The sequence below is a fragment of the Pholcus phalangioides genome, unplaced genomic scaffold (assembly GCF_987345545.1).
Source record: "Pholcus phalangioides strain wild (caught in Gottingen) unplaced genomic scaffold, Ppha-v1.0 ptg000040l_1, whole genome shotgun sequence".
Taxonomy (NCBI): Eukaryota; Metazoa; Arthropoda; class Arachnida; order Araneae; family Pholcidae; genus Pholcus; species Pholcus phalangioides.
Window position 1 is genome coordinate 1,035,729 of NW_028301626.1, and position 142,066 is coordinate 1,177,794.

General features: G+C 37.5%; 3 protein-coding genes across 3 annotated transcripts; 2 read left to right on the top strand and 1 right to left on the bottom strand.

The window, feature by feature from the left end:
• Nucleotides 1-5,635: 5,635 nt before the first annotated feature.
• Nucleotides 5,636-24,760, bottom strand: alphaCOP (coatomer subunit alpha). The gene is made up of 13 exons (XM_089254121.1): nucleotides 24,475-24,760; nucleotides 19,031-19,415; nucleotides 18,701-18,872; nucleotides 18,266-18,586; nucleotides 17,924-18,125; nucleotides 16,452-16,591; nucleotides 14,434-14,658; nucleotides 12,702-12,864; nucleotides 10,535-10,681; nucleotides 10,177-10,263; nucleotides 8,523-8,708; nucleotides 7,541-7,814; nucleotides 5,636-6,993 (listed from the first exon to the last, which is right to left on the bottom strand). Exons 1-13 carry the CDS (start codon nucleotides 24,700-24,702, stop codon nucleotides 5,876-5,878), a joined length of 3,648 nt encoding a protein of 1,215 aa, XP_089110247.1. The 5' UTR covers nucleotides 24,703-24,760; the 3' UTR covers nucleotides 5,636-5,875.
• A 246-nt stretch (nucleotides 24,761-25,006) lies between these two features.
• Nucleotides 25,007-48,198, top strand: LOC149065248 (E3 ubiquitin-protein ligase Topors-like). The gene is made up of 3 exons (XM_089254244.1): nucleotides 25,007-25,146; nucleotides 34,829-34,939; nucleotides 45,046-48,198. The coding sequence occupies exon 3, from the start codon at nucleotides 45,048-45,050 to the stop codon at nucleotides 47,340-47,342; it is 2,295 nt and encodes a 764-aa protein (XP_089110370.1). The 5' UTR covers nucleotides 25,007-25,146; nucleotides 34,829-34,939; nucleotides 45,046-45,047; the 3' UTR covers nucleotides 47,343-48,198.
• A 28,777-nt stretch (nucleotides 48,199-76,975) lies between these two features.
• On the top strand, nucleotides 76,976-117,320 carry Prp6 (pre-mRNA processing factor 6). The gene is made up of 22 exons (XM_089254243.1): nucleotides 76,976-77,021; nucleotides 80,990-81,140; nucleotides 82,811-82,870; nucleotides 83,000-83,099; nucleotides 85,704-85,822; nucleotides 86,428-86,506; nucleotides 93,143-93,237; nucleotides 93,973-94,054; nucleotides 97,282-97,413; nucleotides 98,360-98,454; nucleotides 98,772-98,836; nucleotides 98,962-99,089; nucleotides 104,154-104,279; nucleotides 104,401-104,862; nucleotides 105,179-105,300; nucleotides 106,198-106,291; nucleotides 107,018-107,182; nucleotides 107,703-107,879; nucleotides 109,233-109,434; nucleotides 110,409-110,547; nucleotides 110,679-110,805; nucleotides 117,072-117,320. Exons 2-22 carry the CDS (start codon nucleotides 81,043-81,045, stop codon nucleotides 117,222-117,224), a joined length of 2,820 nt encoding a protein of 939 aa, XP_089110369.1. The 5' UTR covers nucleotides 76,976-77,021; nucleotides 80,990-81,042; the 3' UTR covers nucleotides 117,225-117,320.
• Nucleotides 117,321-142,066: the final 24,746 nt, after the last annotated feature.

A 142,066-nucleotide genomic window follows, 5' to 3' on the forward strand; every position in this document is an offset into this window, starting at 1 on the left:
GAGAGACCGGAGAAATCACTTCGTTATAACGAAATTTCGTTATGAAGGAATTTCAGGTTGTTTGCATTGTTCTTATGTAAACTTATAGAAAGGATTAGAAAAATGTTCGTTAAAACGAGGTTTTCGCTATAACGGTATTCATTAAAGCGGGATTCGACTGTATACAGCAATATGAAATTTTCATTTGAACATCTCTTGTCCCCTTAAATGAAATCATATTTTTATTTTGTACATGGCGACCAGGGTTAATTAGACCAGTTTAAGCAGAGTGTCCCGTAAGGGGCCGTTCAAGTATTACGTAAGCAAATTTTTAGCCATTTTTGACCCCCCCCCCCGTCAGCAAAATTTCGTCATCAGCTCTGCCCCTCTGAATTCTAACTCATATTTTCATAAAGGGTGGTTGATGACGTAAGCATTATCCAACCCCTCCTCCCACTTGTCATCAAAAGTCAGCGAATCGGAAACTCTTTCTCTTCCCCCCCCCCCCCCATCGATGATAGCGTAATACTTGAACGGCCCCTAAGTCCTGATTCGGCCTTTATCTCACCAACAGCTCGTCATGGATGCATGGATTCCAGTTTAAAAAATTCTCTAAATGTGTTCGAAAATCAACTTGTAGCAGGCAAATAGTGTCACAAAATAAAATGCAGTGGAATCCCGTTTTAACGAATACCGTTATAGCGAAAATCTCGTTTTAACGAACACTTTTCTAATCCCCCAAATAAGTTTACATAGGAATGATGCTAGGTAACCTGGAATTCCATTATAACGAAATTTCGTTTTAACGAAGTGATTTCTCTGTTCTCTTGCGTTCGTTATAACGGGATTCGACTGTATCTAAACTTTTTTATATGGACACCTTGTTCTAAAAAACGCAATAGAAAAGTTGTTTCCTTGTCTCTTTTGAAGCTGGCAAAAAAAAGTCCACGTTTTGAAATGCAATATTCACCGATATATATATATATGTGAATTCAAAAACCGTGGAAAAGTTGGGAAAGAACAGCATAAATGAAAGGGAAAGAAACGTCCGCTAGGTTATGCTGTTCTTTTCCAACTTTTTTTGAATTCAAATATCTCAGTGAATATTGCATTTAGAAACGTGGATTTTTTTTTTCTTTAGTTATCCTCAGAGGTAGACAGAGCAACAACTTTCTGATTGGGTTTTTGAAGACGGGTTGTCCGTAGAAAAATTTAGATTTCTTATTTTGTGACACACTGTATTTTCACTTTCAAAAAAGTTATTTTTGAACACATACATTATGAGCCTATTTTTTTAATTGAAACCGTACCTCTACGACGAATGGTTGATGGGATACATGATTATGAGATGATGACTTACAGTGTACCCTGGGGTATGCAGGGCCGTCTAAACCCATGGAGGAAAGAATAACAGGAGGTGACGCCACCAGCGCAACCATGGGGAATCTGGGTTGCCAGATGAAGCCAGTGATCGCTCTATTAAAGGTACCAAGTAAGCCCAAACAAACCGTGGCTTCCCATGCTTTCCTATGAGAAACATCCCCGTTTTTAAAAATCATTTAAAAATTTACTATTCACTTTAAGAACTCGATTTTCCCCCCTCAAATTCTTTGGATATATTTATACAATTGAACGAGAGCTTTTATAATTTTAGTTGTTATTTGTTTTCGAATATTAACTTCAACAACATGGAACCTTTTGCAAAAATAACCAAAATTTACCCATATCTTGTGCCACAAAATTTCTTCTCGGCATTTTAATTTTAAAAAAATTATGCCAAAACATGTAATACCTCAGTTCTGAGAGAAATACAACGTTTAAAGACACTTGAACAAGCGGTGTTTGAAAAAATCTGACTTGTTTTGCGAAAAACATTATATATGCAAAACATTAGCATATATAATGCCTTTCAGCTGTTTATATTAAAATATTGTAGAAATATTTCTCCATTCCAGGCAAAAACTCGACGAACACAGACACAATTTTAGATTTCAAATTCAATTCGAAACTTTTTTGTGTTAAATTTTCGTACACATACCACTTTAAAAGCAAAGTAATTGGTACAAAATGAAGAGGGAAAAAAACAGCCCAGATTATTTTTACAAACACTATAGGCCAGAGAAAGGTGACTTATCGCGGCTCGTAAAAAAAAGTTTTTTATTTTTTAATATTTTTTTCTCAATACATCTACATAGCGGAAAGTTCGGATGGGCGGCATATATTTCCAGTAATACGTATTCAAGAATATGAGAGTGCAACGGAAGAAGAGTGGCGAAATTTGTACAGCCTATAGGCAGCAAAACCATAAATACACAGTGGCAGACGACGCTCGAGCACTTCCAGTACTTTGAGGCCATAGGCGGCGATTGACTTGGAAGTCTGGGGGGGCGCGATGATGATGATGTCAGCTCATATATACATTAGATCAGTCGACTCCACCTTTGCCCCCCCCCCCCCGGATCTCCACCCATGTTTGAGGCACGGGGGCGGCAAAATGCTGTTTGCCCCGGGTGCCAAAAATCCTAGCTACGGCCCTGTCAGAAGGTGCTCGAGCACCTCAGGATTGATTCAGAAATCAAAATTTCTCATGTAAAGCTTAAGACGAGCGCCCACGGGCCTCAAACACTTTCGAAATGTCCCGGATCTATGATAATGATGAACGAAACAAAAAGGCAAGATAAACAGTTAAAAGAAAAAAATTATGAAATTGCATTTTATTGCAGCTTCATATTATTTTAATTAATCATATTCCCGTAGACATTAATGTGATGCATCAAATTTTTAAAATGAATTGAAGGCACTGAACTAAAAACTTATGACGAGTTGAGAGTGAAAAATGATCTTCCCCTTTCAAAAATAAATTAAAAATATAAAAACCCCTTATATAAGGATAAGATTTTATTTTTCCCCTTTATTAGATCATGTAGATTACCTGAAGACGCATTAAATGGTCATGGTGCTTAAATTTATTTAGTTATTAATATTTTAAAAGAATTCGATCCGGCAAAACACATGTTAAGTATAGGGAAAAGAGCGGTTTGTTTGGGCTTACTCGTCAGCCCATAGGGTTGCCACAACGGCTTCAATTTTCGTTCCTGATGTCACCTCCTGTTATTCTTTCCTCCATGGTCTAAACCAGTGTTTCTCACCTCCGGGCTCCTGACATCAGTCAAACAGGGCCATGAGTGGTTCGCGTCGTTTTGTGTTTTTTTTTTTCCGTTTATATCCCCATTAGTCATGTGTATGACCGGGCTTTCTACTGACAAAACCAAATCAACCGGGCAGCGGGCTTCCAAAGGTTGATAACCATTGGTCTAAACAGCATCACGGGACCCCGGGCAAAAGTTTTCCGGTTCATTGAAAGGATGTGTAATCGGCCTCGGCAACGGGATCCAATAATTTTAAATGTGTACATTTGCGTATAGTTTTGAATGAAATGATTTCGGTCGGCTCAGCTCTTGGATCAGTAAACCCACCACCTCAAAACCCGGCACCAAGTGGCACAGTGACTAGAAGACACTAGCCCGTGTTACCATTGCCACGACGATGTTAAGTGTAAGTGGCTGAGCAACTGACCTCCAATGATGCGAGAGATATTCGAGAACACAAAGGGTTCTCGACTCAACCAGCCAGGATGTCAAGATACTCGGTACCTCGCTGATCCGCAGAGCTGAGTCCCATCTAACAGGGAGGACAACGAGCCACGAAAGCGTCACAACGGAAAACATTGGGGAAGCCCTCCCAAAGCTAGATAACCATGTCAATCCCAAGCCCAAGAAACTGTTATACTTACTTCAGTCCAGGTTAGACCTCAAAGAGAGGCCTTTCCGTGGAGGCCAGACGCGAACGCGTCTTACCGGAGTGAAATCTACAATTCGAATGATCTCTACAACAGACGTTTTCAATACTACAGAAGTGCATTGTAAGATTTTACTAAAGATTGAGATATCCATTTGTTGAATAGCATTGTTGCTGTCACCCGGTAGATGAGTGATTAGTATTCGAACTCCCAGGCTTTACTTTTTTTTTATTGGCTGGGATGAGCTAATTCAGGGATTCTTAACCTTTTCAGTCACGTCTCGAAATCAACAAGATCAGCTTTGCGCAGGGCCGCAACTAGAAGCTTTGTCAGCCGAACAGGAGCGCATTTTGGCGCCCCCCGTGATGTTGAAGGAAAGGTAGAAGGGTGAAATTTACGCCCCCTCTAGTTCGACGCTCGGGGCATCAGACCCATCTGCCCTGGCTTTGCGAATCATGGGGCTATTTGTTCTTCGAAATAAGTGAAACCAGTGTATTTATAATGGACTGTAAATGGATTGTACAACTCAACTAGGAAGCACCTGCAAATCAAATTAGTGTTGTGGCCCATAACTTAAGGATCCCTGGCTGTAAGTGGATTCGCACGACTCATCTCAGAAGCCCCTGTAAATGGGGCATCAGTCAGAGCCAGGGCCGTCTTACCAGCACCTCGGGTCAAATAATTTTTCTGAGGCCCTACGTGGTGAATTCTCGGAAATTCCAACCACATTTCATTTTTGTGAGGCCCCACATGGTGAATTCTCGGAAATTCCAACCACATTTCATTTTTGCGAGGCCCCGTTTCTCTTGAGGAGCCCGGGTGCGTTAAGACGGTACTGATCAGAGCATCATGTGCCACCGGCCAAGTGATTTTTGTGAGGCTCCACTCGGATTTACATGCTAACTCGGGAAAATTTCAACCAGATCTCATTTTTGTAAGGTCAGTTGCAGTCAGAATGTTAGGTTAGTCAAAAAATGAATTTCAAACTTTCGTTGATTTTGAATTTTTTATTACAATATTCTATGATATTATTACATTCCTTCATTTCAAATTTTCGTAGGTGCTGAAATTATTTCCTTCCATTATTTTTTGTTTCATTCATATCTCTCTCACACACAAAAATCCTAAAATTTCATTAGTTCTTGTTGGTCCTTATTTTTATTAGTTTTGGAACTGTTTCTGTCATTAATTTTTCTTTAGCTCTGAATTTTCATCAATGCGAAATTTTCATTGAAGTTTGCGTTAATTTACATTTAATTTTGTGTTATATTTTTTTGTATGGATATCTTTAGCATTAGTGTATGTATTCTGTAAATATTTATGAATATTTGTACACCAGTTACCTTCCCCCACAAAGTGAATAATATCAGGTTTGAAGGAGCCCCAAACATTTTCGGGATGCCGTGTTAGCATTAGTAGTGAATACAGGCATGAACTTGCACTGGGTCCATGAACACGAATATATATTTGACATCATCTCCATAATAGTTGAACTCCCGATTTTAAGCCACCATTTATTTAACAGAGTTTTGCCACTGTATTGAATCACGGTTTAACACGTGTAATCTCTATAAAACGGAAGATTTGTTCACTGAAAATTTCTGGCATTAAATGGGGTTGGAGGGACATTAGGGGGGGGGCGCTCTAAGAGGACTAAACTATGCCTATAAAAATACTTAGTATAAGCTCCCTCAAATAACTTCAAGCCTATGATTGAACTGTAACTAAAGGTTTCATGAGAAGTATTAATGAAAACATGCATTATATGTTTCGTGTAACTTTTTATTGAACATGCAACTTGTGGTCCTATAAGTTGAATTAACCAATTTCCCTTGTGGACAATAATGCGTAAATCAATTCATAAATAATATTCAACTTTATTTCCATAATAATAAGCAATCATTATACATACATGAATGGATTGTATCGATTCAGATGTAATAGAGAAACAAATATAATATTCCCCATCAATATATTATCATGTTATCAAACATGAATATTATACACATCTTTAAACAATAAAGGGAAAAAAACACAATAACAAGTAAAACTACTGAAGATGAAACTAATGCATACAATTCTTACAAGAATGAAAATTTACCGAAACTGCAATGGACTGATTCTTAGCCCAATCGTATCCTTTCCGATTTCTGCAACCTTACAAATGTTACAAACCTCTCCCTTGAACTCTGGCATGTAACTGGCTTGACACAGGGGGCATTTTTCTTCTGGCTTACCCCTGTAAATTGGCTTGTATGACTTCCCACAGACAGCGAAGGGGTTATGCTCATCGTACAACAGCTGGTGTTGATCCACTGGATTTTTATCGCAAGCCTGAAGTATCTTTCTTGTTTGTTGAGACACGTCTTGCCTCGGGCCGAGTTCCAGAAGCCTTCGAGCAAAAGACCCGGCTGTTTTATAGTTTTTCAGCTTGAAGAAAAGGTTAACGGCTGTTCGGAGAGTCAAGATTTGATGCACAGGTTCTAGTTTGCAATGAGTGAAATAGGCGGCCATCTCGCAAGTACGCTTCTGTTGATCCAGAGACTCTTTTGGCAAGCCTTTACGTTCAAGTTCCAGAGAGAGACCGAGGACATACTCTCTGCAAATCTCCAGCAGCTGCTGTGCTTCCGCTATTTCTTGCTTGTTATCGACGACCAGTAGCGGGATATTCAAAAGCAGTAATCGAAATCTATCGATTGCTTCTTGGAATTTACCAGAAGTTGTCAGTTGATAACAAGATTGTAAACGATCAATCAGGTTGGTCAATTTGCAACCAACAGCTGGTTTTGAATTCTTCATCCCACCTTCCGTGTTACGCTGAGGATAGCCATACATGGCTGGGAGTGTCGCCATGGCTTGGAAGGCTGTTCTACCTCTAGTGTATGTGGAGAGGAAGAGCTGCTTGAAAGGTTCAAAGTTGACTGCCCCGACTTGGTCGTGTAAGAGTCTGCAGGCTGTTTCGAATGATCCAGCAAGAATATGATCTACAGCAAGTTTGGAATTGTTAGCCCAAATCTGGGAATGAGAAACTCCACGCGTAGGCGGGACAAAATAGCCATCCTCTCCTGTTGCAGCCGCTGCACTGGATGCTTCCAATTCAGGTAACTCAAGATCTTCATCTTCTACATCCCATCCTGCTCCCTCCTTTCCTTCTACGTCGCCACCTTCTGTAGGCCCCTCTTCGTCTAACACAAGCTCTGCATCATCACCCCAACCTGGAATATAAATACAATGAAAACATTTTTTAGAGCAGAAAATGTGTCATGGAAATAATTTTGTTTCTTTCTCTTTCCATTCAATCACAAACTTTAAGAAAAATTAAATGGTGGCTTAAGCATATAACAGAAGCCATAAGAGACATTTGCAAACTTTTTTATTCCGCACTATATTATTTCTTATTATATACAGTACTCTAGCTATAATACCCGACACTGCCCACATTTTCTTCTATTACTGGAGGGAATGAAAAAGTGACAAACCATTGTAAAGGCATATGCACGTCAGAAATGCATTGCTAGGGAACCACTGTGACCAAAGTAAACATTCTGAAAGTAATTGTTGAAGCCCATTAACTACTGTTGCCTGACAGTTTTTCACCCATTTCGGGCATTTGCCCAGCTCTGATGAACTTTTAAAGTAGCCTATGTGGTTCAATCCAGGTCCTGCTTGGTATACATGCGAAATTTGCCAACGATCGGTCGAAAATTGTAGATTTATATAAAGAACAGACATACTTTCACATTTATATATAAGATTACTCACCTTCTACTAGATAATCATCCACAGGTTCGGCAGCTAAAGCAGCCGTCTTCCTGTGTGAAGCAACACCATCAAAGAAGCCCTTGGAAACACTCAGAAGAGGCCAATTCTCTTCGGATCGGTATATTGGACAAGGTGGCTGGAGTAAAACTGCATTAGGATTTGGCTGCAACTGCTCAAGATCAGACTGCTCAAAATTTGATGACAACGATTCAGCTTCTTCCTTGAGTCCGTGTGTGACAGCACAAAGATATGCAACAGAATTCTGACCACAGTTCTGTAAGGATAAGGGAAAAATATAGGGTCAATAATGAAATGAAATTAACAAGAAAAACTACTAAAATACTCATAGTTCCCACGATTTTAATCATGAAAGCATTAAGAATAAAGGGAAAAATAGGGCTACCAGAACCCTCCAACATACGCAGGGTGAACTCACTCGCCTCCGTTCACAAAACATTTTTTTTTTGTAAAGATTTATAGCAGTTCCGTGTCGGGAAAACTACTTAATTCAATTGTATCAGATCTCGCCCATAAACTGGATGCATCTTAGTTACAAAATTTGATGTCATGGCTCCATGTCCTTCAGCCCCTAGTCAAGGATTTTCCACTTTTCATAAGCTCTCCCCCCCCCCCCCCCACACACACCTCAACTCAGTTGTTGCAACAGGTTTCTAATATTGATTTTATAGTATTTTTCTAATTCAATTTTTTTTTAAGTGCTAGATCCAATCCTTGTGTGTCGATCCTTCAACCCATTGTATTTTCCATACTAGATAATGTAATAAGTGCTAACATGACTAATACTGTCTGTCTCGTCAAGAGGCAATGTTAGTTCTCATTTTATTTGAATTTCCATAGAGATTGATCAAAGCGTGTTAATTTTTTTTTAAATTTACACTCACATAAGAACGAGAATTACTCTTTTTTTTCAATAAAAAAGAAAATCATAATAAACAAATTGTATAAACATTTAATTAATTACCTTCATGATTTTGATCCTCTCAGCAACGTCGCCAAGAAACAAGGCATTCTGAAACTGTCCACTGATATCCTTCCGAATCTCTGCAATTTTCATCATTTTCCTCAATTTCTCAAGATTGCCAGTTATCAAGTACAGGAAAGAGAGCTTATCAAAATTCTTTGTCCTTTGGTAGGCCATTTCCACAACCTTTTAATTAAAAGTAGAATGTGTTAATGTGTCTGTTATGGTTGATGTCTAGTGTATATATTCAAAAAGTGGCCAGCAATCGGCCGACCACTTTGCAAGACTTCGGACTTGGACTGTAACATATGCCATTAAATAAAAGATATCTGGCAAATATAATTTCTTACCACTGCTTCTGGAACATGTTAATTAAAATATTTTTCTTCAGAAAAGAAATATTTTACCTTCTTAAATCTAGGACTATCCAGAAAATTCAATAATCTGACTTTTTTTTAGCTCATCGAAAGTTTACGAATGTTTTTAACAACTGCCTCTTGCGAAGATGAACTTTGGAAAGAGAGAAAATTCAACTGCCTTTGTGGGGAATCGAACCCACATCCTTTCACTTTCAGGGTGAACTCTTAATCTTTCAAAGATTGAGAGATTCGTTGCCTTTGTAGTCTAGTGCATTCACCCAAAAAGTGAAAGAATGTGGGTCCGATTCCCCACAAAGGCAGTTGAATTTTCTCTCTCAAAAATTCATATCTTTGCATAATAGCCAGTTGTTAAAAACCTTTGTATGTATAGTGACATCATCCTTTCATTGAAAGTTTATTTAGATTTTATCGATCCAAAAAAAAGTAAAATATTAAACAAAGATGATTGTTTACTTCATCTACCAATTTTACTGAACCCAATGTGCATTGCAACGACACTTCAAGCTTGGGGCAAATGGGGCAGCGATTATTATGGTTTGGGAGAATATTTTTCTAGCATTATCTAGGTCAATGGTTTTTGAAAGATGGCTTACGAGTGTGATCCTAATTTTTCCATTATCTTTGAGCTATGCATTCTTTGTGTTTGAGAGGTGCTGGCATCTGTCTTCCATACAAGAAGCGAAAGTGCCTATTTTCTTTTTCTCAAGTATCGTGTAGAAGGCTCTCTGTAAAGAGACTTTTTTAAATTTTCACAATCACTGGATGTTAATCCTACTGTGCATTTGTGAGACAAACTTGAAATAGGAATCAAGCAGTAGATCCCAGAACAATCCTTAGATATTGAGAGTGTAATTCATAAGATATGGTGCCAGATCTTTCAAACCACTCACCAGCATGTTATAAAGTCGACACGAAACAATTTTTTGAGCAAAACTTGGTGCTACAAAATATTAAGTAAGTGGTATGAATTGGCCACTGACTGTTGATAGATTTTAAATAGAAATAATCAATCTGTTTGGTAGGCAACTTGACAAAATTTCATCTAGTTGCCTAGGAGTTGGACCCACTGTTGTCCAGTGTTAGACTGATAGTCCAACTTTACTATGACTCCGATTTTTGTTGAAAAACTGCAACCAACAAAATACTCTAAAATGCAATTTTTTAAAATATGAATTAGTTCGCTGTGTTTGACAGAATTGAAAAAAAATTTACTGCGCAAAGTCATACTGATAAGTATATTTAAAGTGAATATAACAGTTTCCTTCTTTAATTACCTGATGATTGCCTTGCAAAAGAGCAGCTTCTCCAAGTTTCTCCCAGCACGCTTTATCATCAAGTATCCTCGCAGCATCCAGTGCCACCTTTAATGGAATTTTAAAAAAAAATCTTATATATTTATATATAATTTTATTCAATCAAATAAGTTAATTATTTCATGTAGATTCTGATATATAATTTTTATCCATACAAAAATCAACAGTTATAAGACTAATTGAAAAACTGCTCATATCCGTATCATTACCACGATTCAAAAACAAATCAATTGACCTAAGGTTGGCATACCAACTACACAACAGCCAAGCAGTTAGATATCAATTCATTGGTTTCTTTGTTCACACACCAAACACTTACATCAATGTTTCCGCATTCTAAGGCAAGAGCAAAACGAGTCTTCTCATCCTTAACGAAATGCAATGCAACTTCTGGGTATCCTTTCTTCTGCAAATAAGCAATGATTGATTGACCTACCAATTTTGCATTTCTAACCATATGTAGGACCTGAAAAGAAAAATGTAATGAAAAACCAGTAAAAATCAATAAAATGCAAAGAATACATATCACAAAAATTAATAATAAAATATATAGCCTATATTTGAAAGTCATATTATTTTATAACTGTGTGTTTTTTATATAAATTTAAGAGAATTATGTCTAAGTAAACAGGAAAAAATGAAGAAATCTTGTAAAATATTATCCATAAGTCAAACTTTAAAAAAAGCTAAAAAGTTTAAATTGCTCATAATTGTTATCAATTTCTAGAGACATTTTGAAATTGGACTTTAGTTATTGGGGTTTGTATAATAGGTGGGAAACAAAGATCTTGCCAGAAATGATATGCAGTGCCAGATGAGCTGTAGTAGTCGTGTTTACAGTCTAATTTACATAATCGTGATCGTTTTGGAAACGTTATAGTGTGTTTCAGTGGTATGCAAAATTTTTTGTTCATTGTTTGCAACTTTTAGATGTAATATGGGATGCGTAAAATGTCTGTTGAAAAATCTAAAATTTGTCAAATCACGTGGTTCCACTGAAAATCTGAACTTAGTGCTTTCAGGGCAGCAACCACGATAAATTATGGCTTAGGAGAGTCCACTGTAAGTGTCAGAACAATAGAATATTATTGTGACTATGGACATTCCCCTCAACAATCCAGCTGGAAACTGCCCTGTGCGAAGGAAAAAAAGGGTAGCCAGATGCACGCTGACACACAAGAAGGTCATATTGTCTGTCTGGTGGGATCACGGTGGAATAATATTTTAAGGCTTTTTTCTCCTGTACCATTTTTTTCCGAACAATAAATTTCTGGCAAGAACTTTGTTCCCCACCTAATATGTGCGATTGCAATCACATGCACAGAATATGTGTTCCATGCATAGAAAATAGATAAAATAAATGAGCATATAACTTAAAAGTAACATAATTTTTGGCCTACAACCTGCAGCTGACTCTGTGAAAAAAATCATCCTATAAATTATAGTGGCATATTAACCTGCGTGCACAAATTTTGGGTTGGTGCTGTATTTCCCTGTGGATTAGGCCTATACATTAAAAAGAAATCTGAATTATACACCACCAAGTAATACCTGCAAAATTTTTTTTTTGAGAGAGATTTGTGAAAAATAATTTTTGTAATTATTTATGGATAGCTTATATTTACAAGATGTGATTAAGAAATTGGCATTTTTCTACTGCAACCAACAACCTCTTCCATTACTTAGGATTTTATTATTCATGCATCAAATTTACATACACACATTTATTATGTGATACAACGGTTTATTCTGCAATTCATTTTTTTGAAATCATAAAATCTGCATCTGTAGATTATACGCAGGATATTACAGTACCTTTATCACCAGAGCCCGGATGTTGATGACATTTGCATTTCTTGGTACTTTTTTTGGGATATTTTTCACATTTCTAAACTTAAGGAATGCAAGGGGTTGGTTGGAAAAATTTTTAAAAGAAAAATATGGATTTTTTGGTCAAGCTATTTAGAAACAATTATTTTTTCAAATATTTTGATCTCAGAAAAAAACATGCAAATAATACGAAACAGTTTAAGGAATACCTCTATTTAAGTGACAGGTATCTTGATCTGTGTCCCTTTGAATATAAGAGAACTAAGAGACACCTATATTTAACCATTTGAGCAGTTTTTAAAATTTTTCTTATCCAAATTATAACTGCCACATTGGAAATAAAAGTGTGTTAAGAAGGAGCAACCGAAATAAAGCAGATCAAGTTTGACGAGATATCTCGGGATTGCCGCTGCAAGGGTTAAAGGACAAAAAGCCTGGTCTAATGGGTGTCTCTTATTGAGAGGATCTACTGTAATTCTCACTAAGAAATTCAGGTTTTTTTTTAATGTATGAACCCGGGGTTATAGGCAGGAATATACAGTTTACACAATATTGGCAAAAAACAAAGGTGTGAGGGAAAAAACTATTCATCGCAAGCAGGAACTTTGAATGGAATGGAAGGAAAATCAAAAGCTAATTATTGTTATTTTTCATACCTCATCGTACTTCCTGTTGATAAGAGCTAGCTTGAATCTGTATTCTGTAGGATCGATGCTCAACACTCTTGGTCTGCACTCTCTATCCAGGCAATAAACACTAGCATTCTTCACACGTGTTATGTATATAGGTACATCTAAGGTGCGGATTATTCCATGATCACTAAAAAAAAAATACATTTAAGTTATTCAAAAGAGATTTTGAACAAAACACAAAAATAGATGTGGATAACTACTCCTAATAAATGGATAGCTACCTAATTTCTAATTACCATAAATATGGATTGAACGTAATTCTATATTCCAGATTTAAAGATACTTTACTTAAACTGAGGGAAATCTAAGAAAGTTCAAGAAGTTTCTTATTCAGTCAGTGTAAATGAAATGTCCATAAAATAGCCATCTCACAATTGTATGTAGCAACAATGAAAAATGAACGTGATCTTAGAACAAAATAAATATTATGATTGAGTCATCAGTAGCAAATACATCCTCAGTACAGCCTGAATCATCGGGTACAAATAATCTGAGCCCAATGAAACAGATAAACATCTGTAGAAGTAAAATAGAATAGGAAAATAAGAGAGCATTTCTTGGCTAAATCCAGTTAGTGGATAAGTAAGTATTGCTTAGTTGTGCAACGTCAAGACAAATGTAATCTAGTGAAGGCAAAAACATGGTGTCTGATGACCAGCAATGGTTGTCCCCACTCCATTTTCTGGTGCATCTGTGGCAATCCAGAACAATACTGCCCTGCAAGTGATGGCTTGTCTTCCAATACACAAGCTACTTTCAACTTCAATTTGAAACACAAAACATGCACAGCTCAAACACTCATACATGTGTTAGGAACAAACATATATATACACACAACAACCTCCGGCATGAACAAATTTATTAGAAGTTCCATATAGAAGAGTTTACGAATAGCATATGTGATCTAGTGGCAGCAGTAGCAATAGTTTGGCTACCTGGCAAGAAGCTTAAGTGAATTAACCTAACTATAGATCACCATGCAAAAAATTTTCATTTCTAAAAGCATTTTCTAAGGATGTAAGGGGTGCTTTGGGATGCTGTAGCAGGATATGTCTTGCTTCAAGATTTAGCACACTTTTAATGATTATCACATAGAACAAATTTTTCATTTTATTTTACGCAATAAATATTCTGCTTAAGCCTACGAGGATTGACCTGGAAATTTCAAATTCTCAGTCTTCTTAGCAGCTGCCAACTGTCCATCTTTGTTTTTGTTTTTTTTATCTTGCTCAGCATAGCCAAACAACTGTTATACATATATAATGGATACTTTTCAATAAGTTAGTCCTAACCACATTTGGTAGAATATTTTCAGAAACTGCAACCATTCAACCCTCTTATAGGTTTGCTGAATGGGTTCATTCTGGAACTTTTTTTTCATCCATGCTGTAGCTATTCATATTGAATTCAAGGCATACTGCATCAAAACGATAAGGGAATTCTTCCACTGCGAGTGGAATCATTTAAAAACTGAGACGTTTCATTACACTGACCAGTATACAAAAGATATAGTCATATAATAGAGTAACTTTCACACTTAAAAATCATCCAAAACTAACAATTTTAAAATTCAAAATTTTGTACTTGTTTCACAAATTTTCAGGTAATTAAGAGTAACAAAATTCATGTTTAATATTAGAAATGAAATGGCGAAAATACACACCATGCTTTTTTTTAAGAAAATTTATCAACTCACCCATTTGTGAGAGCATATTTGATATGGTTGGAAGTTGTGTAAATGAAAACGCTGTCATCATCCCACGATCCACTCTTCACCCTTGTGTTCTCCTGGATCGAGCAAAGAACATCCAAGCGCCTGTTGCAAATAGTTATTGTATGCTTGCTCAAGAATGCAACATGAGTCATGTCACTGCTCCATATCACATACTTGACTTTTGAAGCTTTCACTGCAGCAAGCAATCTAGAAAATGCAGGTTTTGTTAATGAAATAAGTTGATAAACTAAAAAACAAAATGTAGCCTATACAAAATTATTTTAAAAAATGGTGAAATCTACAAAATTCATCATTTAGCATATCACTTGATCAAGCATTTTTAAGTCAAAAACTAAAAAATACCATTTATTTTGTTATATTTTCAAATTAAGGAATTTTACAGTAGAACTTTGGTTAGCGAGCTTAATTGCATTGTCATTGGACAGATTCCTTGTTCACTTTGTTACAGCTTTATCTGATTGGTTTTTTTCTACAAAATTTTGCATGACTTCCCATATTTTATACATAGATCTAATCTCAATTGAAAAGTGAGAGACTTCTCACTTTTCTCTTCCTCAGACGAGATACTGTCCATAAACTCATGCTGTTGCATGCAAAGGAGATACATCAGTTCATCTACAGTCAACTCCTGACCATGTTCTACCATTAGTTCTTGAATGTCAACCTTGTGCACTTCCAGTCCGATGGTCTTACCCAAGGAACACAATCCCTTTGACAAATGTTGGCTCCCATTCATGAGCTAGCCACCTCAAAGTCATGTTCAATAATGCAATTGGCACACAGTTTTCTCCAAGAAGAATTTTAAAAAACTTCAAGTGCACATACGCATGGTTACTATGCTGCATCTAGTTCCACGTAGTGAACGCCCATGCTCGTACGTGTGTTCCTTTTTCGAGTGAGATACGTTGACCGGAGACTGTAAGGGAGAATATTACCCATAATTCCACAATACGTGTTTGGACGAAAGTGAAAAACCATCAGCTCAATTGTGATAACGTGGAAAATTAATAAACAAAAAGTGTGACATTTTTACTTGTAATCATAGCTTGTCAACCGAATCAAAATTTGTTTAAAATTTCTATGAATTTTTCATTAACCAAAATTCCACTGTATAGTTATAAACAAAATGTCAATAATAAAAGCCTGTTCTGAGCTGTCAAGAGCCTAAAATACTCATTGGAAAATTATGAAATTTAAACAAAATTAATAAAGGGATGGGGAGAATTTTCAAGGCCCTTCTAGTCTCAAGTCTAGTATTTCTCGTCTTTCTAGTCACTAGAAATTTTGGTGCAGAATAACTCTATTCGTACAACAGTTTCACCAGTAAAGCATGTTACTTTTTTTATGAAAAAATTAGAAAGGAAATGATTCTGCTGGAGATACTCAGATATCCTGCTCTAAAGCTTGAGCAGTTTAGTCATGTTCGCCCAAAAATAGCACATAAATTACAATCTACATAAAAAATGCCCTCTAGTAGCAAATGTCTCAGAAATTATTATTTTTTGCTCTAAATTCTTTCATTACAACATTCTCAAAGTTTCAAAGCTTTCTGATGGGTAGACAGCTGAGAACATGCCAACTTTAATTATAAATGCCTGTAAATACAATATGGCAAAAACATGCAATCAAAATATCAAGTGCCAAACAAATTTCAACATTAAGAAAAAAAAATCCAATGTATTGCACATTATTTATATTATGCGGGACATGATAAATCAAAAACAGAATTCACGGGCCAACCAAATTTTTTTAGAAGCTGAACTTTGATTTTTTTTTTTACGAGAATAATCCTATTTTTGAACTTTTATGAAACGTGTTGAACCTTTTGTTCATTTGTAGAAAATTTTTGTTGTTTCAGGTTCCAGCACGTGAAAGTTCGAATTCAATTTTTTAGTCACTATGGGGAACTGATGCCTTGGGATTTGTCAAGTGCTGGTTTTATGCACACACAAACTTCCAAAAATGAAAGATCAAGTTACCTGCTTTGTTGAACGTCAAAAAGAAACATTCCGTCAACATCACGACACAGCAGTACCCTAGTACCAGCAAAGAATATCTCTTCACAGCTAGGACCCTGGACCTTTTTCACCACTTCATTTTTCATGTTCTTGACCAAGATCTGTAACATAAATATAATTGCAATTATAAATTTTGGAGTCCCTCTCAAATATACAGGATGAATGTTTTTCTAATTGAATATTTTGACGGCTGTAACAGTACTCAGCACCCCTGTCAGATGGGCCCAGCTAACCTCTATCTAAAATGGCCATGCACACAATCTACAATAAAATATGAATATTAAGTATTTTTTCACAAAAAATTCAGTTTTACCAAATATTACTGACTAGATAGAGTTGACTGGGTCCATCCCACTGGGGTGCCGAATATTGTTACACTACCTTAGCCATATATTGCTTATATTTTGCTGACTGAATCATTGAATAAGAGGATCTAGCAAACATTAACATACCAATACGACCTTAACCCTTTTGCTATTATGCTCAAACAGGGGAAGCCAATATCTTGGCACTTCAAGTGTCGAAGGGTTACGAAACTTAAACTGCATTTCTCATAGACATCAATGACATACAGTTTCAAAAATTATATAATACAGCTAACTCACTATTACTACTAAACCACACATGCACCTCATCCATATTCCTTTGCAGAACTTCTAACAAATTGGTACATGCTGGAATGTGCGTGTATGTGTTGTGAATCTAACAAGTTTGTTTCTGTGTAATGCTTGTTATGTGTAGTTCTGCCATAAATCTCTCTAAACATGAATGAAGTGTAATGATTGAATAATTGTATCGTTGTAGGCCTGTTATATTTTCTGTGGCGAAACTTTTTAACAAGGAAATCGGCTCGTACTCGCGCCTCAAAGTTGGGAACCACAGAAAACTCATTTCAGCCGACCACCACTGTGGCAACAGTGGAGTTCAAACACAGGTATTTGCGATGCGAGTCCGTCACTATGACCACCACACTGGCTAACTCACCTTACTGTTATTGCTGATAATATATAAGGAATTTTATTTTAATATTTTATGAAGTTTCCAGCATATATAGTCTGCAGATTATACGTTTAAAAAAAAACGTGGATATATTTTAGCGCAAATTAAATAACATTGTTTGATCTGCAGCTTTTTTTTCTGAAAGGTTAGATAGAAATAAATATGAAAAAGAAAAAAATTTAAATTTTTTTACAATATGTACATGGCGTATAGATGCTACTAGAAAAGTCAACTTTTTTCATATGAAAAAAATATGACCAACATTGTCTTCGATTCCTTAAGATTTCATTACTGGTAAGAGAAAGTTGAACACGTGGACTTTTCTCCTTAAATAGTGAAAAAAGCAGGTGTAGACTATACACCACTGTAGATTATATGAAGGAAATTACGATAAATTAGTTGCAAAAATAATATAAACCAGAATTATTACTCACAGAGTGAGATCTATCTAAGACTGCGAAACGATTTCTCGCTATCCATACAGCAGTCAATCCAGATGACCTCTTGCAGTCAGAAACTTCCGGACTTTGCGAATCGACATCTTTGGGCACCATGTAGAGATCATAGGTGCTGTTATCTGCAACACTGGCACGAGTGCTCAAGAGCACAGCATTTTCCACTGGGTTATATGACAAACTGTAGGGGAAAATATCACAAGAAACATTAGGAGAAGAAAAATTCAGCATTCAGAATCTTAATGGAGAAAACACTCATTAAAAAAAAGTTTAAATAACAAATCAGACATCTCTTCTTTTTTTTTTTAACTGATACATTACCCGTGAACGGGAGACCTGCTTCCACCACGTAATTGCAGGAGGGCAACATCCTTGGATGCATTGAAGTCTAGGCAACGCAGATGCCTGTCCTTTACATAGTACAGCATGTTATTATGGACCGCAAATGCCGGACGCTCTCTTTCTAACTTGAATATGATCATACCACCATCGTGTCCAGCAGCGAAAAGATTGAGGGTAGGATGTGAAGTCATGATCCAAAACCTATCATTCTCTCGTCTGTAGGTATGAAGGGTAGTACGCTTCGTCATATCCCATACACGGATGCTCTTGTCTTCGGCATTGCTCAAAATTAATTCTTGCCTTGAAAATGAAAAGTTAGGATTTCAATTGACAGAAAATAATATTAATTTTGGCAATTTAGTCTCTTTCCCCCCCCCCTAATCAAAACAGACAATTAACAGTATCAGACAGTACCTGGGATGAAATAGCACACAAGATACATTATTATAATGTCCTCTGCAAGTGTCAACTTCCCAAGCTTTGGAATCGTTGATCCTCCATAACTTCACTTGTCTATCATCAGCGCCAGAGCAAATAAGCGGCATAGTTGGGTGGAATGCGGCCCAATTGACTCCGCGATCATGACCTTAAATGCACAATTATGATTATTCATTTAATAATGAAATTACTTCATGATCACATAGAACTCTATTTCCTGATTGTAAAATAAAGAATAGCACGAGTTAAATGCATCTTCGAGCAATATCAAAGTTAGGAAAATTAATTTAAGAAACAAAAGTCTACCTTCTAAAACATGCTTAACAACAGCATCAGAAGTTCCAAAAAGATCTGTGTGCGAGGGATTCTTCAAGTGTTCTTCCAGACCGCCCGGTCCAGGAGCAACATTCTTCTTACGCAGCCCTGATATGTCCCATACACGAATGGTTTGATCAAGAGATGCAGACACCACCATATCCTCAGTGGGATGGAAATGCGCACACATCACATAGTGATTATGGCCAGTCAGAACGCATATGCAATTTCTCGACTGCCAATTCCAAACTCTTATGGTCTGGTCATCCGATGCGCTGAGAATCCAAGGATATTCATGGTGGAAGAATGTTGTCCTGATGTAGTCGAGATGTCCCATAAGCGTAAAAATACATCGTCTTTGCTTGTAGTTCCAAACCTGAATGGACATTAAAAGAGAGAAAAAACTTCTTATAACCGAATAAGAAAAAATTATAGTTCCATTCATTCATTAATATTGGAAAATTAAGGGGATCACCGAAATGAATTTTGTTTGAGTTTACATGATCTGAATGAAACTAATTTTGCTATCTCACATACAATACCAGAGAGAAAGATGGCAGTTACCAACAAGGTTACATATGCTGATCACTATTACATCAAATTGCGGTGAAATATTTTGTGAATGAATAAAAGATTGAATTTTGACCAATAAGTAGGGTACGATCATCATCTCCACATCAGCCAGCTGTGGAGGTCATGATTATTATTTTGTTTTGCATCTAATGCTGAAAAATGGCCAGAATATTATTGTATCCTATGTCCGAGCACATTATTTTCATTGTGTTGATATATCGAGTTTCCATCTTTTATTATATAGTTGTTAAGGAGAATGCTTGCAGTTAGCATTAATAAGAATGATGTTTGTGAGAGCAATAAACCCTCATGTCACATGCGTGTTGAGAGATGAAGAAAGCATATGATACAGTGAAACACCTGCACAACGATGCTAAAAGGATGGGAGGAATGTATCGTAATAAAGGAGTAATCATGGAATATATTAACCAGTGTAGATCTCCTAACTAGTTCATGGCCTGCCACTCTGTCTCAATGAAGAGATATAAGCTGGTGGTCGAAGAAGATCCGAGCCATGCTGGAAAATGTGTGTGTGTATTGTGAATAGGGTTACCAACCATGTCATTTCAAGCATCCTCCCACGTTTTTTGAAAATTTGCCTTTTTGTTTCTGGCATTATTTCTCTTTTTTTCTCCATTTAGAAGCATATATTTCTACACTGATATTAGTGTTTTTGTGGTCCCCCCCCCCCCACATGCATTCACCAATAGCCATCAAAATTCCCAGAAAGTTTTTGTTTCTGCTTTTTTCGCAGTTCTGTTCCAGAGTTGGGAAAATGATTGTTGTGGCTGTTTTTACTGGTCGGAATTAGTGGTGTCATCTATAACAAAAATTGAGATAAGTAAAATCACTAAGGGCATGCGCAGGCATCATTAGTTTTTGAATCTGGAAATCCTAGTCGTGAAATTTAAGTGAAGTTCATTTCTGTGTAATGCTCATATAGCGCTGCCATCAATTTTTCCAACAGGAATCGTTAGTTACAGCACTGGTGATTGTTGACCATTTTCTTCCATTGCCGTTTTTTTTCCCTTCTGCTGGCTGTTATTATTATTTCTTCAGCTTCTGGGTTACTATTTCCTTTTTGCTATTGGTTATTGTCTGAAGGTAATCCACCTTTAGAAGTTTGTTAGTAGTTACAATTAGAGATGTGAGGTGAGAATATTCTCCTGGATGTAAAAATTGGAGAATAATCGAGAATATTCATTTTTCTTTTAAATAATTTAAAATTTTTTACTAATTTTGTTTATATTGTGAAATATAAATCAGTTTTCATTGCCTGAAACATTTACAACAAAACAATTTTTGGTATAATCACCCCCAATATGACAACTTTAGTTCCAGAATATTCTCCCGGGTCATGATGAGAGGTTTTAAAAGTTTGGTTATAAAGATTTTTAGAAACCTTTAGATTAAAACCTTAAAAAATTATTTTAAAATTAGATAAATTTTCAGAAATAAGTTCATAACGAAAGAAATTAAACCAAAGTTGTTTGATAAAGGAAGAATTTCTTATATAATCACTAGTTTAATCACCTTCATTCTAAGAAGATACAGAACTTTATTTTCTTCAATGCACATACACTTGAATTCTGTATCACTCACATTTCTTTAAGAGTTGTGCAATTCAGTCATGTTGGTTTAATTTTCTTGCTTTCACACTTTAATATTGTGGTCTACAAACTTCAAATGCCCATCTTCTTGACGGGAAGAGAGACGGGGACAGAAATAAGTTCAAATGAATAGAAGAAATAAGATCCAATGAATAGAAAAATAATTATTCCCAGAAATAAGTTCTTTGAGAATAGTCTCTCAAAGGACTACTATTAGAAGTTACTATAGAATATTCTTATCAAAAATAACAATTATTCTCAAGTTATTTATCGAGATTATTTATTATAATACATGCTATTACATATATTCTTGATAATACTCTCTGGAAAGATTTCGGTAACTGAAAAATATTCTTATCGAGGAGAATATTTGAGAATATTCTCTGCAAGCACTATTATTAATAACTTCAGAATAATTCTCATTTTCTATAAGAATATTCCACAGTAATTTATGAAAGTAGTCCTTCCAGAGAATATTCTCATCAAGAACTTATAAGAATATTCTCAAGTTATTTACAATAATAGTCCTACCAGAGAATATTCTCCGAAAGATTATTCTCGAGAATTTTACATCTCTAGTTACAATAGACTTCACTGCAGTATTTGAATTTATCGAGTCTGTTAGCACTCTCACACACACATTTTCAGAGCTTATTTTATTTTTTTCATTATATGTTTTATCGTACCTACCATTTTCCCCAGTACATCATTTGGAATCTGTTCATGGGATTACGTATGGATTCTTTCAGATTGTACGGATTTTAAATTGGTATTTTAATTCATTTTTTGCATACTAGCCATTACAATTTTAACCCCGCAATCGAGTTTTTATTGAACCTAGAGCATTATTTTTTCTAACCATTGTATTTTATTTAAAACAGAGTCCTGGTTTTTATTATTTTCAATTCCATATCAGGTCTAGGACATTTTATTTTTTATCTCGATCTCATATTAGTCTAAGAAAGTTTTGTTAGTTTTTATAGTCATATTTTAGTTTTCAACAGCCCGTGTTCTTAGCGAACGAAGGTTTCAGGATGTTGAAACCTTCGTATGATAGCGGAGAGTGACGTCATCCTTGTCTATGTCGCCATCTGGTGGCAGCGTCATCAGTTGTGAGCTTGGCCTGAGTCTGGTCCGGCCGTCCATGTACGGTCCCTTTCAGTGTACACGAGCTCCAAGGAAAGATTGAGAGATTCGGTCCCTCTGTAGTCTAGTGGTCTAGGGCGTTCACCCGGAAAGTGAAAGGACGTGGGTTCGATTCCCCGCAGGGGCAGTTGAATTTTCTCTCTTTCCAAAATATATCTTCGCAACATCCAGTTGTTAAAACCTTTGTATGATAGCGAAGAGTGACGTCATCCTTGTCTAGGCAACTCTACACTAATTGTTATGCTGAAACATTATATCAAATGGTTCATGTGGCAAGAGATAGCATAGTTTTGAAATTTTGCTGATCTGGACATGTGAATTCAGCTTCAACTATCGACAAAATTGGTCAAATTAGCCCCAGAGTTCATAAATTAAAATACAGTTAGAACTTTATTCATGCAAGGATTAACAGTGCTACAAAAACTTCAATTTCATGTTCAGCTCTTCGCTATTCGCGTTACCGTTGGTTTTCTTTTCATTGGTTATGTAAGATTTCATGAACGTTTAAGATTAAAACAAACTTTTTATTTTGTAGAAGTGTTTTTCTTCATTCTCTTACAGAACCACCTTTTCCCCCTATTCTTACAGCTGAACTCCCATATCAACGGGTTAAAAAAGCAGCCCTTCCCCCTTCCATATGTACACATAAGAATTGGACATTGTCCTGGGGCGATCGGCACTTGGACGATTTACGGCCAACTATAGGAAATGATGACAAGTTTGGCATATTGCTTTTTTTTGCAACTGAAAGATAAGACCCAAGAATGGTGTGAAGCCAGTGTATAGTTCAGTAATGAGCCAACAGATTCCGTAATGTTAACATTTGGTTTTCCTATGTGGCAGGTTTACTGTGTCACATGTACTGTGAATTACCCAGCTCGGTCACCCTCAACAATAGGAAAAATGGCATGGTTGTTTTCCTACACAGCGCAACATGCTAGCACTTTATGTCAAGCGTGGTTGGCCAACTGCTTCTGGAGGAGTGAAATGCATCATGTGCCGCGCATTTCACAGATCTTATCTTCACACACACACATTTGTGTTTTCTTTCCCCTTACTTTCTGTCTCCCTCTGTTATCGTGCAAAAATACATGGATGTGCAGATGAACAGCTGATGTGCCCCGCTGACAAAACACAAACACCTAGTGTGATGAAGTAATACATTTCTGCAGACACGAAATGGTCCCGTTTGGTTCATGCACATTAAAAAACCCACATCTATATAAACCCGCTTTAACTTCAGATGCAGTTACGTGACCATGTAACCATCCACTGGACTAGCACAATACCTTGTGTTATTCTCGTAGTACATTTTATAACTGTGCCAAATGGCTGACAAGGAAAGAATAACTGTTAATAACTGTTTTTCGGTTATCTGTGATCAACTTCCCCAACATAATATAGCCCAGATAATCGAGGTATTTTGGCCAGCACTGAAACCCATTATACTGGTAGTGTGGGTATAGCGTCCGAGTGGTGTGGCGGTAAGATGCTCGTCTACCACAGTGAAGGTTGCTGTCACTGTCCCGGGTTTGAACCCGAGGGAGGATATAGATAAGATGTTTTCCCTACCGAACTTGAGGGGACCACCTTAATTTCCAATCCCTCTCATTAACGGCTATAAATTGCAATATAGCCAGAGTTGGTGAAGTAGTAGTGTGGGTATCATTCATCAAGTGTAATTTTTTAGTAGATGTTTACACATGGATAATACACACATACAGTCGAGCCCGCTTATAACGTTTTCCCACTTAGTAAACTTACTTTCGTGGTCTCAACTCTAACAAATTCTCGTTAAGATTTTCCGTTTAACACGTTTTCCCACTGTTTTTTCATGACGGTTTTTTGAAAAACATTGTTAGAGGAATTTTGACTGCATATAGTCATTTTAAACAGATACAATACATAAGTACTCCTTTTTCGATTATCCGTGTTCACCGTCCCCACCATTAGCCCGGATAATCGATGGTCTACTGTACGTATGTTGTGGTAATGGCTAATGAGAGTAAGTATCTATATAACTAGTCACCTTTATATTCTACAGATAAGTAGCTAGTATACTAGTTTTGACATTATCAACAAATTGTTTGTTTTTCTTTTGCATACCTTAATTTTGTAATCGTCTCCCCCAGATACAAACAGAGGCTGTTGACCGTGGAAGCATATACCGCGGACCGGCCCATCGTGTTCATCGAATTTGTCCAGAAGCGTGCACATGCGATAGTCCCACAGTTGAATGATTCCATTGTGAAGGCTCGTTAGGATCCACGGCCTCTTCGGGTGAAAACTCAACCCCTTAACGCGAGCCGATTTCGTCTCGAATTTCGTCAACATCGTCGCCGATATCTATAGCAAGTGACACGACAGCCTCATCCACCACGACAAAAACACCGTCTCGGAAATCTCTGATGAGGAATCAAAACCACACCCCCCCCCCTCTTAAACGTCGCCAGCGTCATTGATCCGTTTATCTATCAAACTTTGGAGAAAAATTCATAAATAAAACAAATTGTACATTTAAAACATAAAAAAACTCTTATTTTTGATAAATACGATTTTTTTAAATTGTTTTAAGTGTATTCATCACACATTTTTGTTTTATATCTGGATTTATTTGTACTTTGGATTAGTAGTTGTTGTTTAAAAGAACCAAAATTTTCACAACTTGGCCTTTTGATTTTGGTTTGGATGTTTGTGAATAAACAAAAAGTTGTAGTTGAAATCTATCTTATTTTACTCGATCCGTTGATTGTCGCCGATCATCCGCGACTTCCATGAGTAATTATCCAATCCCTTGACGATCTTTTCTTAGGCTTATTTACAATGTTATTATAATGCTTAGCATCTGTGATGCACGAATTTCATTTCGTATCACATTACGTGTATGCACCGTATTTTTAAACTAAAATTCCGCTGCTAGGTTTAAATAAATTAAAATCAAATCCTATACATGAATCAAAGCTAAGTGTTTCTTCGAATGATATAATAGTATCCACGGTATGTATCCAGTATTGGACTGGTTTTTTCCCTTCCTTTCATTTTCATAGGTTCGGTATTTTAAGTATACTAATAGTGTATGAGATGGAAACATTGAGAGTAGGGCGTTATGAACTTGAGTGATAACTTGAAGTGGGAAGCAGGGGTGGCTTAGGCGAGGGTGCCAGGTTGTAAGGGGTGGCAGCCCAAGCTTTTATTTAGGTACATGAAGTTTTTAAAAAAAATTTGTGGAACAATATATATTCGCACGACAACACGCACTGCAGTTATTTTGAGCCATATCTTGACAACAGAAAACTTGAAAGGAACGGTTGGGGCGTGGGGGCCGTAATACCAGAAACAGGAATGGACCCTATCACATGGGCAAAAAAAAGTGTGCATTTTAGTTCAGCCAATTTATTGTGGGAAAAAAACAAAGTGATAAGATTCGTCCCGGGTTGTCAGCCCCTTGACAGAGGGTTGGGGGTGCCGGGGGGGGGGGCCTTCTGGACACTCTCCGGGGGGGGGCGCCTCGGCCCAGCACGACCCAACCTGCATGGGTGAAAGGCTTATATCCCGGAAGGAACAGAGCCTGGGTCGTGTCTGGTCAGTCGGGTTGTCAGCCCCACCTAGTAATTTTTCAAAAGCAGTCAAATAAAGGCCAAGAAAGAATTTGAATTTCCAGTTGTCTAGGGTCTGAAGCACCAGAAACCCTTTTCCCCACATCCTGAAACAGGGCCACCTAGGCTGGGATCTTCAGCTGGCCCTAAGTCAAACTTTTTATGGAGCCTTTCTATAGCGAATTTATAGCATGACAAAAGAAATAATAATGATAATTGTCCTGGGCCTCCAAGGCTAGAACCCTGTCAGCCCCACCCTTGTGTGGGGCCATGCAGGAAACCCCCCACACTTCCCCTAATTTGTGCCTTGGGAACCTTGGAGTAGGTATTTTGGCGTTAACAAGGTTCAACTGTATTTAAAAAAAATTCAAATAATTGAAAAATTCAATCCTGAAAAGGAAGGAAAATATGATGGCTCATTAATAAGAGCTGTAATGTGGAGAAGGTTATCTGACAAAATTAAGAACAGTAAAGTAATTCTGAACCAAAACAATGTTGACATTTTCTGGGATGTATGGTCAAGTACATTTTGTTGGTTAACATTGGTGTACGGCTTCGGATGGGGGAAAAATCAGGTTTATCTAAGCATCCCCTTGGCAAAAGCCCTTTCAGCCTCCCACCAAAGACGTCTTTAGGGGCAGCAAGTGAGCTAGAGTCACATCTAGTGGGAAGAAAATCATGTATTGGAAGGGCACCCTCCCCCCATTTGTTTCTGGGGCCGATTCTCATTATTTTTTTTGTTTTTGTTTTTTCAGGCCATAAATTCATTATAGAGAGGGTCCCCACTAAAGATCCTAGCCTATGGACTCCATATCAGGATGTGGAGGCCCTGTCTTGAACATAGTAAGTGTCAATGACCCATGAGTTATATCCCAGGAGAGCTAATTAAATATGGAAAAATATTAACTTCAGAAATGCTATAGGCCAGGTCAATAAGACTCTCGCCCAAAGTACCAAATGATGGTTAGAGGTGCCGTGAGTTTGATACCCTCGTCAGAAACTTTCTGTATGCAGTGGCACAACAGAAACGATGACAACATGACCACAGAAAAAGATTGATACCGCAGGGAGTCCCACACTGACGGGTTAGCACATTAACCTCTCTGTGAGTATTAAAAAAAAAAGACAATATGTCTAATGCTGCCGTTCAGGATTGACAATAAATTGTAGGTCCCGTTCTAGTTAGCCCTCATGTGCAGAAAAATGATTAAAGGAAATTTAAAAAGTTAAGAATTTATTCCGGTTACATTTGTGAGTTTATATATCAAAAATAAAAAATTAAATGAAAGCAAACACTATGTAATTGCAAAAAAGTCAAATTTTTTTTCGTTTAAAAATTTGTTCCTATATTGTGGGTGTCAGCTTATATGGCTTACGGGCCAGGTTATTGAGGAGATAAACCGATTCAGGGCCACCGGTTTGCTGGCCCAATCACCAAATGGTTTAAGATTCCTCCTTCCCACTTTAAAATTTTGAAGGAAGTTGCATAAATAATCAAGGTAGTCTGTTATTATTTGGTCATAAAAGAGGGGTGACTGTTGAGGGGGGGGGGGTTCATGTGTTCACTGTATTCATAAACTCTCTTCCTATTTTTTTTTAATAGGCCACTTCTGGTAATATGTATGGGTCATTCCCAAAAAAGTATACAAAACCTTTCTCCGAGACTTTATAATTTTTTTACAAAACTTCAGAGCACTTTTGTAGTAAATTTAATGTTTTTCTAGTACTTCATTTAATTCGGTCATATGGCATTTCTTAATTTGTTTCAGATGGTATCTAATTTTTTTTTTTTTTAAATCAATGTTTGTAGCGAAACCTCAAAATATGGCTGTCCCGCTTCAAAAAAGTGCTAAACAAAGAGACTGTGCAAATCCCCGGAATTTTTTTTCAAAGGAAACTTGGAATCACATTTGATATATGTGCCATAGATGAATAAAACTGTCAATAATTTTTTTTTCCTATGAAAAACTATTTTTTTGTTCGTGTCCCGAAATTTTTCCCATTTTAAAATGTCCATTCTGTTACGGTTGTTTGGGTGTCTGTTATGGTCTCATATTTTTATACCTGATTAAATCTGATAATAACTTTTGACCTCATTGAAAGGTTCACTTTTGATACTTGATCAACTTTTTTGGATTTGGCTCGCGGAAAATGACTTAATATTCATATTATGTCTTTAGCACCAGATTTTTTTTTGTCGGGTGTCCACTCGATTACGTCATTATCATAAATAATTCAGATTGTTTTCTTTCATCATTTATCAACATCTAGTGTTAGTACATAGAGATATGCTTCAAAATATAATAAAAGTTGCAATCAATCATTCAAATTTATAATGAAAAAATAATTTTAAGCTAATTTGTCCACTATATTACGTTTTCCAAAAACTTGAGCAACACAGCAGAATGGGAACCATGATTTAAAGTTTTCTTAGTTAAAAAGTTTTGAAAGTTGTAGATCGTTAAAATCATTGCCAGGGGATACAGATCCAGGGCGATATCTCATAAGGGGAATTTTAGTATGAGTGAAGCACGTTATATATATGACAATACATTCTGTATTTTATGGGACAGAATCATCTTCTTATATTATTTTTGTTTCCGGGCTCTTCTCCCCCCCCCCCCAGTCTATTCTGGCATAAACGCAAAACTTATACCAACAGACATCAAATTACTATTCAATTTCAATTTAAAAAAACTTTGAAATAAAAGAAAAATCATCCTGATGATATAATATACAGCTGAGCGAGTCCAGCGTCCACTTTGACCGGATTTTAATAATTTTACCAGACTAAAATTCAAACTACGGGGGATGGGGTGCGTGTGGTTTTTAAAATTTGCTCATGGGGTAGACATTTTTCAAAGGTTACAGAAGAGTCTCTGGGTCACCTATCACATTTTGTATAGGCCTACAATTTCTGAGAAAATAAAAGTATTTACATACCCTCCCTATTTAGAATAGCCTATTTCAGATATCTTTCAGTTTAACATTTCTATGCACTCTGTTGCAATGATGCCCACTTGGTTACGGGAAGCATTTTTGCAGTTCGCAGGCAAAACAATTTGAGAACACTTCAAACTAAGATGTTAAATTATAAATTACCAACCCATTATCTGTCAGAAATAAAAAGTTTTGATTTTGAGTTGCTAAATTTTCTATTTGCTATTTCGAAAAAATCATGAAAAACCATCAAAAAACGACAGAAAAAAGAAGGTAAAAAAAATTTAAACTGCCTTTTTTTAGCATATGTGTAAGAAATAAAAACATAGTAAGACGAAATCCATCATTTTCAGTCATGAAATCCAAAAAATAATATGAAATAAAAGTGAAAAATATAAGTCATTGGCTATAATTTGAGATCGATTTGATTTTGAAAATTCAACTTTGAATTTTTCATTTTATAAATGTGGAATGCGCACTTTTTTTTGGGGGGAACGACCCATATCCCTGGAGCAAGGCTTGACAAATCAGAAAAAAAATTAGGCGCGAAGTAAATTTCCTGATAGCTAGGCATATTTTTTAAGCAAAACAGCTTTTTTTAGCCTTGGTGACCTTTTCCCATGTTAATGGGAAGTATATGAAGTCTGAAAATTTTTCATTGTCCTCAGACTCTAAATTTAGTTATCACACAGTAAAAAAAAAAATGTAGGCGCCAAGGCAGATTTTTTTAGTCACAATGGCACCCTGGCTTCTAGAATTTGTCAAGCCCTGCCCTTCAGTGAGTCTACACACATCAACTCTCATAAATTATGGAAGTACTCACAGATTTGTGGTCCGAGCCGCTATTTATCTCCACCATCTAACTAATGAGCCAGATAATAGCTGTTAGCTGTATTTGTGTATGTACAGGGTGGTTACTTAATTCCCCTGACCGCATTTTACTAGTGAATTGTTGATCTACTTAGAGCATAGTTTCCCAAACTGTTTGTTCCATCGCCACCTTCTTCAGAACTATTTTTCTATCATCGCCCTCAACTCAAACATACCCATAGAATCCTATGTTATACCCATAGCTTCTGTCGCCCCCCTGGACAATTCTATCTCCCACCAGGGGGGCGATATTGTCCACTTTGGGGAACACTGACTTAGAGGCTCACTTCTAATTGGAAAGGTATCCATATAACTTGGAGAACTCAGATATGCCATTCATATTGAAAGGGATTGTCAAATATCTCTGTGAATGTTGCACAATAGAAGCATGGAATTTTTTTTTTCAGCCTCGGGAGAGACAGGGAAACAACTTTCTAATTGGGTTTTTCAGTCAATTTGTACGTGCAAAAAGTTAATTTTTGTATTTTATTAACTTCACAACCCTTTGCAATATGAATGGCATGTTGGAGTTGTACATATTATGTGGATACTTTTCTAATAGAAAGTATGCTTCTAAGAGTCAATGGTTCATCAGTAAAATGCAGCAAGGGGAATTAAGTAATAACGTGTATATATCAAGGTGTTTGTGTGTATATTCAAGGAAAAACCTGCCCAAAATGATCCATCTTTCCTTTTTTGAACTAGGTGACCTCTTTCCATGTCGGTAGATATGAAATTGGAAATCCATATCTACCACCTTCATGAACTAGGTGACCTCTTTCCATGTCGGTAGATATGAAATTGGAAATCCATATCTACCACCTTCATAAAGAGGCCATATAATGCAGTGTTTCTCATCCTGGGGTCGCATGGCTTCCTTGTGGTCGTGGGACATTCTGAGGCGAGGGCAATGGGTAAAAATCAAATGATAGAGGATTGTCATGGTAAGTGGCTAAGAGTCACACAGTAAAAAAAAAAATCAAAATGAACATTTTAAGAGAAATGAGACGGGGAAAATTGTGTCTACTTTTACATTCTGGCAGTGATGCCCATAAAACCAGGGCCATCTCAATGCATGAGTTCATCCAGCCATGACTATGAAGGGCCTCGTGTCCATAAGGTCTTGCCCAACAAGATTTGGTGCTATCTTTTTGAGAGTTAGTTGGCCTATGTTTGTGTAGAAGCTGTTACTTCCAGGTTGTTATGGAGCCCGAGAACATCAATTTTGTCCAGGGGCCCCTGTGATGTTGAGACCACCTTGCATAGACCCCATCCCCAAGAGGAATGTTCGCTGAGCCTTAATGCAGGGGCCCCAGAGATCGACCTCACTTGAAAATTTTTTGTTCACTATAAATTTACTCGCAAAACCAATTCAATAAATAGAAAGGGTCTCGCTCTTGGATGAGGAGCATGTGCCTTTAATAGGACAGGAAGCCACAAAGAGAAAGATAGAATATGATACAAAGGGGGGAGGGCACAAAACAAAAAAAGGTTAAGAAATACTGATAAAGAGGATTGTATATTTGTATCTTGGTACATATAATGTCCCTAGTAAAATAAGTACCAACTCTAAAATTATCACATTATTTGGTTGCTTTTGAAAAGTATGTTTCTACAACCAACTGGTCAAAGATAAATGGTATATAAGGACTTCTATGTTAAATATACAGGGTGTGTCCATTCTCTCATATTTTTTCAATTGCTAATTCTTCAACCATTATCTTCAGTAGAAAATTTTAGAAACATAAAATGATTCATATGTTGTTGGACATAGTTCTAAATAAAAATGTAAAATTCTCAAGAATAATCTTTTGGAGAATATTCTCTGGTATTCTCTACTATTATAAATAACTTGAGAATATTCTCCTGTGTTAATTGCATTTTTAATTGGGTTGCTGTATTTTTGAAACATATGACATCCATATTTTTATGGGCATCTTTTTATCAGCCACCTCGTTGGGCATTTTGCCTGTTGTGGCGTTGTATTTGTATTTGTATTTGTATAATATAGTTACATATAATATCCTTGAGAATATTTGCTGGAAGGACTACTTTCATAAATTACTGGGAATATTCTTATAGAAAATAATAAGAATTATTCTGAAGTTATTAATAATAGTCCTTCCAGAGAATATTCTCGAATATTCTTCAGTTACTGAAATCTTTCCAAAGAGCATTATCAAGAATATATTTAATATGTATTATAATAAATAATCTCGATAAATAACTTGAGAATAATTATTTTTGATAAGAATATTCTCTAGTAATTTATAATAGTCCTTTGAGAGAATATTCTCTGTTCCCGTCAAGAAAATGGGAATATTGAAGTTTGTAGACTACAATATTAAAGTTTGAAAGAGCAACAAAATTAAACCAGCAGGGCTGAATTGCACAACTTTTAAAGAAATGTGAGTGATACAGAATTTGAGTGTATGTGCATCGAAGAAAACAACAGTTCTGTATCTTAGAATGAAGGTGATTATATAAGAATAGCTTCCTTTATCAATCAACTTTGGTTTAATTTCTTTCGTTGTGAACTTATTTCGGAAAATTTATTTAATTTTAAAATATTTTTTTAAGGTTTACTCTAAAGGTTTCTAAAATCTGTATAACCAAACTTTTAAAACCTCTCATCATGACCCGGGAGAATATTCTCGAACTAAAGTGGTCATATTGGGGGTGATTATACCAAAAATTGTTTTGTCGTAAATGTTTCAGGCAATGAAAACTGATTTATATTTCACAATATAAACAAAATTAGTAAAAAAATTTAAATTGCTTAAAAGAAAAATGAATATTCTCGATTATTCTCCAATTTTTACATCCAGGAGAATATTCCCACTTCACATCTCTAGTTCTAGAGGTCATTTAAGTATTAAAAAAACCTTATTTTTCTTAAAAAGTTGTAGAATTGGATTTTTTGTTCTGTGAAACTTCACTACAATGATACTCCATATAATGACAAATCCATCTATCCATCTAAAATATGTTTTCAAGTCTTGTTTGAAAATACCTATAGTCTAATGTTAAACTACAGCCTCTCTATATAACAATAATCCAGCTACAATAATATTTTATCTTGGTCAGCAGAGTATTGTTATATCGAAATTTCATTGTACTTGTCCCTGGGATTTTGTAACACTGTTCCGGATAATGTCTCACAAGTCCTTGAAATGATCAGAGGATGAAACAATTTTCATGACGTCACAGATTTATTCACAGAAAACAGCTATTTACAGTTATTCACAAATAAGAATCTCACGTTGAGGGTAACATCCTACAACACTGACCACTCTCTCTATTCCTCGCATCGTTTTTAAAGATACAGGGGATTTTCCAGAAATGTCTTCCATGGTTCACAACTGGCGGCACCACCATCTTGAAGTCATACGAGGGTTTCTAGATCAATCTAGAAGATTCGAGTATATCCTCACATTTCCTGTTTGGCATCGCTCCAACTTGATGGTATTTTGAGAGGTTTATAACAAATTTCACACTTCCAATATTTACAGGTGGACAATGACAATGATGAAACGTAATTTTCGTAACAATGCATTTCTAGCAAAAAATACTTTATGCACTGACATGTTGAACAAAAAAAATTCATTCTCTTACAACCAAAATTAAGCAGTTATGAAACATTGAATTTTATAAATTTGGAGCATTATCAGATATTGCTCACTCAAATATGTATAACATGATGAGAATGTTTTACTTACAAGATTTGAGGATCATGTCACAGACTTTCCATATCAAAAAGAAAAAACGTTAAATTTCTAAGGACCCAAGCATATTTTTTCATGAAAAAAAGTCTGAAATGATCTTATATGATCTACTTATAAAGATTTTACAAGTTCCTTCAAAATGTTTATATGTTGGTAGGTACACTGACATAAATTAAAAAATAATTGGGTTCTTTAACTTCAATTTTACAATAACTTGTGGAAAATTTTAGGTGCTGATTCCAAATTTCTTAGCTGTCGTGGGGACCTGGAATTTGTCATACCCTGCTGTAGACTATAACAAATTAAATCTTGTAACCCTCTGATTTTTTTTTAAATGAAAAATTTCTAAAGTAATGTCCTCATCATTCCAAACAGTTTTTGTAGTCTTAATTTTCCTATAAGACTAATGGTTAAGGAATTAGCTGTTGGACAAGTAAAAAAAGTCTGCACCCTTTATTTAACCCCTCAAGCCTGGTAGAGATTTAACCCTTTCAGCAGCAAATCCCGAGATGTCTTGTGAAACTTGATCTGCTTTATTTCAGCCACCCTAAAATATTTTGTTTTCTAAAAACTCATTGCCCCCCCCCCCCATTCCAACCAGTCAACTGCCAGTGGGTATAGTCAGCTCTTGTTGGAAAATAAGTTAATGAAAATAATTTTTGGGAAGTAAAAGCAATGGGCGGAGTAAATTTTCTTGCTGGGGAAAAGCAGTTGTCAGCTTGCAATTGGAAAAAATAAATAATTCTTCTTGCAAATAGGTGACGATTTGCGAAGCTTTCACAATTTAAAATATGGCAGTTATAATGCGAATCAGGGAAATTTTAAAAACTGCTTAAAGGGTTCAATGGATCCTATCTCATAGGACGGAGGAGATTTAAATGGAATTTCTAATTTCCACAGTTGTTTAGTAAAAAAATTTGAACTTTTAAACTAATCTTTGAATTCATTTGAAATTTTTTACTTTTATAAAATAAGGTCTTGTCTATAATATATTGTATTACTTGAATATTTATATGATATTTTTTTGGTAATTTTTTTTTTTTTTCGTTTCTATGGCTGCCAAAAATCGAATTTATAACACATAAATAAGATATCCAGTTGGCCATATACATATGGAGTACGTATGATGGCAGCACACAGTGATTTAATTGTTCGTACTGGGTATGTAGGATGGTGCTGAGGGGTTAATGTTGGGGATTCTGAAATCGTATCTAAACTTATGTAATTTTGGCTCTTATTGTTTTTTTATATTGATCTTTTGATGATGAAAAATTTAGTTTTGTTACATTGCATTATTTTATTTCGGTGTCTTCTCATTTATTGCATTAGAAAATAAAGGAGTCATGTAATCATTCCTCTTGCATATTTATTGGCACAATCTGAGACATCATACCTTAGTCACATCTGATGGGCACTGCTGGGCATCATCATCAAACTTAGGTCTGTAATGAAATATAACTATTTTTCACAAAAATATGTTTTTGGCTTTTAATTACAAATTTGATATAATTATTTTTGATTTTTCGTATTTCTTGACTTCAGCTTGCATCAAGGTGGCACAATATAGAGCTGCAATCAATTGAAAGTCATATTAATGTGCAGCTTTTGTTAATAAGCAAATGTCTAATACCTTTTATGCTTTGAGTTTTTTCTATTCTTCAAGCATTGAATTAAGAAAGAAATCAAATGTTTTGAGCTCATAATTCAGGATAAAATCTTGAAGTGGGCTGAAGAAAATATGCATTGCACATCTCACAAAAGCTGAATATGTTTTTCTTTTGTTAATGATATTACTTGTGCTTAACATGAGCATGACATTACTTGTTCTGAAAGAGGTCCTTGATAAGCAGTGCGAGTAGGCTGGAGGACCAAGGAACTCAAGCAGCGACTGTTCTTAGACATCTTCAATTAACCAAGGAGTTCTGTTGATTGAGTTCCTTGAACTCAAAGCCACAGTTAATAGTTGGGTGTAAAAAATAAGGCATTGCAACCTCTGCATCATACTACAAAGAACAAACATTCTAGAATGTTAACCCTTTTCATTGTCTAAAACAAAGCCAATACCATCGTTAATTTCTTTTCTATCTCTTCTGAGAAAATGTTTTACTTTCTTGCTTTTTTTCATGCCTCTGTAAGGGCAGGGTGGGTGAAAAGTCTGTATAAACTTTACTAAACGTCCGAATTAAGAAACGGTTTGCAAGGTTATCATTGCTAGGTCACGGGAATTTTTTTAAGACAGGAAAAAAATAAGAAACAGCTGATAGGTGGCGCTGACGTACACAAGGGAAAGAAAAGATATGAGAATAACGAACAGAATGCCTCCAAATCGTTTATTACAGCGGTATGTGTTCCATGTGAACTCCACCATAGAGGATAATACATTGCAGACTAGTCACAAATCCAGCAACAGCAGAGTGCAGCAGTTCCACATACATGGTTTACAATGGTGAACTGATTGTGGATTAGGATCATGCAAGTTCTTATAACCATCTTATTTTCATATTTCCACTGAAGTCGCTCATACCAGCACTACCTATTGGCTGTTTTTAGGGGGTTTTTTTTTCCTGACATAAAAAAATTCCAGTGACCTAGTGATGCTAACCCTACAAACCACTTTTTATTTCGGTTATTTTTCTGGTTTTTATTCATTTTTAAAGTTTCTACTGACTTTTTGTCACCCTGTATAACAGTGTTTCGATGGAAAGTGGGCAATGGAATGGTCCAGGGGGCAATAGAAGCTAGGGCGATGGAATGGTCCAGGGGGGCAATAGAAGCTACAAGTATAACACAGGATCCTTTGGGTTCACATGAGTCGGGAGGGGCAAAAAAGGGGAAAAAAATCAAGAAGGGGGCAATGGCAAGCACGCAAACAAAGTTTTCCAAACTTTTTGATTGTGTGCTGTGTAGTATCAGCATGGGGGGGGGGGGGGCTTTCTACCTATGAGTACATGCTGTACACAGATCCTCAAACATGGTTTAAAGGCAGCTGGATGGGATTTAAAACTCGTTAGTGGCATATATTTTTTGTTTATATTCTCATTTTTGCTACACAGTTCAGACATTAGACACTGAAAATGAGTGAAATTGAAAAAGAATTGTTTTCCTCAGAATTTCTGTAGTAGTTGGCAGTAAACATCAGTCTCATCATTAAGTGCGAGATGAGTTTTTTTAAGACTGGCCTCAAGTGCTGATCATTTCTAAAAAGTTTTCAGAGCTCCAAGCTTCTTGCTCCTTTTTTGTTTGAATCTTTGTTCAGGATACCCATGCGAAAACTTATTGCAAGATTGGGTGTGCCTGATAAGTTAGAGGCTGTAGCTTCCACATAACTTCTCAAAATTGATCTGGATCAAGTAGAAAACTTGCTTCTTAACAAAAATATTTATATAGGCTTTACAACCAAAAAATTTCTTGCCCAAAGCAAAAACTAATGACAGGGATATTATTGAAAAGTTAAAGGGGAGAGGAGTTTTCTTAACTCTGTAAGGAGCATTGATGATATGTCTCGTTATATATATAAAAGCCTCCTATTTTATCAGACATGCTCAGATATTTTGTAAAGTTGATTTCTCAATGAAACACTTTTCCCTATACCCCCTAAATTTGCATAGCGTGACTAGCAATTTTCAGCCCCCCCCCCCCCAATGTTTTCTTCATGTCTGCGCCTTTGGAAGGGGGTGATAGTTTAGTAATTTCTGCTTTGCTGCTTAAAGGGTTAAATATGCAATTGCGGAGAGACTGTCAGCGCGAGGGTAACGAGGGGGGCCTGGTGCCCCCCCCCTTCTGGAACAAAATTTCTGGCTACGGACCGGTGTCAGCACTAGACCTGTGAATCATCAAACACAGTTCTGCAAATTGCCATTCAATGAAAGGAAATGGTACTGCAAAGTTTGTATCTTTCAAAGTAGGTAAGTGATATATTGATCTAACAAGTGCTGCCAATTTTGATTTCAAAGATGAATTTGAAAATTTCTGCAAATTTAAGGACCAATGAAATTGACCAAGACAAATTATTCTCAGATATTTTTGCTTGTCACAAGAATTTCATGGAGTTGCGGAAAATTTTCACAATGTTCTTAATTTTCTCACGTGGCACTGCATCTGTTAGAGGTGCAGACGTAAAGAAAACATTAAGGAGACTGAAAGTTGCCAGCCTATTTCAAACTTATGAGAGAATTCTTGTTGATGTCAATGGCACAAAATCCAACTTCTTCTGAAATTGCATCATACATGTCTTTGATGTATTGAAGTGTTTCCTGTAAGTCTCAATCAACAAATATTTGTTTATGGAAATGCTGCTTTCAACAGATGCCATAGACACCCTGAACCTGGGACTGAGGCTGTTTGAGCCCTCCTCCAATATATTTTGTGAGGGAGCTCAGCCCCCTCAAACATGCAACCCCCTCCCTGCATACAGGCTTATACATAGGAAGACTCAGACCAGACAAGGTGCAGGCTCTGTCCCTTCCGAGATATTAGCCTTTCTCAGAAGGGACAGAGCCTGGGCTGACAGTCTTCCTGCTTATATGTCTGTTTGCAGGGAGGGGTGCATGTTTGAGGGAGCTCAGCGCCATTTCAAAATTTATTTGGGGGGGGGGAGGCTCAAACAGTCTCAGCCCCTCCCCCCAGATTCAGGGTGCCTATGGCATCTGTTAAAATCAGCTTTTGCATAAACAAATCTTTGTTGAGATTGAGACTCATCCATCAAAGACATGTGTGATGCAATTTCAGAAGGTGGTGTAATTCGGGCCATTGACATCAACAAGAACTCTCTCATATGTTTTAGATAGTCATCGAAGATACAAACAAGGCATATAGAGCAGCAGTTCTCAACCAGTGTTCTGCGGAGCCCTTGGGGCTCCTTGTGCACCCTCCAGGGGCTCAGTGGCCGCTCGAGGAAAATAAAAAAAAACAGTAAAATTTAAAAAAATAATTATAAATATTTTTAAATAGTAAAAATAAATCGGTAACTTTGATGAATAATTAAAAAATTGGGCTCCGCTGTAGAATTTTTTTACTTAAAAGGGCTTCGCGAATCAAGTAAGGTTGAACCACTGATGTAGAGGACAAGTAAAAGCTGCGGGAGCAAGAAGAAAATGAAAAAGGAGAAAGATAAAAAATATCAGGGACTTGAAAGGAAAAAAAAAAAAAAAATTAAGAGTAAAGCTAAATTAGAAGCAGAATGAATTGGAAATGCATTGAAAGTTTTGCAAAAAAAATTTTGTAAATGATATTGTTTGAAAATTGTCAAATTTATATATTATTACCACTGACTTTGTTTATGTGATTGTTTCAGGTTATAGTAGCAGTTTATCATCATAATTTTTTTTTTTTCATGTCTTGTTACTAGGGCTAGTCTGATTAATCGGGTCGGTTAACTGATCAAGTGTTAATTGCAGTTAAAAATTTTAGTTGTTAATTGATTTGATCAATTCGATTAAAATTTTTAAAAAAAGTTTGTGAATTAACTCAATTTTTTTGAAAAAACCGATTAGATGTCATAAAAATCATGTTCCTTGCAGAACATTTTGGATAAGTGACCATATTTAAAAATATTTGAATCAATATTTTCATCAAATTAGATTCAATGAAAACTGATGATTTCAGTTTCAAATTGAGTTTGATGGGAGTGTAGGTGTCACTGCGAAAGTTCTGTATGAAAAGAGTTTTAAAAGACGACCGAAATTTATTTTCTCTACTATGAACAGTAGTTTTCTGTATTCTTGGAAGCATCAGCTCGCTCATATCAAATACAATGCCATAACAGGCAAAATGCCCAACGAGGTGGCTGAGAAGGAGTTCGAGAGGAGTTTCTAGGAAAACAAGCAACATGCACACATAGCAATATTGAAAATAGTTTCGAAATCCGTGAATAATAACCGTTTTTTGGCTTTTTTTTTTTAAATGACACGATCCAAATGAAGAAATTACAGGTTTAGGCAATTATGTTCAGTATATCAAATCAAATCTACCAAATAGGTGTGTGAAATCAATAAAATATATTTTTATATCATCTATTAATATAATTTGTTCACGAAACTATTCAATTAAAATTTGATTAATCAGTTAAAAAATTTAATCGATTTCCAGCCCTACTTGTTACTGGTTAATTGTATGGTATGTTGAAGCAATGTTTTGAATTCAGTGGTTGCTGTGTGAGATTTCATAGCAAAATGGTATTGTGAGCAATAGCATACATACATTCCAGTTTGTGAGGGTCTATTACAAAGAAACTGTATAATTTAGAGTGATCTTTGGCATTTTTGGATTACATATGCCCATGACTTTGTATGCATTTTTGGTCAGGGAAATTTTGGAATCATGGTGAACCAGGGAAATGACTAATCAGATTTTGCTGGGAACCCTGTAAGAAGGACTGATTGCTCTCGTCAGCCTCTAACGTATTTCAGTATAGTGAACTACACAGGCTTGTGAAACAATTATACCCTATCTCTTCCTTCAGGCTCAAAGTTACTTTTAACTTCTGAAACTTCTCAAAAATTGGCCACTAATGCAACTGTGAAAATGTAAATGTTATTGGGAACTTATACTGTTGCTAAGATGTTCTGTATATCTGAAGATAGGAATTGGTTTTGATTGGATGCAAAATCATAATAAAAACGATTTCATTTTGCATTGAAGAGATCTTTAAGTGGTGATTAGGAACATCCATATGTTTTCAGCTAGTTTTCGCTCATCACTATCCTTGATAACTTTATCATTCAAAACTGAAAAATTTTTGTTTATGACTTGTTGTGATGTGTAGATAGTTAGCAGATGTGAAGTTTAATTGGTCTTGGCATGAAAACAGGACTATGGCAGTATTTTTTGATTAGCACTTACCCGCTGGCGCCTTGGTTGAACATCAGGGAACAAAGGACCCTTTCCTCCTGAAAAATGCCATAAGCAGCTCACTATATTTTCTAAAATGCATTTCCCTCTGACTCCTTAACAACCTCTTGTAGATCCCCTTTCGAAAACCACTGATCTAAGTAAAATAGCCCTTACTTGTATTCTCTGCAGAGTTCAGTGTAAGAAGAATCCTTAGAGAACTATTTTTTTTTCATTATATGCATTATTATTATTTTTTTTTTTTCTGTTGTCCCGTGTCTATTTCAGTTGCTCAGAAATCTTGTGGTTGGGGCTGACCTCAGTTTTTATTCTATAAGAGATGTGTGAAAAGACATTGAGCTTAGTGGGCTGCTAGATCTCATTATTTGCCATCTAAGAAGAATAAACAAATTTTTCTCTTGTGAATTTTAAGAATCAATCACCATAGCAAGAAAAATAATTATTAAGAACTGTATTTCTAAGTCCATCCACTGTAGCGTTTGAAAACATAATCCTGGAAGTTTGTGGGACTTGCACTGATGTAGGACGTGTATTCATTTTTACTTCAAAGAAACAACCAAGAAATTTCCTATAAAAATTTCAGCTATCGTAATTTCCTGTAAATAAGCTACATCCATAAAAATAAGCAGATTTAAAAAAAAAAATTATACAAACACCATTGCTTTTCATTCTCTACAACTTCATATAAGATATACATATAGTATTCATATAAAAAAATTTAATTTTCCAAAATAAGAAAAATTATGTATATTTGATAAAGGGTTTTCCCCTGACTCTGCGTTTATATAGCCATGTAAAAAATATTAAATAAAGTTTCAAAATGAGTGAATAGAATTGCATCTTGTAACAAGACTTACTCCGATGATTTGAGGGACATCAAATATATCCCTGTATATACACACACATATCTTCATGAGGATAACTCGAGAGAAGACATTGGAATTCTTCATACTGTAATTAGGGCCATCGGATATCTAACCATCTAGCTCTCACGATCGATAGCTTTGACTTTCTTTCTGACGAGATTCTTCAAAGTTAAGTGATATGAAATTCGTATTATCCCTAAAATTTATGTGAGTCATTCCCCAAAATACTGTACATTCCACATTTATGAAATGAAAAATTCAGAGGTGAATTTTCAAAATGAAATTGATCTCAAATTATAGCCAAATGACTTGAAGTTTAATATTTCATAAAGGTTTTTCACTTTTATTTTGTAGTAATATTTTATTTTTTGGGTTTTATAACTGAAAGTCATGGATTTTGTCCACTCTGTTACGAAACCAAATATCGCTGTGAAAAAATAAATATTATTTTTGTGGTTTTTACCTCCACTTCTTATACTTCTAAATCTTTCTAAAATACACCTTTATTTAAAACATTCTTCTTAGCAAAACTCTGGAACTTTTCTATTACTTTCAACCTCATCTCGTCTGTTATCACCACAAAATCTGTCAATTGCGACAGTACCCAATTGTCTGGGGGGGGGGAGAATATATTGTAAAAATTTTATGTTTATTAAATTTTTTTCACCATCTTTTTGATTCAAAATAAAGTGTTCTTCCATGAAGGTGGGCTGGAAGAGATCTCTGTAACAGGATAAGTCCAGTGGCAAAGTTCTGGCATACATGCATTCATTTATTCATGTTTGGATCGTTTTTCATTGTTATGGAGAATGGGAAAAATGGAAGGTGTAGTGTTATTATTATTTATTATACTCATTCTTCATACTCACACACACGCACACACACACACACACACACACACACGTAAATACTCCCTGTTCATATGTGGCCCACACGTAAAAACAAACACTACACAGTCACTAATTACTCTTATTAATAATTATATGTTTCAGCGAGGCTGAAAATTGTATTATTTTTTATATATTTTAAAATTGTTAAATCCCTCATTTGTGGACTTTTTCTCTGTTCCCCATGCTCATGAGCGGCAAATAAAATCAAGAAATCAAATTCCAGATTTCTATCATGATCGTGTTTCGACATGAAACTTTGCTTGCTCTCCCTTCCCTAGTCCCTCCTCCTCTTCTCCCCCCCCCCCAGGGGTGAGTCACCATTTCCGCGCGCTTTCATCGAGAGGACATTACGTGGCTGTCTGGTGACCCCTCCGCCTCCAATCGGAAGGCCGGAAAGTTGAAGGTCCAGAGAAAAGTTGACAAAGACGAGGCTTCCTTTTTTTTTTTTGGGGACTGAGAGATGTTGAGGTAGGACGTGCTCTCCTGAAGCTGCGTGGCCCCCTCGCCACCTACTCCCCCGTAAGTCCGAACAATCCTCCTGCCCACGACTGAAGAAAAGCTCCCCTCCCTCAACCATCCGGGAGGAAGTTGCGAAAGCCGGTATCGCCATGGGTCAGCAGCAGGGCCGTGGCCTTACTACCTGCCAAGATGCCGAGCTCCAGTTCCAGACATTACCAATAAACAACTGAAAAGAGCGACACATCCCGACGAACGGTATTAGCCAGCCACCGGAACATCAGCATGGATCAACAACCAGTGCCGAGCTCTAGTTGCTAGATGTCTCCAGTGAAGACGGAAAATTCGACACTTCATCTATGAGCGACCTGTCAGCCACCACCATGGATCCGCCCGTATCGCTCCAGTGAGTGACACCTGCCTTCTGTCTTCCTGAGACCATTCGCGTTCCACCCGAGAATGAGCTGAGGTCTTCATCCTCCGGGGAACTGTTCGGTAAAGTACTCTAAATTTACCTATCTTTCGGATACTCCCCCCCCCCTTTTTGTTGGCTCCGTCATCTGACGATAATGTCCAAAATCCTGGATCTTCGCTCAGGGATGCCGCCGTTCGCGGTGTGTCCATGTACAGCAATTAATATCTCTGTAATATTCATATTATTCGTTCCATAAGTGGCCCCTAGAACAAATGTTCCATTTTTTGAAAATTAAATTCTTAATTATTGAAATATCTTGCTTGATTCACTGTATCCTGTCATTTGTTGAGATAGCTTTTCTTTTTTATTTTTGGTAATAATATAATAAGAACCTGGGTGGTTATTCACCCCTTTCCCCCTCTTATCACGGCATTCCTCTATTTAAATTTGGTAATGGTAAAATTAATGCACTAAGAGTTAATCTAAATAAACCATATGACATTCATGATATTTTTTGAAATAGCATATAGAAAAGTACTTTTTACATACATTAACTACATTACATACTTTTTACATATATACAACTACTGAAAATCAAAACGTTTTATTTCTGACAGACAATGGATTAATAATTTATAATTTAATATGTTTAACTGAGAGAAAGATATCTCAAGTATTCTAAATAGGGAGGCTATGCAAATACATTTTAATTTTCTCTCCATATTATACCCTATCAGAAATTATATACAAAATGTGATAGGGCTCCGACAGATTCCTCCATAACATTTGAAAAACGTCCATGCCATGAGGAAATTCAAAAAACATTTTCATTAAATCGGCATGCATTCCCAAATGCCGAAAAATTTGATTAATACATTGATTCAAATATTTTTAATTATGGTCACTCATCTAAAATGTTATGTCTGCCTGACTGAGTCTTTGTATGAGGTAAGATGTGTCTCATAAATGTGCCCTTGTTTGCTCCATAAATGGTACGGCTCTGTACAAGCTGTGGTCTCCAGTTGGAATTTTGGCTAAGGGAAATTTGAGTTTGATGTGAGGCAAAAGGTGTATGAGTGTAAGTGTTGTGTGTTAGGGAAATGTTATGGATAGGAACATAATTTAAGACATCAAAAATTGGTTTCGTCAAATAAATCAAGCTAAATTACAAACTTTTTCCTGCAAACTTTAAGCATATTTTAATCGGATTGATGAGTCGATTAACTCAAGTAAAATTTTTAACTGCAAAATTAGCAATTGATCAAATAACTGACCCGATTAATCAGACCAGTCCTAGTTTTTTTTTTAATTCTAGATTTATGCCAAGTCTTTTTGTTTAGCAATTTTTTCAAGCTGGTACAGCAAGATTTTGATATTTTGCTACAAATAATGATTTAAAAAGAAAATTAGATACAATCTGCAACAAATGATGAGATACCATATGACAGAGAATTAAATGAAAAACTAGAAAAGTAACCGAAATGACTACCAGAATGCTATGAAATTTTGTAAAAAAAAATTGTAAAGTCTCGGACTTGGTTTGTACACTTCCTTTTGGGAATGACCCATATAATGGCAAGTGTTGCATTGCTGTTGCTGTTAACATTTATGAAATGATTGGTATTTTTAAAAATGTGTGCCATTTAATGTATACCATTGGGGGTCACACTAAGGTACTTGTCACGGCTGATAATTGGGACTTTAAGACCAACCTTTTTGAAAGTGTATAAACTACTTGTGTGTCTAATAAATTTTTATACATTACCTTACTGTCTTGTGTTATTACTGTGTTTTCGGGTCTCATTTAGCTATTGCCTTCAGTAGGAATTTTTCAGGTATGGTTTCCTGTATAAAGATGGTTCATTTTTATGTTTGCTACCTTTCTTGGAAGTTTGAGCATTTAGTTTCGAAGACCCTGTATGCTACATTCAAGTAAAATTTTTCTCGGAACCTCGTTGTAGCAAGTCTAGGAAAAGTTACATTTGCATAATAAAAACATTTTAAATATCAACGATGTTTGTGTTACATTTTTTTTTTTTAGACTGAAGTTTATTTCTTTTGTTTCTTCAGTAATGGAGCAAGAGATGGAAAATGCAGACGCAGACCAAGATTGTCCCCTGGATCTGAAAGTCGTTCCGGAGGAATCTGAATTTCCGTGCAGTAATGAACCAGCGCCACTTCCTTCTGAGAGCAAAGATGTTACAAAACCAGAACCTCCGGAAGAACCAAGAGAAGAGCCGGCAGGTGGTGGCGGCGGCAGTAACAACTCGCCTCTACGAGCTTCCCCAGAGCCGAGTTGCGCTATCTGCCTTGGTCAGTTGGAGAACAAGTCGTTTACGGACAGTTGCTTCCACCCATTCTGTTTCAACTGCTTGATGGAGTGGTCTAAAGTGAAAGCAGAATGCCCATTATGCAAACAGCGTTTCAAAAGCATAGTTTATAATGTGAGATCTAATGAAGATTATGACCTGTATAATGTGACAAGAAGCAGTGCAGAAAGTTCGTGGCAAAGTGATGATGGTAGCAGGAGATTTCGTTATAGTTCAACATTAACATCCGAACGCATTCAAGAACGCAGACAAATTTTATTGAGGGAAGCTAGGCTTGATGTGGAGCGTCATTCAGAATTCTTGATGCATCGTTTCATGTATGCTCCACATACAGTCAATTATATGTCTGCTTTGTCAGCGAGCAATCAGCATCCATTAAATACAGGATTCCGCCACACTATATATGACGAGGGATTATGGGCACAGGGAAATGCCGAGGTACTGAGGAAAGTGCGGGACACTTCACCATTTTTCTATCGCCAAAATCAGGCTTGCACTCACCGTCTGATTCCATGGTTGAACAGGGAACTTGTGACTCTTATAAATAACGAAAATAGGGTCATGTTTGTTTTAGACTTGATAATGGCTCTGATAATGCGTTATGAAATCAGAAGTCCAGAGTTTCATTCTCGAATCGAGCCATATTTTGGTGAAAGAACCAATCATTTTGTTCATGAGTTTTATACCTTTGCTTCTTCTATATATGACATGGAAGAATATGATAGACACGTGACCTATCAGCGAATTGAGCCACGCAATAGACCAGTTGTACTGTCTTCACCAGGAAGTGATATAATATATTTGTCATCTAATGATGAGGATTCTACGGCTGTTGCAGGACCATCAACTGCTCCTTCTACATCAGGATCCAGGTCTCGTCACTATGCCTCTTCAAGCAATTCAGCTGGAGTCAAGTTGTTCCTAAGACGAAATCAAAAAAATGATTCTTGGAACTTGTACTCTCCCGCTTACTCTACGGTTTCGCTGAGTCCAGAATCTAGAGTTCGCAGCATACCCAGTAGCCCTGAACGTCCTTTTCATCATGATTTCAACTATAGTAGTCCAGAACATTCTGTTAACATAGGCTTTATTTCCAGTCCAGAGGAACCAACTATCGGAAGTCCCCCAGGATCCCCATATCCTGTCAGTGGTTCCCGTATTATCCCTTCATTTAGAAACAGAAACACAATAGAGATTGAAGACATTGCGAGTGATGATGATGATGATGATAATGAGTGTGTTATTGTAAATGAACTCAAACCCAAGTGGCTTCGTACTCCTGAAATAATAGATCTCGCTAAAAGCTCAGATGAAGAACCTAATAATGTTGTAACACCCAACTGCGTCGAAACGCCAGTACCTTCATCGCCAGAAGCTCCCAATCCGGAATTTTCGAGTGGATTGGACTTGGTAATCAAAGCGATCCAGATGAACGAGGCTAATAATCAAAATCCCGCTACAAGCAGTAGTTCTTTTGATCCAGTATCTGAAAAGACCATGAGCAGCAGCAGCACCACCTCCTCCTCCAAAGACAGAGATCACCATTCTAGGGATCCAGATTTTTCAAAACGCCATCATTCAGAAGAAGCAGGGAAACAAAAGAAGTACCGCAAGCACCCCAGCAGTGCAGAAAGACAGAAAAAACGTCACCATTTCAGCAGCACATTTGATAACCCTCGCGAATGTTCTTCCTCTTCTCGTTCGTGTTCGAGGGACCAGCAAGGAACATCGAACTCGTCTAAGAACGATCTCTCCCACGGAGAATCTTCTTACAAACACAATTATTACAGTGACTCCACTGATGTATCTGATCACGAAAGTTCCAAGCAAAAGAGGAGGAAAAGGCATCCATCCAAGTTAAAAAGTGTTGTCGCGCATGTGTCTGGAGAGTCATCGCATAGAAATGATTCGAGCCACCATTGTTCGCACAGCAAAAAACATAGAGACAAGCACAAGAAAAAACGGAAACACGAAAAGCATAAATGCCACAAACATTCGCATTCGAAAGATACGAAAAAGGAAAAGGATGAACACTGAAATTCGGAAGCAAAAAATTATATATTGTGTACCTTCCTCCCAATTATATTTATGTAAATACATGTATAGCCAAGCTATATTGAGCCTGAATGAAGCTCTCGTGTGTATATCTATGACTATACATCAAAATTTTCTGGAAGCTGAAGTTTTCGCACATAAAACGTTGTTAGTTTTTTCGAAATTTTCTAAAAATTTCTTACCTGTCTTTTTTGTTGAAATCAAAATTATTAATGCAGTCTAGTAATTGCAAAAAATAGTTTCTTTTGTCTCGTTTGCCCATTCAAATTATCTCTGAAACTTTTTCCATGATATTTGCACACAGTTTGTATGATAGATTTGCTCGATACTCTTCATTGTAGAATATAATAATGATTTTTCATTGCAATCAACCCAAGTTGTTACGAGGAACTGATCAGCTCAGTTTTGATCTCAGTATTAATTGAAATGTACTATAAATACATTGTAATATGAATCGGGTCTCCGCGAGAACTGTAAATGTTTTTGTTGGAATTGCAAAATGTGTTAAACTGATGAATATGGCATTAAGTTTGGCATGGAACCCAATTAAAATTGCTACACATCGGTTCGAGCAGAAGGTAAAAATTAAAACTTGAAATGCTAGTCCTTTATCGGTTATCTGTCTGGTCATCCATACTTTTCCCAAGCCTTCCTCTCTCCCACTTCCAGTTTGTTGATAACTGAAGCTTTCACGTTATACTTATTAAAGATATGAGCTTTTTATATGTCACTTATGAGCAAGTAACAAAGAATTCAGAACAGGAAATTAAGATAAAATCCTTATACATTGTAGTCTCCGAAGAAAAAGTCATGTCGTTAAATATTAAAAGAGTTGTGCAAAAAATGTTGGTCCTGTGGTGTTTCAGTCTGTTGAATAACTGAGATGCAGCAATCTATTTGTGTCTGGGCCATTAAAATTTCATTAGTGGCCAGTGGCGTCGGAGCCGGGGGTGCTGTGGGTGCTCGAGCACCCACAGAAGTTTGTAGAACGGGTCCGAGCACCCACAGAATTGATTCAAAAATCGAAATTTCCTACATGAATCTCAAGACGTGCACCCACAGGTTCGAAACACTTCCGACGCCCCTGTTAGTGGCGCTATACTACTTAAAACTTGGCATGAGCGATGATCAATTCGTATTTTCACTCAATCATCATACTATTATGCAGCAAGATTTGTCATTCTGAAAGCATTGTCTACGGTGGAGGTTTTCAAACTTTTTGCTGAAGTGGTGCTGCTTATCTGTTGAAATCTGCATGCTCTAACCACTCGTGCTCTAATTTCTGTTGAGGTAGGGTTGAAAAAGAAAGCTCATTTGTGTGAGTATCATTTGTACTTACGTATAGGCCATTTTTTTTTTTTTTAATTCGTTCCAAAATTGAAGGCGGGGTCAGCTTATATATGCAGGTCAGTTTTGGGAGAAAACATTTTCCCATCATTATATTTTCCCACATTCCTTTTGGTGGTCCTTAAGGGGAGGCTGGCTTATACACAAGTACATACTGTAGTTTCTCATGGAAGTAGTTTTCACGAGTCTTCCAAAAAGCTTCATGATTTCATAGAAACATCCTGAGCGAAGAGGATAGTGTCAGGGTAATTTTTGTTAGCAATGATTACTTTTCTTTGTTTGAATGATTGATTTGTATATAGCTGCAACTCAATGAAAACCACAAGCTCCAATTAATTAACGAGATAATGTTGCATTTATTTGGAAAATCATTGCAGATTTTTGTAGCTTATCTATTCCCCCTCCTCATCTTTCAGTATATTAAGTTACTCTATCCATCAAACTCGGGCTTATATGTAGAGTCTCTTATATTGTGGTGGTATCAAATGTTCTATGGGCCCATCCCCTCCCATTGCTGCTGATTCCAACTTTGAGAAGATTCGAAAAGTCGCCTGAAAATTTTTTTTCCTACCCTATGCAAGCTGCGCATTGAACACAGTGCTGGTCAAATTTAATGGTTAACCATGTTAAGATTGTAAAGTAATCACCCTTACTCTTTTTACGCATCATTATTTATAACGGAAAAATGGGCAAATAACAAAAATTCCATCAAAAGATTTTTTTGTTCCGGCAAAAAATGTCTTTTCTCTTTACAGTGTGTGAATGCCTTCTTTTTCCTCCATGTGTCAGCTTTATAGCGATGGATGCAAACTTGGCTGGTAAATTCCTCTACCCATCCTAGCTTCCATTTTGATATTGAACAGAGCAGATCACATCCCAGAGAAGTAAATGTCTGGGGGAATCTGGAAAACATTGTGTATGCATGTCTGTTGCATATGTGCTTTTATAAGGTCAAAACCTTGTTGTGTAACCGAAAAAATGTTTTGCTCTACCTGACGTGATAAGGGAAACATCCTATATGGGATGAGATGAAAACTCTCGTTTCGTTCTTATAAGCTGGATTTGCTGAAGCAAATTTCGGCTGTAATGTATCAAATGTAGTTTGAGGGACTAAAATTCTGATGGGGGGGGGGGAAGAAAAATTATCTAATAAGAATGTTAAGGGTATTGGAATTTCACAATAATGTCTTTTTCTGGGGTCAGTTCGTTAAATAGAATTGTCTTCTCTTTGTTTGTTTTTTTTTTGTTTTTTTTTTACCCTCCCTTAATCTATCTTTCTTTATATTTATTGTTGAAGGATAGAGAGGGAGGTTGAAAACGGGTAGTTACTTTGATAACAGAAATTATTTTCTTTCAATATCAATGTAAAAATTGGGTAGTATATCAGTTTTTGTAATTTTTATCTGTATAAAATGTTCAAATGCTTTGTCTGTATATAATATATGAAACTAATCTCTCGTTTTTTATGTATATATTTTTAATCAAGAAAACATATAGCATTATAATCGTAATTCAAAAAGAAAAATGCCACAGATAGAATGAATAATTTTCTTTAACTTAATCTAGAACAGTGTTTTTCAATGTCGTTTATCAGAGGTACCCTGCTCCTTGGTTGAACGCCTATTGAACCGAGGACTGTGCACTATTGCATAATCACTCTCTATATTTTCACTTCAGATCTGCTTTGTTTTGTTAAAACGCATTCTTTATACCCATTCATATCTTTTGAAAACAACTGCTCTATAGAGGCATTGATGGAAAAAATAAAAGTGCAAGATTTTGGACAGAATTATTTATGTTCACTTAGAAACAGAGGCGGCTCAAGCCTACCTGCCATCCAGGTGCAAAGCATCATGATGCTTTGCACCATCATCAAGCTGACAGGGCTTTAGCCCGGGTGATACTGATATAAATGATATTATTTAGTACAAAGCTGCACCTCATTTTTAACCGTGCTAAATCTCTGTGTCCATACCTCCATGCTTTTTAAGGTACTGCATTTTGGTCCATGATCATTATACTATTCTAAACTAAACCAGATAACTTGATCCGCATCACAACTCTTACTGATTAATACTTATCCTGTAAAAAAAATGTATAACTAAGTTTTTTCTAAGAAATTTATTTTTCAAATTAGTTTCTGGTGCTCCAGAGCCAGACAAGTAAGAAGCCAAATTTTCCTTCGCTTTTATTTGATCGTTCCAGAAAAATTACTGGGTGGAGGGCTCCAAGTTGCAGTAAAAGGGTACATTCTCATTTCTGGTATTACGGTTGCATGCCTATTCGTTCCCTCAAGTTTTTTCAAGGTATTCAATGCCGAAAAATGACTTCAGAAGCATGATGTCACTTAAATTTTTACTATTGGAATTTTTTTTTAAAATTTAAATGTCTAACTAAAGCCTATCTAAGCTGCTTCCTCTAACAACCTGCCGCTGGGGTGCACAGCACCTCTTTCACCCTCGCTTAAGCCGACCCTGCTTACAAAGAAAATTTAGTTCAGATGAACGGGGAAGAAAGATGTTTGATCATTACCTTAGTGGGAGTGATCAAGCATCTTTCTTCCCTTTCTTGGCAACAGCATCTAACTATGGAGTGATCTGAAAGTCGGAGAATTTGAAAAATAATAATAATTTGCAATCTACAGGGTGTCCCATAAATATTAATGCTGCCTTTATCTCATTAATCTTCCCTCGTAGAGGTGTGATTCCAATTTAGAAAATACTCAAAAGGCATTCAGAAATTACCCTGTACTAGTTTTGAGAGTAAAAATGCAGTGTCTCACAAAAATTTAAATTTTTATACGCCCCCCCTCGTCCTCTGACTTTCAATTAGAAAGTTATTGCCCCGTCTCTCCTGAGGCAAACAGAAAAAAAATTAAATGTTTGTAAGTGCAATATTCAAGATATTTGAATTTGAAAATTGGAGAAAGGTTATGAAAGAACAGCAAAAACTAACGGGCAACGCTCCTTTCCCACCTCTTCTCCAATTTTTAAATTCAAATATCTCAAGGAATAATGTAGTTAGAAACTTGGAATTTTTTGTGTTGGCCTAAGGAGAAACGGGGCAACAACTTTTTCTAATTGGAAGTTAGATGGCATATGGCACCATATAAAAATTTAATTTCTTATTTTGCTACACACTGTATTTTCACTCTCCAAACTGGTACAGGGTAATTTTTGAACGCCTTTTGAGCATTTTTTTAAACCGAAATTATACCACTATGATGGCCGGTTGATGAGATAAAGGCTGCATTAGTGTTACAGGTGACCCTATATTTACTGGGCGATGACATGATTTTTTTTACACAAATGCACGGTAGAAAACTGGCACTTTTTTTATGATGAAAAAGTATTGCTGGAGTAATTACATTTTTGCTTACCAGATGGTAATAGTATGTAAAATACAAATGAATCTGTTCAAATAAAACTGAGCAGCTGCTGTCTGAAATCTGTACAGTGCCACCTGTTGGCTAGAAATGTTATTTATCCAAGCAGTTTCCTTTTTTGTGCATTTTTATGATCATTGTTTTGCAGTAAATATTTTAAGAATTATTTCTCTTTCAAATTTTCTGATTTCTGGAACAACTGGTGTACATGTGTGTATAACACTTTATATATATAAAGAGAGAAATATATAAATATGTAATTTAAAAATCGTCTATACAATCAACTCTCGCTAATTCGGCACATATCACAGGGTGTGCCCTGATTACAGAAATTGCTGGTTTACTGAAAGTTAGTTTAAAAAGTTTAAAAAAAAAACTCATTCAAATAACATAAAACTTCTGCACATAGACAGACACGCAATGGCATGTTCTCCTCTTTGAAGAAAACAGTCTGAAAACACTGGATTATCGAGAGTTTACTGTATTAAAATATATGTAATATTCATTTGAACAAATGTTTTTTGAACTTAATTGATTTGTATATGATATTGTTATTTATTGTTCCCGTCTTGGATTTTCTTCTCGGACTATTACTTGCAGCTAAGTGATTCGTGTGATATGACATTGTATAGCCAAAAAAAAACAATTTTGCTAATGATTGCGTGGCAGCTATGTGATGCAACCAATTTTTCAGGGACATAAACATCGCCATTTACCTAATAGGTGATTGAGAGGAAGTGCTCTCTATATATACATAAACACATATAATCTCTATGCTCTCATGTACCTGCAGTTCCTGTTATACGCATGTATTATAATGTAATCAATTTGTTAAAATGATGAAATAAATGGAAATAACCAGGTATATATAATTCCAGGGCTGGCGGTGGTATGTCATTGCAAAGCCAAACACCTACTATTCAATGAAGTTCGGGTGCGCTTGCTTTGGAGTCCTCGTGTAAATACCTAAAAAAATGGTGATAAAGTATTCTGACTTGGGTTGGCTGGTATTTCAGATCTGGTGGGGGAGGGGGGGGGGGAATGCTGGCTATCACTCTAAGTCAAGGGTGCTCAACCTTTAGGATACAGGCCACTTAATATGTTTGAAACGTATCCATGACGACTGATCAAGTGATCTTAAATGTGCCGTCGACCTTTTGAATGATCTGGAACTGTATGGTGACATGGGAAGAGATGCAAGAGGGGGATAATCCCCCCCCCCCATCAAAATCTGAGAATCTGAGCCGACTGATCCAATGTATATGAACTGACTTCTTCATCATGATGTCTCCCCCACAGACTTTTAAGTACTCCGCCTATGTACTGCGGGTAATTTGAATGATGTGGAACTGCACTGCGGGCAGCTTAGTCAGTCATCTTGAACTGCCGCAGGTCGCTCAGGTGATATGGAATTGTGTGGCAGGTTAGTTCAAGTGATCTTGGAATGTGTTGCGGACCACTTAAGTGATGCGAAATTGTACCGTGAGTCATTTATGTCATGGGTTCTTAAATTTTTTCCACGTGTAGCACCCCTAACGAACGCTTATCCGCTTCTCCCCAGAGCAGTTTGACAAAGAGCCTCTTTGAAAACTTTTTGGCAGGACCACCGCTTCCCTTGACAAAGGTTGGCAGCTCACCAGGATGCTACGGCACACAGTTTGAGAACCCCTGGCTTAAGTGATCTGTGAATACATATAGAAATGTCCTCTCCACTTGTTAATACAAGATTCATTGAAAGACTGGTTATTTGTAGAGATACGTGTGCATGTGTGAAGATTACAAGAAAGAAAATTTATTACTGCCCCCACGGGGACTCGAACCCCGGTCTCTCGCTTGCCGGACGTCCCTGTGGGGGCTGTGATGAATTTCCTTCCTTGTAATCTTCATCTCCACAAATAACCAGTCTTTCAATGAATCTTGTATTAACAAGTGGAGAGGACATTTCTATATGCATGTGGCCATCTGGTGGCCTATGTCACTCACGAGCTATTAGTTGATTGTTGCCGCCGTCCATGTACGGAGTCTTTCAACATTATCTATACGCTCCAAGGTTGAAATATTCTGCTTCTATAGCTTAGATGGTAGAGTACTCTTCTGGCAAGCGAGGGACCGGGGTCCTCGGTCAAACAATTCCATATCACTTGAGCTACCTGCGGCAGTTAAAGAGGACTGACTAAGTTTCCCACAGTGCAGTTCTACATCATTCAAATTACCCGCAGTCATAGGCGTACGCAGAATTTTCTCGGGGGGGGGGGGTTCAATTTTTTTCAATCAGAAGACACCTTCAATTCCTGTAATACTCCCCACAACACAGGAAAACTCTTTTGTTCCCGTTAGTAGAAAAATTTGGTGACAGAGAGAGATTCCTCCATTATTTTTATTTTTTTCAGCACAACAAAAAAGAAAGAAATTTCGTCTTCCCCCAAAATCTCCTGCAGAAGTAAACGGAAAAAGCTCAAGAGAGAATGTGTATTTCTATCTGACCAAAATCGCTATGTACTGTACGTATATAGGTGCACTGCCCATCGATTATTTTCTTTTCGAAAAATAACCGTAATATTATATACACTCAAACCTTTTTTTCTTTTTTTCTTTGAAAAAAAATTTCTCCTCTCTGTCATTTTTCATGTATATATATTTTATAGTCATTTTTTTTATAAATACGTATCTTAAAGATATTTTTCTAGTAATGTATATTTAACGCGTTTCGGCGCCCCTTCTCCTTTGGCGACCGGTGCAATAGACCGCCCCTGGCCTGTTGGTTGCATTTTTCAAACTTTTATAATGTAATCCCGGCCTAAGGCGATAACGAGAAATTTTACAAAGAGAGACATTGATTTGACTTTCAACTGGTCTGACGATATGATGGGAAGAATTCACTGCTCTTTATTCTTCCAACAAAGACTGTTAATGAATTTGGTGGACTTGAAAGTCCGTCTACTGCGTTCTAAACCTTCGTTCTTACTAATCGCACCAACTAGCAATTATGACGTCGTCATTGAACATGCCAGCCTCTTCGTAAGGAAAGCTATGGTTAATCCAGCCATCGCCATCGGACATGCAAAAGCTTTAGAGAAGACCACAGCCAAATACCCCATCGATAGGGTTCTCACAAAAATCTATTCAGTGACGCAGGGTAACATGTCTTTCGTGCAAGATAATGTGTACCTCGGTGAAATGCCACGTCGAGTTATAATTAGTTTAGTGGATAACGATGCATTCAATGGTACCTTTACAAGTAGCCTGTTCGATTTCAAACATTACAATCTCACCTTTGTCGCCGTATGCGTAGACGAACGTCCGGTGCAGCGTAAACCTCTAGAACCCAACTTTGAAACCGGGAACATAGAGTATACAACAATTTATTCAGAATCAAGGAAGATCGTAGCATCGATATAACCCAACAGGAATTCCTAAACGGCTACACCCTCTTTTGTTTCTTGCTGCTCCCCAATTAAAGTGACTGCGGACACCTACATTTGGTCCGACAGGATAACTTACGTGTGGAACTGAAGTTTGCAGAAACATTACCCGAAAGCATCTCAGTAATCATCTACGGTCATAGACGTACGCAGAATTTTCTCGATGGAGGGGGGGGGGGGTTGCGTTTTTTTCCCTGCAAAATAACACTAATCTCGGCTTGAGGGGGAGGTTAGAACCTCAACCCCCCCCCCCTTGCGTACGCCAATATCTACGGTGAGTTTCAGAGTCTAATAGAGATAAATTCTAGAAGTGTCTTTTGTGATTTCTAAAGCTAATGGATTCCGACCAAATCCGGCGTGCTCTTCGAGCAAACCAGATAACTAAGAAAACATTTACAGATGTTTACACTAGTAGTACGTTAACCCCCTTGAAAATACGGAAGTATCTAGCAGCTTTGATTGTTAACACTGAACCCGGAACACGCTGGTTGGCGAATTATCTCCACGATAACATGACTGCTAAAATTATAAATAAATCGGTTATCGAAGAAGTCAAAGCTGATTATTCTCTAGAAGCAAAAGTCACTAAACAGAAACTATCTTATTTTGGTCATATAATGCATACAGAAGCAGCACCTATTAGAGATAGAAGGCCTCTGCACTGTTTGGCATAAACTTCATTCAAACTATACCTAGCAAGTTTACCACATTTTGAAACACAGAATCCTATTCCGTTTCTTCTTATCTTGGCGTAGAATCTTCCTGATTGGCTCACAAATACCGCATAGTGATTGGATGTGGGGCATAGAAATCGCCAATTCTGAGCCTGTTCATTTCTTTTCCTCACAACGATGATACTGGCTCGAGCAGGGAATTTTTTTTCCTCTTAATATTCTGAGGGAAAATGAACTAATTACTGACGTCACAAGCAAAATGTGGAGGCCTTCTATCTCTAGGAGGTGCTGACAGAAGGCTCACTAGAAAAAATGATAATGCTTGAAAGGAAAGAGAGGAAGAGGCAGACCGAACACCAGATGGATAGAGGTGTTGCAAAGCACCGGAATGAAGCTAGCACAACTGAGGCATGCCGTGAATAACAGATCAGCTTGGAGAGCCATGATCTATAGAGTCACCAGGAGTCGAAGTCGACTCGATGGTTCCTAACACTCACACACACAACATGAGACTGCAGAATTCTTCGATTCATTCGGAAGACCGCCTTCTAACTTCCAGAAAAGTAGCATCATAAAATTCCTGAGAAGATATCAACGGCTCAACTACAACGATGTGGTGCTACAGTCGGCTGTTACACAAGTTTGCGGACGTTACGTCATTTATTACGTGCTCTGTGAATGCCTGAGAGCATGGATTCGATTGTATCCCGCTTCAATCTAAATAACGATTGGCTCGTGTTTAATTTTGTTGAGAAAATTAAATAATATTGTTATTATTCAAAATGGAACCATTAACGTTTCACCACCCGTTCACGGCAGTCTGTGCTGGCGGCAGCGGAAAAACGTATTTTCTGAAAAGGTTGCTTGTGTGAACATCGTGATATACTCATGAAACCATTACCAGAACGAATGACATGGTTCTACGGTGAATCTCATCCACTGCACGTGGCAATCAAAGATGTCGAATTCCGAGAAGACTATGATTATGAGGATCCATTCATTTTTGACGATCTTATGTCTGAGCTTTCGTCCGAGCAGAAGATGGCTAAACTATTCACTAAATTCAGACATCATAGAAATATTTATCTGTTATTTTTATAACTCTCGGAACGGTTTTCATGGGTTGCGGGAAGCAACGCTAAATTCACATTATATATTTTTGTTTTTGTTCAAAAACAGGAGGGACTTGATCTGTATCCCACAAAAATTAATGTCTTCCACGAAAGTTACGCAGATGCTACGAACAGGGCCGTCTTAAGAGTATCGTGGGTGCCCGGGGCTAATTGATTTTTCTGAAGCCCTACCAAACAACTTTTCGAAAATTTCAACCAGATCTCATTTTTGTGAGGCCCCCGGGTGCGCCCATGCCTTAAGACGGCACTGGCTACGAAATCCGCGCATTCATACCTCTTGATTGATCTCAGGCAAGAAACCGATGAAAAAATGCGTTTACGCACTAACGTGTTACCTACGCAGGTGCGATACGTATATCAACTGAGACGTTAAAAGACTGTGGCAACAAGCGGAGCTACTTATATTTGACGTCATGTCTACGAGGAAGCAGCAAGTGTTGAGGTTGCTACGCGCATGTCTTCGTAAACAACTTACGCGACATTATTAAAAAGACTTCCTAAATCAGACGTTAAAACAGTCTGTGAATGCGTATTGAACTTGTTGCACTGTGATATTCCGGTATCGGCCAAGGAGAAGGAGTAACTTCGAAGATATAAGAATACACTCCTAGTGTTAGCAGAGAAGAAGATACCTTTACACATATAAAAAGAGAAAAGTTGTACAAAAGGGCGGGTTTTTACAAGTTTTATTACCGGTATATCGGGTTGATATCCAACCTAATAGGATATGGAATTCACGAAAAAAAAAAATGGTGGCTGTCGTCTCAGAAGAAAGACTAAATCGTCACGTTGTCAAAGAGTCACAGCGTTCGGAACTCGACCGCGAGATGGACGAGATAATAAACAGCAAACTACCCGACGATGTTAAGGTAAAGTTTTATCAACAACTTCTGAATAAGAGGAACACTGCGCTGGAGAATTACTCACCATTAAATCTTTCCGCTTATTGCAGAAGAAAAACCGAAAGTGCGGAAATCTCTCGACAAACCACCGGTCCCGTTGCTGACCATACTGAAATCTCACCGCCCGTTTTCTAGAAAAATTTTGAATTATTTAAAAGCTATTCCCGACGTCATCCGATGGGCGCCGAATGTTCGACGCAAGAAAGGGGTGAAAATAAAAAAACTCAAACATTTTTTTCGTATTTGATATCGAAAGTTGTTAATGTACAAAAAAAGAGCCTTGCAGAGCACACACACACACAGAAAAAGAATTTCTTGTACGGTTCACAAAAGATACGCCTGCCGCAACCATAGGCTGGGATCTTTTACGGGCCCCCCCTTTATGATGAATTTATAGCGTGAAAAAACAAAAAAAACTATTAAAATCCTCCCGGGCCCCAGGGCTGGAGCCTTGTCAGCCCACCCCTTGTGGGGGCCATGGTCGCAACACCTGATAAGGGGCCGTTCAAGTATTACTTAAGCAAATTTTTAGCCATTTTTGCCTTTTGACCCCCCTCCCCCCTTCCTGTCAGCAAAAGTTAGTAAAACTCTGACCACACCCCTCGTCAGCAAAATTTTGTCATCAGCTCTGCCCCTCTGAATCCTAACGCATATTGGTGGGATCAGAGACGTGCATGGGGGGCGGGGGCTCGTGCGCCCCCCACGCGATCCGTGACACATTTAGACTAAGACGCCTTCATATACTGATTTTCATGCTACAGTTGCCGTTCGAACGCTATTTAGGGGTTTTCACAATGGAGATCACATTCCAATACAAAAAACTTGGTGTTGCCATTTGATATTTTCGAAATTTTCTCACTGTAACCGTAACTGTTAGAGTGACACTGTTGTTTTCCATATCATTCTTGAGCGCATACATTAAAATATCTTATGCCAAAATTTCATTCAGTTTCTGTGAATGATATGATAGTTAGGGACCCATATGTCGGGATAGTTTTTTTATAATCACCCTGTATATACTCTATTATTCAATTTCTTTTTTCTTCCATCTCTGTCATTTTTCGTGTATATTTCGTAAAGTAACTTTTTGAAATACCTGAGAGATATTTTTTTTTCTAGAGATGATTTCTTTCCAACTTGCTTCGGCGCCCCTTATTATGTGGCACCCTGTGCGCAGGTCGCACCGCCCTAAGGCCGTTCTTGCCTGCACCAATTTCGATTCTTTCAGTTCTTGAATATTAATTTAATGTCCAAACATTGGTTCTTTTAAGCCGGGTTTTCCTAGGAGTACGTTTTTTGCGCCGCGTATGAGAGAACCGAATCGGACTATTTCGTGTCGGCAGAAACGTGTTGCACAATTATGCTACGCGTTTGTGTTTCCCTAGCGTGGCACATCAGCTCAGGGCGGCTATATAGCACATATGACCATCAAGCTACTCTGTCGTCTGCATGTTCTGGTTTGAAGGAAGGGAAAGGAAAACCCAACAAAATTGAAGAGATCGGTGAAACGCGAGGCGCACGACGCATTTGACTCCTCCAGAAGCAGTCGGCGAATCACACCTGACGTAAAACGCTGTAATGAGGCGTATTGCGCTCCGTAGGAAAACAATCATACTAATTTTCTTATTGGTCAGTGGACGACGTGTAGCGCTGGGCGATTCACATTGCACGCGGCACAGAAAACCTGCTCCTATTGCCATTGGACTTTTAGCTGAAAAATGAAACTAATTAGGAAACACTGCTGCCACACATATAAAATTTACATTTACAAAAAAAATCGCATCTATTACTATTATTATTGAAAACTACAGTAGATGGCAGTGAACTCTCTATCAAGGAAATATTCTGCCGGGGTGGGGGGGTTTGGATGATTCTTACGTCACCTCACCAACCACCCTTTATGAAGATATGAAATATTCTTAATGGCATCTTATTCGTTGGGCCAAAAACCTTTCGATAGTTATTGGGCACCTGAACTAACATTCTCCATATTGGTAAGTCCCCTACAGAGTCAATTTAGTGATCACTAAATGTTTCACGGATCCTTCAAGTGCTCAGGAAATGTGTGTCCGGGCCGCTTAAGTGCTCTGGAACTGTGCCACGCATCACTCAAGTGATCCGTAACTATGCCATGGATCACTTAGGGCCCTTTCACACGGAGCGGACGGGGGTCCGGATCCGCATGCCCTTTCACACGAGCACGACAACAAAATCAGTCTAAAGATGCGAGCGACTCGGTCGCATCTTTAGACTGATTTTGTTCCCACCAAGTGAACGCCGTACGTGGATAACGTTGTTTAATAAAAGTATTTAGTTTTAAAAGTTTAAAAAAAATTAAAAGAATAAACATTAAAAAAAATAACAAATAATTTTAAATATTTAAAAAGAAAAAAATTAATTTTTAATTAAATTTAAAAGTTATTGGAGTATTTAGTCAATTAAAAATATTCGTAATGAATTACAGAACGGCTTATAATTTGATCCCGTCAGTGGCCGTTGTTGACAAGTTTTATTGTTTAAAATTGTAAAGTATGGACAAAAGGCATTTAAAGTTGCTATATCTGCATCTCAGAAGAAAACGGAGGGATAGACTTATGTGTGGGTACATCCTATTGATGAACAGGGACCTTCATATGGTGTTTTTAAGGGTATTTAGGGCAAATAATTGGAAACATTCCGTGCAAAATCATCGTTAAAAAGCAGCTAAAGATGCGGACGAATTCGCTCCGCATCCGTGTGTCGTGTAAATAGCTCCGAATAACCCGATTGTCAAAACTTGTATATGAGGGTGCGTAGCCCGCACTTGGGTTTTGACACATGCGGACGACGTCCGGACCCGCATGAACACTTCGAAGTTGCGGGCGAATTTCGCCTCGTCTGAAAGTTTCAGTATATACCAATTGTTAGAACCTCTTCCGGACCCGCATCCGCTGTGGGTGAAAGGGGCCTTACATGGAGCTATTCACACGATGCGGGTCCGGATGGAATTCGTCCGCATCTTTGGCTACTTTTAAAAATGATTTTGCATGGAATTTTTTTAATTATTTGCTGTAAACACCCTTAAAAACACCATATGAAGGTCCCTGTTGATCAAAGTGATGTACCCACATACGTGTATCCCTTCGTTTCCTTCTGAGATGGAGATAGCAACTTTAACTGCCTTTTGTCCATACTTTACCCTTTTATACAATAAAACCTGCCAGCAACTGCCACTGACGGGACCAAAATTATAAGCCGTTCTGTTCATTATGAATATTTAATTGACTAAATACTTTAATACCTTTTAAATTTAATTAAAAAATTTAATTTTTTTTCTTTTCAAATTTTTAAAATTATTTATTTATTTCTTTTAATATTTTTAAACTTTTAAAACTAAATACGGGGTGATTATAAAAAAACTATCCCGACATATGGGCCCCTAACTATCATACCATTCACAGAAACTGAATGAAATTTTGGCATAGGGTATTTTGAGGTATGCGCTCAAGAATGATATGGAAAACAACAGTGTCACTCTAACAGTTACGGTTACAGTGAGAAAATATCAAATGGCAACACCAAGTTTTTTGTATTGGAATGCGATCTCCATACTGAAAAACACTAAATAGCGTTGGAATGGCACCTGTAGCACGGAAATCCTCGGAGCTAGGCAAGGAAAAAGGACTTTGCCGTGCACCAGAGCATTAATGTTCGTTTCATTCGTCACACCGTTTCTTCGGCTGAGATCCCAGCCTGATTAGTCCTCCAAAAGGTCATGTGGAAAACACGATAAAATGCTTTATTTTATGCTGCTTCTCTGTCCTTATTGGTTGTCCTCACTTTCAGCCTATCTACCGCCGGTGATTTTCATGCTACAGTTGCCGTTCGAACGCTATTTAGGGTTTTTCACAATGGAGATCACATTCCAATACAAAAAACTTGGTGTTGCCATTTGATATTTTCGAAATTGTCTCACTGTAACCGTAACTGTTACAGTGACACTGTTGTTTTCCATATCATTCTTGAGCGCATACATCAAAATACCTTATACTAAAATTTCATTCAGTTTCTGTGAATGGTATGATAGTTAGGGGCCCATATGTCGGGATAGTTTTTTTATAATCACCCTGTACTTATCAACGTTATCACCAAATTTTATCCACGTATGGAGTTTACTCAGGGTCGGATTAAGTCGTTTGTAGGCCCTAAGCACTTGAATAGTTTTGGTGTCCCACCCCCCTCCCCAGGGCCGGATTAACCATTAAGCAAAATAAGCACGTGCTTAGGGCATCAGTACCAAAGGGGCACCACGAAAAGATATCAAATGGTTTTTGTTTTTAATGTACAATTTTTTTTCAACATCGATCATCCGATCCTAAAATTTTAAGAACACTTCGATTGTTTAGTTGAAGATCATTATCACAAGGACGGCACAAAAGATGAAAAACTAATAATATTGCAAACTAGACTCCATTATTTTTGCTGAGTTTTTCGATTAGGTTTTCACAATTTTCATAAAGTACGCCTAGGGCTGTCTTAACATTATCGTACCCCCACATACAAAGCAATTTTTCTGAGAGAGGCACTACTACCTAGCTAAAAATTCCTACCTACCTATTTGCATATTTACTTTTGAAAATTGGAACCAGATCTAATTCTGCGGTGCTTGGTCAGAACATAAGTCCAAAATCATATTTTTGAGATATAATCATTTTCATTGTCATTTAAAAACCAAAAGTAAAGTATACACATAAACACAAATAAGAAAATATCATACATCAGAACCTTGTTTAGCCATACGCACGTATTCGTGCATTTATCTCACTTCTAATTAGTTATAATTAGCAAGACTTACTTTTAGATCAAAAAGCCATTTTTTGGTGATATCATGTTCTGACCAAACACCACAGAATTGTCACTTGACACCCCGGAGAAGTGCTCAGAAGGGCCCATGCAGTAAACCGAGTTCTACAGAATAAGGACATGATTTTTGTTGGTCATTATGTTTTTAACTGCATTATTCCCTGAGATATTTAAATTCAAAATTCGGAGACAGGTCCGGACTTGGGAGAATTTCGCGGCTCAATGCAAAAACAAATTTTGCGGCCTCCTCTAAAATTTTTTTATGTAGTCGCTCCCCGACTTACAAACTTTTCGAGTTACGAACGTAAATCTTGAAGGAGAAATTTTTTTCACAAAGAATGCATTCTCTATTATATTCATTTGTTGCATTATTTCAGGAACGCGTTGATAGCCTGGATCGTAATCAAACACGATCCATTGAGAGGGAACGGCATTTAAATTAATTTTACAAAATTCATAAATTATTAATAAAAATTAGCGGGGCTGACAATTCATCGTGGCTCGAATCATATTGAACAGACGTAAATTTTTGTCATACTTTTAAAGCGCTTCATCATCTCTTTTATCAAATATACGTTGCAATTCGATAACTTTGATCATTTTTCGAATTTTTTATTGCTGTTTTTGTTTAATTAATGTAAATTAACAGAAATAAAGGAATCGAGTACTGGAGTTCCATGACCCCCACAAGGGTGGGGTCGACAGGCAGGATCGTCGTAAGAGCATCATGGGCACCCGAGCCAAGGGATTTTTTTGGAGGCCCTACCTGAAAAATTCTCGAAAAATTCAACTACGTCTCGTTTTTCTGAGGCACCTCTTCTCTTGAGGCCCTTCGGGCACGGCCTGGGGTGAGGAAGCCATGCGTTAAGACGGCACTGCCTAAGGTTCGCACCAGGCATCCTCCTTTTTCAGTTTTGAATGTGGCAACATTATCTGAAGACCACGTAATCCGTATTTTCACTCATTTGTTCGATCATCCGTACTGTCCGAATTTGTTTGTGGAAAGAAATAATTATTTTTTATACATAAAAAAATCGATTATTGCAAATTTACGAATTTTGTTACCGAAATTTTCGTCGTCAATTTTATGCTAAAAAATAACAAACAACTGTCTCTCTCTCTCTCTCTCTTTTCATCATCGCACAAGTTGCCTGAAATTTCGAGATTAGATGGCAGCACCAACAGTATATAAATCTATAGCCACTACATAGTTATATCCAGTCGCCTTATATAAATCAAGCCTCCATCGAGTATGACGTCAACGGTATCCGGCTTGGCAGTGCTGAGAACGGTGTCCCCAACATCTTTCGTCGGAACATCACATGACTCGGTGAAAACAAACACGATCCCCCGTTATTTTCTTATGGCATCCACAGGAATTTAAAACAATAAATGAAAGAAATAATTTCAGCATTGATAAACGTGATAATTTCAGCATTAAGGAAAGAGATAATAATAAAATTAATGAAAGATAAATCCAGAATGAAGGATAGAGAATTCCAAAATTAATGAAAGTGACAATTCCAGAATTAATAAGATATAACAGAATCAATGAAAGAAATAATAATTAATAAAAGAAATAATTCCAGAATTAATGAAAGAAATTATATATTATTCCACATTAATGAAAGAAATTATATATTATTCCACATTAATGAAAGAAATGATTCCAGTATTAATGAAATAAATATGTTAATCTTTTTCCATCTTTAAAGGAGTTCTCCATCCTTTTTTAAAATCTTTATAACCCAATGTTTAGAGACCGAACTATACATTTCTACGGGCAAATTGCCAGGCGGGAACTTTGTTTTCACTGAGTGACGTGATTTCCTTGATGTCGCTGCCGTCGCGGCGGCTGGATGCTCCCTCCAGTAATATAAGCTCGATGCAAGCCAAATCTCTGTCGTCTGCTTCTCTCCAGGTTACTTGTTTTGGACGTCTCCCTAGGAAGGTAATTTCCTGAAATATTTTGTCGTGAAATATGGCGGGCAACATTTTGAAATGTTGTTATCTACATACTTCGCTAATTCCGAGCCACCGTAAAGATTGGCTTGTATTGTCTCGAAGGTATGAGATATACTCCGATCAAGATACTGAGTCAAAGGAAGCTGGCGACATAAAAGTTGAAATTTTGGATCATGTTACGGGTCTTGCTAGTAAGTTGAAGGCCGACGCTACTTTCATCATGGACTTCCCGCAAACTAGACGGATCTGCAGGGACGACCAACTTTTCAGACGGACCTTTGAGGTTGTTGAGCGTATGAGGAAGATCAAGTCTTCAGAGGAGAGGAACAAGCTTTCAGATCAGGTTTTTGAGAGCTTCCAGATTCTGTCGACCATCAGCCTGTCATCGACGTGCAACATCTTCAGAAAGAAGTCACAGAAGAAGACGGTTCAACCTACAAATTCGCCAAAGAAACTCATGTTCTCTCCTGTTCCTTTCTCCCCGCAGAGGAGCATTGAAGTCAGTGAAGGAGATCTCACCATCCCACTCAAGCCCTTGGAGGTGCCTTCGGCAATTCCAAATCAAGCTGAGGAGGAGCGTGAGCAAATTTGTACAAATGAAATACCTCCTATTATTGTTAACAGAGGTCAACCAAGAAAAATTCCTCCAGTCCATATCTCCAGTATGGGTAACTGGAGAAAAATTTCCAAGGACTTGGACATGATCTGCCCTACTGGTTTTCAAGCAAAGTCTGTCAACAACAGAGTGACAGTAAACCCAGCAAGCGCAAATGATCATCGTCTCATTACTAAGTATTGCGAGACGAATAACATCGAATTCCATACTTATTTACTCGAGTGTGACAAACCGGACAGTTATGTGGTTAAGGGTCTAGAAATAGACTCTTCAAATGACGATGTTTTACTATCTTTACAGGATTTGAACTTTCAGGTTATCAAGGTTCAGCAGCTGAGAAGACGCCGAGATGGAAGAAAACTGCCTATATGGAAGGTGGACCTCCCACAAGTGCCGGAGTCTTCAAGGATCCTGGACCTCAAATCGATTGATCATCTCAAGGTAAAGGTTGAGAAATTCAGGAAACTAGCCGCACAGAAGAACATCATCTGTTACCGCTGTCAGCGTTGGGGTCATCATAGCTACGGATGCAGACAAGAGGAGAGATGCGTCAGGTGCATTCTCCCTCACCCGTCCCGCCTATGTCCAAACGTTAGAGGAGTGGACAGACCACAGTGCGTCAACTGCAAGCTGTTTCACACGGCAAGCTACAGGAAATGCTGTTATTCACCTTACAGCAAGGAATTCAAGCAAGCAAGGAAGATGGAATCTTCGAAAGAACCGTCTACCAAGCGCATGATGCGTATTATGGACAAACCATCACAAATCCCATCTCATGTGGGTAACACGACTAGGACGGAGCGTAACTGCCCTCAAGAAATTGCATCTCCGGACTATTCACCTGGGACAAGCGTTGGCAGCAATGCTGACCCAATAGATGCGTTTGCAGTGGAAAGCGAGCCGCTGATCATGAAATTCATCGCTCTCAACGGCGATCTAGGCTTAGCGGATGTCATCCGATGTCTTCAAACAAGCATCAAGAGAACGGCCACCATGGTCAAAAGATCGGTTCCTTTCGTCGTAAAGGACTAACATCATATCAAGACAAGGGGTTTTTGCGTTACAGCCCGTAAGGGCTGGTGTTTTTCCCCTTTTTCCGCCCTGAACGAGAAAAAATTCAGCCTGAATCATGCCCTCAAGCGAAATCTTGCCTCAGCCAATGGGGAATCAGTAAGCAGTTTTGGACCAATGAGGTTAACTTTGCCATGACGTCACATATCAAGCAGTGCGATTGGTGGCATTTTACCTTGCAAGCTAAACTTTGACCATTTTTCCCGATTTTCACTGACATGCACACACATACTAACTGACATATTTTTTCTCTTCTTCATAGGCTCATCTTGAGCCCGTCTGTAACCCCACAATCAGCCCTATGGAGCTGGGCATGGGGGTAAAAATTTTATTCTGGTCTGGTCTGGTTGGACGTCTCCTTGTGTCCTGAAAAAATTACTGAACTGGCAGTTGGAACATCCAGTTCTGTTTGTGAGCTTAGCTTGTAGGGAACCGACTTCTTGTCTGTCGTCTGCTCATTAAGAGGTTCTTTGCTTTGAACATCTCCTTATGCTCAAATAAAATAACTGAACTTTCAGTTTAAATTTCCAGTTCAGTTTATGAGCTTTGATTATAAGGAACTGAGCGGAATAAAGAATATAGTTTTTTACCCTGAACTTCTTCATCACCACATGAGTCACTTTTAAATTTGAGACTAGATGGCAGCACATTACTATAAAGTGGAGTGTGGAAAAATTTACTTTTTACGATCTTACTTGTCGTCTGCATGTGTGGAGGTCCTTTGTTTTGGATGTAGAAAAAATTGCTGAACTGGAAGCTTGATCTTTCAGGTCAGTTTATAAGCTTTTATAAGGAGCAAAGCTGAATGAAGAATTTAGATTTTTAAACCTGAGCCTCGTCATCACATCACCACATAAAGCACTCCTGATTTTGAAAGTAGATAGCCGCACCAACAATATTTTTAAAAATGAATGTCTTAAAGTAGAGTATTAAATTAATTTTAATTCCCTTAAAAAATTTTTACTTCCTAGATACAATATCTATAGGACGTACTGGCCTAGTCGGGAAGACTGGATGCATTTATCGCACCCACGTCCTGCAGCAGGGGTCGCTAGGCTGGGATCTTTGTTGGGCCCTTAGAGGCCAGATTTTTCACTAGACCCTCGATAAAGAATTTATAGTAGGAAAAAAACAAAAATTATAGGAAACTAGGCTGAAGCCTTTCAGACCCCACAGAGGCCGTGCGACCTGTGCAGCCACATAGGGCACCTCTATAGGAAAGGGTGCCAAATCCGAGTTGGAAGGTAAAATAAAATTGTTGAGCTGAGAAACGTCATCGGGGGCTCCAAAAATGTATCCCGCATGGTCAGAGATTCCTTTCTTTTTTCTGCCCCTACCCATTTGTACATCAAGGCCTCCTTAAAACCATCGTAGAACCGGGGCCACAACTAGAGGTTTGGTCAGCTGTGTCAAGCAAGCATTTTTGGCACCCTCTTATAATGTTCAAGCAGAGTTCGAAGCAATTAAGAAAAGAACCCATAACTGTGTTATGGGTTACCATAACTGTGTAATTATTACAACATCCATAATTAGGGACGGTTCTTTGGTCGTGCGACCTGCGCGGCTGTATGGGCACCGCCAGGTGCGGATCCAGATCGATGTGTCGGGAGAAGCGAATTGTGTAAGTTCGTTGGATCGTCCCGTATTTTACGTGACAGGAAAGTTTTCTAATATTATTCGGTTCTTACCTATCGCCTTTACCCCTGGATCCGTTCCTGAGCAAAGGCAGACATCTTCAGGTGCTGCGAATAAAGCAGAGGCAGAGATCTTCAGCTCCGAATGGAACTAAGGCAGGTATCTTTAGCTGCTAATGAAGCCGTGGCCTACATCTTCAGCTTCGAATGGAGTGAAGGCAGGCGGATTTACACCGATGTGTCGGAGAAGCGACTTCCTGTGTAGGTGCATTGGATAATCCGTATTTCACGGGACCGACAAATTTCTCTCATATTATTCGGCTCATAGGAGGGGCGATGGCTCCCCGCCTGGATCCGCACTTGGGCACTGCTTAAGAGGAGTGCAAAATTCGAGTTGAAAAACTGATAAGCTTTGTCGACAAAAAAAGAAACGTGGGCAGGGAACACCAAAAATAGGTTCCGCACAAGTAACATATCTTCTCGATTCACCCCTGTTCTTAACGCATATTGGTGCATCAGGCACCCCTCCAACCTCCAGAAGCAGGGCCGCTGTGTCAGATTTTTTACCGGATATTTATTACTCTGTAATGAAATATTCATTACTCTGTAATGAATTTATAAAAACCGTGGATCCCATATCCTACAGTATGGCTCCTAGGCCGGGATTTCTGGTACGCCTCCAGGCCAAACTTTTCATGCCCCCCCCCCAGTAAGTTTATAATGTGGCAAAATACACAAAAAAATTATAATTATCGTCCCGTGTCTGCTCCCCTCTAGTTGCGGCCCTCGGGAGCAGTGTGTCTTGTGACCCGGGCGTCGGATCAGAGGTGGGTGGGCACCAAAATGCGTCCTTGCTCCGGCTGACTAAGCATCTAGTTGCAGTCCTGCCTACTCTTGTGGGACGGACCGCAACTAGTGGGGGTGGGCAAAACTGGCACTGTACTAGAGAGGGCATCAAACAATACAAAGGGCGCCAAAATGTGATCTTGCCCGGCTGACCAAGCATCGACCCTGTTGTGACCCTGCTTGTGGGAAGGGACCTATGGAGGGCCATCCGTAGCGTGCCTTCTCGGGGCCCCGGGGCAGACTTACTTTGGGTCTCTTGAAAAGATTTATTATCATGCAAAATAAGTGTATATTTTTTTTGTAAGCCCTTATTTGCTCGAGGCAGGAGTCTGGTTGCCCCAGCCCTTTTACGGGCTTGGGTCCACCAGGGGGAGGGGCTCAGAATAATAGGATTTGGTGAACTTTTTTTCGGAGCATTTTTCATACAAATTATTAGGTCAGCATTTCCAGCCAGAAGGGAGGGGGTGGGGCTCAGATATATCACTTTGTTCGGGTGCCAGCGCCGTCTAAAGAGCACCATGGGCCTCCGGGCCATGTGATTTTTCTGAGGCCCTACCAGGCAAATTTACATGTATGATCCTCGAAAATTTCAAATATATCTCATTTTTTGAGGCCCCTTTTCTCTTGAGGCCCCCACTGGCCGTACCCGGGTGGGTTCATGCGTTAAGACGGCACTGCTGACAGTGCTGCAGCCCTGGGATTCGGGACAACAACCATCATTTTTTTTTCACGCAATAAGTTCATTACGGAAGGGCACGTGAAAGTCTGGCTTGGGGCCAGCTACAGATCTCAGCCTAGGGGCCCTGCTCCAGGATGTGGGGAGGGGGATGTGGAATTCACAAAAATAAAGAAAAACATTCTGAAACACGTTATAACTACATTAGAAAATGTAGATTAATTTAAAATTACTGCAGCATATTCCGCTTAACACACGTTCCCACTTCAAAAAATTTTCTCGCTTAGTACGACTTATTTTCGTGATCTCCTAACTTTTACTAACACTCATTGAAATTTCCCGATTAAAACGTTTTCCCACCAACAACGTTTTTCAAGAGTTTTTGGAAAACGCTATAAGTGGGTATATGAACTCTTCAATGTTGTTACTTGTTTAAAACCAAGAGTTTCTTGCCACAAACAAAATCCAAGATTGCAATTTCAATATTTGAATATTCAAATTCGAAATTCAAAAATAGGCTCTGGAATAGGTTGTGGCGAATATTAACAACACTAGCTGCAATCAGCCTAAACCTCAGATATAATTTATTTAATAGTAGCCAATGAACTACCGGGACTGTAAGCAACGTAGCCTACATACTAAATGTTCGGAAATTTGTGCTCTCAAATGTTTTCATGCATGAACTCTCTATTCATGAACAGGGTTGGTTCTGGACATTTTGCAAGTGTAAGCGAATGATGTTTTGGTGATAAAAAAAAAATCACCCCTTTCAGTTGGCGCCTTTTGCGGCCGCGTAGTTTGCAGGATTCAAGATCCGGCTCTTGTTCATGAAACAAAATGTCTCTAATGTTGGTACTTTACTAGGTGAATAATTAGATTTTTCAGAAAAAAAATCAAAGAAATGTCTTATTTTTTTTTTCGAAAGCTCAGTAGTAAAAATTGTCAAAATTTAGAATTTATGCATTGTATATCCGTCTTCCGGAATATATGAGAGAATAATTCAGAGATGGTAATTTTTACGACTGAAAAATTCTCAAGCCTCCCTAGGGAAACATGACAGTTCAGAGGTTTCCAGGAAGGCATGCAATTAACACTCCAGAGGACAGGAAGTACCATACTCGTCCAGGCTCTATCACTTGGGTGACTTAAGCACATTGCCCCGAGGGGCGTGGACACTCCAGAGGACAGTCGAAGTTGCCTCGCTCCGGGGCAGTCATCATCTAGAGATACCCATGCTACAGTCTACTATGGAACATCAATAGTGGAAGCATCGCCGAATGAAAGAACAAACATTCATCTTGTGTGCACTATTGGTACCTCCAGACCAAATGGTAACTCCAACGAGAGGGGAGGTTTTAAAGGGGAAAAAATTGCTAGATCTAGCCTCCCTTTTCCTTTGATGCTCTAAGCATGTTTTTTTGGTTAATACAGCCGTGTTATTCTTTAACGGCAGAAAGAAAGGCCAGACTTTTTTAAGGGATAAAGAATGCGACCACCTGCATAACATACACTTTTTCTTTTAGAAATAAGCTACTGCCATACCTAATAACGCTAAAAATAATATTGTTGGGACTCTAAACTAAAAACCTCCTTTCACAATCAATAACAGTTTAATGGGAAAGAAATTAAATTTTAATCAAGAATTTCCAAAGCATCTGCCGAGAAAGGAAAAGGTTTCTTTTGAAAAAATTGCGGCTCCTGAAATTTTGCGACCTGCTGCGACAGCACCCTTAGCATCCCACCCCCCCCCCCCAAGTCCGGTCCTGATCGGAGACAAGTTGAGAAAAAACAGCATAAGTGAGGGAAATAGAGGTTTGTCCATTAGTTTACGATGTTCTTTCCCGACTTTTCGCAGATTTTTGTATTTGTAACAACTTTCTAATTGGGTTTTTTAAGACAGGGTGTCCATTATTTTGTGACACACTGTATTTTCATTCTCAAAACGGAAACAGTAGTTTCTGGACACATTTTTTTTTAGCATTTTTCAAATTGGAACCCCATATCACTACGACAAATAGTTGATGAGATGAAGGGCGAATTAACAGAGGCCACCCTATATAGTAAATCTATGATCTATCTAAAAAAAACAGAAAAAAAATTCGAAAACGTGCATTTTGGCAATTCAAAAAAAAATGGTAAAATTGACATGCATGTCTCTTATCTTGCATAATTTTAAAAATTATTCTTTTTAAAAAAATTTTCATAAGAATTTTTAATCAAGAAAAGTATAGAGATCAACCGAATTCGAGGATGTAAAATGCAATAAAATTTAACATTGTAATTTCAAAGCCAGAATCAAAACACTGAAACAAAAATTTAAGATGAGTTAAGAAGCAAATAATGTGGAAAAAAACCTTTTTGATTGAGGGTCCATTTCCTCGATTAAAGTATGTAAAAATATATGATGGCTCATATCTCTACTAAGTACAGACACAAATGTGGTAAGTATCATTCGTTTTAAAGATGGTATCAAAGACTTTGAGCTAGAAAGAAGTAAGAGAAAGCTTTTAGATGAATATAAAGTGAGTGCTCAGAAATATACAGATTTAATATATATTAATATATTTATATATATAATAAAATATATATTATAATATTTAATATATATTTAATAGTATATTAATTAGAAATATACAGGCTAATTATGTAAGATTGTAGGATTGTCCTGTATTTTTTTATACGGGACAGGCCAAGTTTTACCATATTATCCGGATTTTTGGAGGAGCGATTATTCTCCACCCTACTTCTGGATCCACTGCTGGTCTTAGAATAGTTACTTCTGAAATGCAAAGTTTCATTCAATGTTTTTTTTTGTATTGATAGATTCAACATTGTGTAAAATATATTTATAGGGGGAGGGGGGGGGGGGTGAACACCAAAATCATTTAAGTGCTTAGGGCCTTCAAACATCTTAATCTGGCCCTGTGTCCTCCCCCCCCCCCGATACTTGCATATATATATTTTACACGATATTGAGTCTATAAACTTAAAAAAAAGTTAAATTTTATATTGCAGAAGTAACTAATCTAAGGATGGGATTTCACTCTAAAAGGTTTATGAAAGTTATTTTATAAAACTTGAAAAAAGCAACTAATAAATTTATCGGTTACATTCGAGCAAATGCAACCGATCAGCTTATTGGTTGCATTTGTAAAAGAATTATTATAGAATTTTTATAGTGTAATCCAGATTTAAGACGGAATTGTGATGTGAATATTTCTAAGCACAGACATTTTGAAAGTCTCCACCCCTCCCCCTTTTCTACTTGCAAAGTCTTTGATATCTTTTGAATTTTTTTTTTTGGAACATCATAACATCATTGGATGTTTTTGGAATTTTTCTTTCATATTTTCCAAAAAGACAGATCTTAGATTTTTTTTTTCAAAATCTTTTGAAAATATTTTAAGATATTTTCTCCGGTCGACTTCTTGTGACGATCGAACTGAAGGCATATTTACCCATATTCTATGGGCTATAGATTAAACTACCAAAGAATGGCTCTAGGCTGCCTATGAGCACTCTGAATCAGGGGTGAAGGAGAAAAACAATTACAAAAATTACGAAAAAAAGTTTTATGCACAAACTTCAAACTAAGAGTGCACTGGATTGAGTGACTCGCAGACAAAACCGTGAATAAAACTTAAAAAAAATTAAATACTTTTATTAAACAACGCTCTATCCACGTATGGCGTTCACTTGGTGAAAACAAACTCAGTCTAGTGCTCCGGTGAAAGGGCATGCGAACCCGCGTTCGCATCCGCTCCGTATAAAAGGGGCCTTAAGTAATCTGGTGATGTTCTGCGGGTAACTTGAGGGATGTAGAACCGCACTGTGGGGGCCGCTTAAGGCCCCTTTCACACGAGCACTGAAAATTTTAGTTTCGTGTTTAGATTTTAAATTAAAGTTCACGTTTCGCCCGCATCTTTAGTTTGAAATTTGTGCATAAAAACTAATTTTTTTGCAATTTCTGTAATTATTTTTCTCCTTCATCCCTGATTCAGAGTGACCATAGGCATTGAACATTGAAGGACCGGACACACCCCGTTTCCCATCTCAAGGAGATATCGAAGCGTTCCCGAAAGATGGGTGCATCCGGAATTTTAGTAAATATGTATATATATATATATATATATATATATATAAATTTGTATAACAGAATAACAAGTCCAATTACAGGAGTATAAATCAACAGAATAATTATGATAAATCATGATCTAAGAATCGAAATCTAAGTTGATGTTATAGCGTCCTTGGCACGTTTGGACTCGATAATCAAAGTTCCGTTGGTGGCGGTCCGTCCGCTTTCGTTGGATGTCACACGTAGTGCCCATAGGCAGCCTAGAGCCATTCTTTGGTGGTTTAATCTATAGTCCCGTAGAATATGGGTGTAAAGATGCCTTCAGTTCGATCCTCACAAGTAGTCGAGGGGAGAAAATATCTTAAAAGATTTTGAAAAAAAAATCTTAGATCTGTCTTTTTTTGGAAAATATGAAAGAAAAATTCCAAAAACATCCAATAATGTTCCAAAACAAAATCAGAGGATATCAAAGACGTTGCAAGTAGAATAAAGGAGAGGGGCAGAGACTTTCAAAATGTCTGTGCTTAGAAATATTCACATCACAATTCTGTCTTAAGCCCAGATTACAGTATAAAAATTGATTCATAAAAATTTATTGGTTGCTTTTTCAAGTTTTATAAAATAACTTTCATAAACCTTTTACAGTGAAACCCATCCTTAGATTAGTTACTTCTGAAATATAAAATTCACTTTTTTTTAAGTTTATATGCTCAATATCCTGTGAAACACATATGTAGGTATTCACCAAAACTATTCAAGTGCTTAGGGTCTTCAAACGTGAGTGAAAGGGCGGTGTGAGTGAACGTCGTACGTGGATAACATTGTTTAATAAAAGTATTTAGTTTTAAAAGTTTAAAAAAAATTAAAAGAATAAACATTTAAAAAATAAAAATATTCAAAATAATTTTAAATATTTATATATTTTTAATATTTTTTTAAAAATTCAAGAAGAAAAAAATTAAATTTAAAAGTTATTAAAGTATTTAGTCAATTAAATATTCGTAATGAATTACAGAACGGCTTATAATTTTGATCCCGTTGTCCGCAGGTTTTATTATATAAATTTGTAAAGTATGGACAAAGGGCAGCATGGGCGGAGATACAGGGGGGGGGGGCATCTCCGCCTACGAAAGGCAGTTAAAGTTGCTATATCTCCTTCATCGCAGAAGGAAACGGAGGGATAGACGTATGTGGGTACATCACACTGATGAACAGGAACCTTCATGTGGTGTTTTTAAGGGTGTTTACACCAAATAATTAAAAAAATTCTGTGCAAAATCATCTTTAAAATCAAAATCATGTTTAAAATTTTCAATGGGATGGATAGGATGGATCATGAACTTTTAGTACACCCGCCAATCGACTGCTTTTACAAGGGAACACCAGTATCGATTGGTGAGGGACAATGCAAGGTTATGGTGTCGCAGGGAATTTTTCTCTAATAGGGTTGTCAATAAATGTAATAGCTTACCCCCGGAGGTAGTAAATTGTAACACAATTGACACGTTTAAAAAGAAATACGATAAACATGTTGGGGTAAATCGAGAAGCTCTGTCCATACTTAGAATTTAGAATAAGACAACCATAAGTATCCTTTATGGGCGTTGTATAATATTTTATCAGGTGTATATATTGTTTATAATTTTTGTTAATTGCATTTTTAATTGTTTTGCTGTATTTTTGAAACATATGACAACCATATTTTTATGGGCATTTTTTTATCAACCACCTCGTTGGGCATTTTGCCTGTTGTGGCGTTGTATTTGTATTTGTATTTCTATTTGTACCTTTAAAAAGTAGTGAAAGATGCGGACGAATTCGACCCGCATCCGTCGTGTGAATAGCTCCGAATAACCCAATGTACAAAACTTGTATGTGCGGATGGGGAGCCCGCACTTAGGTTTTGACACGTACGGACGAAGTCCGGACCCGCACGAACACTTCGAAGTTGCGGGATAATTCCGCATCGTCTGAAAGGCTCCGTATATACCAATTGTTAAAACTTCTTCCGGACCCGCAACCGCTCCGTTTGAAAGGGCCCTAAGTGCTCTAACACTGTGCCGCATGTCACTCAAGGGATCTATAAATGTGCCCCGGATCGTTTAAGTGTTTTGGAACTGTGTCGCTGGTTACTTAGATGATCTTTGAATGTGAAAGTGATCTTTTAGGCCTACTTCAGTGATCTGAAAATGTGCCAACGACCACTTAAATGCTCTGGAATTGTGCCACGTGTCATTTAAGCGATTTGTAAATGTGCCGCTTAGTTTATTTTTACGAAATTATGTTTGAAGGGGCAAGCCACAGCAGATAACCTTCAGGGCCACATTTGGTTTGCCGTCACGGGTTTACCGTATATGGCTTAAAGGTTGGGTCGCAATGAATTTCTTAAAGAGAAATTTTGCGTTCTTACCCTTCAAATTGCATTGAAGGGGTGAAGAAAATTGATTATAATAACATATGCAAGTATTTTGTTTCGAAATTTTAATTTTTAAAAAATCATTTTTGCATTAAAGATATATAAAAAAATTTTCGTCGGGGGGGGGGGGCACACGAGACACACCCCCCTTCCGTTTCGTTTCCCCCTCTCGTTTCTTATCCCACCTTAGAGGATAAATAAGGAAGAAATAATAAATCCCACCTTATATTTCTTCTCAATGTATCCCCACCAATATGCGTTAGGAGGTGGGAGGGGGGGGGCAGTGCTGACAAGGGGGGGGGTCAGAGTTTTGCTGACTTTTAATGACGGGGGGGGGGGGTCAAAAAGGGTTAAAAATTTGATGACGTGATACTTGAACGATTCCTATGAACTTCGCGATTCTTCCTTTTAGAGGAGAAATACTTATTTTTCTCAATGGATTCTTCAAGTTCGGCTCTTAAATTCGTAGATAGATGGCAGTAAAAGTATTTAGACATGGACCATTATTACTGCTCTGACCATATTCCCGTTGTCATGGTAAAAACTTCTTAATACATTGGTAACGTATGAAAGGCGAGAGGACCGGAAATTCGAAGCAGTCCAAAATCATTATGTAGAAATGATTATGTAAACAAGAAGCGAGACTTACCCACGGTAATAATATAACCATTTGTTTCAAACTTACAATATATTTACATTTCATTGAATGAAAATTTATTAATTTTAACATAATTCTTTAACCGTTCAATGTCTCCGTTATCTCGTTAAATTAATCGATTCGTAGTGTTGCCTCGGAAAGACATTTACGCCACATTGGGTCACTTTTAATTCTCAAGATTTCTCTCAAAATATGGACAATTGCCTAAGCCGGGTTTTCCTAGAAATAGGTTTGTTGCGCAGCGTGAACCGAATTAGACTATTTCGTGCCGACAGGAACGTATTACATAATCACGCTACGCGTTTGTGTTTTCCTAGCGAGGCGCATCAGATTTGGCCTGCTGGTGCCAGGCGGCGATGCTGGTCTATTGTGTTGGGGATGGGGTGGAGGCATGGTGGCGAGAGAGAGTTGGCGAGGGGCGCCCTGGGGAGAATTGTGTGAGTCCTTCGAATCAAGCAGTATTTTACGGGACCGACAAACTTTCTAATATTATTCTGTTCTTGGGAGAGGCGATCGTTTCTATCCCCCCCCCCCTGGATCCACGTTTGAGTGAAGGCAGGTAGGCGCAGTGTGAACCGAATTAGACTATTTCGCGCTGACAGAAACTTGTTACATAATCACGCTACGCGTTTGTGTTTTCCTAGCGAGACGTATAAGATCAGGGCGGCTATATAAAGTATATGGCATCAGCTACTCTGTCGTCTGCATGCTCCGATTTGAAGGGAAGGAAAAGAAAACACACAAGAGTGAAGAGTACATTAGCAAAATGCACGATGCATTTGACTCCTCCAGAAGCAGTCGGCCAATCACAAGCGCTGTCGTGAGCCGTATTGCGCTCTGTAGGAAAACAGTCATGCTGCTTTCCTTACTGGTGAGTGGACGGCGTGTCGCGCTAAGCGAATCACGTTGCGCGCGGCACAGGAAACCTGCTCCTAGGAAAACCTGGCTTTAGAAACACGTCATTGATTTCCATTCAAAACGTTGAAGGTGTGATTAGAGGGATTTATTAATTAGTGAGCTGCTCCCCTTTGAGAAACACTGCTCTACTGTACTGTCATTTTAGCTGTTCCCTAAAAACAAAGCTAAAATGACAGTGCATAAGAGCTTCAGTATAAGGGGCAACTTGGCGATTTTCGGCGCCAAACATGTCCGACGACCCGATGAAAAGTCGCCAAGGCCGTTAGACACATTACGGGCTCTGAAAAAAAAAATCGCCAGCATAAAAAACAACATAAGGCATCCAGACGCTTTTAAATAAACAACAGCCCTTCCTGTTGTTTAAAAAATTAAACTGTGGATAAAGTAAACCAATCAGAAAGCAAATAAAACCCAGACCCTTTTTTAAATAATAAATCGATCAGGGTATAAATAAAATCGGGGCACTGTTCAAATAAAGGAAAATATTAAAGGTACAACCTAAGAGACGATAGAAAAATCTGGTATCCGATCCATGCACTACATTGTGAAAATTAAGCTGTATATAGGGAAGGAAGAGGAAAAAAGATCTCGTCTACCAACGGTGTTCGAAATGCCGCAGCTGTGGGGTGACATTATTTGGAAGAAAAGAGAGGGAGAGAGAGAATCAGTTACAACAAAATGGCAGTTGGCAGTTTCAAAAGACGCACTAGGAACAACGGAAAACAACCAGCACCATCTGGCTGTATTTTTTTATCGGAAAGAACATTCTAGAACAACGACAACCCATCAGGTAACGGCAATGCAGAACAACACAGCGCGCTGGCGACTTATCATTGGAAAAAAGTCGCCAAGTTGGCGTGCCCCTTATACAGAAGCTGTTCCGAATTTACTAATTATTGAGTATCATTTCTAAAAACAACAGTACAGTAGAGCAGTTTTTCTCAAAGTGAGCGTCGCAGTCATGGGCGGAGATACAGGGGCATTGCCCCCCAGCATCAAAGGTGGAGATGACTGATCTAATGTATATATGAATTGACATCATCATTGTGCCCCCAGCAATAACGACAGTGCCCCAGACTTCCAAGTCTATCTCCACCTATGGTCGCAGTGAGCTGGAGATATTGATTTGTATGCCTATTTATGCCTTGAGGTGGTTCTTTTGTATGGCAAAATTATCCACCAAACTATTCTTGGGAGCCGCAGGTTAACTATGAATTGTGCAAGGGAGCCGTGGGTGACAAAAGTGCAAGGATCACTGCAGTGAAGAGATTCTATAATCTGGCACATATCAGACCAGGGAGTGCCAGATTTGTGGAAGTTAATTGAAAGAGCCTTTTTAAATAATATAAACTTTCGCACACAGATATGTTTGCTTCTTATGTTCGAGGAAAACCCACCTTAAAGCCTCCAGATTACTAGACGGAGATCCAGAGGGGATGATAACCCCCCCCCCATGAGCCGTATAATATAGGGGGAAATTTGTCTCATAAATTACGGGATGATGCACCATAAAATCTCACTTCTTCGATAGATTGTCTACAGCTGAAGATGCTTGCCTTCACTCAATATGCAGCTGAAGAATGAAGATGTCTGCCTCCACTCCATTCATAGCTGAGGATGTCTGCCTTCCCTCAGGCAGGGATCTCAAAAGCCGGGATCTCGGGAAAATTTGACCCGTAAAATGTGAAACGATCAAACTAACTTGTACAATCTGCCCCCTCCTGCCACATCATCCTGGATCCACGCCTGGACGGGCCAGTTTATCGAGAGTGTATTATATTACAAGTGGTGTGAACAATTACACAGGGCCTGAACTAGAGGGGAGGGGGTCAACTACACCGGGCAGCGAACTTTACGCGACAACATATTTCTTTTTTTCAACTTAAAACATGAGCAGCTAGAGTATAATCCCTTTTTGGCGATGTGTTAGCATATTTTATTTATTTAGTGAGGAAAACATCCAAAAGCATGATAGGCCTAAGTCACCAATTATTTTTTTCAATGGCAAGAAAAGTGGACGTTTTTCTTGCCAAAGAAAAAATAATCGTCAAAAAGGGATAATCCTGTGGCTGTTAAGGCAAAAATAGTGAATGTTGATAACAAACAAAGCATTATTCTTAGACTAAATAAGGAATCAAGATTAAAAATATAACATCCTTTGACCAAAAACAGGATTGAAAATAATAAAAACCTGTACTCTTTGTTTTATATAATACAACTGTCGGGGGCAGAAATAGCTGTCTCGGTTCGGTCCTGAGATAAAACAAATCCAAAATAAGATTTTCCCACTAGAAAAACAATGTAGCATACTTTGAAAACGGTATATATACAATAAACAAACAAAAAACTCCAAAATTATAACAGACGCAATTGATTCAAACACTGCACTCTATAAAAAAAGTGAATGAATACCACTGAGACCTCTAGGGGATGACTTCAACTTCAGATGATAGCCAACAGTAAAGAAGGAAATGAGACAACCTAGAAGAGGAAATAGTTATGACAGACAGGAAAGAAAACACCAACGGAAGAAAACGGCTGACCAAGTGCTAAAAAAAGCGCCAACAGGCTAGAAAGGATATTGCCAAACAAAAAACCACAAAAAAATGTTCCTAAAGTACTTATTGCATTATCAAATTTTACAAAGCGGGGGGGGGGGGGGGCGCTGGCAAAATCATGCGATCTCCCCCCAACACACAAATTCTAGTTACAGCCCTGGAATCACAGGGTCCAAATTAGGAATTGCTGAATTATCTGCATTGGCTGGTTATCTGAACAACCATTGGCACACTTTTCTAAATTAGTGCTATTTAGTGCGCTTTTGACTTCACCCTGGCAACTGCCATTTGTGCTTGTGATTCAAGTGGGGATTTTTTTTCTGATTGCCAAAACACTCAAACACAAGGTTTGGCTGTTTTTTTGGAAATCTATGGTTGTCCTGATAACCGATATCATTACTGTTCGATAACCCAAATTATCACCAGAGATATTATTGAAATTACGATGTCTTCATATGCAGTAAATTTTTCTTTTCTCCTTACCACAGGGTGCACTTTAGGTATTCTATATTGCATGGTTTGATATTAATAATAAGAAATCATGACCACTGCACCTGTCAGTGCTCTTGTGAGCCAAAAGAAGAAGCACTTCATCGGTGTTCCTGCGCCATTGGGTTATGTTGCTGGTGTTGGCAGAGGGTAAGTTTGATTATAAGTAATGTAAGTATAGTCATAATGTATGTATAATCATAAAAGTGGTCTACCAATGCTACGAGACATTTGTAGTGATGTCTCGCCTTTCATTTCTTTTTCTTGCCTTGTATAACGACTCAACTTTTATGTAATAAAGGTTTCTCCAACCCAGTTCTAACCCCTCGAAAAGGCAATAGCTCAAATTGCCCATCTTGTTTCTGAGCCATATCTGTTCAAACGAAGGGGAAAAGGAAAAACTTTATATTGTAAATTACATAGGTGCTAATGCTTCCGCTTTTGCATCTTTCAGATAGATTCTTCAGATTTTTCGTATCTTCATGGAAAGATCCCCTAAAAGTCCTCAAATTGTGCTGCGTTTGAATGGAAAATCCCCTAAAGATAGAATATCCCTTCAGTCCTTGCAATTCTAGGCTGGCCACATTTTCTCAAGAAAAATATGGGAAATCAGGATTTCAAATACGAAAATGGGAAAAATGCAAAATGGGAAATTATATATGGTCACCCATCGCAATCAAAAAAAAATCCCTGTATTTTCCCTTTAATTTGTGTAACATGTTTTTCTTGATGCAAAGTATGTCATCACGTGATAAAGTACAGATCAAGTCAGTGAATCGGCACCTATGTAATTAAAACTAATGCAATACTCTCGGCTCGTCCTTGTCAGAAACTTTCCTGACACGGGTACAACAGAAACGGCGACATGACCACAGAAAAAACTGCACTGCCATGTCGAGGGGCTAGCGCATTAACATCTTGGTGAATATAAAAAAGGCAAGGTGTCAAGTGATCTGGAAGTGTCTCGCTTAGTTCATTTTTTTAAAATAAAAATAGGTTTGATGTGGTTGGCCACATTTGGTGTGCAGACCATGATTTTAGAATGTATGCCCTTAGCCATATAAAACATGCCAAGCTCTTTCTCATACTCTGATGACACATATCACTTGAAATTTATCCGAAACGGTAGACTTCAGTAGCAAATTGTTTAGGTCAGTTCAAGATTTGTTCGCTGTTCATCCTTTGCCTCAAGTGTCGTTCGAGCTAGGTTTGTGACTACTTAACCATTTCTCTGAGGGAATCTCTAATGAATTGGTATATGCAGGAATGTGTTGTGTGTAAGTCTATGTATATTCTTGGAGTCAATACTTGTCAGAGTCGATGCTTGTTTCGTGTGTTGAGCTGAGTTTTTTCACACGGGCAAGCATTGGTTTTGTTTTTTAATCCCTGGGTTTACTACTTTAATTTGTGTGACATGTTCTCTTTGATGCAGAGTATGTCATCATGTGATAAACTACAGATTTTTTTCAAGTCTGAATTAGCACCTATGTAGTTATAAAGAATGTAATACCTGGTTCGTCCTTGTCTCCAACTTTCCTGACATAGGAGTACAGCAGAAACGGCGACATAACCACAGAAAAATATTTCTATCTCACGGAGTCCCACATCAAGGGGATAGCTCACCAACCTCTCTCAGTATAAAGAAGCTGCCGTTCGGAATCGGCAATAAATTGTAGGTCCCGGTCTTATTAGCCCCTCATGTGCATAAAATTACCGTGGTGTTACAAAAATGATCAAATCGTAAGGAATGCAAATTTTTCTGTAATCTGATTTGTGAATTTCGTGAAAAGGTAGATAAATTGATTTTTTTCTTTCTCCAGTGCTACAGGATTTACGACTAGATCTGATATTGGTCCAGCACGAGATGCAAGTGATGTGCCGTAAGTTGGATTTTTATTTTTAAGATGAATAAAATTTTGTTTATCTTCAGTCGCCAAAATTTCTTTTGGTTTTCTCTTTTAATCTTTTTATCCCAAATTGAGCATTTATATAGCCTATGTTTTGTTCAGGGATGATCGCCATGCACCGCCAAACAAGCGCAAGAAAATGCAGCAGAAAGAAGAAGAAGATGACGATGATGAGGATTTGAATGATTCCAATTATGATGAGGTGATTATCTCAAAAAGAATGTATACAACTTAACTAAGACAGTTTTGATTGTTTAAATATGTGAGCCTATAACATTGCATAAATCCTATACTGTATTATCTTATATACATATATACTTATACTGTAAGAAAGATCTAACCTATCGTAAAGAAAGATCTTTATTCACAAACTACGGTTGAACTGTAAACTTTCCCCAAACTTCTTGTTGACCGTAGGTCCTCGACTACATTTCTACCATGATTTCAGGGCAAAATAACTGGGTTCTAAACTCCCAAAATCAAAAAAACACTTTATTTCATTTATTATCCAAAATCCTCAACGAAACCGTCATGTCTATTCAGTACAAACTTTCACATCACACACTACTTCTCTTTTATAAATAGTCATAATTCTCTTTTATAAATTAAAGTCACTGTTCCGTGTGACCAGTAACTTTAATTTTTTAATTCTAACGTTGCTTATACTTTTTGCTGGAAAACAAAAGGAAAATTTTTGAGGGAAATTTTGCTTGTTGAGATTGCCATCACTGACCTCCATTGATTGGCAAGAAAATGTTTGTATGTTAAAAGAGGTTTTGTGTTTGTGTGTTGAAAATACAAATGTTTTTGTCAAATCAGAAATCTTTTTTTTTTTCTAAATTAACCACAATTTAGTCGAAACTAAGATAAAAAATATAATAGTTTTTTTGTTTTGTCGCAGGCCATCCCTGGTATAGGTGATTCGCAGGCAGACTTGATATTAGTAATAACAGTATGAGTTCAAATAAAAAACTGCACCTTTATACTTACGTTCACCATACATCATCTAGGAAAATTGGATCCTAAATGTGGGATATCACTGTTTTGCCAAAAATACTACTTATTGCTTTTGGTAATTACTATTGCTGAAGGTAGAAAATGAAAGACTGCTACAAATCTCAGTTAAAGAAATGTATTTCACAAAAAATACATTCAAATGGATCAAAGATGACCATATTTCATTGCAAAAAATATGGTAAACTGCAATCTTAAATAGGATAAAATATGGGACATTGCTGATTGTGATCAACTACGTTGCCAGAAGTAGGAACAATCACCAGTTGTTATTAGAATTGCTGAAAAATTGTGAAAAAAAACCATTGAACCTGGCGAATATCTGAGATGAATATTTATATATTTTGCTATAATTATCATAATATATAAATGATATTATGAAAACACTTTTGGATTTTTAACATTTACTGAAGTTGTAAATACAATCAACTTGAAAAACAAAAAAAGTGTATATAAAAATTGAATTATTACAGAATGTCCGGTAATACTCAAGTGGTTCATCAATTTGTTTTAGACATTTTACTGATCCTTTCTCATCTTTTCCTCAGAAAAGTTGAGACACTCTGTTCTAGATAACAAAAAAGAATGAAGTAAAATTTTAAAAATAAAACAAAGCAACTCAAATCAATCAGGCATTTAACTGTTTTTGCATAAATTTTACTTTCTTAACATATTTGCTGCAAATATAATGTGTAATTTTATATTTCTACGAGTATTGTGGAAATCGAGGAAACTGCAAATTCCTAGGCCTGCTCAAACAAATAGTGTGGAAGGTTCTCTTGACATGTTAAATAAGCTGTGAGTTTTCAAACTAACTGAGGCTTCAGATACTGTGGTTATTGATTATGACATTTTGCAATGTTAATTAAATTGACATTATTTTCTCCTTTTGGACTATTGTTTCCATTCTGCAAGCAAATTTCTCCTGTGTTTAACGAGTACAGCGGCATCCATTTTTAAATTTTTATGCTTTTTCTTCTTTGCCAAACAAAGTTCCATTACTTCAGATAAATTTTCAAGTCACTCTGACCAATGGTTCTTATTTTACATCGTTCTGAAATTGCAAATTTAATTATAATCACCCTGCATTTTGTTGATTTTCAGAAACTTATTTTCACATTCATTACAACAAAATTTTCTTTTCATAATATCAAGATTTTTGCTATAATGGTGTTTGTTAAAACTGGAATTGACTCTATCTCTTTGAAAATGAGGAAATTAATAAGTTGCATCATGCATATTAAAACCACATAATGAACACTTCATCTACTGAAGTAGTAGTAGTATTTGTAAATTAATACAGTATCAATAATGTTCATAACATATGATTCTTGACTCTCCCTGGAGTGCTCATGCAATGGAAGTTGTGTTGAAGCATGTGCACACCATTTGCAAGTCATTACATGTCCTCTTTTGAATTTTTAAAAAATGCATGTCTGTGTAAACCAATATATTCATCAGTTTTTTATATTGAAAACCTTCCGATGTACACTTAATAATATCATTTACTTTGAATGTTTACCAGGAATGTGAATCAATGACTAAATATTGGTACAGAAATGTAATGAATGCCTGCCATGGTATCTCTGAGTGAGCAGGGGCTAATTATCTTACATCATTGGGCTTTATCATGTCAAAAACTATATTTTGTTATTGTAACATAAATATGGTTGTGGCCCGGTAAAGCTATAATGCAATCAAGATTCAGCATATCATACTGTTTGACATAAGAGTATAAGGTTAGGGTGAAATATTAATCTCAGTTTTTAATTTTTTTTTTTCAATTTAAAAGTTCGCTGGCTATGGTGGCAGCTTGTTCAGTAAAGATCCTTATGATAAAGACGATGAAGAAGCAGATGCCATTTATGAAGCTATTGATAAAAGGATGGATGAGAAACGGAAAGAGTACAGGTAAGCTTTTTTTTAATCAACAAATCAAAATAATTTTTCAAGGAAAAAGAAAATATTACTTTTTTTTCTCAGTTCACCTCGGCATAAAATCCAGAAAATATCTGTTTCCTTGATGTATTGAGCTGAGAAAAAGCCATCTAAAATAATCTTTACCTATTGAAAGTTTGAAAATATATCGAAATTACTGTTCTCAAACGAGAATAAAGCATATATTTTTTCATTTTATTTATAGTTAAGATTGTTTAATGTAATTACTTTATGTATGACATTTATTCCAGTATTATTTGTTTTGTGGGGAGTTGCCTATTAAGATAATTTAATGCTAGAATTCAAAAACTTTTTACATTCAAGGTACCCTTAATGAGATTAAAATTTTAAATCTCTTCTGACAGCCCCTGCTTGATCTCATGTTAGCATTATCCCTTCAAAACTTATGTTGTGATCTCATAGTTTCAATTAAGGTTTTATGATGTGAACAAACAATCGCTTCACCCTATTGATAATTTTCCATATTTTTGGAGTTATTGTTATAATAGGTCATATTACGGGTTGTGAATTTTTATCAATGTGTATAAAATAATATTTTATCTTGATGTTCATTCTAGAGAAACAAAGCTCAAGATTGAATTGGAAAAATATCGTCAAGAAAGACCAAAAATACAGATGCAGTTTTCTGATTTGAAGGTTCGTTATGGTTTTTTTTATTTCGTATGTAGTAGTTCAAGCGATCAGAGCTGTCTTGATGACTTTCCCGACTGGCTCAATGGTTGGAAATTTTTCAAATGTGACCATGCCCCATGGAGCAATGACACCATGGCAGTTAGAGTCTAGTCATTTTCAGTTTTTGTTTCGATAGAAGATGAAAGTTTACAAGGCTCTGTACAGCCAAAATTTTTGGGTTTGGTTTTCAGACTTGTCACAAAATACAACTTGATGAAACCATAAATTTGAAAAAAAATTTTGTACAAAGTTAACTAAATTGTTTTGCTTCCTTCAAATTAATCACTTTTCATAAAATTATGTATCATTTTCTCAAAATAAGTGATAATAATTTAATAATAATTAGTTTTGCAAATTAAGAACATTTACACAAAAGCGGGACCCTATAAAAAAGTCTGCACACATCCCTGGTTTAACCATTTTACGATCAAGGACGTAATAAGCTCTCTCTTGTTTTCTTTCCTCTCTCCTCATCATTGCGAAGCTTTGCTGCAACCCTATTTTTTTTTTTCTCTTAGTTTTTTGTAGACCTCTGAGAGTAATTTTTTTTTCCACATATGATGTATCTGTCTTAGTGAAAAAGAACAGGTGGGGAAGCAGGAGTGGGGTACATTGTGCCAATTGCACCACACCGTGCCACTCTTAGGCCATTCTGCTTCAATTATTTTCTGTGCCAAAAATAGCCAAAATATCGAATTTTGCTTCAGTTTTCCTGGAATTTCAAAAAGGACGGCGAAAAAGTTTTGTTCCTGCTTTCCGCGAAACGATTCTTTCCGAGAAGAGCGTGTTTTATTCCTCTGTACAGCACTACCTCCCATCTTCTGTAGTGCTATCTCGTGACCTTGAAAAAAAATAGAGGTTACAGTTGGAAAGAGTAGTTTGACTACACTGTAAAGTACAGTGTTTGGAAAAAAAGTTCACGGGCTAACCATATGTGCTTTTCACGCTTTGTAAGCACTACAGAGATATTTACATTTGAACAAAATTTTTAAATCAAAAACAAAATTTAATTTTTATTTACCCTTTGGGGCAGTTCAAGTATTACGTAAGCAAATTTTTAGTCATTTTTGACCCCCACCCCCCTCTACCCTTGTCATCAATAGTCAGCAAATCGGAAACCCCCCTCCCCCCTCCATCGATGATGACGTAATACTTGAACGGCCCCTTTGCAACTTTACCCCAAGACAGTTTTTTTATTTTTTAAAGATGCTACAAGCATGTCGAACTGATAATCTATCTGGTCTCTCATCGAAAGAGTTGCCGGAAGGTCAGAAAGACCTTAGAGAGAAGGTAGCAGTTTTTTTTTTTCGAATCAATTGTAGAATTTTCCCTGCAAGTTCCTGTGCACAACTTTGTCCCCGAAAATTGGATTGGGATAACTGCGGCTACTATTTAAACTATCATCCCCTCATTGGGCTTTCCATCGCAAAATCTCTATAATATCCGTGATTATGCAACTGAAGATGGTTCGTAATGGTCTTTCAGCTTTAAAGTGCAAATGAGAGTCAGTTTCCGTTTTAAAAATAAAAGAAAAAAAGTTGCTACTGCAAGCAGCAGAAATTATTGTAGTCAATGGTCGTTGCGTCAAATCCTGATGTTTTCGGGGGTAAAAAAAGCAAGTCCGCCAAATTACGAATGCTAATTTAGAAACTTTGCCAAATAACAAGTGTTAAATCGTCAATATTGCTAAATAACGAGTGTTGAATCGCCAAACATTGTGTTGATTCTACAAAAATTCTCTCCTATTTTGCAACAATTTCTTTCCAAGTATAAAAAAATTGAAAACTTATAGAAAATGTTTAGCCCATTTAACTGCTGCTGTTCCAGACTGCAGATAGTGCCCGCAATATGCAGAAAGTGTGTCATCTTAAATAGACTGATGTAAAAAATTTTATGACAGCTGCTCTTTCAATTAAGGTGTCAAAAGCCAGAAACACCAAAAACAAAAAACAAACTGATGAAGAGATGCTTGATACCAAATGACAGTTATTTATTTTGAAAAGAGGTGGGGGTAACAAAAATATTCTTGTAAATTGATTTCACTGCTCCAATTTATAAATATCTGCTCCAAAAAAATCCTAGATTTTGCTGCTCTAAATCCTGAATTTTGTTGCTCCAATACTGCTCTGAAATGGACTTTGTCACTTCCCACCCCTGGGGAAGGTGAAAACAGAGATCTACTTTATATCTACATTCTTATAAACTTATCTGTTATACTGTTTTACTCTTTCATTTGTTTTTTCTTTACTTTCGTTTCTCTTCTACTTTTTTCCCCTTTTTCTAACGTGTGGTTAGGTTTGGACAAGGCTACCATATTTATCGCTGATTCATCAAATATAGAGCATCCAAATTTCTTGCCAATACCTTGTAAGCGAAGGGGGTAAGAACTTCAGTCAGCACTTGATTTTATACACTTGCAATTTATGACAGACTCATTTTTAATGCATGACACTGAACAATATGCCATTTCTTTAAATGTCTTTTCCTTTATGAAAATTTTTTTGATTTTATTACTTAATTAATTGTTCAAGTCTGTACGAGTTTGTAGAAACAAGCATTGACTGTAGTTAATATATGTATTTCTACTGGTATGTATGTTAGCGAAACAGTTGACCAATACAGTGAAAGTTGTGAATGACCATAACAGTGTGCAAGCATGTGAATGACCTCCAGACCAACCATATCCCCTACTATGTCCCCCTAGCTGGTTTGTCTCGGGACACGTGGGCCATGGTGAACAAACGTGAATGATCAGAGAACAGTGTGGTTTTTATATATTAAGGGGATGGATAAACTGGACCATGCATTATTAATACAGTAAAACCCCTCTAAACTGACACCCATCCCAAGATTTGGCCACTCCTCTTTTACGGCCAAATTATAATTTTCCCCGTATAATAAAAGTGTGCATTTCACACCCCTCTTTTACGGACAAATTTTTTCATCCCACTGGTGTCCTTAAAAGAGAGGCTTTACTGTAAATTTTCAATCAATTGCTTTGACAACGAGGCACTGCTGCTGTGTTGAGTGGTCATAGTGACTGACTCGCATTGCAACGTCATGGGTTCTAACCCTACTGTTGCTACAGCGGTGGTCGGCTGAAGTTGGTTTTCTGTGGTTCCCAACTTCAAGGCGCCAATGCAAGCCAATCTCCTCGTAGAAAAATCTCGCCACAGAGAGCAACAGGTCTACTAACGGTACAAATATTCAATCTTAACACTTCACTCACTTCACGTTTGATATATAGATGGTAGCACTGAAAAATCTGACACAACACTAGATACACAGTCAGACTGTTAGGTACACACACACTTCTGGCACAACTCACTAGGTAGTAAATTGCCCATGGCAATAGACCTAAGTTGTGCTCAGTTTGAAAAAAAAAAGACAATTGGAACCAAGTATAGATTGGTTGCCCGAGTGCCGTGGTTTTAAGATGCTCGTCTACCACCATGAAGGTTGCTGTCATGGTCCTGGGTTCGAATCTGAGGGAGGACATAGATAAGATATTTTCCCTAACAAACTTGAGACGACCACTGATAGACAGTGCCTACATTTCCAACACATATCATTAATGGCAGTAAATTGCAATATAGCGATATGGCCAGAGTTGGTGTTTGGTGAAGAAGTATAGATTGGCATGGGATAGTTCTAGGTTGTGGTGTTGCAGGGAGTTTTTCTGTAATAGAGTTGTGATAAATGGAATAGCTTACCTCCGGAGATAGTAAATTCTAACCCAATTTAGTTTAAAAAGAAATATGATGAACCCATATTGGGATAAATGGAGGAGCTATCCATACTTGGATGAGACAACCATAATTTTTTATTGGCAGTATGTTTATATTTTATCATAATTAGGGATTTTTTTATTGCACTTAATGGGTTGCTGAATTTTTGATGTAGTTTAGATATACAGTAAAACCTTGATAAGTTGTCTCCTCAAGTTTTCGAAAAAATTATGATGGCTCAAGTGGAGTTCCGTCAGTTTTAATGTGCAATGTTATGAAAATCGTATAAAAATTTAAAGTAATATAACATTTATTAAAGTATGAATCAAAATAACAGTATTAATAAAATTTATAGATTGCGAAAGGAAAAATAATAGCAATTTTTTATCTTTTTTTTTATAACATAAATATTTTTTCTTTTTTTATCTCTTATTGTTTAATTGATTTATACTAGTAATTTTTAATTTAGACTAACAGAGCAACTGTTTGAATAAGTAGTTTTTCTTCATAACAGAACTCTCTATTGCACATTAATTTTACGTATACATCAAATTTGATTTTAGTGTTTGAATTCTTCACCAGTAGTTCATGATGCAATTTCAAAGTAATCTCGAACACTTTTGACTTGGTGGAGGGGCCCTGCGCAGGGAAAAGTAAAAAGAAGACCTCAACTTCGAAAAGAATGTCTAATTTTTTTCAACAAAGATATTTTGTTTAAATTTCAAGCCCTAAATTAGTAGAGTCCATGCTTTCTATGATTATTTATTATCCGTGCCCGTTGCACTTTTTTATTATTTTTTTTTTTATTTGCAAAAAACAAACACAAAATACAGACAGAACAAAAGCACATAGAAAGAACAATACATGAACACAATAAATAGTGATATTGGACCCCAAGGGACATAACGTCCTTCCAGGCAGCCCTATGGATTAAATTATTATATTTTGCCGCCATTTTTTTTTCTAAGTACCGTACGTTATGTTAATAAATGTTATGTAATAGTATATGAATATTTCAAAAATTTATGCACACTAAAAATTTGAATTGTGAGATCTGAAATTGTTGAATCACGATATTTCTTGTATAAATAATTAGTCTATGAAATAAATGTTCCTTTTCGTTTCACAAAACCTTCATATATACACATACATACTCACATGACTACGTACTGCTCATAGAGATACACATATACATATATATACACACACATATCCTTTTTATTTATTTTTATTTTTCTTATTATTTATCTTATTTTGTTTTTGTATCATGACATCATAATAAATGTTTGTTTATTTCAGCTATGATTAAATTATTCCAATATTTCCCATTGATGCCACTATTTATATTGTATTTTATGAAAACAATCTTAAAATATATTTTCGTAATTTTTTACACTTTTTGCGTACATGAAAGCATCATATTTATTGTTACAATTATTAGCTGTCGACTGAAATGAATTCATTATTTTTTGGAGCAGTAAACAAGAAACATTTTTGAAAAAGGTGTTTATTTGTTTTTGGGACTTCAAATTCATGTTTGATTCTTGCCGAAGTTCTGTTTGTTTTCTTCTTTAACCAGTTATTGTTTTTGAACACAAAATTTATATTTTATCTTTTTTGATTTCCTTCCCTCAACTTGATTAATTTGATTCTTCGATTTACATAATTTTTGATTTCCTTGCACTATATGTAATCTTTGACACATCAATAAATTTTGGTTTTGCCAGAGATGCCCTGCCTCGCCCCCCCCCCCCTTCCCCGAAGTGCTTACGTTGCTTCTTGCGACAGAGCTTGGGTGTCTCGCGGTTTGTCCCGTTTCTCCAATGGAGCCGAGGCAGAAATGAGATCTAGCTTGAACAGTCCCCAACGTTCCAAAAACCTTAGTCGGCAAATGAACTTCCCCAGCGTAACTTTCATTACTTAAACTGTTCCGTTTGGGTGTATAGGATTTTATAGAGACTTTTAATCATATGGCAATGCTGTTAACAAGCTGTTTTTTTAATGGGAGTCATAAAAATAGTCTGTTCTTCTTTCCCAAACTTTTTCATAGTGATGACTTAACCGAAATTAGCGACGAGTAAACGAGGGTTTAATAACATTGTAGTCTATGAAAGCTGGAAGGGTCTGAAGAAATATGACGACTTAACCGGAGTGACGACTTATCAGGGTGACGACTTAACAAAGTTTTACTGTATATTTGACATCCATATTTTTTATGGCCAACTTTTATGTGGCCTTTGTATTTGTGTTTGAATTCTTACATGTTATGACATCAAATTTGGCTAATGCTAATAAATTAATGCAAGAAAAGTGTTTTAAAATTTTGGTGAGTGAGAATTTTTTTACAAACATTTTGTTTACAAACGAAAATTTTGAAGCACCAGAGGCTTTTCATTACCAGTGAATATAAGGTGAATTTGCATCTTACATTGTGAATAGTTTTATGTTCGAGTTTTTCTTCTGCCTTGTACTATTGTTGAAAAGTGTTTCCTCTAAGCATGGGGATAGAGATACGTTAGAGGGGGAAGGTGGTGTCAAAGGCGAAGCCAATTGATCTAATGTATGTGCATATATATGAACAGACATTGTCATGCCCTTCCCCTCAGCAATCATCATCATGTCTCCCCAGACTTTCAAGTCTGTCTCCGCCTATGCCGCCCAAGTTTTGTGTGCACAGTGAAAAGCTACTTGGCATGTAAAATCAGTAAATATGCATCATTGACTTGATGTGTAGGGAATTTCATTCGGGTGCACTGGGGGAAAAACAGATTTGTCAAAAAATAATCAGAGGGAATGTTGTTGAATATGGTCGGTATTCGTGTCAGAAATTATATTATCTTATGGTTTTTTTGTTTTTCTTTCTGCTTTCCAGAGAGAACTTGCTTCAGTGTCAGAATCAGAATGGATGAACATACCAGATGTTGGTGATGCAAGAAACAAAAAACAAAGAAATCCAAGACCAGAACGGTAATTTTAATGCTTTTTTTTTATGCTGGTAAAAATGCTTTATACTGTGTGGGAAAAGGGTGAACTATAGTGAGAAAAAAATGCAGGCTCAACAGTATTTTATATGTCAGATATTACTACTACCGCAAAACTGTACATGCACTACATAAAAATTCTTCTGACATGCTTCTAACAAATTGGTGCATGCTGGAAAATTTTGTCTGTAGTATAACAGTATAAGTTTATGATGTCAGAGTGAAAAGTTTTTTTGTATTCGAGTATTGCTCCATCTGTTTTCCATTTTGGAAGTGAAAGTGTCAGATATTATACAAATACAAAGCCATAAAAGACAAAATGCACAACGAAGTGGCTGAGAGATTACCGAAACTTGATAAATTTTTTCTGCCGTTTTGACTTTTCTATTATTATTAGTGTGGGTTTTGCATTTTATTGTTATAGTCAATAAACTAATATGGTGTTATAAGCATTTAGGTTGAAAAAACCATGTAAAAAAGATCATCAAAGGGGTGTGGCATGTTATGAAGCAATTTCTTTGAATTGTTACTTGAAAGAACTTGAATTCTTTATCATCTTTAAAAAAAAGACATGATTTCATGTTTTATGGGATTTTTTTTATACTTAAATATTAATGTATTTGGTGATATTTTTATAGCAAAAATAACTTTTCTGTCTACTTGTGCGAATGTCTTGCAAGAAAGCACTGCATCAATTTCTTTCCTTTTCATTAATCTATAGGTTCACTCCCATGCCGGATTCACTTCTTGCAAAAGCAGGACTCACTGGAGGTTCTGTCTCAGAAATTGATCCCATGAAAGGAGTATGTCACATTTTTATTGCAAAACTTATCAGCTAATCAAAAATCAACCGATTGGTTGTTGTGAATGTGTTTCTAGCTTTTCTTAAAAATTCCCATCACACTCACTTTGGAGCTGAAAACCTCATCAGTTTTCAGTGAATCGACTTGTATTTCCCAACGCCAAAAAATTTTGATAAAATTATTTATTCTAGAATATGGTCACTATCTAATACATATCCCATATGATCACTTATCTAAAATATTATGTATTGGGACATAATCAAGTTAATTGACAAACTTTCAATGAACATGTTAGTACTTTTGATGCGATTGTTAAGCCATATGAATACAATAGTAGACTCATGAAAATGTGAACAGTAAAATTCATACTTCATATCTGCATGATTAGCAAAAAACTTATATTATTAAATAATCATTATTCAATGTCATGTTATATATAATCAATGCATCAATAAACACTGCCGATTGAATGTGGTTTGTTCTACAAAGGTGAACAAAAAGTTCTTAGCAATTATTAAAAATAGTATTCTGAAAAGTTCATAAAATCCTGATCATATGATATAATTTTCTTCTTTACTGATAGAAATGCACATTTCTATTAATTAAGGCTGGGAATCAATTGAATTTTTTTACTGGTTAAAAAAATTCAATTGATTCCCAGCCTTAATTAATAGACTGACTGATAGATTGACTGATTAATAAAATTTTAATTAACTATTTTTTAATGCTAATCATCCATAACAACCATAGTATTAGTAACCGTATAATATTAATTGGTGCTACAAAAATATTATTTCGCGCACCTATTTCCTAGATGTTCACTAATATAGGAATTGATTGAGAAATTCTACTCACCCACATTAAGCAATTCAATATGCTTAATATGCTTGTCATATCCTGGAACTTCTTAACTCAGATCATGTAGTTCTTTTTAGAAAATTGATTTTAGGTTTGTGACTGATTTTGAAATTATTCTCAATCTTCATACTGTCACCCTTAGAAATTGTAGGAAGTAGATCTAATACTCCCAAACAATACTGATGGGATGAGAGGCTCATGCTTCCTAAATGCCAAACCAAAACTGCTGTTCACAATTGAGAATATATTTTGGGATTTTTTTTATTAAAATTCCCATCAAACTTAATTTGGAACTGAAATCCTCGCCAGTTTTCGATAAAACAACTTTTATTTTCCAATGCAGAGAAGTTTGATAAAATTATTGATTCAAGAATATAGTCACTATCTAATATATGGATCAATATCTATATGCAGTGTTTCTCAAATTTTGAGTCACCATTATGGTTCCTGGGGGGGGGGGCGTCACCAACCTTTGTTGCGGTATCAGGACAAGCTGGAAATATTGATTTGTATGTCTATACTTATATTTTAAAGTGGTTCTTTTTATGGGAAAATATCTACCAAACTATATTCTAGGAGCTGCAGATAAACCATGAATTGATCAAGGAAGCCACGGGTGACAAAAGTTTGAGAGCCACTGCCATATGGTCACTTATCTAAAATATTATGTATAGAAACATAATTTAAGAATCTAATTGATTTTGCCAAATAAATCAAGTTAATTTGCAGACTTTCAACGAGCATTTTAATCAAATTTCAATAAGATTGATCAAGTCACTTAGTGGAACTAAAATTTTTACTGTGATTAATGATTGATTGATTCACAGAAAATTTTGAATTGAACACATTTTTAATACAAATGAATTTTTTCTTTTTACTGATTTTTGCATTTCAACTGTACAATTGAGAGCCGTCATCAGAACCTCGTGGTCAGAAATCACACTAAAGTAATACTGTTAAGTGGGGGATTGTTGTTTACTTTTTGTCGTCTGGAGAGTTCACCTTTGTATATGTAATGTTATGTAACTACACATAACAAGCATTAGAGAGAAACAAAAAAAAAACTTCACGTCAGGTTTCACTACACGTACATTCCCGCATGTACCGTTTCGTTGGGGGTTCCGCGGGGGCGGGGGGGGGTGCATGTGTGGTATAGCAGTAGTAGGTAGGGCTCGGGGATCCATGATGTTCTTAAGTCAGCCACCTCGTTGGGCAATTTGCCTGTTGTGGCGTTGTATTTGTATTTGTATTGTATTTGCTAAGCCTGAGTGGTCTTTGAATGCAAATTAGGGCCATCTATTGCAAAGTGTTGAAAACCCTTTCTCGGCCGAGGTCTATAAAGTCTGCCCCAGCTGATGATATAGATGGCGTGTTCTTTCCATCATTAACAAGAAAATGTGTTAAAAATTTTACATGAATTATACAAATACAATACAAATACAACGCCACAACAGGCAAATGCCCAACGAGGTGGCTGATAAGAAGATGCCCATAAAAATATTTTTGTCATATATTTCAAAAATACAGCAACCCAACTAAAAATGCAATTAACACAAATTGTAAACAATATATACACATGATAAAATATTATACAATGCCCATAAAGAATACTTATGGTTGTCTTATTCTAAGAATGGATAGCTTCTCGATTTACCCCAACATGTTTATCATATTTCTTTTTAAACGTGTCAATTGTGTTACAATTTACTACCTCCGGGGGTAAGCTATTCCATTTATTAACAACCCTATTCGAGAAAAATTCCCTGCGACACCATAACCTTGCATTGTCCCTCACCAATCGATACTGGTGTCCCCTTGTAAAAGCAGTCGATTGGCGGTGTACTAAAACTTCATGGTCCATCCTATCCATCCCATTGAAAATTTTAAACACTTCGATCATATCTCCTCGACACCTGCGTTCATCCAATGTAAACATATTCAAAAAATGAATTAAAACCAGATGAAGTTTCTATTTTTTAATAATTTATCTATTAGTTGGGTCAGCCCTACTATTAATTAACTGCAGAATGTTCTATGTCTGAGATAATAGCTGAGGAAGGAAATTCCAAAATGAACATTCGTAAAAATCTGTTGAAACAACTCCAATTCTTCAAATGCTGTATAATGTAGTGGTCGAGTTCCATATTTACTCAATTCTTTTTGCTTTGTAGACACCACGATTGTGAATTTTGATCAGAACATTGATTTTTATCTTTAGTTCATGAAAATGTGAATCATTAAAAATAATTCATTTTTTGTTGATTGGCATAGTTTTCTTAAAACAACTTTCTGTGATTGCTTCATTGCTTTCCTCTTACCATTTTTATGTTAAGTTTCAAAACTTCATTTATGGTATTCGTTAATTTCAGGGCTATGCTGGTGGGTTGATGACACCATATCCTGGAACCAACACACCAGGATGGTCTACACCCAATGTTGACTTGGATTTGAGGAAAATTGGTCAAGCAAGAAATACTTTAATGGATATAAAACTGAATCAGGTTGTTCCAGGTTTATTTTACTCGTTAATATTTATTGTTTAAGGACTTTTGTTTAATGACTTCATATTATTGAATAAATAACCTGTATTTGTGCTGGTAATCATGATGCCTTATTGTACAATCCTCAGTTCCAAATCATGAAAACAATCTAAATTTAAAGGAAAGAAAGATTTTACTTTCTTTTTGAAAATTGGGGAATTTGCTAGAAAAATTTCTTGATAAATTCAATTCATATCAATGTAAAATATAATACGACCCTGATTATCTGATCCTGAATTAACTGAGTTCTGTGTTATCCACAGTAATTTTGTTAAAATTCATTTTAAAAATTAGGTGCATTAAAATTTATTTATGCAATATTAGTGGCCTAGAGGCCTATACAAGAGGATACATTTGATTTGATTACATTTATCCGGAGTTGAAAAACATATTAGAATGGTTTGTTAGTTTGTTATTTACAACAACATTGTGTTTAATATTATTATTTTTCTTATGTTGGCAACGAGTGTATTTTTCTGGTCAAAGAAGTCTGTGTGTATGTTTACCTTTTCTGTCCTCTGTACACGCTTGTCAGATGATCCTCCTTTTGTATCCTAAAAAATGTATAAATTTTAAATAAAAAATTTTAATATCAAATAGTACTATAATCTTTGCTTGTTGTGAGCAACCTTCTCAACATTGTTGCACTCCCGCATTTACCTCAGCAATATTTTTAAACTAGCGGTAGTAGTATTGTTAACTAACAGTATTATTAAACTAGTAATAGTATTTTTAAATGGTTTTTATTACTTGCAACCCTTTTGAATTGTTTGTGTAGTTGCTGCTCTGAAACTTGATTTTGGATTTATACACATGTGTGCTATCTTAATCTATTTGTATAATCGTTTGTTTCATGAGCAATATTAATTTTTTTTTTTTTTTTCGTATGTTTTTCTTTATTTTATAGGTATCAGATTCTGTTTGTGGACAAACTGTGGTTGATCCAAAGGGCTATCTGACCGATTTGCAATCCATGATTCCATCTTATGGGGCTGATATCAGGTAAAACATTTAACTTTAAAAAATCTGTATTGAAAGTTCTGCTGTTGCGTTTTGATTTCCGCCCCCCCCCCCATCTCTGCAGATTTGAAACGTTAGATAGTGCTGGCTATTAATAATTAAGTGCAACGTTTATGATCATTAAATATTGTATGACATGATACACAAAATTCATGAGAGTTTTGAACTCTTGATGATGTATCAGTTTAAATACGTGTGAAATAATATTTACCACATATTTGACTGTTTTCCCCCTTCATGATAATGTATTTGTAATCATAAGGTGTATCGCTTCATGTGTTAAATTTTTTTGTTTCTAGTGACATAAAGAAAGCTAGATTGTTGTTGAAGAGTGTGCGAGAAACCAATCCAAACCATCCTCCAGGTGAGTTTGCATGCATTTTTATCACTTTCTTTATTGGCATTTTTAAGTGTTTATTATTTATATGTATAGTTTTCAGATTTTCAGTAAGTCACTGCAGCATTTTTTTTTTCTTCCCCATTATACAGCATGGATTGCCTCAGCTAGATTAGAAGAAGTCACAGGCAAAATTCAGTCTGCTCGAAATGTCATAATGAAAGGTTGTGAGATGTGTCCGAAGTCTGAGGATGTATGGCTTGAAGCTGCTCGTTTACAAGTATGTATCGATTATACAAATCATTCCCATGGATCACCGTTTGGTTTTTGATGATCAGCACGGTTTTTGGTACTATGATATTTAATCAGCTTGTCAGACAAAGGGAGGAAAAAGTAGGAAGGGGGAAATCTCTAAAATTGGGGCTGTGTAACCATAGACACTCCCTTTACTCCTTCCATCCTGGAGCCAGGCCATGAGGCTGCAGTCTTTGGGAAGTGTTGTGAGAGCATTTTCCCATAAGTATTTTAATTCCTTTAATAAATCATAGACTCAATCTTTTTTTTTCTTTGCTCTTTCTTACCAATTCAGGTCTATCTCAACTTATTATTTTTTCTTTTTTTTGACAAAAGCCCTTTGATATCCTCTATATGAAACTGTTTTGTCTACAGTCACAACAAATTGTTTCTCTTGACGTCTAGATGAATTCCAAAAAAACCCCATCATTTGATCACTTTTATCCAATAGGCATCCCCGAATAGAAAACGTCTTTACGTGTGGCTCTTCATAACATCACTCTGTGGTATGTCTTTTAAGTATAAGGATCAGTCAGGCAATTGTTCATTAATCTTTCATTTTCTTTCTTTAAAAATTAAATAAAAATGTAAAATATAAACGTGTATTTCCCCACAGAGGCCCGGGACAGAAGGTAGGTAAGTGGTAATGTTTAAGTGGCAAATAATAGCTTTTTGTTTTTTATGAAAATTATTCTCTCATTACTTTGATTGAAATTGTCTGTTCAAATAATTAGAGTTAGGCTAATTGTAGTGAATGCTTGAGTAATTGATTAAAAGTTTATTTTGTGGCACACAACAGTGTACACGTTTTCAATGACTATTGTTTGTTGGATTTTAATATGTTTATGACATAGCCCACGCAATATTAGTGGCGCCGTGGCCAGGATTCAAACCTTGGTTATTTGCGTAATAATTTTCATATAAAACAAAAAGCTATTATTTGCCACTCAAACATTACCTCTTACCCATCTTCTGTCCAGGGTAAGTGTGGTGAAATACACGTTTGTATTTTACATTTTTAGTTAATTTTTAAAACAAAGGAAATTAAAAATTAATGAAAAACTGGCCAACCAATCCTTGTACTAGAAACAAGACACCATAGAGTGATGCTATCAAGAACCACACTTAAGGTGTTTTCTATTTGGGGATGCCTATTGGCTAAAAGTGATCACATGGTGATTTTCCTTTGTAATTCATCTAAGCGTAAGTGAAACAATCTGATGTGGCTGTAGACCAGTGGTTCCCAACTATTTTTAGGCTATGCCCCATGCCCCACCAAAGTATCTCTATCCCCCCTCTCCCAAATGACAGGCCTGGTTCCATAGAAAAGTTATTTTTGTTTTGTTTTTCTTCAAATCGTGAGAACCATTATTTTTCACTATGTCTCCTTGAATTTGTCCCACTTTGTCCCCCCCCCCACCCCATTTCTGTCTACTTTTACTTATTCAAAAGCAGTGGTTCTTAATCAGGAGTCTTTGGAGAGGCTTCAGGGGTTCAATGAGCTTGAATGAGAAAACAATAAACTGAACTCATTGTTTTTGCATTGCTATGCCAGAATATTATGTTTTAAAAGAGTGTAGTCTTCATTTTATTGGTACACTGAATCGGTGGACTTTATATTACTGGCACAAATTTTCAGTAAAACACAAAACATTAAGAACCCGTAGTCGAACCTTCCTTCCTCTGAGAGAGAAGAATGATAGAAAGAAGTCATCAGGAAAAATCGTTCAAAAATTTAAAATTTGAACTGATATAAAAAATGAAGGAAGTTTGGAAGATCCCAAGCTTTCATAGCAAAACTCAAATCGCCCCTCCCAGTTCATGAAACCTAACAGTGTGTGTGTGTATTGAGCATTAGGAGCTGTTTTACCTAGTAGCAATAATTAAAGAGGGGTGCCTGCTGATCCAATAGGTTGAAATGTATTTAGACATGCAGAGCAGAATTCGCTACGTATGCTTTTTAGGCTGCAGGAAATTGCATTTCTATGAGAAAACCAACAGTTCTGAAATTTGTAGCTGGTGAATATCTTTTCTGTATGAGATGCACAGCACTGACTGTTGTCTCCTGTCCGATTTCTAGTTCTCTCTAATCTTTTCTTCTATCCCATCTACTACTACTAACCTACACATGGGCCTCGTCTATATTCCTCTACGAAAATTTTAACAAATGAATTCATGTTAGAATGTGTTGTGAACCTAACATGAACTTTGTTATTCTGCAGTGCTTGTCATAGTGCTGACATTTATTTTTTGAATAGATAACAGGTGACTGAATATATTGGTTATTTGTTGGGATATAGAGGTAAGTAACCTTGAAATTTTTGACATGAATACATTTGTTTTTTCTGATCCTTCTTCATGAGCTTTACTGGGCTTCGGCTTACAAGTTTTGTCCCAGTGACTGGCTGGTAGCAATCTGTGTTCCAATGATGCCCAGTAATAGGTAGACCTAGAAAAGGGTGTCTTAAGAAGAGCTAGAAAAATTATGCATTAACTAATTTCACAAAGAATTCAATTATTAGTGCCATTATCAATTCATTTGATAATTCGTTTTTACATGGCAATTCTTTGATTTGGAGTTATGACGAAATATTTGATTTAAAAAAATCATTTTAGAAAATAATTGGTGCTTGATTTCTCGCTCCAGGGGATTTGGCTTGCGCCCCACCCCCCGTAAATGAATGTATGGGGTAATATTACATCCTCAAACATGACCAGAGAGGATCTAACTCAGACCACAGCACATAAAAGAAAAACTTGGGCTCCTTAACATCTTGAAAAAAAAAAAGATTTTTTTCCACGATGATCAGTAGCATTTCATAAAATTCCCTTCTTCAACCTCTGCGAAGTCAAACAGTGATCCCGCAAAAAAAAGGACTCAGGGAGTCCCCGCTCTTCACCAAGGCCACCATACGAATCACACACTTCATCGACCTCAGAAAGTTCAGGTACAAAATGCTAAACCTTCAGGAATCAGTCGGTAACACCAGCCGACGCCATACACACATAAAGGGTCTCTGGTATTACTCCTTTTTATATTTTTGTAACAATGGAAATTCACATTGTTTCATGACTGGATTGTTGAGCATCTGTTGTAACAATGACAGTCCTGGTGCCATTGTTCATAAATTCTGAAAATATTCAATGTAAACAATGATTTCCATAGGGTCTTTGTGTAGATAAAACAGTTTCGCATAGAGAAGATTAAATGGCTTTCGCTAAAAAAAAAAGAAGTTGAGACAGGCTGGTTTCGGCAAGAGAAAAAAGAAATTATTGAGTTTCTGATTCATTAAAGGCATTAAGGTTAGGATTTCTCATAGGTCCTTTGCGTAACAAATTTATGGTGCAAAAAACACAAAATATGATTTGTTATAAGCTTCCAGACCGGAGCCCTGTAAGTCTCCCATTCCTTGAAGGAAGTGGTGGCGTGACTTTATTCCAGATGGCTAAAGAGTTATGAACTAAAATTTAAGGTCTATTACATGTGTTTTTTTAACTAAAAAATTCACACATAAATCAACAGATTTGGGTGTATATTGAGAGCATATCATACAATATCCTTCAAATTTTACTTCATAACCTGCATCATCACTAGCTGAATGTGCTGTAAAAATAACAAAACATTTCGTTCATAGAATGTAACTGTCTCAAACATTATATGATTTTTGCTTAAAAATTGACAAAAAAATAACTTTTTTTATAGAAAATAACATTGTTGAAGTATAATTGATTAAGGTATCTGATTACCCTTCTTTAGATAGAAAGTGTCTCAAAATGGTAAAAACAATAACAAATTTTGGACTATCTATGTCATTTATAGACAGCCAATTAGAAAGTGGCCTAGTTGGTCATTCATCATATGTATTATCATTCTGTTCGCTGAGCAACCTGTAGAGAAGTTTAGGCTAGTCCCTAAGTCAGAATCACAATTTGAGCTGAAAATTGTTCTTTTGCTCCAATTGAATGTACAGTCGGCTCCCCTGTATTCGCGTTTTCTGTATTCGTGGGGTTTTTTTTTCCTTAATGGAAATTTTTTTTTGCAACACTCAGAAATCATCATTGATGTGTTTTGTTTACAAAACTTGAGTTTTTCATGTTTAGAATGGCTCGCTAATGGCATTACTTTCATCACTAGAGCCATGGCAACTCCCAAGTGAGAAACGGTCACCTCGGGTTGGATTAACTCCTTTGGCCACAATGTGCGCTAAAAGACAACCAATTCTACAGAGCCAACTGAAGAGTCATTGTCACGTTAGCGAAACAAGTGGGTGGAGAATGGTTCAATGATATAGATATAGAAGTCGAACAGCTAATTAATAGCAGTTCAGAGGTATTGATCGAAGAGCAATTGATGCAGTTGACGGCTCCTGAAACTGAAGCGGTACCAGATCAAGAAGATCAAGTTAAAAAAGTGGAAGACAAGTTCACCATGAGTAACATAGCGGAAGGGCTTCGCACGCTCAAATCAGCAATATATTGTTTTCATGGCATAGATCCCTCTATGGTACGCTCTTCACATGTAGAAAAATTGGTAGAGGAAGCCTTGTCATTATATCCCAACATACTTGATGATATGGAGAAGAAACAGCAAATAGAAATCACAATGTTCTTTCATAAAACATCGCCAACAATTTCTGCACCCTCTTTTACATTCCCTTATACCTCTGCGTTACCCTGCTCTTCTCATGCTGCTCAATAAACAAGATATACAAGAAAAAACTATGGTTACGGTTATTCACGGATTTCCCGTATTCGCGGTCACCCCTGGAACGTAACCCTCGCGAATACGGGGAGCCGACTGTACTGTTATGAGGGTTTAAAAAAAAAAACATACATGTTTGGAGCTTCTACCCATTACTAAATATTTCCTTATATTTAAAAAAAAATGAATATGCTGCATTCTATCATGTATCATATTTTGTATAACTCATAAAGTTCTTACGCAGTAATTATGTCATACAAAAAGCTTGATGCAATCTTTCTTCATTTTATTAATATTTCTTTGATTTTCTTTTTTTTCAATTTTCAAAAAAGAATTTTTTTTTCTCAGCCTGCAGAATTGGCAAAAGCTGTCATCTCACAAGCTATTCGACACACACCAAACTCTGTAAGAATTTGGATAAAAGCAGCTGATCTCGAAACTGAAATGAAAGCCAAAAAAAGAGTTTTCAGAAAAGTAAGCCAATTTTTGCTTTTACAAATTACATACTGGATAGAGTAGTTTTAGAATCGTGCAAAAAGAAATCATCTTTGTCTCTGACTTAATAGAGTTTGATCAATTTTATGTGCATTTTCAGGCTCTTGAACACATTCCTAATTCTGTTCGTCTATGGAAAGCTGCAGTAGAGCTGGAAGAACCAGAAGATGCTAGAATCCTTCTCAGCAGAGCTGTAGAGTGCTGTCCAACAAGTGTAGAGCTCTGGCTAGCATTGGCACGTCTGGAAACCTACGAGAATGCCCGTAAAGTTTTGAACAAAGCGCGAGAGAACATACCAACTGACAGGCAAATTTGGATAACTGCAGCCAAACTTGAAGAAGCTCATGGCAACACACACATGGTAGAGAAAATTGTAGACAGAGCTGTAACTTCATTGAGATCCAATGGCGTCGAGATAAATCGAGAGCAGTGGTTGAAGGATGCCATCGAATGCGAGAAGGCTTCTTCTGTCTTGACATGCCAGTCTATTGTGAGGACTATAATAGGAATAGGCGTTGAAGATGAAGACAAGAAGCATACATGGATGGAAGATGCCGAAACAGTGAGTTTTTATATTTCCACTTTTTTGTATGTTTTAAAGTTTCTTAGTCTTAATTTTCTATGCACCATTATATTGTGGATATTTAGTTGCAACTAACCAACTAAATTTGAATATATATAGAAGAGGTTTATGTTTGGAGCAGAAATTAGCTTATGCATGTTCTGTTTATAATCAGTTTTCAAGATTCAATAGGTTTTTTTTATATTCACTTAGAAAATTTGATATTTTGATTGACAAGTTTGCTTCATTTGACTTCTCACAAACTTTTTTTATGTCTAAACATGTGTTCTTAGCCTTTATCTCTTTCGTTCCTCAGTGTGCATTTCAAGGAGCAATTGAATGTGCGAGGGCTATATATGCACATGCATTGTCAGTATTTCCCAGCAAGAAAAGTATCTGGCTTAGAGCGGCTCATTTTGAAAAATCTCATGGATCAAGGTAATTATTATTTTTTTTATCATGTACAAGTACAAAATTTTCCCCATCAGAGAAATTCTAGACACGAGTTCATAAATCACCTTATACATAGTGCATAAGTAACAGAGCACATAGTATTTTTCTGGTGAATGGTTAATCATAGAGGCATACTTCCAATTAGGAAAAATTATCCTACTAACGTGTAGTACTCAGATATGTCATTCATATTGCAAGGGTTTTGTATAGTCATCAAAATAAAAATGTTAATTTTTTATTCGGATACCATATGCTCAAGAACCCAATTACTAAGTTGTTGCCCTTTCTTTCCTAAAGCAAACAAAAGAAATTCCCTGTTTTTAAGTGCAACACTCAGTGAGGTATTTGAATTCAAAAGTTGGGGAAAGTTAGAAAAAAACAGTGTTAAATAAGGGTAAATCATTTTATCTGCATTAAATGCTGTGTTTTCCCTACTTTCCTCCATCATCATCATCATCATTATTATTATTTTTTTATTTTTTTTTTTTTTGGCATCAGGAGAGAAAAAACAACTTTGTGCCTGGGTTCTTGAGCATAGGGTGGTCATATAAAAAGTAAAATTTTTTATTTTAATGACTATACATCCCCCCGGCAATATGGATGGCATATCTGAGTACTACACATTAGTTGGATAGTTTTTCTAATTGGAGGTATGTCTATAGGATCAGCGGTTTGCCAGTGAAATACCACATGCCCTGTTAGCTATGCATGATATTAAATAACATGATAATGATAATACCACTTGCTTTTGATATTTGAAGCTTGAGCATTGTCCACATAAAGAGCTCTACAAACTGATTTGTGTAATGTACGTAAAGATTTTTTTTTAAAAACTTCAAATAAATCATAGTGTGATTAACTAAACATGTTTATGACTTTCAGGGAATCACTTGAAGCATTACTCAAAAGGGCAGTGGCACATTGTCCTAAAGCTGAGGTTCTATGGCTGATGGGTGCCAAATCAAAATGGCTTGCTGTGAGTATCCAAATTATATCATGTCATTTATTACACTGAAATTTTGACTTCATTATGAGAATAAGAATTGCAGTAGAACATCAGATTATGAGTGTTTTTGCAAGACAAAACACAAAAAAAAAAAAAAATTGTTTCAATTGATGAGTAATATCTTGCAAGTCTAGTAAATATTTTAAAATTTTTTAGCAGACTTTAATTTGATAAATACGATATTTCTTACAAGTAGTACATATACCAAAGTCTCCTAGATGGGCACTAGTTTAAATGAGGCTTTGCATATTGGTCTTCTCTGTCGAGCATCATGTGATCACAACTAAAAAAACTGACAGTTTGCTTTCACTGTGAGTAAAGACTATCTCAGGGGCCAGGCTCAAGCACTTTTTAGGGGCTCTTTTTATCGTTTTAATGAAATACTAAATTGGAAAATATCATGCATATGTGTGTCAAGTAGCAGCGTTCTGCCTGTCTCGCCCTACCAGTCTGTACTGGTAGTAATAATAGTCTCTACCAGCAAGATTTGCAATGTCCTGTTTACTACTTTTGAAAATCTGAATAATATCAACAGTCATAAAAAACTGATTTCTTTCGCCCTCTGCTAAACCTCCAGATCTCTTTACAATTTAAACAATCATGTTATTTTCTGTCTTCACCTTTGATGTTATGCATCATTTACAGCATCTTGTGATTTTTCATACTATTAATACATTTTATTTTCCTCAATTTCAGGGTGATGTTCCAGCAGCTAGGATCATCTTGTCTCATGCTTTCCAAGCTAATCCAAACAGCGAAGAGATTTGGCTTGCTGCCGTCAAGTTGGAGAGTGAAAACTCTGAATATGAGAGGGCGAGGTTACTTCTGGCGAAAGCCAGAGCTAGTGCTCCGACTGCGAGGGTACACTCATTTATTTGTAAACTATGAAGAAAAAAATACATTTCTCATGATACATAGATGATGCACCGTAATTTCTTGTGTATAGCCCGGCTTTCCCAGAAGAAATAAAATGTTTTCCAATGCTCTTGTGAGCGATGCAAAATATTTTTTAATTACAAAACTTTTTGATTTTCCCAATTCCACTAGTGGCATTGGGGGGGGGGGGAAGGAGCAACGACCCTCAAATACAAACCATCAATCAAAAATTTATAGTACACTTAGTACACTTTTTCTCTTACAAGCTATATAATGGTATGAGCTATGAACAAGAAATTACGGTAAATACTGCATTTTTAATTTTGACCACCAGTTTATAGATAACACATACTGGGCACCTTCAAATGAACAGAATATGGATTTCTAAATTATAGTCTTTCATGAGGCTCACTTTTTTTTTCTTTTCATTTGTTCACTTTTGGAATCTTTGCCAACTCATGAAACTGCACGATGAAAAATTTAATAAATTTTTTCCCACACTCAGGTCATGATGAAATCAGTGAGACTTGAATGGGCTCTTGGAGACTTGAAAAGAGCAAAATCTTTGCTGGAAGAAGGACTGAAGCAATATCCGAACTTCGCGAAGCTTTGGATGATGAAAGGTCAAATTTCCGAGCAAGAAAATCTGATCGATGAATCTCGAGACACTTATAATAAAGGGGTAATCATTGTTTTGCAATTACATACTTAGTGCAATCAAACTGATTGAGATAGTCCCTGATTCAATGGCAGGAATTTTATGGTCCAGACAAGACCTTATTAAAATTCATGGTGTCAGTTCTCAGATTTAATCATAGATTCAGAATAATTTCCCAAATTTAACTATGAAATTTATATATCTTTCTTCTAAAACAACATGTTAGGATTTTTTTCCATCATAATCATCGTTTTTTTACGTATCTAAATTCATTTGAGGGTCTTCATATTCTACTCTTTGAAAAAAAACCAGAATGCTTCAAAAAAGGCCATGAATGGTGCAACAGTCACAAAGGCAACGTGTATATTTAACATCGGTCATCTTTAAGAACTTTGTGGACTAAATTTTTTTAAAAGACTAATCTGTGCAGGAAGTGGCTGCTAATTCAGTTATCTCCTGAAAAAATCAAGTAATGCAAAAACGTGCATATTTTGGGTAAATGTGCAGATATTTGTGAGCATCCTGTATTTTGCAATATTCTTGATTGAATGATAATTTTTTTGCTGATGTTGTGACTGTCATTAAATTGATGTCTGGCTGCAATTATTTATGTGCTACTAGCTATAATTGCAGGCACTGCCCAGGTTTTCTTCAATTACTGGGAGGATTGAAAAAGTGACATTGTAAAGGCACAAGCATGTCTGAAACGCATTGCTAGGGAACTACAGTGACCGAAGTAAGCATTTCAAAAGTGATTATTGAGGCCCAGGAACCATTGTTGCCTGACAGTTTTTTACCCATTTTGGGCATTTGCCCCAAACTGACGGAACTTAAAGTAGCCTATCATTCAAGTCGGGTCCTGTTTGGTATATATGCAAAATTTGACAATGATTGACCTAAAATTGTATCGAACACACACACACAATTAATTTTATATATAGATTAAAGCATGTGCATGTTGTTTTCATTTAAAAGTATTGTTATCGAAACATAGACTCGAAACCTACAATTTATAAGTGTTTTGTGAAACATGATACACTATTCCACGATGTTAGCTTATTAAAGATGATGTGAGAGTGTATGCTTATAATCACCCCCCCCCCCCTATTTGTGAACAGTTTTTTGAAACAGAATCATTAAAATACTGCTAAATTAACTTCATAACTCAACCCACGTTTTTAAGGTAAAGTTATTTTTTCTCATTTTGAACTGGACTGTTCTGTTTCTGATGTCAGAAATTATCAATCAGCATGATTTTGACTTGTTGGTGATACTCAGAATGGTACTCGCTCGTAAATCAGGAATGGCTGTGCAATATTATGGATAAGAAAAATGAAAATTTATTTATTTTTAATTTGATCTAATTTTCCTCTGTAGCTGAAGGCATGTCCGACTTCTATTCCTCTCTGGATTTTGCTGTCGCAGTTAGAAGAACGTTCTGGTGCTTTGATAAAAGCAAGGTCTGTGTTGGAAAAAGCAAGACTCAGAAATCCAAAAACACCAGAATTGCTTTTAGAAGCTATCAGAGTTGAGCAGAGGAATGGCTTCAAGGATATTGCGATGACACTCATGGCTAAAGGTTCAGCTTTTTTTTTTCTACAAACACGTTAATTGATTTGTATTTAAACTGGGGGGTGAGTGGATTGCTGATAAATAAAACATTGTACACCTAAGGGTTATTAAATTACCACCGCCCCCTTGCTTACATAAAAATAACCACACATGTAGCAACAATGCAAAATAAGCATACATGGAGCAACAACGTAAAATAAGCGCACATGGAGCAACAATGCATACCCACTTTGCTAGCACTTGTGAGACACAGGTTGAGAATTACAAGCCTATCTGTGACACACCGGTTACATATCTGTTTCATCTGTCATCTTAAATGCTTCAAAATTCAGAAATAGGCCTAATGATAATATGCACACACGGCTCAGCTCTTAACATGACGGTAATCAGTAACAGTGTGTGAACAGAAGTAAGCCTCGACACAACACCACACCTTCCTTATATGGAGGGGAAACCATGGCAGTCATGGCAAAACTGGTCCGCCAACCAATCCCAGGCTTTGGTTTTAGGTGATGTCATATGGAAATAGAGGAAACAGCATCTGGTGCTGAAACATTGATGTCAAGGCTGTCGGGACCACATCATGACATCACATAGGAATATCAATGATCCTTGAAACTTGGGTAGTCATGGTTGCTAGGATCAACTCTATTATCAATAGAGTTGTTAATTCCTTGAAACAGGAATGGAAAACAAAAACGCTGCAAAAGTATGAGTGTCCCGCAGCCACCCACACCTTAATGCAATTACAACTAGATAGCACATTTTCTTACAATATTGCTATACTTGATATAATTTTATCCCTAAAAAAACTTGCAGTGCCCTAGGATGTCAATCAATACATATAGTTTGAAATTGCTGAATTATGGGTTTGATTCTGTTATTAAGTCAATAAAACGTGATTGTTTCAGTTTCAAATTGAAATAACTCTCTCTCGGTACTGAATTTCCTTTATCTTATTTATTTCTTTTTTATCAAAAGCTATGCAAGAATGTCCATCGAGTGGAATTTTGTGGGCAGAAGCTATATTTCTGGAATCAAGACCTCAACGAAAGACGAAAAGCGTTGATGCTCTGAAAAGATGCGAACATGACCCACATGTTCTGTTGGCCGTTTCAAAGTGAGTTTAATTGATGAATTTTTGACATTATCATAATTTGATTTGCAGAATGATTTTAGTTTTGCTTTTTTACTCCCCCATGCTCTCCTCTTTCAAATTAACATTGTTATATGTGACCCTAAAATTTTCAGGTTGTTCTGGTCCGAGAGGAAAACGAACAAAGCCAGAGAGTGGTTCAACAGAACAGTCAAAATAGATCCCGATTTGGGGGATGCATGGGCGTTTTTCTACAAGTTCGAACTCATCCATGGATCAGAGGTTTGTAGTCTTTTATTCACTTTACATTAGATGTAAATATGGAAGATTTGATCAACTTTGCCCAAGTATATTAAGACAACACCAATGAATAAGGCAAATACACGAAAATGCAATAAGTCCTAATGCATATCAACACCAATGGGTGCCATCTTCAGAGGAAAATTTTAACCACTAGTCATGCTGACCGAGTTTCCCACTTGGGTTGAATACCAAATCTTCATGCTTGGTTGCTCAGTGGGAAAAGTATGTTCACTTCAAACGTTGTGTTAAGAATGAAGCTGTGAGTCTGCGTGAGATACTAATGTGGCATCCTGATTGGACGCTTGCGGAATAGTGCTATCAAGTTGGTCTATTAGAATTTTCTTATAATTCCTGCTCGAAATGAATTTAAGCCATGGTGAGAGATAGATGGCTTTTTCTCAGCCCGAGATATCAAGGAAACAGTTCTTTTCCGGATATTATGCTGAGGTGAACTCGGAAAGAAAAGTCATCATGTCTCCGCCGGGACTCAAACCCAGGCCCTCTTGCATACCGGGCAAGCAAGAGGGCCTGGGTTAGAGTCTCAGCGGAGACGGTGTGATGACTTTTCTTTCCGAGTTCACCTCAGCATAATATCTGAAAAATAACTGTTTCCTTGATATCTCGGGCTGAGAAAAAGCCATCTATCTCTCTCTAAACCGTCCCACACGGGGGTTATTTCATGAAGTTAAGAGAGGCTACTGATGCCTCTACTTCAGCGCCTCATGCCACAGTGTGTGAAATAAGAAGGCAGGGTGATGTCTCCAGTGGTGTAGATGGTAGCATGCTTGCTGGTATGCAAGAGGGCCTGGGTTCGAGTCCCAGCAGAGACATGATTACTTTTCTTTCAGAGTTCACCTCAGCATAATATCCGAAAAATAACTGTTTCCTTAAGCTATGGTGTTGCAATCAGGGGTGTAGATTTATTATTGTTTACTAGTGCATTTTTGATGGCCTGAATGTATGTGCTTTCATAGATCTAAATCAACTGTGGACTTGACTTTGTGAAAAAACTCTTGCGTCTTGAAATTTGAATCTATGGCACTCTTGCTATTGTTGGCAAGAGGGCCATAGATTCTTACCACGACGTTTGAAGTGAACAGATGTACTTTTTCTGCTAAGCAACCGAGTGTGAAGATTTGGTATTCAACCCAAGTGGGAAACTCGGTCAGCGTGACTAGTGGTTAAAATTTTTCTCTGAAGATGGCACCTATTGGTGTTGAAATTCATTAGGACTTTTTGTATTTTCATATATTTGCCTTATTCGTTGGTGTCTTCTTAATATTAGATGTATGCACAGGATGAGTGAGAAAGAATTCCTCAGTTTCAAAACTTCATGGTGCAACAAATAGCTGCCATTTTTTTTCATGATTTTTTTCCCCTTTTGATTCTTTAGTTCATATGAAGAGATATCAACCGAAAAATTAAAAACTTTTTCCTGTATGTTTTCTGGACTTACCCATGGAAACAGCATTAAAATTGGAACCAAAAAAGTTAAATTTCATTCTTCCTGAACACTAGAAGTACACGCCGTTCATTTCGACTGTTTTCAATCTTGCTCAATTTTCATAATGAACTAGATTGTTTAGATTGCTGAAATTTTAAAGCTTTTCTTAAATTACTGGAACAATATAATATGCTGTTCAACTATCATTAATTTGAAGGGGAAAAAAATTTGCTAAGATATTTTAGTTATACCTAGAAAGACCATGACCTGTCAAATTGACCGGTAACGTTTTAGACACTTTCATTGCATACACAGAAAATTTTTTGTTGAATGGTGACATAAAATTTCTTCTAATACAGATGTTCTCACTTCATCTAATTGAAGGTGTCTTTACTGACAGACTAATGATGAAATAAAAATACTAGTTTCGTCAAAAATGTAGTAATGCGAATCGTAGAATCTTATCTGAGGGCTAGTAGAAATGTGGCAAATTGATGGCTTTTTTTAATTCACCAATACTTGCTGAAAAACAGAATACCACTACCTTGGTAGATGTAATAGTAAGAGATTAAAAAAGAAATTTTGCGAAGAGTTCAAAACAAGTATACCCTTTATAATAAGCGCATTTAGACATAAAGACCTTAATCCAAACAGTGAAGAGATTTGGCTTGCTGCCATTAAGTTAAAGAGTAAAAACTCTGAATATGAGAAACTTCTTCAATCTGCTTGAGAAAATCAAGGTTACTTCTGGCAAAAGCCAGAGCTGGTTCCCCCACTGCTACGGTATACTCATTTCTTCATAAACTGTGTGAAAATAAAACCATTTCATATGATATGTAGATGATAATTTCTTGTGCCCGAGTATCCAAGGAGGAATAAAAAAAATTTCTCTCTTGTGAGCAATACAAATGATATTTTTCAATTCCAAACATTTTTCGAAAGAACTACAACCCTCAAGTACAAGCTATCTATCTACCAAAAATTTTCATTTTACTACACACTTTCCTCTCTTACTGGCTGTATAACAGCGCAAGCTATGAACAAGAAATTACGGTAAATACAGCACTTTCAATTTTGGACATCAGTTTATAGGAACACATAAAGACATTACATTGAGTGTTTTCTAGAGGGAGAAAAAATAAAACATTTTCTCCTACTAAGTTCAATGCATTGAAATGTCGAAATATATATTAATGTGAGGAAAAATTTCTTGAAACCATTAAGTTTTTATAACGAAACAGTATGATGTTGATCAGATGACCTGAAAGCAATCAGAGTACCACTCATTTGACACTGCACATTTTCTACAACATTCTATTTAGCATCAGTAAATGTGTAGTTGATTTGTAGAACCAAAATTTCCAGAATTTCTTTTCTGTTGAAATTAGACAGAAAGCTTAGGGAACCTCATGTGTTAAGAAATCAGAATTTAGCTAATAACAAGCAGTGTCAGATGTAATAACATAACATGTAATAACATAACAAGCAGTACATTTTCAGTGGATAAGAAATCTGCAAGCGTAAAATTCATTTGTAATATAGATATTGAAAAATTTAAACAATGTTGTGTGTGAATGCAACTGTAGTTGTATAATGTTCAGAGTATCGATATTTGTTATTAGTTATGCTACAAGGGATTTATCGTAATTTGGAATTGAATAATTTAATTATGTAATTTTATTTGAAAAAAAGTCTTAGAATTCATATTTTATTGCTTAACTACACACTCACATGTGCATTTAAACATAATAAAATTCGGAGCATGTGGCTCCAGTCATTTTGATCGGTATCAGCTCCTTCTAGTGTTGAAAATGCATGATTTAAAAAAATTAAATTTATAGCATAGATGCTGAAATTTCTGTTTCGTAAATTAAGTTCGGAATCTCACTGTTTCGAGGAGGGAGAGAAAATCAAGTGGTTTCGTGAATGAAAAATATTTTTCTCTTACTAATAGAACCAGTGTTTTCACTTATTAACAGTGGCTGTTAAAAAAAGAGCCGCTGTGGTGGTCGAGTGGTTATAGTGACGGACTCACGATGCGAGGATACGGGTTCGGACACCACAGTGGTGGTCGGCTGAAGTTGGTTTTCTGTGGTTCCCAACTTCAAGGCGCGAATGAGAGCTGATCTCCCTGTTAAAAAATCTAGCCACAGAGAGCAACAGGCCTACAACGTTACAAATATTCAATCATTACACTTCACTCACAATTTGAAGTATAGATGGCAGCACTGAAATATCATACACAACTCTAGCTACACACTCAGACTGTTAGGTGTACACACTCACTTTATTCCAGACTCTGCCACGAAGCTGGGCTGGAAGATATCTAGGCAACGGGATAGGTCCGGTGGCAGAGACCCTGGCGTTCATTCATTCATTGGCTGTTAAAAAGTTAATGTAGTTAATAATAAGGCATTACCAGCCGTGTGTGATACATACTATCAAATCGGCAATAGTGGTTGGAGGAGTATAAATGGGGGGGGGGTCTTTATTAACTCCCACAGGAAAACAAATTGAACTAGAATTTCTATTTTCACTTTACAGCGCCATCTATTGCACGTATCTACAACTACAGGCAATGCATTAAAAATTTGATTGTACAGTGCATGCTGCCTAATGTGATCACATTGGGACTCAGGGTTTCTGATAGCAATAAACTATTGATTATTGTATCCCGAAAAAAAACGATGTTGATGTCGCTTATTAAAAAAATCATGGATAGTATTATCATTCAGGTATTGTTATCACTTTCCCAAAGAAAGTAACAGCCCAATATTATAACATAAGGAAAAAATAGCTTATAGTTATCAGGGCTTTGAATAATATCAGTTTGTTTTCATCAAAAAAACTTTTCAGCATCCTGACGCTAAAGAGACCTTGTTGACAAACATTTCTGTGCTTAATGTTGTAATCGGTTTGTAAAGTACTTGCTGTGATTGTTTTCTGTGGTTCCCAACATCAAGGTGCAAATGCGGACCTAAAACGATACAATTATTCGATCATTACGTTTCGCTCATAGTTAGATAAATTGATGGCAGATGGCATCGCTACACATTACAAGCATTACACCGAAAAAAATTTCTTGTTAAGTTTACTGCACATTCCAACATGTGCCAATTCGTTAGAAGTTCTGCAAAAGAATGTGGACGAGGTGCATGTGTGGTTTAGTAATAGTGTTTGTGCTGTGATTCATGTATTTGTGGAGCTGCTTTTGCAATGACCTTCCTACAGTGAAGGCAAAAGTATTGCGGGGGAAAAAATTATTTTGTTCAGATCCTTTCAGTTGACCAGATTCAAAATTTTTATTTTGCCGAGAGTCATTCAAGACATCAGTCAAGACATCTATGAAATGCATTGTCCTTTAAAAAATATCTTAATTGATGATATACCTTAGACGCCAGCAGTTTTCAAGCGGTACTCTCAATATGTGAACTCCCAGGGGCTCTGCTGCTGCTCGAGGAAAATATAAAAAAAACCAGTAAATTTGAGAAAAAAAAATATTTTTGAATAATAAAAATAAGTCAGTAACTTTAATGAATAAGTAAAAATTAGGCCTACAGGGCTCCGTCATAGAAATTATACACCGGAAAGGGTTCCGTGGGTCAAAAAAAGTTGAGAACCGCTGCACTAGAGTATGCTTTGGTACGTTACAGCATCTGAAACCTTAGCTAGTTTGGAACTCTAAAACAATATTTATCAGATAGAGAACCTTCCGAACCATTTGTTTGAGCATACGTATACTTTAGAGCAGTGGTTCTCAACCGGTGCCGCGTGTGAACTTCCAAGGGGCTCCACGGCAGCTCGAGAAAAATACAAAAAAAAAAACAGTAAATTGGGAAAAGGTAATTATAAGTATTTTTGAATAATGTTAAATCAGTAACTTTTTTTCGATGAATGAATGAAAAATAGGCCTACCGGGCTCCTCCACAGAAATTATATACCAGAAAGGGCTCCGCGAGTCAAAAAAGGTTGAAAACCGCTGCCTTAGACAGTTCCGTTCTAACGCTTCACAATTGCTGAAAAACAAAAATACAGGATTTTAGCTTAATGGGGAAAAAAAAGTCGTTTTAGAATGAAACAATTTAATATTTTGCAACCAGGAAAGAAAAACAGTTATTAAGTTCTACTAATATCCATTTACCTTACGTCCCATTTGACCAAATGGGATGTATGGTCACCTTACTTGCAAACTGGATTTTCTTTAGATATAGTTATAATTTGGCTATTGTTATCAGAAACCTAAGTCCCGATGTGGTCACATTAAGCAGCATGGACTGTATTATGACAATATGTCCCGTTTTGTCAAATAGGGCATATGAAAACCGGATAATTTTTTCTTTCTTACATAACAGTTTCAAAACGTTAGTGTCGTTTTTTTTTTTAATTGTTCTGAAACAGGATATTTTTCCATTTAAGCGAAAATCATTTTTTATTCAGAAATTATGAGGAGTTTGAATGGAAATATCTAATGTATATCGTGAATTACGATACTTTTTGTAATGTACAGTGTGTTCCATAGATTCTGTTGTAAACAAGTTCTCTGGCTTTTTAACTGATCAGCAATGACGTTTCATTTTTGGGTCATAAAAATTCAAGCTCTAGTGATAACAGTACCCCAATAATAACATTATCCATGATTCTACTAAGCGGCATTGCCTGTATTTTACCTTTTAGAGTGCATAACCTTGTAAACCAATACTGTTAACATTTGTTGAGTAAATTTTTTATCCTCCCCTTCCCCTCTCCCAGTAGAATGTACACCAGTGTCTTCTATTAAATCATCTCTTTTGCTTTCCCGTAGGAGCAACAAAATGATGTAAAGAAACGTTGTGTCAGTGCGGAACCACGTCACGGTGAGCATTGGTGCAAAGCCTCAAAGGACATATTGAACTGGCGTAAGAAAACCGAACAGATTCTAATTATGGCTGCGAATGCTTTGAACATACCTGTGTAATCTGTTTCTCGCCTGAAAGCTGTTCAGAATGTAACACGTAGGATAGAATCACCTTCATATTCAACTCGCTGCGATAAAGTACTCATGGATCATGTTGATTTTATTTTAAAAAATTATTTGTGTGTGATTTTTTTTTGTTTCGATTTAGTTAAGTTGGGAATAAATGACATTCAACAAAAAACAATATTAGGAAAACACTCCATTGATAAATGAGCGGCCCAAATAATGTGTATATCTCAGAAGTCTAAGCAAGCTGGGTTTTTACTGCAAAACTGTAGAATTTTATCGAATTTGAATTTGTGACTCACTTGCTAGTGTTGTGAATCAAAAGCCAATAATCAGAACTTGCTGAGAGTGGCTCCCTCTTTTCTATCAGTCATTGGCATTGTAGTTGCTATTCTAATGAAAACAACTTAATCATCTCCCGATTAAGTCTTTTCAGACCCTCTGCTCAGCAGGCTTATCATCTGATCATCAGAACCTAACTTCATGCCCTCAGGGGTGGGTCAGGTAATACCTGATGCATCCCTGCTCAAATTATTTCTAATTTTGAGATTAGATGGCATCATCATCAGGAGAATCAAACATCAGAATTTCCGCACTTTTCTTGTGGTCTGCTTAGAACATAGTTTCCCAAACTTACTGTGTCATTGCCCCCCTTCTTCAGGAAATCTCATCACCCCCTAACTCAAATGAACCCGTAGGATCCTATGTTATACCCATAGCTTCTATCGCTCCCATGGACCAATCCATCACCCATCTGTGGGTGATATTGCCCACTTTGGGAAACATTGGTATAGAGCATAGTTTCCCAAACTTTTTGTTCCATCACCCCCAACTCAAGCCAACCCACAGGATCCTATACTAAACCCAAAGCTTGGATCATTCCCCCTTGGATCATTCCATCGGCCCGAGGGGGCAGTGTTGCCCACTTTGGGAAACACTGGCTTATAGTAACCAGACATTCTCATTTTTTGCCATTCTGAGCATCCTCTCTCTCTCTCTCTCTCATAGGTTTTCGAATTCCCTACATCTGTCCTAATTTTCAGGTTTCTGGAATTATTTTTCTTTTTTCTCGTGGAAAGAGAAAAAAAAAATAACTTATAGTTATTGGAGCTTTGGATAATGTTATCAGTTTTTTTTCATCAAAAATTTTTTTTCTGCATCCTAAAGCTAAGGTTTAACCAAAACTATGTTTTTCCCTGAAAGTTATCGCTATCACGCTGCAAGACTATACAGGAGGCTAGAAAGGATTTTCTCCTCCCTCCCTTGTTGACAAACGTTTCTGTACTTAATGTTGTAATCAGTTTGTAAAGTACTTGCTGTGATCGTTTTCAGTGGTTCCCAACGTCAAGGTGCAAATGCTGACCTAAAACGATACAATTATTCAATTATTACACTTCACTCATAGTTAGACAAATTGGTGGCAGATGGCAGCACTACACATTACAAGCATTACACTGAAACAAATTTCTTGTTAAGTTTGCTACACATACATGCACATTCCAACATGTACCAATTCGTTAGAAGTTCCGCAAAAGAATATGGACGAGGTGCATGTGTGGTTTAGTAATAGTAGTGTTTGTGCTGTGATCCATGTATGTGTGTAGCTGCTTTTGCAATGGCCTTCCTTTTTTTGGCCTATTTTTTTCCCCCTATTCTCTTCATCAGCATGTGCTTATATGTTTTTTCCTGTTCTCTTCTAGCCACAACCCTGTGTGCTCTATTATTCTAATATGAAGAGCATAAAAATTTATCAGTTCAGCACTGTGAGGGGGGTGTTACTCAAGGAAGTCTTAAAAGCATCATGCCCCTTTTTCCGAGCAATTTAATTCACTGGGTTCCTCCCAACCGGCTGGAAATACCCCAACCTGCCATTCTACATATTTTACAAAATAATAGCACGAGATCTAATTATTGTGGAGTCGTCTTGTGCACTCCAGTCGTGCACCATGCGTTGAGACAGTCCTGGGCAAGGGCGTAGCGGGGGGGGGGGGGGACTTGGGGGTCTGGTCCCCCCCCCCCCCGAAATGTGAGAAAATGACCGCAAAAAGGGGGAAAAGATGGCCAAATCCATTGTTCTGTCACTTTGGTCCCCCCCCCCCCGAACGAAATTTCTGGCTACGCCGCTGGTCCTGGGGTTACTTCTTCAATGGCTGCCCACATCCTGGAGCAGGGCCATGAAAAGTCTGGCTCATGCCCTCTCCATATAAAATTTATAGCATGAAAAAAACTAGAAAAATAATGAGAATTGTCCTGGTCGCCCTTGTGAGTGCCATGACCTCTTCCTTAGGGCCAGAGGCCCTCCATTATGATGTTGTTTCAAGCTTCTTCCTATATTTCAGAAAATTTTCCCTTTTGTTAGGGCCGTCAAGAACATCATGAGCCCCTGACCAAGTGTTTTTTCTGAGGCCGTACTAGGTAAATTCTAGAAAATTTCAACCAAATCTCATTTTTGTGAGGTCCCTCTTCTCTTGAGACCCCCGGGCCATGCTTTAAGATAGCACTGCCTTTTGTTCTTTTCCAGTTTTCGAATTTATTTTCCCCTACTGTAAAACATTTCTCTTCGAAGGTTCTTTTTTTTTCATAAATATAAACTCAAATATATCTCTTCATTGATATGAGTGTTTTTCATAACGTGTCTATCAAAAGCAAAACACTGACTTTTCTGTGGCCTTTTCTCATTCGACAAAATGAACCATGCTGGACTGTTTTCTTATATCAGTGGTTTTCAAACTGTGAGTAGCGACACCTGGAGGTATGGGGTATGGGTTAATAAAATAAGGGGGGTCTTAATGAAAGAGGTAACACAAGTGAATTTACAAAATAAAAACTGCTAAGAAATTATTGTAATTCTTCAAAACTTTCCGCAGAACATGATGATGTCAATGCGTATACATGCATGTCAACATTTGCACAAAGCCTCTCAGTAGTGCTGAATGTTGAATTCCATCACGATGGGGGGAACGAACCCCTCCAACCACAGGGCAGTCTTTTTCCAGGGGGGCAAAGAACATGTACTCAGTGTATGTATATATATATATATATATATACCATTTTTAGTGTATTTTCAAAAGCCAAGGGGGCAACGCCCCCCTGCCCCCCCAAATGACGGGCCTGTCCAACCAAACAATAAAAAAACTTTTTTTTTTTAATTAAAAATTTTTTTTAAATTTAAAGATTTAAGAAACAACACCCCATAGGAACTGGACCCTAAGTACTCAAGCCACATAAGCTGCTACAGGTTGTTTCTCGAACAGCTTTTGCCTATGTCAATAATTTTTATTAACCGGGGTGGGGGGTTCGGTCGTCCCTATCGCCCTTCCTTTCTGTATCCCCACCCATGCCTTCAACTAACTTTGCGAGGTCGCCTAAGCCCTCAGTAGATCATGAATATCCAATGCAATCCATCCCAGCGTACGCCCTTGCGGGTCGTATATACGGACGTCTGTATCAACCCTGAGACTCCCTTTCCCCCTCCCTCATATTTTTGTCGTATCGAAGTTCCTTCGGCACCTACGGCAAAACTTTCCAAAACAAGCTCCACGGGCGCGTCCGCGCAAGTTGAAAACGCGTCCTGCAAAAACACCAATCGATATTAAGAGCCGTGTGCACAACGGCTGCGACGCATATACGTAATAAGTGGGCTCAAGAGAGCCGAGCAACGTTGAACGGAGCGAGGTAGTTTGTCCATCGGGGTTCAACGATCGGCACCGGCTATCGAAATCGGCAGTTTGGCGTCGGAATCGATGCGCATCGCCAGACGGATGTGCATCAGAAGAAAACGCCGTCTAAATAGAATATGTACGAATGTGCCTTTTTCTTTACTGATTGCAGTACCGCGCTCAGACAAAACATATCGGCGCAGGTAAAACAAAATTAAAAGCGATTTTTTTCTGTACGAAAGCCGAAATTATCGTGTAAGGGCACAAACAGTCCAGCCGATTTTCCAATTCTGACAGTCCTATTAACCCGCGCAGGGAAGTACAGTATGGGCTGACAGGGTTCCATCCCGGCGGTTGAGAAACGCTGCACTAAACCGGGGCCTTTGTGACGTTCATTTTTCCCCCACTGAGCTTATAGCTCAGTGTTTTTCCGTCAGTGAGAGGGGAAAAATCACGACGGCCCGACTGGACCAACCCAGGGCTCTTCCGAAGGGGAGAGAGATTTCACATATTCCTTTTCCTATTCACATTTTTCGTGTCCGATATTAAACGCTTGTTATTTGCTTAAAAACAACAAAAATATATTTTCGAAATGAATCCCTCTTCGGTAACAACTACATCACAAGGTAAATGTAATACTTATTTTGTATGTCAAATGTTCCAGTTCCCGCTTATAACGAAAAAAAAAAAAGCCATGAATGAACGTTGTAAGTGGGAAACGCTTTAAACGGGAAATATCGAATCGATAAGTGTAAATCAGCGTTTCTCAGCCTGTGGTCCGCAGGCAGACTTGACAATTTTATTCTAACTGAATTAAACGTTATTCATTTGTTGTAATTTGTATTATTAATTACCATATGGGGTTCAAATAAAGATTGCACCTTCCTACTTGGGGGGGGGGGGTTACTATAGCTCATCAAGGAAAATTCGAGAAGTTGCGTTCCTGAATACGGGATATCACTGATTGTAGCCAAAAGATGTACTTAAAGATAAAATTTGCTAATTTCTGCAAAAATGAATGAAGGGTGGGGAACATAAAGTGCTGCTACAAAAATCACAGTAAACAAAAAATATATTTGACAAGAAAAACCATTCAAATTAATAAATGTCCATATTCCACTGTGAAAAATGAGGGGAACTGGGATCTTTTAAATACGGTAAAATACGGGACGTCCCCAATTGTTATCAGAAACGTCACTTAAGTCAGCAAAATCATAGGCTGAGATAGATTTGGACGTCTGGGGGGGGGGGGCATAATGATGATGTCAGTTCATATACACACATTAGATCAGACGACTCCACTTTTGAGGCTGGGGAGGGGGCAATGCCCCCCGTATCTTCACCCATGGGCAAAATCCCTAAAGTTAAAATCATTGAAAAATTGAGGGAAAAGAACGGTGTACTTGACAAACACGTAAGAAGAATGTTTATTATAGCCATAGTTATAATTATAATAATATTGTTTATTCACGATTTTCGTAAACATTGAAAATTTAAATAAGCATCGCTGTAAAAACTTGACAAATGCATAGAACAATTCGGAAACTACTGAATACCCCGTAATACGGGACAAGTGGCCCGTCGAACTGTGTCAAAAAAGGAATCATAATTATTCAGCTTTTAATCCGTTTTGATTGAATAATGTATAGGTAGAAAGAGGGAAATATCGAGTTTCACGCAGTTGCCGACAGGTAGCGCTAACGCTCTTCCTACGGGCGCCCCTTCAGTGTTTTTCAAGACTGGCTTTTCCCACAGTTATGCCGGGTTTTCCTAGGAATAGGTTCTTTGCGCCGCGTGAACCGAATTAGACCGGCAGAAACGTGTTACGTAATTACGCTACGCGTTTGTGTTTTCCTAGGGTGGTGCATCAGATTAGGACGGCTATATTATATTATATGGCCTTGGCATCAGTTACTCTGTCGTCTGCATGCTCCGGTTTGAAGAGAAGGGAAAGAAAACAACAAATATGAAGGGAAGATCGGTGAAACGCACGACGCATTTGACTCCTCCAGGAGCAGTCAGCCAATAACGTCCGACGTAAAGCGCTGTCGTGAGCCGTATTGCGCTCTGTAGGAAAACAGCCATACTGCTTTTCATACTGGTGAGTGGGTGAACTTTTACGGAAAAACTTCCTTGTGTCCCCTCTCCAAAGGTCGATTCGATCCCGCGTATGTCTCGGTGGGGAGGGGGGGGGGTGGCTTGAGCAGACATTACGGGTTTTCTGAAGTAAATAAAAAACCATCTTATAGGGAATAAAAAAAAAATAAGCTGAACCAAAAAATTTTTTCCATTGAGAAATCAACTTCAGAAAATGTCTAAGCTTGTCAGCGCTAAAATTAGGGGCGAGAGATTAACGAGATATTTCGTCAGTGCCACTTAAGTGGGAGTTGGATATACTGAGTGTAATGCACTACAGCAGCGGTTCTCAACCGGTGCTCCGTGTGCACTTCTTAGGGGCTCCGCGGTGACTTAAGGAAAATAAAATAAATAAGTAAATTTGATAGACATATATAAAATGAAAAAAAGAGGCCTACAGGGTTCCACCATAAAATTTATATACAAACAGGGCTCCGATATAATAGTTATGTACTGAAAAGGGCTCCGAGAGTCAAAAAAGGTTGAGAACCGCTGATCTATACTATCAAAGTTGTTCCTGAAACACGGATGTGTATCCCTTTTGAAGCACACGTTACAAAACATCTTAGGAAAATAGCTTCCATAGAGTAACATGGCTAGAATATCCATTCAAATGTCATTTCCCACGGTTTTTTTTTTTGCGAGGACATTGCACATTCGTGATTCTGGCATGACGTAGCCAATATATTGATTATTGTACAAGCAGAATTTGACAAAAATACATTACAAAACAAATTACAGTATGATACATGGTAATTAGCTCAGCTGAATAAAGGCATTCTTTAGTTTTGACATAATATTAATAAAAATTTCTTATTTGTAAGTTTTTTTTGGAGAATCTGTCATGATCCCCGCCCCTCCCCAACCTCACCTCAGTTCATTGGCACGACCCACGGTTTGCGCACCACTGTGCTTCGCTCTTACCATAGTTGAATAACAATGTGTTTCAACAAATGAATTACTTTCTTGCTCATTATTGAGCGACGGAGTCTCCTAAATATACATTTTGAAGGTGTTGAAACGTCTGTTGAAAATCATTCGTGTTGGAGATTCCATTCCGGTAAGACGTGTTTGCGTCTAACCTCGAAGGAAGAGGCCTCTGTATGAGGCTTAATCTAGATTCAGGTAAGAATCACAGTTTTTAGGGCTTCGGTCGTGGGCATTGGACACGGTTAGGTAGCTCTGGGAAGGGTTGCCAATGTCTTCGTTCGATGTTTTTGTGGTTCGTTGTTCTTTCTCCCCTGTTAGTTTGGCTTAGCTCTGTGGACCAGAGAGGTACCGGGCATCGTGGCCCCCGGCAGTTTGAGTGAGCGAACCCTTTGCGTTCGTCCTCTCTGCATTTGGAGGTCAGTTGCTCAGCCACTTACACTCAACATCGTCGTGGCAATGGTATCACTGGCTTGTTGTTTCGAGTCACTGTGCCAATGGTGCCGGGTTTTGAGGTGGTGGGCTAAGGGTTCGCAGAGCTGAGCAGAAACCGTTTCATTCAAGACTACTACAGTCAAACTTAGGTATGTACACTAAACCACTGTGGTGGTCGAATGCGAAAACCCGGGTTCGAACTCTACCGTCACCACAGTGGTGGTGAAGTTGGTTTTCTGTGGTTCCCGTAAAATTTTCATCGGGATGGATAGGATTGACCACATGAGTTATCAATACACCGTCAATCGACTGCTTCGACAAGAGGACACTAGTACCGTTTGAACTGTCTGAGCGGAATGGGGTGCTCCACCCCTCTGTCCTATAATCCTTGATTGATCAAACTTTTGATTGCTCCTGTGATATGAGATTTCGCACAACTTTCTATAATTTATTATTGGTTCAATTTGACTTTCACTTGATTTATTTGATTCTTCGATTTACATAATGTTCATTATGATGCACTACATTTAATCTTTGGCATATCAATAAATTCTGGTTTTACCTGAGATACCCAGTCCCCCCCTCCCCCAGGGGGACTGGGTATCTGTCAAAGCCGCCCATTTGCTTAGCTTAACAGATTTAGAAAGTATTAATTTGTTTACTAGTGTAATTAATGAGATGATTAAGTACAGTAAAACCTCTCTTTTGCGGTCACTGGTGGGACGAAAATAAAATTCGTCCGTAAAAAATGGGTGACCGTTTATCAAGGGTTTCAATGGCATACTTTTATTACACCAGGGGAAAATACTATTTGGCCGCAAAAGAGGGGTGACTCCATCAGTGGAGTGTCCCCGTTAAGAGGAGTTTTACCGTACTACTTAACCGCATGCATGCAATTAACCGCACATGCATCTCGTAAACATTCCTCTGGGAAATTTCTAAGGAATTTGTGCATGCAGAACGTGTTGTGTGCATATGCGCGACTCCCAACGTACAGTCAAACTCGGCAATAACGACTTCGGTTGTAACGACACCTCGACTGTAATTATTGACTGTTCGTACTCATTTCCATAAAGAATAATGTTAATGAACATTGCTTATAGCGTCGATAAAATGCAACCACCTCGGATACAACGACGAATTAAATTATCAATTTAAATTTGTGATCCTCACGTATTCCCAAGGGATCAGCAGGATCCCTTGGATCATCCAGGGAATTTGTTAGTAAACATTCATGCCCGAACCGGGATTCGAACCAAGACCTGCACAGTGAGAGGCTAACTTCCTAACGGCTCGACTGCCAGGCGGCCTAGGGTCACTTTTGTTTCCATGCTGATGACGTTTTCTCAAGAAATTGTTGAGGTTAGAGCTGATTACATCCAGGGGAATGTTCGTCTGTTTTTTATACCTAACGTTGGGGAAAAAGATTTATTGCATGTAAATCGTAACAATCGTAAAATTTGTCAAACAGGCGTGCGTTTGTTATATCAAGGTCAGGTTTCAGAATTCGTCAAATATGAGCTAATTATAGGTGTTATTTCGAAGATGTTCGGAAAAATTCGCTAAATCAGAGTTCATTGTATCTGATTTCGATAGTCATCTGGATAATAAAATGTTATCACGGAAATGGGACCGATTTATCCCACTTACCAATACGAAATGTCGATTATGCATAATAACCGGCAAATGTGATGAATTCAGTACGTTTCATCATGTTATGGACGACGCTTGGGTATTATGCATAATCGATTGTAAAAGTAATAAATTTAGGGAAGCTTATCAAACTTACAGAAATGGTAGGTGAATTACGTAAAATAAACGGATTTATCACATTTACCGTAACATTATCACCCTAATCATAATTATCGTGATATAATTTATAAGTCATGTAAATAATCTTAATTATCGATTTCAAAACTTCAACTAAAGCCTTGTTGAAAATAGAGAAAAATAAAAGGCAAAAGGTTCGTTAACATTATTCTCTATGAGAATTAGTTACAACCGCCACTTATTGACGTTATAACCGAGTTGTCGTAACAACCGTGGTCGTTCTAACCGAATTAAAATGTATTTGTAAACGTAATGACTGAGAAAACATAGGGTCCACTTGATGGACAAAAAAATACATTTAGAAGTTTTGGAAGTATGCCTCTCAATGGTTCGATAGTAAAATGTCGTGCGCGCTGTTACCTATGCATCAAAGCCGCTTGTAAGTTAACTCTTAATGCAGCTTTGCTATGCATCTTGTATATACGTATTGCTATACATATACAGGATGCACAGGTAACGGCACGCTCGGCATTTTACTGGTGAGACATTGACCGAATTCGGAACTCCAAGTGGTTTCCATCTGGCCATCGAAAGTTGTCCTGGTTGAAAAGTATCTACACATGCAACACGAAAAATATCTAGCATGACCGTATTTCTTTTGTAAAAAAAATACGGATATCGCCAAAAAAAAGTCGTCAAGTTGCCAGTAACAGCCAAAATAATTGTTAAAGACAAGTGAAGTTGCCATTTAAAGCTGAAAAAATTGTCAAAGACAAGTGAAGTTGCCATTTAAAGCTGAAAAAATTGTCAAAGACAAGTGAAGTTGCCATTTAAAGCTGAAAAAATTGTCAAAGACAAGTGAAGTTGCCATTTAAAGCTGAAAAAATTGTCAAAGACAAGTGAAGTTGCCATTTAAAGCTGAAAAAATTGTCAAAGACAAGTGAAGTTGCCATTTAAAGCTGAAAAAATTGTCAAAGACAAATAAAGTTGCCAATACCAACCGAAAAAATTGTCAAAGGCCGTCGAATCGTACAGTAAAGTACTAGTGTTAAGTAAAGTTGCACTTTATGGCCGAAAAAATATTGTCAATGACGAACGAGTAAAGTTGAAATTTACAGTCGAAAAAGTTATGAAAGACAACTACAGTTTCCAGTTACTGCTGAAAAAAATTGTCAAAGGCAAGTAAAGTTACCAACAACAACCAACACACACACCCATCTTGCTATTTAACCCCTAACGCTGCTAATTACCTAATTTTTACGCAGATAATTACGCATTTATTTTACGGAGAGGACCTGTACATATTAACCATAACCACATTCTCCCCCCCCCCCCCAACGTGGAGCAAAACCGAAACTTATCAACACTGCTAAGCCGAAAGTTAATCACGTGAGAGATTAGTAATTAGCGCATCATTGATTTTTATCGAGCGAAAATATTGAAGTAATATTGAAAAATTATGCAAATCAGTCATTAGACCAGACCAGACTCAAAATATTGCGGTGGTGACTGGCCCTTAAAGCGGGCCATTAGCCATCATAAAGACTGGGGCCCCTTGGGGACCCCCGGTGAAGGGACAGACAAGTGAGTAATGTATGTGTAGTTGTCATTATTGAACAATATCTTATATCCTCGATTCATGGGAAAATTCGCCGACAGCAATTCATCCGTAGCCGGTCAATTTGTCACACTCAACTTGTCGCGCCTCAATTTGTCGCGGTACGAATTCGTCGCAAAGCCAATTCGTCGCGATACAAATTTGTCACAGCTCCAATTCGTCGCAATAAAAATTTGTCGCAGTGTCAATTTGTCGCAATACAAATTTGTCGCAGCTCCAATTCGTAGCTGTACAAGTTTGCCGCCGTGTCAATTCGTCGTGACGTCAATATATATATATATACCACGCAGAATCAATTCATCGAACTGTCGATTCTGCACTGTACATGTTCCACGCGAGGTTGTATGTAGGTTTTTGTCTTACACGTGAAATAAAAACATGAACAAAAGTGTACACGCAGTTAACTGAAAATAATTAATATTTGTCAATGCAGAAAGGTCATCGAAATTAAAATTACAATATCAATTACATTTAAAAATTGAACTGCATATAAAAGTTTAATTATATATTTCAAAATTCAGGTATAAAAATTTGAAATGTTAAATAATTGATTTTTGCTGTGATAAAATTTCAATATCATGTGGAGAAATTTCGGTTTGTATGATATTCCCCAAATTACAGTGAACCTTTTAACGTCTGATTTCCTTCTTTTTACTTGAGAGTTGTTACTTTAGAGTTGAAAAAAAAATCAAAAATCGATTGAAATTTCCAGTGGTGTCAGAGATAGAGATGCTGTTGGTGCCCAGGGTACTTTATGGAATGGGTATGAGCACCCAAAGAAATGATCCAGAAATCAAAATTTCCCACTCCAAGATCAAGACAAGAGCCCACAAGTTCCAAAACTTCCGGCATCCTTGGCCAGTCAAAAAGGTATCGACATGAAGGAAACATTGAGAAGGGGGAGGGGGGCTCATAATCGCCATTCAATCCGTTTATAAGGGACTCAAACCCGTACTCAGGAGGCGAAATGGTGCATTGCATTGTATATTCATGAGTTGTTGGAGTTGGGGGGGTGGGGGGGGGGGCTTCAAATGGCATCAGCCCCCAGTTTCTGGTGCCTATGGTCGGAGTGTTTGAATATTATTTCGGTGTGATAATACAAAGTGATTTGAAATGTACATTGCCTTGCAAAAAAAAAAGAATTTGAAAATAAGACTTTTCGCAGCTGTTAGACATAAAACTTAGATACATTGTCATAAAAAATTCCTTAAAGACATATTCTCCGCATGAATACATTTAATAGTGAATTACGGAAATCGTGCTGGGGAGGGGGGGCCACATTGATCACAATTTATTATCTCGATGTGCTGCACCCCCCAACGCCCCTCGCTGCAAGAAATGGAAATCCCTACAGAAAGCGGGAAGCGCGGCCTATACGATGGAAACTAAATTTCCAAAATTTATTTGATCCAAATTTATTATTTGGGTGAGCTCTTCAACGCCCCTCACTGCGAGAAATGGAAATCCCTACAGAAATGCGGCTTATATGGTAAAAATTAAATTTTAAAAATTTATTGGATCCCAATTTGATATCTTGGTGTACGTTCCAATGTCTCTCGATGACTTCAATGAATACTTTCCTTCATTTGTTAAAAATTACAACAGATGGGAAGGGGGAACATTTCCAATAAATGAGGAAAAACAATTAGTTCCATTTTTCCACGGCTAAAGCAACTACCCTATTTATAAGATCACAACAAACATATGAATTTTAAAGCAATTCAAATTTGTACCGCGACGAGTTTGTAGCACGACGAATTAACGCTGCGACAAATTGAATGAGACGAATTGTCCCGCGACAAGTTGAGCGCGACCAATTGACCTAGACCCGTGTGAGCGAGTGATTGAGCAAGCGAGTGAATATGTGAGTGTGAGCGAGTGAATATGTGAGCAAGCGAGTGAATATGTGAGTGTGAGCGAGTGATTGAGCAAGCGAGTGAATATGTGAGCAAGCGAGTGATTGAGCAAGCGAGTGAATATGTGAGCAAGCGAGTGAATATGTGAGCAAGCGAGTGATTGAGCAAGCGAGTGAATATGTGAGCAAGCGAGTGAATATGTGAGCAAGCGAGTGATTGAGCAAGCGAGTGAATATGTGAGCAAGCGAGTGATTGAGCAAGCGAGTGAATATGTGAGCAAGCGAGTGAATATGTGAGCAAGCGAGTGAATATGTGAGTGTGAGCGAGTGATTGAGCAAGAGAGTGAATATGTGAGTGTGAGCGAGTGAATATGTGAGTGTGAGCGAGTGATTGAACAAGCGAGTGAATATGTGAGCAAGCGAGTGATTGAGCAAGCGAGTGAATATGTGAGCAAGCGAGTGAATATGTGAGCAAGTGAGTGAATATGTGAGCAAGCGAGTGATTGAGCAAGCGAGTGAATATGTGAGCAAGCGAGTGATTGAGCAAGCGAGTGAATATGTGAGCAAGCAAGTGAATATGTGAGCAAGCGAGTGAATATGTGAGCAAGCGAGTGAATATGTGAGTGTGAGCGAGTGATTGAGCAAGCGAGTGAATATGTGAGTGTGAGCGAGTGATTGAGCAAGCGAGTGAATATGTGAGTGTGAGCGAGTGAATATGTGAGCAAGCGAGTGAATATGTGAGTGTGAGCGAGTGATTGAGCAAGCGAGTGAATATGTGAGCAAGCGAGTGATTGAGCAAGCGAGTGAATATGTGAGCAAGCGAGTGAATATGTGAGCAAGCGAGTGATTGAGCAAGCGAGTGAATATGTGAGCAAGCGAGTGATTGAGCAAGCGAGTGAATATGTGAGCAAGCGAGTGAATATGTGAGTGTGAGCGAGTGATTGAGCAAGCGAGTGAATATGTGAGCAAGCGAGTGAATATGTGAGTGTGAGCGAGTGATTGAGCAAGCGAGTGAATATGTGAGCAAGCGAGTGAATATGTGAGTGTGAGCGAGTGATTGAGCAAGCGAGTGAATATGTGAGCAAGCGAGTGATTGAGCAAGCGAGTGAATATGTGAGCAAGCGAGTGAATATGTGAGCAAGCGAGTGAATATGTGAGCAAGCGAGTGATTGAGCAAGCGAGTGAATATGTGAGCAAGCGAGTGATTGAGCAAGCGAGTGAATATGTGAGCAAGCGAGTGAATATGTGAGCAAGCGAGTGAATATGTGAGTGTGAGCGAGTGATTGAGCAAGCGAGTGAATATGTGAGTGTGAGCGAGTGATTGAGCAAGCGAGTGAATATGTGAGTGTGAGCGAGTGATTGAGCAAGCGAGTGAATATGTGAGTGTGAGCGAGTGAATATGTGAGTGTGAGCGAGTGAATATGTGAGTGTGAGCGAGTGATTGAGCAAGCGAGTGAATATGTGAGCAAGCGAGTGATTGAGCAAGCGAGTGAATATGTGAGTGTGAGCGAGTGATTGAGCAAGCGAGTGAATATGTGAGCAAGCGAGTGAATATGTGAGCAAGCGAGTGAATATGTGAGCAAGCGAGTGAATATGTGAGTGTGAGCGAGTGATTGAGCAAGCGAGTGAATATGTGAGTGTGAGCGAGTGATTGAGCAAGCGAGTGAATATGTGAGTGTGAGCGAGTGATTGAGCAAGCGAGTGAATATGTGAGCAAGCGAGTGAATGTGTGAGCGAGTGATTGAGCAAGTGAGTGAATATGTGAGCGAGTGAGAGAGACCGAATTAGTTGGTGAATCAGCCAGTGAACAAGCTAGTAAGTCACTAAAGTGTTCATGTGCTCACCACCTCACTCACTCGCTCACCTGCGCACTAAAAAAAAAAACTCTCACTCACTCACTCACCTACTTATTTTTCCACTCACTTGCTCAGCACTCCTTCACTTATTCTTATTTCTCATTAACCGTCAGTTTCTGTTATCCGTCATCGTTTTAAAAAAAAAAATGCGTGAGTATCAACACAAACAAACAGACATCTTTCAAATTGTCCACGGATTACTTTTACACCCTACTGCAGCGGTTCTCATCCGGTGCTCCGCGGAGCCGTTGGGGCTCCTTGTGCGCTCCTCAAGGGCTTCGCGGCCACTCGAGGAAAATATAAAAAAAAAACAGTTGTTTGAAAGAAAAAAATTATAATTGCTTTAGAATAATAGAAATAAATCAGTAATTTTGCTTAATAAGCAAAAAATAGGTCCACGGGGCTCCGCCATAGAAATTATATGCCAAAAAGGCGAGTCAAAAAAGGTTGAGAACCGCTGCACTAGAGTGTGTAATAATTTATCTATTAATACGATTAGTTATTGTATTAAAAATTTATCGATTGCAGCTTGTAATATGCATTCTTCTAGTGATAAATGTCTTATAGACATGTCTAATTCGGTTCAGAGGAATGTGATCTGATTCTACCTTATTCTTCTTCCGGGGAATGAGTTCAGATTCACGGGAAATTTCCGGTGGAATTTTAGGTGCGGGATCTCCCGGGAGAGAAACTGTGGACTTAGGGATCCACTTTCCCCGAAGTATAAGAAAATGAGTGATATGTATATGTGTGGGATATAACAGTAAATTCTATTGTGTTCGCTTTGAACTTAATCCTCTCCCCAATATAAAGAAATCCCCCCCCCCTCCCGAAAGTAATTTCTGGAAACGGCCCTAATATGAGTGGTAATTTTTGTTTTGTCTGTTTCTATATACCCTGAATTTTGGTTATATTTCCATTTTTTTTCTTTAATTTATAAATGTCTTTTTCTTAGTGCCTATTTCGCCTGAAGAATAAAAATTTTGCAGGCTTATTACTGTCCTGAAGCTAAATTGTAATTCTTAAGCAAGTATAACAAATTTTCTGGACATATGTATTCAATTGGAGACAGCTTCTCAGAACCGTATCCAGGAATTCTTTCGGGGTGGGGGGGGGGGGTATCCAAAGTTACAGAACAATAGGTACAACCATGATATTTTCCATAAAAATCAGCCAATTTCTAATATTTTGGGGGCGGGACTGGAACCCCCTTTGGGATACACCCTCCCCTAGGCCGGCGTCATGGGAATACTTGAACTTGAACACAACTTGTATTGCGGAGTTTTTTTTTACAGAGTAAAAAGAGCCGCTGATCGGTATACGGCAGGAGGGATTCGTAACCTATGGGTAGGGTGACCATACGTCCCGTATTTCCCGGGACAGTCCCGGTATTTCCTGTTTTTTTGGCTGTCCCGACTTTTTGGCAAAAGTGTCCCGGTTTTTCCCGTATTTTACACGAAGCCTATTTGAATTTTTATTCTTTATTGAAGTCAAAGATTGACATTATTTTTCAACTCATAAATAATTTTATGATAATTACAACTATATATGAGAATATTAATCTCCCCCATTTGCCTTGGTGAACGTTTTTTTTTTTTTCAGGGGAATACATTTTGATCCACTGTAATTTGCAGTAATGCATCATTTCCCGCCATTGTGATTTTCCCGTAATTTCAGCAATATTTGGCAACTTTGTTTGATTTTGACGTCGTGTTTGGCGATGTCCCGTATTTTCTCGTATTTGGAATCCTAATGTCCCGTATTTCTCTCGAGGAAATATGGTCAGCCTACCTATGGGTCGTTGTCCAAATCCATTAACAATCAGGGAATGGGATCCCGATTGAAACGTAATTCGCAGGGACTTCCGAAGAGGGTCGTACGAATCCACTAAGCCTGACTTGATTGGCAGGGGTTTCCGAGGTGGGTCATAAAACTCCACTAACAGCCGGGGGATCTTGAGCTGTAGATCACTCCCAGGACTTGCTTGCCAGGGGCTTCCGATGTGGGTCGAACAAATTCACTTAACAGCCAGGGAGTCGTGAGCTATGAGTGACCTCCGAAAGTTGTTGTGTAGGGGCTTGCAAGATGTGTCGTACAAATCCACTAACAGCCAGGGGCTCGAGATTATGGATGATGACACAAATGTGATTCGCAGGGGCTGCCGTGATGAGTCGTACAAATCCACGTACAGTCCTGAATGCACTTATTGCGTCACTTTTTTCTCTAATTTCGAAAAACAAAGTCGCATGGGTTGCAAAGCTGATATTGTTGCTGATTTTGGGTCGCGGCTGAAAGAGGTTAAGAACCCCTGTCATAGGCAAACACTTGTATTACCGAGCGACCCCTCTCCCATGTCCATTATTCGCCAAAAACATCATAAGATTCTATGCCAATAATATAGGGTTCAGGACTCTTCCTCCCCCCCCCCTTTATGGTCACTCATATGCTTGCACATTATGTTTTGTCACAAAATATTAAGGCCACTCTTCTTGCTGTTGATTCAAAATTAATGAAAGAAATTATTTCAGAGTTAATGAAAGTAATAATTCCAGAATTAATGAAAAGAATAATTCCAGAATTAATGAAAAGAATAATTCCAGAGTTAATGAAAGACGTAATTCCAGAGTTAATGAAAATTCCGTATTAATAAAAGAGATAATTGTAAGAGTTAACGAAAATACCGTATTAATAAAAGAGATAATTGTAAGAGTTAACGAGAATTCCGTATTAATAAAAGAGATAATTGTAAGAGTTAACGAGAATTCCGTATTAATAAAAGAGATAATTGTAAGAGTTAATGAGAATTCCGTATTAATAAAAGAGATAATTGTAAGAGTTAATGAGAATTCCGTATTAATAAAAGAGATAATTGTAAGAGTTAATGAGAATTCCGTATTAATAAAAGAGATAATTGTAAGAGTTAATGAGAATTCCGTATTAATAAAAGAGATAATTGCAAGAGTTAATGAGAATTCCGTATTAATAAAAGAGATAATTTTAAGAGTTAATGAGAATTCCGTATTAATAAAAGAGATAATTTTAAGAGTTAATGAGAATTCCGTATTAATAAAAGAGATAATTGTAAGAGTTAATGAGAATTCCGTATTAATAAAAGAGATAATTTTAAGAGTTAATGAGAATTCCGTATTAATAAAAGAGATAATTGTAAGAGTTAATGAAAATTCCGTATTAATAAAAGAGATAATTGTAAGAGTTAATGAGAATTCCGTATTAATAAAAGAGATAATTTTAAGAGTTAATGAGAATTCCGTATTAATAAAAGAGATAATTGTAAGAGTTAATGAGAATTCCGTATTAATAAAAGAGATAATTGTAAGAGTTAATGAGAATTCCGTATTAATAAAAGAGATAATTGTAAGAGTTAATGAGAATTCCGTATTAATAAAAGAGATAATTGTAAGAGTTAATGAAAATTCTGTATCTATGAAAGAGATTATTCCAACGTTAATATGTGTGTGTGTGTGTGTGTGTGTGTGTGTGTGTGTGTGTGTGTGTGTGTGTGTGTGTGTGTGTGTGTGTGTGTGTGTGTGTGTGTGTGTGTGTGTGAATTAATGAAAATAAAAACTTTAAAGTTCATGAAAAAAATTCCGTATTAATGAAAGAAATAATTTCAGAGCTAATGTGAAAATCCTGTATTTAAATGAAAGAAATAATTCCAGAGTAATTGAGAGAAATAATTTCTGAATTATAATGAAAATTGAGGATTAATAAAAGAAATAATGAAAAAAATCACTGAATTCATCAAAATTCAAAACTAACCCAAAGAAGTAATTTAAGAACTGATGAAAGCATTCGAAATGGGGTGGGGCGGATCTCCTGTTTGATTCAGGGTCCTTCTGACCCTCAACGAGAAATGGAAATGGGGCGGCAGAATCCCGTTCGCGAGACGGATGACTCCCTCAGCATTATCAATTTTTCATTTTATTAGGTGAAGTCCAAACCATTTTTTCACTTAAAAACAATTTAATTGATTCTTTTTCACTTCTATTACCGTGAGTGCAGGGTCCATGAAAGCGAGGGCCCGATGCAATCGCACCTGTCGACCACAGAGCCGTCTTAGGGGGAAATCATGGGGTCCCTGGACTAAGCGATTTTTCTGAGACCCTGCGTAGCAAATTCTCGAAAAAATTCAAATATTTCTCATTTTTCTGAGGCCACTTTTTCCTTGTGACAGCACTGGTTGACCAACCCTGAGAGAGGAGGTGCCCTTTTTTCATCTCTAGCTGGTGGTGCCTGAACTAGTATTTCCACAGTTTGATTCATACTGGTAGCGCTGCCATCTATGCTCGGAATTAAAGAAGCCTGAAGCAGTGATAACAAGATTAGAAGCGAGAAGCCAAAATTTTCATTCCAGTACGGTTCCCTACGAGTGAAGCCCGCAAACTGAACTGAATGGCAAGTTCAGTTTCTTTTTCCGGGACATTAAAGCCGGGTTTTCCTAGGAGCAGGTTTCCTGTGCCGCGCGCAACGTGATTCGCCCAGCGCGACACGCCGTTTACTCACCAATAAGAAAAGCAGCATGACTGACTACAGAGCGCAATACGCCTCACGGCAGCGTTTTACTTCGGGCGTGATTGGCCGACTGCTTCTGGAGGAGTGAAATGCGTCGTGCGCCGCGGTTTTGCCGATATTCTCTTCACTCTTGTGTGTTTTCTTTTCCTTCCTTTCAAACCGGAGCATGCAGACGACAGAGTAGCTGATGCCAAAGCCATATACTTTATATAGCCGCCTTGATCTGATGCGCCTCGCTAGGAAAACACAAACGCGTAGCGGGATTATGTAACACGTTTCTGTCGGCGCGAAATTATACTGTTCGGTTCACGCGGCGCAACAAACCTATTCCTAGGAAAACCCGGCTTTCTCTCTTCAGGGCATTAGGACACGTTCGAAACAAAGAACCTATGATAAAGCAGACGACAGCGTTCAGTACAGTTCCTTACGAGCGCAGCCCACAAACTGAACTGAATAGCAAGTTCAGTTCTTTCTTCAGGGCACAAGGAAACGTTCAAAACAAAGCCTATATCCTCATTTTGATATTTAGAAACTAGTCTGCAAGTTCACGAATTCATCGCTAGATGGCTGCACATACATTAATAAGTCTCGTCAAGGCCGTGGCGTACCTTTTAGGGGGGCCCGGGGCAGACATTTTCTCGGGGACCCCTTAAAAATAAAAAAATATGTGAAATAAGTGCACATTTTTTGTGAGGCCCCCCCCATTCGGCTCGGGTCCCAGTTGCCCCAACCTAGATACGGCCCAGGGTCTCAGAAATGTGTCCGAGATGAGAAAATTCACACAGAAAAGTTAGGGAAAAAAACCCAAAACTCTCCATAGTTTTTTGAAAAGCTCAGACACATAGTATTTACTGCAAAAAATGTAATTTGATATATAAATATATATATTTCTATAACCATAAATAAGGGCCCCCAAAAAACGCGGGGCCTGGTGCGATCTCACCTGACGCACACTCCTAAAGACGGCTCTGATTCAAACCAATTAATCGTGATCAATGTCCTCTTACCGGTGTAGCTTTTCCCATTTATTTAATACTCAACCCATGGCCCACGGGCCACATTTCAGTCGTGTGAATAATAACCAAACTACTCAAGTGGCACACGAATGATTATAAAATCCCTTTCGTGGCCCGTGGTACATTGCCAGATAGCTTAAGCGACCCGAGTCACGTATCTAAATCACTTGAATGAATCGCGGCCTCCTTCAGTTTCCTTAACTGGCACGCGGTACTACGTGGATTACAGATTATTTAGGTGGCTGGCAGGCATTTCCAGATCACCCGGGTGGTCAGTGGAACGCTTCGAAATCGATTGAGTGACTTGCAGCATATTTGTAGTTCACTCTTAAGCGGCCATCTTCATTTTTATAAATCACCCTTAGGTGGCTCAATCCAAAAATTGGGCACAAAAATTTTCAATTGTACACAGGAAGTTGGTACTGGGGTAGAACACATTGGTTGATACTGGGGGGGGGGGGGGGGGGGGGGGTTGGACATACACAAAAAAAATGGACTAGTTTGATCTTTTTTGTGGTGCTCCTATTCTCCTGATGCCCTAAGCACGTGTTTTGTTGGGGGTAGGGATGGTTGGGGGTCTCTCGTCGCGGGCGTGGGAAGGAGGGGGGGGTCTTGGGGTAGCCTTGTTGGGACGGAGGGGGAGTCGCACTCGCTGTGCCGCCCTGACTTTGTCGAGCGGTGCGGTGATGTACCCGGGTATTGGGAGTTTGGGTGTGCTTGTGCTGCTTGGAGGTTGGTAGGGGTGTTGGTCCGACCCGGGTGTGCTTGTGCTGCTTGGAGGTTGGTAGGGGTGTTGGTCCGACCCGGGTGTGCTTTCCCGGCCGGCTTGAGTTTTCTCCGGCACGCCCACGATCAACGAGCTTATATCGTAAAAGCGACAGAGCCTGGACATGCTCGGTTCTAAACTAAACTAAGCACGTGTTTACATTGCTTAGTGGTTGATCCGGTCCTGAAAAAGGTGCTCGCAGGCACACCCCTTCTCGGTTTCCGAATACGTCTCATCTGCCATTCATATTGATTCCTTTGTTATTTCGCACATTTCTAGATCACTTGGATCCGCGAAACATTGAGGTCACTAAAGTGGCTCTGTAGGGCACTTATCAATAGGGGGATGGTACTTCAATTGCCCACAAACTGTCGAAAAGTTTTTCTCCGTTTTGGCGCACCGAGTAAGATGGCATTAAAAATATTTCATATTTTCATAAAAGGTGATTGATGACGTAGTAAGCAGTATCCAAACCCCCCCCCTTGCATGGCCCCCACAAGGGGTGGGCTGACAAGGCTCCAGCCCTGGGGCCCGGGATGATTTTCACAATTTTTTTGCTTTTTCATGCTATAAATTCATCATAAAGAGGCCCGTGAAAATCTGATCGGGGGACCCCCCGCAAAAGATCCCAGCCTAGGGGCCCTGCTCCAGGATGTGGGGGCCATGCCCCCTTGTCATCAAAAGTCAGCAAATCGGAAAACCCCTTCCCTTCATCGATGACGAATGCTTGAACTGCCCCTTATAAGAAATGATTTGGCAGAATGAAATGGCAGAATTATCTTTCGAAAGATAATTCTGCCATTAGCAAAGCTTTTCAACTCGTCTCATATCGCTTTGTACATTTCGCACTACTCAGGAAAGCCTCCTCGCGCGAAGTTCGTGACGTCACTGAAGTCGTCCATTTCACCTAAGGTGACTTGGTATAACTATACTACAAAAAAGGTAAAGATTTCGCATACGTCGGACTGCTATATCCTATAGCCTTATCACGTGCAATGGCTACAGGCAGGGACGTATCCAGAAATTTCGTTTGGGGGGGGGGATCCAGACCCCCTCGCTACGCCCTTGGCTACAGGTGAAATGAACGACTGCAGCGGCGTCTAAGTTTCGCGCGGAGGCTTTCTGCTGTAGGTGGTGTCGGTAGAGATGTGTATTAACCAAAAATATATGTGCATCTTGTTTGAGAGATAAACACGAAAATTCAAAGATTTTCAGTATGGCCCAATACTGCAATGCATGTGATCCAGCAATTCGACATGCTCTAAACCAGTGGTTCTCAACCGGGGGCCATATGGCCCCAGGGAGGGTCCTAGTATATTCCAGGGTGGGGGGGGGGGGCACGAATGAAAATCTTGCAAAAGGGAGCCACGGCTACTAATACGGGGGCCACGAAGAAATTTGTGACATTAAATTTTTTTAGTCAGAGTGACTAAAAAAATTAAATTTCAAACAAAATGCATAGAATATCTTTTTCGTAATTTTTCCCCATTCAAGTAACATCAACATGAGGAAGGAAATAAAAAAAGTGGTTCATGTAATCTCGGTGGTTTTACGACTTGGGGGTGATTGCGGGCCCTGACACAAACTATAGAAGCGGTTTAAGCAAAATGGAATAACTGTAAAGACAGAAAATTGTGTGCGTTCAGACTTTTCATTCAAAGAGGGCTGCCATAAAGAAAACAGACAAAGATTTGTTGACCATTCATTGACATTCTTTTGAGTGCTGGTAGTAAATGTAATCCAAGAAGTAGATGGGTGAAAAATGAAAGCTTGTAAAAAACCCATAGTTTTCATGCTATTACAGACGGATAGCCATCTAGTTTAGCACAAAGCTATCTTCAGCCAGCACTGAGTGGTCTGATGGGGGAATATACTTATATTTATAGAAATCGAATAGAGCGAATGATTGCTCTGGGGTATTTTTTATGAATTTTGAAAGGGGGTGCCAATCCATTGCCTCTGCTGAAAAGAAATAAAGTCGAATTCAGTTATAACGAACTCCAAGAGATCAAATCCTACATGGGGAAAAATACCCGCGAAATTTAAATTTTTTTAAAACTACATTGCTGTGATAATGTATTGGAACAGGGGCTACTTAAGCGAGGGTGCAAGGGGTGCGGCGCACCCGGGCGGCAGGTTGTAAGGGGCGGCAGCGTAGACTTAATTTAACACACTAAAAATTCACGACATCACGCTTTTGAGTCCTACTATACCTCGACAACGGAAACGTTGAGAAAATAGACAAGGCCTCTGATCGTAATACCATAAACAAGAATGTAAGCTATCTGGGCGGCTCGAGACAAAGTCTGTACCCGTGTGACCCGTGTGAGACTTATTTTTTTGTGCCTCCTACCTATTGCTCCCTCCATAGCCCCTACCTCCTGCGTCAGGAAATCTTTCGTGGGGCCCGTGCCCGATTTTCCACGGGCTCCTTCTACAGTTAATTTATAGAGTGAAAAAAGAAAAGTTATAAGGATTTAGTCCCGGGCCTCAAGCTGGAGCCCTGTCAGCCCTACCCTTAGACGGTCATGCCCCTCCCTCACAATTTATCTAAACAATTCCTAACAAAACATTTTTTTCGGCCCTTCATTTCGGATTTTGCACCCCTTCAGAGCCGACAGTTTAATTTTTTTTGGCAAATTGAATTTTTTTTACCCATTCACCCCGGGTTTAGCAAGCGGTGCCCCGTGTGGCCGCAATGGGTCGCGTGGTCAAGCGCCACCCCTGTACTCTATTACAAGGGCCATTTTGGTTCCCTCACCCATGGCCAAACCTGCATTAAGAGTCTATCTTTCAAGCGGCTTTGCCCATGGCCCCCACAAAAGGGATAATTCTCATAATTTTTCGGCTTTTTCAGGCTATAAGTTAACTATAGAAAGGGCCGTGAGAAATCTGACTGGGAGGGGGCCTGCGAAACATCTCAGCCTAGAGGCCCATACCCTACCCTCACACAGAATTTGATCCACAATAGTCAAATGAAGGCAAAGGAAAAATTTGGTTTTTCAGTTGTCCGAGCCCCTGGAATACCAGAAACACCTTTGAAAAAATTTTCTTAATAAAAATTACCCCGTCAAATATCATCTTTACAGGATAAGTGATAATGGCTCACAAAAATAAGTGCTCTTTCAAGGATTAAGTTATTTGGCGTTTATTAAGAATGGTAAAATAATTCTAGAACAAAAAATTTTCTACTTCAAAAGCGGGGCGTATGGTCATGCGCATTTTGCACGGTAAACAATGACGTGCGGCTTTCTTCTGAAAAAAAATCAGGTTTATCTCTAGGTGCCCTTCACCGAATCCCTATCAGCCTCCTGGCAGGGTCGCCAGTAGGGGCGGCACATGAGGCTTCGCTCCCGGGTAGCAGGTAAGCTCGAGCCGCCCCTGTATTGGGACTTCCTCCAAGATTTACACCACATCTTTAAAGTTTTTTTAATCGATACTGTAATGCTTCCTTTCAACCGCCCTACTACTGGCCTGCAGCATCCTAAATAATTTCAATGCAATTTTCCTATCCTGAAAGAACAATGTAGTGGGCATTAGAAAAAAAATTCTAAAAAGGCGTATGACTGCATTTAAAGCAATTTAAATCCGTTTATTAGAGACTCACTGCATCTGCTGATTTCTAAAAAAAGTGCAATAAATTCTCACGTAAGCCTTTACTTTGAAATGTCCATAACACGCTCAATGCGTCTCTTTGTGTCTGTCAACCTAAAATTTATGGTTTTTAGTGTTGATAATACGCATGCAAAACCAATTCAGCGACGCGTTTTCACAATCAGCAAAAACTACTTGGATTTTATAGTTGGAAATGATGTCTAAATGCCAAAGATTTGGAGTTCGAATCAAAATGAAAATGTCAAATAATTGAAATTGTGCTTCGTATAAATGAAATATTTTAATATTGAAAGCTATATAGAGAGATTAATAGTGCCCGTAGTCATTCGTTTCATAAATGTGAAACTTTGTCATAAAACTGAGAGTGAGGCACGAATCCCCTTGCGCACAAGTGGAATTTCGAGGCATTTACGCACAACCGAGCCCGTCTTGGGAATTTTTCTTTTTCTCCCCCCCCCCCTTTTCTTCCTTTTGTTTCCTTCCTAAATTTATAAAAGTAAAAAGGACAATCATTATAAAAAGGACTGCTTTCAGATCAAATTGCCGAAGTTCAATTACTTTACTGCAAAAATGCCAGATTTTTTTTTTTTGGGGGGGGGGGAAATACAATGAAACCCAAAGCGTATTAAAGACCCTTTATTAATACGCTT

What these genes read in the sequence shown, in the direction of transcription:
- alphaCOP (XM_089254121.1), bottom strand. Translation starts at nt 24,702, where the DNA reads ATGTTGACGAAATTCGAGACGAAATCGGCTCGCGTTAAGGGGTTGAGT. An exon ending in TGTTAAGCATGTTTTAGAAG is followed by an intron (nt 18,873 to 19,030) that starts GTAGACTTTTGT and finishes TGTGCATTTAAG; the next exon opens with GTCATGATCGCGGAGTCAAT. An exon ending in GGATGATTATCTAGTAGAAG is followed by an intron (nt 6,994 to 7,540) that starts GTGAGTAATCTT and finishes TTTATATTCCAG; the next exon opens with GTTGGGGTGATGATGCAGAG.
- LOC149065248 (XM_089254244.1), top strand. Translation starts at nt 45,048, where the DNA reads ATGGAGCAAGAGATGGAAAATGCAGACGCAGACCAAGATTGTCCCCTG.
- Prp6 (XM_089254243.1), top strand. Translation starts at nt 81,043, where the DNA reads ATGACCACTGCACCTGTCAGTGCTCTTGTGAGCCAAAAGAAGAAGCAC. An exon ending in GTTGCTGGTGTTGGCAGAGG is followed by an intron (nt 81,141 to 82,810) that starts GTAAGTTTGATT and finishes TTCTTTCTCCAG; the next exon opens with TGCTACAGGATTTACGACTA. An exon ending in GTTCTGTTGGCCGTTTCAAA is followed by an intron (nt 110,548 to 110,678) that starts GTGAGTTTAATT and finishes TAAAATTTTCAG; the next exon opens with GTTGTTCTGGTCCGAGAGGA.